General features: G+C 43.6%; 4 protein-coding genes and 1 long non-coding RNA gene across 10 annotated transcripts; 1 reads left to right on the top strand and 4 right to left on the bottom strand.

The window, feature by feature from the left end:
• Positions 1-17,965: 17,965 nt before the first annotated feature.
• Positions 17,966-29,181, bottom strand: LOC145357975 (CD276 antigen-like). 2 transcript variants are annotated; one of them, XM_080211617.1, is made up of 4 exons: positions 29,028-29,181; positions 21,754-22,107; positions 20,346-20,630; positions 17,966-18,363 (listed from the first exon to the last, which is right to left on the bottom strand). In XM_080211617.1, exons 1-4 carry the CDS (start codon positions 29,041-29,043, stop codon positions 18,203-18,205), a joined length of 816 nt encoding a protein of 271 aa, XP_080067743.1. In that variant the 5' UTR covers positions 29,044-29,181; the 3' UTR covers positions 17,966-18,202. The 2 variants fall into 2 exon arrangements, with proteins under 2 accessions (XP_080067743.1, XP_080067742.1); XM_080211616.1 differs by lacking the exon at positions 29,028-29,181 and adding an exon at positions 23,692-23,905.
• A 4,322-nt stretch (positions 29,182-33,503) lies between these two features.
• Positions 33,504-45,911, bottom strand: LOC145357832 (CD276 antigen-like). Of its 2 annotated transcripts, none has more exons than XM_080211365.1 (4): positions 45,759-45,911; positions 42,813-43,166; positions 34,859-35,143; positions 33,504-34,173 (listed from the first exon to the last, which is right to left on the bottom strand). In XM_080211365.1, exons 1-4 carry the CDS (start codon positions 45,772-45,774, stop codon positions 34,013-34,015), a joined length of 816 nt encoding a protein of 271 aa, XP_080067491.1. In that variant the 5' UTR covers positions 45,775-45,911; the 3' UTR covers positions 33,504-34,012. The 2 variants fall into 2 exon arrangements, with proteins under 2 accessions (XP_080067491.1, XP_080067490.1); XM_080211364.1 differs by lacking the exon at positions 45,759-45,911 and adding an exon at positions 45,225-45,382.
• A 1,535-nt stretch (positions 45,912-47,446) lies between these two features.
• LOC145357981 (CD276 antigen-like) lies at positions 47,447-75,199 on the bottom strand. 3 transcript variants are annotated; one of them, XR_013889405.1, is made up of 5 exons: positions 74,512-74,706; positions 72,103-72,456; positions 68,495-68,779; positions 64,161-65,172; positions 47,447-47,587 (listed from the first exon to the last, which is right to left on the bottom strand). XR_013889405.1 is itself a non-coding variant. In XM_080211630.1 (4 exons), the coding sequence occupies exons 1-4, from the start codon at positions 75,059-75,061 to the stop codon at positions 65,012-65,014; spliced, it is 816 nt and encodes a 271-aa protein (XP_080067756.1). In that variant the 5' UTR covers positions 75,062-75,199; the 3' UTR covers positions 63,959-65,011. The 3 variants fall into 3 exon arrangements, 2 of the variants coding, with proteins under 2 accessions (XP_080067756.1, XP_080067755.1); XM_080211630.1 differs by lacking the exons at positions 47,447-47,587; positions 74,512-74,706 and adding an exon at positions 75,046-75,199 and having other exon boundaries at positions 63,959-65,172; XM_080211629.1 differs by lacking the exon at positions 47,447-47,587 and having other exon boundaries at positions 63,959-65,172.
• Positions 75,200-97,454: 22,255 nt separating this feature from the next.
• Positions 97,455-99,974, top strand: LOC145357873 (uncharacterized). The gene is made up of 2 exons (XR_013889380.1): positions 97,455-97,568; positions 99,680-99,974. It is a non-coding gene; the product is annotated as an uncharacterized LOC145357873 (long non-coding RNA).
• A 2,448-nt stretch (positions 99,975-102,422) lies between these two features.
• On the bottom strand, positions 102,423-120,405 carry srsf10b (serine and arginine rich splicing factor 10b). Of its 2 annotated transcripts, XM_080211726.1 has the most exons (6): positions 120,284-120,405; positions 116,559-116,663; positions 107,419-107,522; positions 106,811-106,982; positions 106,663-106,722; positions 102,423-104,263 (listed from the first exon to the last, which is right to left on the bottom strand). In XM_080211726.1, exons 1-6 carry the CDS (start codon positions 120,346-120,348, stop codon positions 104,041-104,043), a joined length of 729 nt encoding a protein of 242 aa, XP_080067852.1. In that variant the 5' UTR covers positions 120,349-120,405; the 3' UTR covers positions 102,423-104,040. The 2 variants fall into 2 exon arrangements, with proteins under 2 accessions (XP_080067852.1, XP_080067853.1); XM_080211727.1 differs by lacking the exon at positions 106,663-106,722.
• Between the last annotated feature and the right edge of the window lie 4,302 nt (positions 120,406-124,707).

Below are 124,707 nucleotides of genomic sequence, written 5' to 3'. Positions count from 1 at the left end.
CAACAATGTGATATCCTTTAGAAGATGCCACTGTTGCCAACCATGTTGTGTTATGACGCACAGCAGTCTCTCAGTGATGAGAACCAGCATCTTTCAATAGCAATTCTCTAGTTACTGCCATACAGGAAGGCTGTTTACTTAGTGTTGTTTACAAACTGTTTGTGTTTGTTACCATGTGATTCTATGCATCATACTGTGAGTGACGCTATTCTCCAGTCTCACCTTAACCCTTGTTTTGCTGAGAACCTTTCTATTACAATGCAGATAGACACACACAACAGGCGCTTAGATTGTCTCTTGTTGGTGATGGCTATTGCCTGACATTTGTGTGGCACTAATATTACTTTTCAATTATCAACTCAATGAAGAGTAAAAGTTAATAGAAAGGGACAATACTGGAAATACTCAGCAGGTTAGGAGGTGTCTCTAGAGAGAAACATGAAGTGATGCCACCAGGCCAGCCGGGTATTTCCAATTTTTCACATCCTGACTGACTTTATGTATAAGATTTTCCAGAATTTTCTGTTTTTGTTTCAGATTCCAGCACTCATAGTAATTTATTGTATTTTATTTTCATGTTCTCCGTTTGCACAATACCTTCCACACCTGGTTTTGTCTCCAGTTAAATCACAGAGAGATCATTGAATTCCACTGGCGGGGTTGTTGTGATTCATTCTGGGAGCGCCCTGTTTGCTCTCAGATTAAAAACCCCCGGGAGCCTCAGTCAGTGACTCAGATGAGGCCGAGTCTGGGTTTCTGGACCCGGCTGCGGGGGTGCTGCCCAGTCGCTCACACAAGGCGCCCCAATTTCCGTTACCAACCGCTCCCGGCAGCGACCTTTGGTCTCACGTGGCGGCACCGATCCTGCGCAGTGCCGGCCGCGGTGATGGCACCGAGCCTGCGCAGTTCCGGCAATGACGGGAACGGGCCTGCGCAGTGCCGGCAATGACGGGAGCGAGCTGCCCAGTGCCGGCAATGACGGGAACGAGCCTGCGCAGTGCCGGCAATGACGGGAACGAGCCTGCGCAGTGCCGGCCGCGATGATGGCACCGAGCCCGCGCAGTTCCGGCAATGACGGGAACGAGCCTGCGCAGTGCTGATTTTATTGGGAGGATATCAAGAGAATTTCAGGCAGGGAATTGTTTTGATGAGATTTGTATAAGTTGCTATGGACGAGACTAAAATATGTCTCTATCAATAAAATGGACGTGTTTTTTTCCATCTTGCTCAATAGAATAGAATGATGGTTTGAAAGCTTTGCTTTCCAGATAGATGAATATTTGGCTATTTTTGGTTTGATTTATTATTGTCACATGTCTTAACATACAGTGAAAACTATTGTTTCTTTCGTTTCATACAGACAAAGCATACCATTCATAGAGAAGGAAAGGAGATAGTGCAGAATATCGTGTTACAGTCATAGTTAGGGTGTAGCGAAAGATCAACTTAATATAACGTAGGTCCATTCAAAAGTTTGATGGCAGCAGGGAAGAAGCTGTTCTCCAGCAATCTAGTACGTGACTTCAGATTTTTGTATCTTTTTCCCAATGGAAGAAGGTGGAAGAGAGAATGTCCAGGGTCCCGCTCAAAAAAGACAGTAGGACTAGAGGGCACAGCCTCAAGATAAAGGGGGGGCGGTTTAGAACGGAGTTGAGGAGGAACTTCTTCACTCAAAGGGTGGTGAATCTCTGGAATTCTCTGCCCGTTGAAGCGGTGGAGGCTGCCTCGCTAAATATTTTTAAGACGCGGGTTGATGGGTTTTTGATAAGAGAGGGGATTAAGGATTATGGGGAGAGGGCAGGAAAGTGGAACTGAGCCACGACAGATCAGCCATGATCTTATTGAATGGCGGGGCAGGCTCGAAGGGCTAGATGGCCTACTCCTGCTCCTATTTCTTATGTTCTTATGTTCTTATGCGTGGAATCCTTAATTATGCGGCTGCTTTGCTAAGGTAGCGGGAAGTGTTGACAGAGTCAATGGATGGGAGGCTGGTTTGTGTGATGGACTGGGCTTCGTTCATGACCCTTTGTATTTCTTGCAGTCTTAAGCAGAGCAAGAGCCACATCAAGCTGTGATACAACCAGAAAGAATGCTTTCTATGGGGCATCTGTAAAAGTTGGTGAGAGTCGCAGCGGACATACCACATTTCCTTAGTCTTCTGAGAAAGTAGAACTTTGGTGGGCTTTCTTAACTGTAGTGTTGGCATCGGGTGGGTGGGAGAGGGGGAACCAGGACAGGTTGTTGGTGACCTGGTGATCTAAAAACTTGAAGCTCTCGACTATTTCTACTTCATCCCCATGACAGGGACGTGTTCTCCACTATGTTTGTTGAAGTCGATAACTATCTCTTTCATTTTGTTGACTTTGAGGGAGAGATTATTGTCATTGCACCAGTTCACTAGATTCTCTATCTCTTTCTTATACTTGTCATTGTTTGAGTCCGATTGTGATTTAAATACTGTTCCTGTACTTAGGAAGACCCTCTTTACTATCTCCAAAATATAATGGAAAAGTTTTTTTCTCTCTCTCTTTACCATCTTTGCCTTCCATAGGATGTATCACCCTTTAGCTCTTCCAAAACTTTGCTGTTCTTATCCACAGAGCTGCTAACCCTCACCCTGTATCACTGGTTCACCTTAATTTCTGGTCACCACAGCGCCTTCGATTTAAAATTGTCAAATCTGGTTTAAGTTCACCAACATCTCTGATGTCCCTTCTCCCTTAAAATTTTCCTTAAAACCCATATCTATGACCAAACTTTTACCAATTTTACCAATCTCTCTTCAGGTATCAGCTATGCGTCAGTGGTAGAAGGTTGTGTGTTCACAACCCACTCCAGAGATTGACAGTCCCATTGCAGTATTTAGGCAGTGCTGAAGAGAGAGGCTCCACCATAAGAACATAAGAACATAAGAAATAGGAGCAGGAGTAGGCCATCTAGCCCTTCGAGCCTGCCCCGCCATTCAATAAGATCATGGCTGATCTGTCGTGGCTCAGTTCCACTTTCCCGCCCTCTCCCCATAACCCTTAATCCCCTCTCTTATCAAGAACCCATCAACCCGCTTCTTAAAAATATTTAGCGAGGCAGCCTCCACCACTTCAACGGGCAGAGAATTCCAGAGATTCACCACCCTTTGAGTGAAGAAGTTCCTCCTCAACTCCGTTCTAAACCGCCTCCCCTTTATCTTGAGGCTGTGCCCCCTAGTCCTACTGTCTTTTTTGAGCGGGAAGAGTCTCTCCACCTCTATCCTATCCATCCCATTCATCATCTTATACGTCTCAATGAGATCTCCCCTCATTCTTCTAAACTCTAACGAGTACAAGCCTAGTTTATTCAGCCTCTCATAGCTCAATCCCCTCAACTCTGGTATCAGCCTAGTAAACCTCCTCTACACTCCCTCCAGGGCCAAAATATCCTTGCGCAGGTGCGGCGCCCAAAACTGCACACAGTACTCCAGCTGCGGCCTCACCAATGCCCTATACAGCTGCAGCAAGACCTCCCTACTTTTATATTCAATCCCCCTCGCTATGAAGGCCAGCATCCCATTCGCCTTCCTGACCACCTGCTGCACCTGCAAGCTGGGTTTTTGCGACTCATGCACAAGGACCCCGAGGTCCCTCTGCACCGTCGCCTGCTGCAGTTTTTCGCCACGTAAGTAATAGTCCTTCCTACCATTCTTCCTACCAAAGTGGACCACCTCACACTTGCCAACATTAAATTCCATTTGCCATTTCCTGGCCCATTCGCCCAGCCTATCTAGATCCTTCTGCAGACTCTCCACACCCTCCGCACAATTTGCCTTTCCCCCAATCTTGGTGTCATCAGCAAATTTCGACACCCTGCACTCGGTTCCCTCCTCCAGATCATCTATATAAATGGTAAATAGCTGAGGCCCCAGCACCGACCCCTGGGGCACCCCACTAGTCACCAACCGCCAATCCGAATAGCACCCATTGACCCCCACTCTCTGCCTCCTATTTGACAACCAATCCTCTATCCACGCTAACACCCTTCCCCCAACTCCATGTCCCCTGACCTTCTGCAATAACCTCTTGTGAGGTACCTTGTCAAACGCCTTCTGAAAATCCAGAAAGACCACATCCACCGGCTCTCCTCTATCCACTATTCTCCAACCCTGTTTCTCATGTGGGTGTAAAGGATGAAAGGTCACTACTTGTGATCAACAGCTGGGAGGTTATCCCCAGTGTCCGGACTGTTATTGTTATTTAGTCATTAAAAAAACAAATTAGCTGGAAATTACCCAGTTACTGCTTTGGGAGCTAGCTGTGCACACATTGGCTGCTGATTTCCTATATTACAACAATGACCTCACTTCAAACATACTTCCTTAGCTGTAAATTGTTTGGAGAGGTACAGGTGCTTTTTGTGGCTGATTTCTGCCAATTCAAAGTGCTTTGGAATGTGTTGCACTTGCCTTTGTTTCTGATTTAAGCTATTTCTACACATGGAAACATAGAAAATATGAGTTGAAGGAGGAACTTCAGCCTTTCGAGCTTGACGCACCATTCATTATGATGACGCTGATCATCCAACTCATTAGCCTGATCCCACCTTCCCTCAGTCCCCCTCCCCCCCAACATATCCTTTGATCCCCTTCGCCTCAAGTATAGAAACTTAGAAAATATCAAGTATAGAAGTTATCCAATGTTTTAAAAAAATCGTAAATTAGATTCTTAAAACTGGTGGCAGTATTTTAATCTATGAACAAAGAAAATCAAATTAACAGTGAAACTGCTGTCTTGATGTCCAAGTTATTGTACTTCTTCACAGAAGTGAAAACTTCTGAAGTACATACAAGGAATCGATGGTCACTTGTAGTCTCTCTCCTTGTCTCTGAATTTCTAATCGTTTTAATTCTGGTGAGAGCTGTGTACAAGAGACATCTTCAACTGAAAATTAAAGATAAACAAAATATTGCAAGTCTTGATGGATCACTCAAGAAAATGTACGTTATTAGGAGCTACCATCTCCTGTAGCCTTGAGGGCAGATGGAGTTATTGTTTTTCGCAGCCTTGTCCAAATTCAGATGATATTTTAACCTTTTCAAACTATAGAAAAGCATCTGATCAATATTTTTTGTATTTATAATCTGTAGCCAATGCATCCCAATTTTTCCTTAGTGTAACCCTGCAACAGCTCATTTGGAATCAGGTCTACCCAGTACTAAGTAGCCTTGTCATCTGCACTTTGGCTAGTTTGACTAACACGCTTACCTTTTGGCAGCCTTTTTATTGCAGCATGAATCAGGACTCAAACTCTTATCATAAGAACATAAGAACAAGGAGCAGGAGTAGGCTATCTGGACCCTCGAGCCTGCTCCACCATTCAATAAGATCATGGCTGATCTTTTCATGGACTCAGTTCCACTACCGGCCCACTCACCATAATGTTTAATTCCTTTACTGTTCAAAAATGTATCTATCCTTGCCTTAAAAACATTCAATGAGGAAGCCTCAACTGCTTCACTGGGCAAGGAATTCCACAGATTCACAATCCTTTGGGTGAAGAAGTTCCTCCTCAACTCAGTCCTAAATCTGCTCCCCATTATTTGGAGGCCATGCCCCCTAGTTCTAGTTTCACCTGCCAGTGGAAACAACCTCCAAGCTTCTATCTTATCTACTCCCTTCATAATTTTATATGTTTCTATACAATCTCCCCTCATTCTTCTGAATTTCAATGAGTATAGTGCCAGTTTATAAGAACATAAGAACATAAGAAATAGGAGCAGGAGTAGGCCATCTAGCCCTTCGAGCCTGCCCCGCCATTCAATAAGATCATGGCTGATCTGTTGTGGCTCAGTTCCACTTTCCCGCCCTCTCCCCATAACCCTTAATCCCCTCTCTTATCAAGAACCCATCAACCCGCTTCTTAAAAATATTTAGCGAGGCAGCCTCCACCACTTCAACGGGCAGAGAATTCCAGAGATTCACCACTCTTTGAGTGAAGAAGTTCCTCCTCAACTCTGTTCTAAACCGCCTCCCCTTTATCTTGAGGCTGTGCCCCCTAGTCCTACTGTCTTTTTTGAGCGGGAAGAGTCTCTCCACCTCTATCCTATCCATCCCATTTACTCAGTTTACTCAGTCTCTCCTCATAAGCCCAACCCTTTTAACTCCAGAATCAACCTAGTGAATCTCCTGTGCACCCCCTCCAGTGCCAGTTTATCCTTCCTCAAGTAAGGTGACCAAAACTGTACACAGGCCTCCAAGTGTGGCCTCACCAGCACCCACAAATCCCTCTAACCTATGTATCCTGGGACACGAAGGGGTAATTTAGCATGGCCAATTAATCTAACCCACACATTTTTGGACTGTGGGAGGAAACCAGAGCACCCAGAGAAAACCCACACAGACATGAGGAGAATGTGCAAACTCCACACAGACAGTGACCCAAGTCGGGAATTGAACCCAGGTCCTTGGAGCTGTGAAGTAGCAGTGCTAACCACTGTGCTACCATGCCACCTGAACCTTATACAGCTGCAACATAACCTCACTGTTTTTAAACTCCATCCCTCTTGCAATGAAGGACAAAATTCCATTTGCCTCCTTAATTACCTGCTGCACCTGCAAACCAATATTTTGCGATTCATGCACAGGGACTCCCAGGTCCCTTTGCACAACAGCATGCTGCAATTTTTTAACCATTTAAATAATAGTCCATTTTGCTGTTATTCCTACCAAAACGGATGATCTCACATTTATCAACATTATACTCCATCTGCCAGACCCTCGCCCACTCACTTAAACTATCTATATCCTTTGCAGACTTTCAGTGTCCTCTGCACACTTTGCTCTACCACTCATCTTAGTGTATTCTGCGAATTTTGAAACACTGCACTTGTTCCCAGCTCCAAATTATCGATGTAAGTTGTAAACAATTGTGGTCCCAATGCTGATCCCTGAGGCACACCATTAATCACGGATCGCCGATCAGAAAAACACCCATTCACCCCCACTCTTTGCTTTCACAACAGCATGCTGCAATTTTTTTAACCATTTAAATAATAGCCAATCCTCCATCCATGCTAATACATTACCCATAACACCATACACCTTTCTCTTATGTAGCAATCTTTGGTGCAGCACCTTGTCAAATGAACATAAGAACATAACATAAGAACATAAGAAATTGGAGCAGGAGTAATGCCTTCTGGAAATCCAGGTACATCACATCCACAGGTTCCCCATTGTCTACCGCACTTGTAATGTCCTCCAAGAATTCCAATAAATGACCTGCCTTTCATGAACCCATGCTGTGTCTTCCCAATGGGACAATTTCTGTCCAGATGTGTCGCAATTTGTTCCTTGGTGATTGATTCAAGCATTTTCCTTGCAACAAAAGTTAAACTAACTGACCTAGAGTTATCCACCTTTTGTTTGCTTCTTTTCTTAAACAGTGGCATCACATTTGCTATTTTCCAATCTGCCGGAACCACCCCAGTGAATTTTAATCAATTATCACGAGTGCATTTGCTATTTCCCCTGCCATCTCCTTTAATATCCTGGGGTGCATTCCATCAGGGACAGGAGATTTGTGTACCTTTAGTTCCATTAGCCTACTTCTTTTGCGATAATGATCGTTTTTAGGTCCTCACCTGCCATAGCCTTCCTGTCGTCAATTTTTGGCATGTTATTTGTGTCTTCCACTTTGAAGACCGACACAAAATACCTGTTGAGTGCCTCAGTCATTTCCTTATTTCTCTAAAGGACCAATGTTTACCTTGGCCACTCTTTTTCATTTTAGATATTTGGAGAAACTTTTACTATTTGTTTTTATATTCTGAGCCAGTTTACTCTCATAATCTACCTTACTTCTTTTAATAACTTTTTTCATTGCTTTCTGTTGACCTTTAAAGATTTCCCAGTCCTCTAGTTTCACACTAATCTTTGTCACTTTGTATGTATCAATCAGACCATGTCCACTGATTGACAAAATGTGATGATTTAAAGGTGCTTTGTTGGTGATAGCAGAATCTGAGCTCCACAGCAACCATTGCTGCCTCAGCTACAATATTAAAATCCCAATTTGTCACTGGACTAATAATCCAGGGACACAGGTTCAAATCCCAGCATGGCAAATGGTGAAATTTGAGTTAAATACAAATCTGGAATTAAAAGTCTAATGATGACCATGAAATCATTGTTGTTAGGTCAGGGGACATGGAGTTGGGGGTAGGGTGTTAGCGTGGATAGAGGATTGGTTGTCAAATAGGAGGCAGAGAGTGGGGGTCAATGGGTGCTATTCGGATTGGCGGTTGGTGACTAGTGGGGTGCCCCAGGGGTCGGTGCTGGGGCCTCAGCTATTTACCATTTATATAGATGATCTGGAAGAGGGAACCGAGTGCAGGGTGTCGAAATTTGCTGATGACACCAAGATTGGGGGAAAGGCAAATTGTGCGGAGGGTGTGGAGAGTCTGCAGAAGGATCTAGATAGGCTGGGCGAATGGGCCAGGAAATGGCAAATGGAATTTAATGTTGGCAAGTGTGAGGTGGTCCACTTTGGTAGGAAGAATGGTAGGAAGGACTATTACTCACGTGGCGAAAAACTGCAGCAGGCGACGGTGCAGAGGGACCTCGGGGTCCTTGTGCATGAGTCGCAAAAACCCAGCCTGCAGGTGCAGCAGGTGGTCAGGAAGGCGAATGGGATGCTGGCCTTCATAGCGAGGGGGATTGAATATAAAAGTAGGGAGGTCTTGCTGCAGCTGTATAGGGCATTGGTGAGGCCGCAGCTGGAGTACTGTGTGCAGTTTTGGGCGCCGCACCTGCGCAAGGATATTTTGGCCCTGGAGGGAGTGCAGAGGAGGTTTACTAGGCTGATACCGGAGTTGAGGGGATTGAGCTATGAGGAGAGGCTGAATAAACTAGGCTTGTACTCGTTAGAGTTTAGAAGAATGAGGGGAGATCTCATTGAGACGTATAAGATGATGAATGGGATGGATAGGATAGAGGTGGAGAGACTCTTCCCGCTCAAAAAAGACAGTAGGACTAGGGGGCACAGCCTCAAGATAAGGGGGAGGCGGTTTAGAACGGAGTTGAGGAGGAACTTCTTCACTCAAAGGGTGGTGATCCCTGGAATTCTCTGCCCGTTGAAGTGGTGGAGGCTGCCTCGCTAAATATTTTTAAGAAGCGGGTTGATGGGTTCTTGATAAGAGAGGGGATTAAGGGTTATGGGGAGAGGGCGGGAAAGTGGAACTGAGCCACGACAGATCAGCCATGATCTTATTGAATGGCGGGGCAGGCTCGAAGGGCTAGATGGCCTACTCCTGCTCCTATTTCTTATGTTCTTATGTTCATTCTAAAAAAAACCCCATCTGGTTCACGAGTATCCTTTAGGGAAGGAAATCTGCCATCCTTAACTGGCCTGGCCTAAATGTGACTCCGGAGCAATGTGGTTGATTATTAATTGCCTCGAAATGTTTTTTTTTGTTTATACATCGAATTCAATCCAATCAAAGTCCAATTCAGAGTCTCGACAAGTTGAGACATTCCCGATCCAAGCTGACAAGACAGGGCTCTCACCTCATGTCTTGGGCCTGATCTACATGATCTCAGCTGATGGGAGAAGGCATTGCACCTCCTCCAAGGCTCGTTCTCATTTGCATCTTAGCTAAAAGGCCGAGATGGCACTTTTATAAATTGCTTCAAATGAAACCTCAGTGTAACCTCGTGACTTCAAGGAAGTGCAGCACATCGATACCACACAACTGCCCCTAAATGGCCTAGCAAATTGTTTGTTTTAGGGTTAATCAGAAATGGGCAATAAATGCTGGGTCCAGTCAGTGACATCCATATCTCATTAATGTAAACTAAATTATTTAATGGAGTAAAATATTTATCTTCTCCTGGATCATAATATATTAGTGTTTAGATTTACTTTTAATTCTATAAAACTGAAAATATGTTATTTGGCAAGTAACTGAACGCACTTGACACAGCATGAGAGGCTTTTGAAAATATATTCATTAGCCTTTTGTTTAAATCAACAGAAAGTTTCACTTTTTGTGACTTTGTATTTTTGTATGATATCTCCGTCCACAACTTATAAGAGTATTTTAAAATACTATTATTTGGTGTCACAGTTGCATTGTTACAGGTGTCCAAAAGATGTGCAGATTAAGAGGATTGGCCAAGCTAAATTGCCCCTTAGTGTCCCAAGATGGCATGTCAGCTGCGACTCTCATTAACTTTTACAGATGCACTATAGAAAGTATTCTTTCTAGTTGTATCATAGCTTGATACGGTTCCTGCCCTGTCCAAGACTGCAAGGAACTACAAAAGGTCATGAATGAAGCCCAATCCATCACACAAACCGGCCTCCCATCCATTGACTCTGTCTACACTTCCTGCTGCCTCGGGGAAAAGGCCGGCACAATTAAGGACCCCACACACTCTGGTCATTTTCTCTTCCACTTTCTTCCATCGGGAAAAAGATGCAAATATGGATGATGAGTCTGGGAAAGGGTGTGTAGATAGTTTTAGTTATGTTGAGATCAAAAAGGAGGAGGTATTGGGGTTCTTGAGCGACATTAAGGTAGGCAAGTCTCCAGGGCCTGATAGGGTACAGCCCAGAATACTGAGAGAGATGAGGGAGGAAATTGTTGGGGTTTTGAGAGAAATCTTTGTATCCTCACTGGCTACAGGGAAGGTCATGATGTGGAGATGCCAGCGTTGGACTGGGGTAAACACAGTATGAAGTCTCACAACACCAGGTTAAAGTCCAACAGGTTTATTTGGTAGCAAATGCCACTAGCTTTCGGAGCGCTACTCTTTTGTCAGGTGAGTGGAGAGTTCTGATCACAAACAGGGCATATAAAAGCACACACTCAGTTTACAGAGTACTGAGGCACGGTACATTGGGGAGACTATGCAGACGCTATGACAATCGATGAATGAACACCGCTCGACAATCACCAGGCAAGGCTTTTCTCTTCCTGTTGGTGAATACTTAAGTGGTCACAGGCATTTGGCGTCTGATCTTCGGGTAAGCGTTCTCCAAGGCGGCCTTCACAACACACGACAGTGCAGAGTCGTTGAGCGGAGACTGATAGCCAAGTTCCGCATACATGTGGGTGGCCTCAACCGGGATCTTGGGTTCATGTCACACTATTTGAAACCCGCTTGACTTGCCTGGGCTTGCAACATCTCACTTACTGTCCTGTCTGGAGATAATACACATCTCTTTAATTTATGCTTATTGCTACCTCCACTCACATTGTCTGCATGTTTAAGACTTGATTAGCTGTAAAGACTCGCATTCTATGCAGTATTCTGTAAACTGAGTGTGTGCCTTTATATTGATGAGGGTAGGGCAGTGGATGTTGTCTATATGGACTTCAGTAAGGCCTTTGACAAGGTCCTTTATGGCAGACTGGTGCAGAAGGTGAAATTACATGGGATTAGGGGTGAGCTGGCAAGGTGGATACAAAACTGGCTTGGTCATAGAAGACAGAGGGTAGCAGTGGAAAAGTGCATTTCTGAATGGAGGACTGTAACAAGTGGCATTCCTCAGGGATCAGTATTGGGACCTTTGCTGTTTATAATATATATAAATGATTTCAAGGAAAATGTAACTGGATTGATTAGTAAGTTTGCTGACGACACAAAGGTGGGTGGATTTGTGGATAGCGATGAGGACACCAGAGGATACAGCAGGAAAGAGATCGGTTGGAGACTTGGGCAGAGAGGTGGCAGATGGAGTTTAATCCAGACAATGTGAGGTAACACATTTTGGAAGGTCCAATAGAGAGGAAATATACAGTAAATGGCAGAACCCTTAAGAGTATTGATAGGCAAAGGGATCTGGGTGTACGGGTACGCAGGTCACTGAAAGTGGCAATGCAGGTAGAGAAGGTAGTCAAGAAGGCATACGGCATGTTTGCCTTCATTGGCCATGGCATTGAGTTTAAAAAGTCATGTTGCAGATTTATAGAACCTTAGTTAAGCCACACTTGGAATATAGTGTTCAATTCTGCTCACCACACTACCAGAAGGATATGGAGGCTTTGGAGAGGGTGCAGAAAAGATTTATCAGGATGTATGGAGGGCATCAGCTAAGAGGCAAAGTTGGCAAAACTTGGTTTGTTCTTTCTGGAACGACAAAGGTTGAGGGGAGACCTGATAGAAGTCTACAAGATTTTGAGAGGCATGGATAGAGTGGATAGTCAGAAGCTTTTCCCAGGGTGGAAGAGTCAGTTACTAGGGGGCATGGGTTTAAGGTGCAAGGGCAAGGTTTAAAGGAAATGTACAAGGCAGATTTTTTACACGGAGGTGGTGGGTGCCTGGAACTCATTGCCAGGGGAGGTAGTGGAAGCGGATATGGTCGTGACTTTAAGGGGGTCTTAACAAATACATGAATATAATGGGAATAGAGGGATATGGTCCCCTGAAGGGTAGGGGACTTTAGTTGAGACGGCCAGCATGGTCAGTACAGGCTTGGATGGCCAAAGGACCTGTCCTATGCTGTAATTTTCTTTGTTCTTTGTTCAAAGGTCTGAGGTCATATACCAATTGACTCAAGAACATGTTTTTCCCTGATGTTGTCAAACTTTTGAATGGATTTACCTCGCATTAAGCTGATCCTCCTCTACACCCTAGCTGTGACTGTAACACTACATTCTGCGCTCTCTCATTTCCTTCTCTATGAATGGTATGCTTTGTCTGTATAGCACACAAGAAATACTTTTCACAGTATGTTAATACATGTGACAAAAATAAATCAAATCAAATCAAAAGATGTGTAAGATTGGGGATTAGCGGGGTAAATGAATGGGTATTGGGGAGGCCTGGGTAAGTTGTTGAGTCAGTGCAGACCTGATGGGCCAAATGGCTTCCTTCTGTATTGTACGGCTTCTATAATTCTATGTGTTACACATCTGCTGACTCATGATGACTTGCTGTTAGTCGTCTCACAGAAATTAATACAATAATTCATAAAATATTATCTAGATTTCTTGGGGATTCCACACCATATACAGTATAAGGGTTTTGGACATAACAGCAGTTGATGTGGGACAGGGAACAGACCTGTCCACAGTGTGATTATAAAGGAACACATGAACTGAGACTAGGGTCAGTCGTGGACTGGACAGAGACCTGTGTAGAAATGTATATGGAGTTAGCCCATAGCTTGGACTTTATGTACTTAGTTATGTGTTCGGACTCAGAACCTGTTTGTAAGATCTATTGAACAACACATACAGCAACAGTTATCACACTTAACTGTCTTCTATTGTTGGTTAACGTAATACTAATTTTAAAAATGCAGATGAAACTGGTTTAAGATGTTCTAGAACACTGAAATGTACTGCGTACAGTTCTGGCCACCCTGTCATAGAAAGGATAGTACTAAACTAGAAAAAGTGGAGAAGAGATTTACTAGGATGCTACCGGGACTTGATGGTTTGAGCTATAAGGAGAAACTGGATAGACTGGGACTTTTTTCTCTGGACCATAGGAGGCTGAGGAGTGATCTTATAGAGGTCTATAAAATAATGAGGGGCACATATTAGTTAGATAGTCAATATTTTTTCTCAAAGGTAGAGGAGTCTAAAACTAGAGAGCATGGGTTTAAGGTGAGGGGGAGAGATACAAAAGGGTCCAGAGCAGCAATTTTTCACACAGAGGGTGGTGAGTGTCTGGAATAAGCTGCCAGAGGTAGTAGTAAAGGTGGGTACAATTTTGTCTTTTATAAAGCATTTGGACAGTTACATAAGTAAGATGAGTATAGAGGGATATGGGCTAAATGCAGGCAGTTGGGACGAGCTTAGAGGTTTAAAAAAAAGAGTGGGATGGACAAGTTGCCAGGATGTTGCCTGGTATGGAAGGACTGGGTTATGAGGAAAGATTGAACAAACTGGGGCTGTTTTCTCTTGAAAGACGGCGACTGACGGTATATAAGATTATGAAGGGTATAGATAGAGTAAACAGAGGTAAGCTATTTCCTATGTTAGAGACACATAGGACAAGGGGCCATGGGCTTAAGGTGAGGGGGGAGAGGTACAACACAGATATTAAAAGGAGGTTTTTCACACAGAGGGTAGTGGGGGTATGGAATGCTCTGCCAAGTAAGGTGGTGGAGGCAGGCACGCTACAGTTGTTTAAGAGTAACTTAGACAGGCACATGAGTGGGTTGGAGATGGGTGGATATAGGAGATTGTTTTAAATAAGGGTCATCAGCATTGGGGCGTCCCTGGTAAGGTAAATGGATATGGTATGATAATAATGTTTTTTCTCTTTTCATTCACAGGTTTTAAGCCAGTCCGCCTTGTTGTCCAACACGGGGCATACACGCGATGGGTCGTACCTTGGTTGTTCGAGATTGGCCTAGTGCTTCATGTCGTTAGTGTACGCTTAAACTGGACCAGATGCTGGGCAACACGACAGCTCAGTGACTATCACTGTTTGCTGTGCAGATACATGGATTTGGGCCGGTGTCTGTGGGAGTTTGCGCATTCTCCCTGTGCTTATGTGGGTTTTCTCCGGGTGCTCCGGTTTCCTCCCACACCCCAAAGATGTGCTATTAGGCTGATTGGAAGTAATAAATTGTCCCTAAATTAGTTTCCCTCCATGTGGATTGCCATAAAACAATAGATAAGGGTCATGGGTGGAGGGGGGGACTGGTAATGTTAAAATGGCGGCACGGGCTCATTGGGCCGAAGGACCTGTTTCCCGGGCTGTTTTTGTTCTTTGTTCTGTGTTCTTTGTTCAAGTTGGGCCAAAGGCCCTGTTTCCATGCTGTAAACCTCTATGACTCTATGATTAATATGAATCATTCTCAAGCTGTTATTCATAAATGATTAACATGAGTCATAAAAGCACATGTAGAATCAGGAGTAAGTCATATGGCTCCCTTGAAACTACTTTGTCATGCATCAAGCTCATGACTAACCTTCTACCTATTAATCTGAGTTTTGTTTATGTTCAGCAGCTAAACCCATGGGGGTAGAGAATTCCAAACTTGAGTCAAGGGATTTTTTCTCATTATATTCCTAAGTGACCAATTCTTACTCTGAGACTCCTGCCACTTCAGCATCTCAACATCGACTGTGTCAATCTTCTAAGTATTTTTTATGTCTCCATAAGATCACCTTGTTCATTTGACTCAATCCCTCCCGAGAAGATAATTGTCTTATCCCAGGAATCTATCTCATTGTTTGAACCCTAAACCAGCAAGGCTTAAATGGGCCTGGCTAAAACGACAATACCCACCTTCAGAATGAGCATGTCCCTGAAATTTCTTCCCCAAGTCTTGTCCATATCGACCCTAGTGACAGGACACTTGATATCTGTGTGCGTCTCAAGAACATTCACAACCAGTGGGCAGCACAGGCTTCAAAGTATCGAACTAACATTGGCAACTTTTGATTTAGAATTATGGATTTATTTCATTTGATTTTGTATAAATTATATTAGTGATGCCTACTTTAAGAGAAGGTACTTTGGAGCAGATATTCACCTGAGGAGTCTGGTGTAACTCAAACCAAAATATGCAGATCTGTCAGTCCCTGATGTTGCTCAATTAAGCGTTGAACTCTGCCAAGTTTCAGGAGAAGCTCAAACTTTGCACATCAATCTCTCCAAATGCTCACAATGCCATCCCATAAAAACATTCAATTGATTCCAAGATTCTAATGCCAACTGTCCAATGCCAGCTACATTAAAGAAGATAAGTTCAAAATAAAGTAGAATACGATATAGGAGCCGGAGAAGACCACATGGATTGTAGATCCAGCCCTGCCATTCAATATGACCTTGGGCTTCAACTTTCACAGCCATTCTCCACATTCATTGATTCCCTGAGAAACCAAAAATCTGCGCCATCTTAAAAATATATTTAATGCTGAGTATTTGCAACCCTCTATGATACTGCACTCCAAAGATTCACAACCCCAAGTGAAGAAATTACTCCCCATCTCAGTCCTACATGATTCATCTGTGAATCCCTCAGCCGGTGGAAACAACCTCTCAATGTCAACCCTGTCAGTATCCTTCAGAACAGGAGTACAGCATTTGGCCCCAGTGACCGTGCTCCTCTATTCAATTAGGTGATCATTAAACATCTACCTCAATCTCACTTTCCCACACTCCCCCCATGTTCCTTTCTCTCGTAAATGTCCAGAAGTCTATCGATTTCCTGCCTTAAAAATGATCACAGAATTTCCTCTAGTATGTTTCAATGAAATAATTGCTCACTTTTATGAGCTTCAGAATGTAGACCCAATTTACTCAACCTCTCATCATAGAAGAACTTTCCCTTCCCAGACACCAATTTAGTGAATATTTGCTGCACTGTTTCCAATACAAGTATACCCTCTCTTAACCAAACTGCACACAGTATTTCAAATGTGATCGCACTAAAATCCCATACAATTTTAACAAGACTTCTTTATTCTTTCCTCCAATCCCCTTGAAATAAAGGTCACCTTGGTATTTGCCTTCTTGTTGTACCTGCATGCTATCTTTCTACATGCTTTATACAAGCACACCCATGTCCCTTGAAACATCAGTTAGAAGTTTTGAGCCTTTAAAAAAAATTCTGCTTTTCTTAGGACCAAAATGAATAACCTTACACTTCCCCACATTAAACTCCATCTGCCATCTTGTTGCCCACTTACTTAACCTGTCTATATCCCTTTACAGCCTCTGTGTCCTGCCCCCCCACCACCCTCACAATTTACATTTTTAACTCACTTTGTATCACCAATAAATTTAGATACATTAGCCTATTTTTTGTTGTTTCACGAGACAAATTTAACTGCTAACTTTGTTCTATTCTAAGATTTAAATTCCAGGAACTAAAGTTTTAACTAGACAGTGAGAATGAATGGGAAATTTTTAAAAACGTGAATTTTGTTTTTGGTGCAGGTACCTCTCGGGGTCAATCAGTACATCTGAAGGCTCGTGAGGTGCTTAACATTGCAACTGCCAGTTATTGTTTCAGCAGTCGATCAAAAAGAAAACATGGATCCTGCAATCCTCTAATCCACTGGCTTGCAAAGCATGCCAAGCCAGAGAAGATATGCCACACATAACAGGAATCACCACACACATCAAATTTAATCCATTTTCATTTATTAAAAACTTTATAAGCACAGATATTTTATTTTTCAGTTTGGTCAAATGGCTTCAGAATACGAAAATAAAATCAAGTCAGGACGATGATCCTCTGAACTTTGTAGTGCAATGTTGCTTCTTAACTAAGTTATCAGTAATTGTTTTGTATAAGATCTAGTTTTAATGGTTGAGTAGCCAGAGCAGACCATTGATTTCCGATTATGACCAGTTCCTGCCTTCTCCCCTCATACTGTCTCTCTTTTCCTAGTCTGCCTTTTGCAAGAATAGGCACCTCATTCTAGTGATTTATTCTGAGCCATGTTATTCTCCATTGTCTGTGTTCAGGTTATTAACCAAAGAGCAAAGGAGCAGAAGGCCATCGATCCCCTCAACCCTAATCCAGCAGTCAACAAAATTTTGCGTGGCCGATCAACTAACCCGGCCATCTTTGGACTGAGATGAAACCGGAGCACGGTTTGAATTTGCCAGAACAGATCAGTCCCTACAAACTGTTGATTCTATACCAAGACCGCACCTGCTATAAGAATCAGTTCCATAGTTATACCTTTTTCTTATCAGTGGACATGTTCAATTACTAATACAAGCAGTAATACATCATCAATTGTATTAGGATCTGGTGACCTCTAAGACCTCTTTGTCTCGATAATACCATTAGCTTGTACTTTTGGTCGAACAGAAGGCGGCCGATGACTTCATCATTTCTGACCTTATTTCGCCTCACTCCTCCAGCCCTAAGTTATGTGGCGTCGGGTCTTATTCATGTCTTAGGTTATGCGGAGTCAGTGTTTCTTATTTTTTTAACCAAATACTTGACCAATTTTCCCATCATGCCACTACTTCATTCGTATAACTTCATGTAAGCAGGTGAAGGCAAGAGATGTGATGCAGGTTTATTTAAACAATAAATATCTCCAAAAGCTTCTCATGCTGTACATAATGCACTGATTTGTTTACAAACATGATTTTCAAAAATTATACAATTTAAGTTAAATTTCTCCCGATCCTGCAGGAGATAATGGCATTCACATTTGGGCAGAGCTTTAAGAAGCAGTAATCCCATCTTGCTTCACAGCTACTTGGGCAGGTAATCACACATTTCTCTGAATGGTCCATCAGGAATTACAGAGTCCATTTTGAAATTCTCCTGTTATTTTACGAGGATGTTTCTTGCACACAACTGTCACCAGCGTTAAAATGATGAGAAATTCAATGACAAGGAGAGAGACTGCAACTAACCAATGAATTCTTGTATGTGCTCCAGAAGCTTCCAATTCTGTGAAAAAGGAAAATAACTGTTGGTGGCTTCAGCATTAACTTCATTTTTTTTTGTTCATAGATTAAAATACAATGAAAGATTAATCAGTTTTAAGAATTGAATTTGTGATTTTCTTTTACACTGGATAGTAAATCAGGAACAAAGGTTAACAGAATATAACACCTTTAACATTGAAAAACACCTCAAAGCAGCAAGAAAGAAAAAAGGACTTGTCGTTATATCATGTCATTCATGATTGCAAAGCACTTTACAACCAGTGAAGTACTTGAAATTCAGGTCGTTATTGTAATGCAGGAAGAACAGAAGGCAATATGTGCACAACAAGCAGATCTCCCACTCAGACAAAAGGAGCTAGTGGCGTTTGCTACCAAATAAACCTGTTGGACTTTAATCTGGTGTTGTGAGACTTCTTACAACAAGCTCCACCAGACTCAACCAAGATTGGTGCTAAGGGAGACATGAACACACAGCCATCTATCACTGATACATGGCTGATATCTGCAAAGGGAAATATTGGATGGGAAGGCACAACAATAAAATCTACATCTTTGACTAATCTAAGGGAAGTTTTAAAGGAGGAGGGATAGAAGAGAGAGTAGGGTGACAGGGAAGGAGTTTGTGAGCAGCCAGAAGTAGGGAAATGCAGTAAGCAAGTTAGGAGTAGAATTCTTAGTTTTGAAGGTTCCAAATATAAAGAGGGACAAGGCCACAAAAAGGGACTGGAAACAAGACTGAGAATTTTAAATTTGCGGCATGTGGTGATGAGGACCAGTGAGCATAGGGTGAAAGTTCATAGAATTATTGAACCACTGCAGTAGAGAAAGAGGCCATTCGTCCCATCAAGTCTGTACTGTCTCTGAAGACCATCCCACCCAGGCCCTCCCCTCTGCACATTTACCATGGCTCATCCACCTAACCTGCACATCTTTGAACTATAGAAGGAAAACCATGCAGACACAGGGGGGAATTTGCAAACTCCAAACAGACAGATGCCCAAGGCCAGAATTTAACTGGGGTCCCTGGCACCATGATGCAACAATGCTAACGACTGTGCCACTCATCAGATCTCAGAGCAGGATGGGATAAAGGATGGGAGTGTTGGAAGGGCTGAAATTTATATAGGGAGGGGGAGAGAAAGAAAGAGAGGGGGAGGGGGAGGGGGAGAGAAAGAAAGAGGGAGAGGGGGAGGGGGAGGGGGAGAGAAAGAAAGAGGGAGAGGGGGAGGGGGAGAGAAAGAAGGAAGGGGGAGGGGAGAGAAAGAAAGAGGGGGGAGGGGGAGGGGGAGAGAAAGAGAGGGGAGGGGGAGGGGGAGGGGGAGAGAAAGAAAGAGAGGGGGAGAGAAAGAAAGAGAGGGGGAGGGAGAGAGAGAAAGAGAGGGGGAGGGGGAGAGAAAGAAAGAGAGGGGGAGGGGGGAGAGAAAGAAAGTAGCCCTTCTGTAAATTCATTCTCATTTCAAATTGCTTCTGTTTCGATATCATAAGTCTAAACAGCTGCACAAGTAGATTTATTAATATTCAGCAGCTTCCAAGATCATGAAAGAACAGCTGCATGTTTGGGCTTCTTGATTTTAACAAACATTTTTCTGCTTTTAAATACCTTTGACTCTAGAGAATTGTGACGAGAATCCTGCAGTGTTTCTTGTTGTTGTCTCTCCCCCTCCCCCTCTCTCTCCTCTTTCTCTCCCCCTCCCCCTCTCTTTCTTTCCCTCCCCCTCCCCCTCTCTTTCTTTCCCTCCCCCTCCCCCTCCCCCTCTTTCTCTCCCCCTCCCCCTCTTTCTCTCTCTCCCCCTCCCCCTCTCTTTCTTTCTCTCCCCCTCCCCCTCCCACAGAAACCTGGGGGACAAACTAGAAAAACGCAGCAGGTTCCTGCATTTGACATCAATTCATTGTTCTCCATTAAGGTGTAGTAATTCAGCACTGCATTACAAGACAACATGAGCTTCAGAGTATAGAGTGTGTCGGATATACAAATGAACCTACCTTTAGAAAGACCAAATGTTTGAGAGACTGACTGGTGTAGCACATCATTCCTTAATCTAAATGTGTAGTTAGAACTTCTATTGGCATCACTGACTTCCAGAATGCTCTGCAGTGAATAGAGACCATCTCCACTTTGCTGGTATAAAGTCTCAGACAATGGAGAAATATCCTTGTTTTCTTCATTGTACCAGGAAACAGAAGCTTTGGGATAACCTTGGGATTCAAATTTGAACACTGTCCCAGAAGGTGTCAGTTGAATAAAAAAATCAGGTTCCTTGTAAAATGCTGCAGAGTAAATCCGGACAAGTCATCAGAAACAAGAAATAAACAAAATTATGCCAACTAGGGTCTCCCCCCACAAATTACTGTAATTAAATGCAATAAAAAAACTTAAATGTTCAAATGCCAAGTCCAAGTACAAATGGACCTGTGGCAGTTAGTGATCAATTTGTAAAGATGTTTAAATCACAAATTAATAAATGTAGCTATAACATTACTACAATATCCAGCAGGCTGCTGTTAGAGCGAGATTCAGTATTGAGTAGAATACTGTTCAGCAGTTTAGATTGCCACTGATGGACAATAAGATATAGCCAATCAGGGTTAAAGTCAGCTACTCATGTTCAATTGAAACTGACTTTTTTTGTGATGACAGCACCCCAGCTGAAGAAATGACCTACAACGGCTGCCTGAGCTGCATGTAACTCTTCTTGAAAATAAAGAGAGTCTCTGAGCGGCTGGCTGAGTGTGCTGTTTTTTATTGTTACCCAGTCACTCTTCAGACTCATGGGCACAAGTATCAACTTCTGATTTCACAACTACTCCCATGACTCTGGATTACCATCTTTCCAGCCAGAACTGGCAGCTTCTGAACTCAATTTGATCAATCTAGCAGCTGGGAAAATGTAAATGAATTTTAGCAAATAGGGTCTGATCATTAAATCCACAAGATTCATCACATTTCACTGGAATTCTGTCATGAGATTTAGAATACAAATTGAAGCACGTGTTTACTTTTTCCATTCCTGCTATTTTTCCCTCCCCTTATCCCCTTGCTCCTGTAGGGGTTTGAAGCTCTGCTGGGGTAAACAGTGTCACGTTCAATGGTTTAAATCATCATCATTCACATCCATAACTCTCAACATTCACCTATGATAGGTACATCAGATTAATGTCCAATTGGTAAAGTGAACAGCCAATAGGGGAGTTTCCACCTTAACAGAGACGTGGCAAGGTCGGCCAATACCCTGCTGGCACTGTTGGGAGTAGAAAGGAGCTAAACCCTTTGCCAATCCATTTTGGTCTGTACTGCTTACTTTAGACACTCAGTTAGACTCACTGGGTCATTGCAGGTGACCAAGAAGCATGATTTTGATATACAGCACAGAGAACAAAAAAAAGTAAGTACCGGCAAATATTAGTGACAGTGTGTCCTGGTCACTTCCCTTTACATTACTGACAAAGCACTTGTATTGTCCAGCATCCTCTGCTCTCACTCCTTCCAGCTTCATTGAGGCATTCCCATGTTTTAATTCCTCCAGGAATAAGCTGGTCCTCCCCAAATAACGAGAGCTTTGGTGACTCCGTTGCTCTTTTCCATAATAATAACTAAAAACAACTTCCTCGGTCTCGACTCGTTCCCAGTTGATGACCAATGCGTCCAGTGACGATTTATCCTGAGCTGTAAAGCTACATCTCAGCACTGTATACTGGCCGTAGATAGCAGTCACTGGTGTCTCTGAGGTATAAACCCTAAATTCAGCTTTGAAGAAAAATACATAAGTTAGTAAGAGAATGGAGGAGATTTATTGCCAAGATCTGTTTAAGGACAGTTAATCTGAGCATATTTAACCTTGAACACATCAAAAAAACAATCTGCAAATTATTTCTCTGTCTTCTCTCTTTTCACCCCTTCCCCTGATGGGTTGATATTTCCTCATACATTGTCTCACCGACTCACTCAACGAACGTTACAGGAACTGAACTACTGAACTGGTCAAGGTCATTGCCCAGCATCAGGACAGAACCCAAAATCCATCTTTTTAAACCTACTGTAGTCAGTGAACACCAGGCTCCCTGTTCCCTTGCAGTCCAATTCAATCTGGCCCCAGTTTAAAATTTGTTCAGCACAGACTATGCAACAAGTCTAGTATCTCCTTGTGTGCGTGCCTAGTGTCAAAGCAGGGTCTCTGCCACCCTGAGGGAGGATAGAAAGTTTGGAAATTGATGGGAATATTAAAATAAACATGGAATGCTGAGAGAGGACAAGGAGCAGATAAATAACTTCAACACATGTGACATCGAGGGTACCAAAAGCCCAAATATAAATCAATATATTAAATATTAGCTGAATAACCATGAATGTACTAACACCATTGAAGGAAACAGTAATGATTGAAATGCCTGGTGCAGAGGGATAAGAACATAAGAAATAGGAGCAGGAGTAGGCCATCTAGCCCTCTGAGCCTGCCCCGCCATTCAATAAGATCATGGCTGATCTGAAGTGGATCAGTTCCACATTCCCGCCCTCTCCCCATAACCATTAATTCCCCTATCAGAAATCTATCTACCCGTGACTTAAATATATTCAGCGAGGTAGCCTCCACCACATCAACGGTCCTAGCACTGGACTGGATAATTGGTTAAATACTGGTCTTTCAACTCTGGGATCCGCGATGAATCCAATCCAAGTTGACAATCATCATGAATTGATACCACATGGAGAGTTTGAACAGTTTCCCTCCAGATCCCACTGGCCATGAACATAGAATATAAAACTGCCCCTAAATTAGCAATCTCACTTCAAGTTTCACAGGCTGAGTAAGATCATTGGAGGGAAAATGTTAGAAGTGCTCTAGACTGATTAGATTGAAAATAGAAAATAAAATAACAAGGTGCTGGAAAAGCTCAGCAAGTCAGACAGCATCTACTTCCAGCTTGTGTGCCTTTGGTCAGAGTTCTGATCAAAGATCACTCGACCTGAAGTGTTGACTGTTTTATTCCACAAATTATTCAGAAATTCAGCAACTGGGAGTTGAAATGTTCAGCTCCCCAACACAGGCCACTCTCTCCTCAAAGTTTAACCACAACATAAAATCAGTAAAAAGCACAGAAAACGCCGAGCTCTTTCAGTAAACACACACCAGGCTGTTTGTTCTCAAAATATTTTGGTACTTATCCACCACTAGAAAAATATTTGCAGGAACTACCCACCAAAATTAGCAGACATTATTAATAAAAATGTACTTGCTCTGGGCCCTGTTGCTAATCTGGTGAAAAGGACAGTTTAAACTGTGTAGATTATTTACTAAAATATGTCAGAAAACACTTTAATTGAAAGACTTACCACGAGTTGAACTGAATACAGTCACCAGCAAAGCAGCAAGCAGGTTTGTCAAAACACTTTGATCACTTTTCATAATATTTAATCTGCAACAGATCAATTCATTCATCGGACGGGGGCACAGCCGCCACCTGTAACTCCGCTCAGTTCCACCTCTCTCAGCTCTGTTCACTCACCCAGTCTTGTGGGTCTAATATAACCTGTGTTACAAAACCGGGCGGTTCCAGAATGAGTCATTATATTGTCATGGTGATGATTCATATTTTGGTCTGTTTCTGTGTATTTTTTTTCTTTTGTTTTCTTTCTGGAGACACACGGAAATGGGAATCAATGGGAGGCCCAGGAGGAGAGACTGCCTGAGGCCTAAGGGTGGCTTGGAATATCCATGGAAATCTTTGGCCAGGAGGCTGTTGCCAAGTATCAGAGCAACAAACAGCTCCAACTACCATCAACAGTGGGCAGAAAAACTTCACTCCAAAATCCCCCATCATTCCAAACAACTGAACTATTCTTTCAGGCACCAAGCAGCACCTTTTATAGACACAGACCACACTCAGCTGACAGCAATAATTCCAGAAAAAAAAACAACAATTGAACTAATTAACCAGCACCCCCCCCCCCCCCCCCCGGAAATCTTTCGGTCGGTCTTTTGGGCGGGTCAAACAAGTAAACAAACTTAAATTGCGTTCAGACAAAGAAAAAGGGGGCAGCTCCCCAAAAGGAGGGGGAACGGCCCGAACAGAAACAAAAGGTACAAAGGAAACTTAAAACACGTCAAATCAAAATGTGATTATCGGGGTCTATAAGGCACCTCAGCCCCTGCGGTGCCCAACGGGCACGGAAGGCCTCGACGGTGCCCGCGGACACCGCGTGCTCCCTCTCCAGGGACACCCGGCCGCGAACGTAGCCGCGGTAGAGGGGCAGGCAGTCGGGACGGACGGCCCCGTCGATCGCCCGCTGCCTGGACCTGCCGATGGCGCGTTTCGCCAGGCCCAGGAGCAGGTTCACGAGGAGGTCGGCGTCCCGACCCTCCCCTCTCCACACCGGGTGTCCGTAGATCAGGAGCGTGGGACTGAAATGCAAACAGAACATCAATAAAAGGTTCTTCAGAAAATCAAAAAGGGAGTGCAATCTATAACACAAAACGTAGACGTGGTCCACGGACTCCACAAGGCCACAGAAAGAGCAGTCTCGGGAGCCCGTGAGCCAGTGAATCCGACTGTTGCACGGCACCGCCGCGTGCAGCACCCTCCACCCCAGGTCCCCGAGGTCATTGGGGGAGATCCCTCCGTAGAGGGACCTCCATCGGGGACCTCCGCCGCCCGGGGGTAACAAGGCCCGCCAAGGTGTGTCCGGGCAACGGGCGAGGGAGTGGTAGCGGAAGGTGTGCAGCAGCAGCCCGTACAGGAAACGCCTCCGCGCGCTGGAAAAGGGCACGGAGGACATTCCCGCGAGGCAGCTCGCGCTGTGGGGCACCTGACCCGGGGAGGGGGGTCTCGGCTTCGGGCCAATGTGGAATTCCGTCCAAACAGGGGAACGCTCAGACGGGATCCCACCGCACGCCCGAGCCGCCTCGAGCTGGCGTGTGCTTTCGGGGCCCAGCACGACCGTCCTAAGGTCTTGGATGGCTTTGGCCGCGCGCCGGACGGACACCCCCGCGCGCTCAGCCAGCACGCCAGGGTTCATCCAGCCCGCTCCTCCGCCGTCCAGCACGTCCCCGATCCTGGTCACCCCGGCCTCCACAGCCTCCCTCTCCGTCAGCCACCTGAAGTTATACGGCTGGAGGTGCGGATTCCTGAGCAACGGCTCTCGCACGAGGGCCGCTACTCCTGACGGGGGAGAACTGCGCCGCGAGGCGACCGCGTTCCAGACGGTGAGGAGGTCCTGGTAAAAGACGGGCAGCTCCCGCAACGAGGTCGGAACGCGCCCCAGATTGATGTGCAGGAGCTGCATGTCGTAATTGAGGCCACGCCACTGGGGGAAGAAATACGTGGCCAGGGCGCACCATCGTGGAGGAGGCTGGACGTAAAGGTCTGGAGGGTCTGGAGGCGGAAGGTCGCTATCTGTGTGCGGAGGCACACCAGACCTTGGCCGCCCTCCTCAAGCGGGAGATGCAGAACCTCGGCAGCGACCCAGTGCAGTCGATTGTCCCAGAAGAACCGCACGAGGGTTCTCTGGATATTGGCGACAAAGCCAGGGGGAGGGGTCAAAGCGACCAGCCGGTACCACAACATGGAGGCCACCAGCTGGTTTATGACCAGAACTCGCGCCCTGTAGGACAGCACTCGGAGCAGTCCTGTCCAGCGAGCCAGGCGGGCAGAGACTTTGGCCTCCAGCTCCCGCCAGTTCTCTGGCCAGGATTCCTCGGCTGGGCAGAGATGGACCCCCAGGTAGAGGAGGTGGGTCCTGCTCCAGGTGAAAGGCCTGAGCTCCTCCGCAAGGGGGTCCGTCTCCCAGGGACCGACCAGGAGTCCGGAACACTTGGCCCAGTTGATCCTGGCGGAGGAGGCGGCGGAGTACACCGCCTGGCATTCTCGCATCCTCCGCAGGTCAGCCGGGTCCGTGAACACCAGGAGCACGTCGTCGGTGTAAGCTGACAGGATCACCCCTACGTCCGGGCCGCGCAGAGTCAAACCCGACAACCTCCTCCGCAAGAGGCGCAGGAAGGGCTCCACGCACACGGAATAGAGTTGGCCGGACAAGGGGCAGCCCTGCCGTACTCCTCTCCCGAAGCGAAGGGGCGCCGTCAGCGACCCGTTAACCTTAATCAGACACTCTGCGGCAGAGTACAGTAATCGGATCCGGGCCACAAACTGCGTCCCGAACCCGAATGCCCGCAGAGTCCCGAGTAAATACTCGTGCTCCACCCTGTCGAACGCCTTCTCCTGATCTAAGGACAATGCGGCGCTGGACAGACCAGCCCTCTGGGAATGATGGATCAGGTCCCAGACCAGATGGATGTTGTCGTGGATGGAGCGGCCCGGGACCGTGTAGGACTGGTCAGGGTGGATCATGTGGTCCAGCACGGATCCGAGGCGCAAAGACAAGGCCCTGGCGAAGATTTTGTAATCGGTGCTGAGGAGGGAGACCGGGCGCCAGTTTTTCAGCAACCTGAGATCCCCCTTCTTGGGCAGCAGGGCAATGACGGCCCTGCGCCACGAGAGGGGCATCTCCCCGCTCGCAATGCTCTCCCCCAGGACCCCCGCGTAGTCGCTCCCCAGGACGTCCCAGAACGCCCTGAAGAACTCCACGGTCAGCCCGTCCATTCCCGGGGCCTTACCCCGTCCGAGGCCGTTCAGGGCGCCGGTCAGCTCGGCCAGGGTGATATCGGCCTCCAGCCGACCCACGCCCTCTGGGCTGACCTGCGGCAGGTCCTCCCACAGAACTCTGCGGGCATCCTCGCTGGACGGATCCGGAGAGAAGAGGGAGGTGTAATAATCCCGGGCGACGGCCCGGATGCCCTCCAGATCCGAGACGGGGGAACCGTCGTCGGCCAGCAGCGTAAGGAGCTGCTGACGGTCAGCCCGGCCTTTTTCCAGCGAGTAGAAGAAGGGAGAGCCGCGGTCCAGGTCCACTCGGAACTGGATCCGCGACCTCACGTACGCGCCGCGGGACCCGACCAGTTGCAGGTCCTGCAGCGCGTCCTTCTTCTCCCTGTACTCCAGACGCAGGGCCGGGTCTGTGTCGGGCCCACCGAGACGTGCCTCCAGGTCGAACAGCTCCTTCTCCAACTCCTCGAACCTGGATTTCCGCCTCCTCGTCGACCCCCTCGCCTACTCCTGACAGAAGGTACGGACGTGAGTCTTGCCCACGTCCCACCAGAGCCTCAAGGAGGGGAAGCCTCCCCGCTTCCTTGTCCAGCCGGCCCAGAATCGACGGAACGAGTCCAGGAAGCGCTCGTCCTCCAGCAGCGAGTTGTTAAAGTGCCAGTACGCGGACCCCCGCCGGACACGGGACAGGACAAAGTCCGCCCACACCAGGTGGTGGTCCGCGCTCGGCACCTGCCGCACGGAGGCCAAGTCTACCCGTGACTTAAATATATTCAGCGAGGTAGCCTCCACCACATCAATGGTCCTAGCACTGGACTGGATAATTGGTTAAATACTGGTCCTTCAACTCTGGGATCCGTGATGAATCCAATCCAAGTTGACAATCATCATGAATTGATACCACATGGAGAGTTTGAACAGTTTCCCTCCAGATCCCACTGGCCATGAACATAGAATATAAAACTGCCCCTAAATTAGCAATCTCACTTCAAGTTTCACAGGCTGAGTAAGATCATTGGAGGGAAAATGTTAGAAGTGCTCTAGACTGATTAGATTGAAAATAGAAAATAAAATAACAAGGTGCTGGAAAAGCTCAGCAAGTCAGACAGCATCTACTTCCAGCTTGCGTGCCTTTGGTCAGAGTTCTGATCAAAGATCACTCGACCTGAAGTGTTGACTGTTTTATTCCACAAATTATTCAGAAATTCAGCAACTGGGAGTTGAAATGTTCAGCTCCCCAACACAGGCCACTCTCTCCTCAAAGTTTAACCACAACATAAAATCAGTAAAAAGCACAGAAAACGCCGAGCTCTTTCAGTAAACACACACCAGGCTGTTTGTTCTCAAAATATTTTGGTACTTATCCACCACTAGAAAAATATTTGTGGGAACTACCCACCAAAATTACCAGACATTACAAATAAAAATGTACTTGCTCTGGGCCCTGTTGCTAATCTGGTGAAAAGGACAGTTTTAAACTGTGTAGATTATTTACTAAAATATGTCAGAAAACACTTTAATTGAAAGACTTACCAAGAGTTGAACTGAATACAGTCACGAGCAAAGCAGCAAGCAGGTTTGTCAAAACACTTTGATCACTTTTCATAATATTTAATCTGCAACAGATCAATTCATTCATCGGACGGGGGCACAGCCGCCACCTGTAACTCCGCTCAGCTCCACCGCTCTCAGCTCTGTTCACTCACCCAGTCTTGTGGGTCTAACGTAACCTGTGTTACAAAACCGGGCGGTTCCAGAACGAGTCATTATATCTCGTCATGATGATTCATGTGTTTGTGTGCACAGGAAATTCTCCATGGTTACTGCTTATCAAGACTGGGTGGAATGCAGTTTCCATTCTCGCCGCGGTTTATTTCTGGTTCTGTCCCAGTTTTGTTTTAAAGCGGGTGCGTTATTTTCAATGTAGATGCAGCCTCTGTGAAACATCGGACAGACTCCCAACAACATGACATAAAATCACCACAGACAGAAAATAAAAACTAGGTAATTGACAGCAGCTAATATCTGTGCAGAGAGAAACAGAGTTAATGTGTCACATTGTGTACATACCAGCTACAAGATGCATTGTAACAAGGCTCCTTAGACAGCAATCTCCAACCCCAGGACATCAGAAAGGGATCCAGGATGTGTTTAACACAGACTGCTGGAAACAAGGCATCAAAAACGTCCAAATACTTGTTACTATTTACATTTGTGTTCCGGTTACCATGAGCACGTCGCTCCTTCTCCGAGTTTCTGTGAAACGTAATGATGATATATGTTAGCATTAGCATAATGAATATTAACCCTTCACAAACCACAGCATCCAGAGAAACTGATCACTGGATTTTAAATTTCAATTCAAATTTCATCATCTACTGCATTGTGATTCGTACCCTGGTCCTCAGGACATTAGCCTGGGTCTCTGGATTACTGGTCCAGTGACAATCCTACTGTGCCACTGCCTCCCTCTTGATGTCAGGCCCGTCCCCCTGATGTTGGGGGGCAGTAACTCTCACTTCAGCTCTTTTTTTAAGGTCACTGACCATTTATCAGAATAAGGAGGAGTTTGAGATCTAACAATATTTAACCAAGGGAGCATTGGCCAATATTCACTGTAAATCCACCCAGTAAAAATGTATTTGGGGACCAGGATCTCAAACTATTGTTTACGAGGTGCAGTGACCTCCCTGCCCCAATAATGTGGACAATCTACAGTCACCTAGAAACCTAGAGGTGATCCTCCAAATCCAATGTGAAGAAAACTGGCCCAACAACTACAATGTGCCCAGTATTGTAATGCTAATCAGACAGAACAGCTTCGCTGGGCAGGACATGTCATTCTACTGCCAGACATCAGACCCACTGCTCTCTTCAGAACTTGGTCATGGTTTAGACGCCACCTGTCCTGCACATGGCAGAGTTTTCAGGTCACGCACTGGGTGTAATCGCCATCTTAGAACCCATCAAACCAGAGTGAGTGCATATCATGCTCGATCCTGTGAGACTGCCTAAGGTGAATGGATAAACTGAATCTCAGAGTAACATTGAGCGCAATTCCTCATCTCCCACTCCTTGTAAGGATACTTCCATTCTCTCAGTTTCTCTCTGTGGCATCTGTTCAGATGTGTAACTTTCTGTGCCAATGTTTCCTCAACCGAATGTTCTTACCCACACCTGCCTTCCCGCCCCATTCAACTGACACTCACATTTAACCCACACAAACCCAACCCAGTCCCACATCACATCCAACCACATTAGTTTAAAGCAAGTTCACCAACTTACACTGAATTATGGCCACACAGCAAGTTCAGCACGTGACCCAGATTTTAGAATCGACTTTTATATTTATCTGAGCCAGAAATATAAAATATCATTTCAATATTTAATGTATTTAGTTATAGAAACAGTGACCTGAGTTATATGATTTGTTTTGATTTATTATTGTTACATATGTTAGCATACAGTGAAAAGTATTGTTTCTTGCACACTACACAGACAAAGCATACCATTCATAGAGAAGGAAACAAGGGAGTGCAGAATAGGTAACAGAGCACAGGTATCAGAGCACAGGTATCAATACTCTGGGAGCACAAGTATTAATACTCTTTTTAATTCGCTTTAGTAATTCTCTGGAAGCACAGGTGAGAGTGCTCTAGGAGGACAGGTATAAATTATAATTCTCTTTTTATTTGATTTATTATTGTCACATGTATTAACATACAATGAAAAGTATTGTTTCTTGAGTGCTATATGGACAAGGCACACCGTTCATAGAGAAGGAAAGGAGAGAGTGCGGAATGTAGTGTTAGTCATAGCTAGGATGTAGAGAAAGATCAACTTAATGCAAGGTAGGTCCATTCAAAAGTTTGACAGCAGCAGGGAAGAAGCTGTTTTTGAGTCAGTCGGTACATGACCTCATCTTTTGTATCATTTTCCTAACGGGAGAAGATGGAAGAAAGAATGTCCAGGGTGCATGGGGTCCTTAATTATGCTGGCTGCTTTGCCGAGGCAGCGGGAAGTGTAGCCAGAGTCAATGGATGGGAGGCTGGTTTGCGTGATGAATTGGGCTTTTTGTAGTTTTTTTGTGGCCTTGGGCAGAGCAGGAGACAGACTAAGTTGTGATACAACCAGAAATAATGCTTTCTATGCTTTCAAATATTAATACACTTAGAGCACAAGTATTAATTATAATTCTCTGGGAACACAGGTATTAATTATCATCTTCTGGGAGCACAGGTATAAATGATCTTGCTTTGGGAGGCCAAGTATTAATTATGATGCTTTGGGAGTATTGCAGCGGGCTAAGGACGGACATGAGAGCATGAGAGCAAGACGCTGAGTTAAAATGGCAAGAAACAGCAAGGTTGGGATCATGCTTGTGGACTGAGCGAAGTGTTCCACAAAGCGACTTTGACGGGAAGCAGTTGACGTGGTGTTATTAGATTTCCAAAAGGCGTTTGATAAGGTGCCTCATCAAACATTGCTATAGAAGGTTAGGGTGCACGGAGCTGGGGGTAAGGTGTTAGCGTGGATAGAGGATTGGCTGTCTAATAGGAAGCAGAGAGTTGGTATCAATGGGTGCTATTCTGGTTGGCGGTTGGTGACTAGTGGAGTGCTGCAGGGATCGGTGCCAGGGCCTCAACTATTTACCATTTATATAGATGATCTGGAGGAGGGGGCTGAGTGTAGGGTGACAAAATTTGCTGATGACACGAAGATGAATGGAAAAGCAAATTGTGTGGAAGGTGCGGAAAGTCTGCAGAGAGATCTGGATAGCAGAGTGAGTGGGCGAGGACCTGGCAGATGGAGTATAATGTTAGCAAATGTGATGTTATCCACTTTGGTAGAAATAATAGTGGGAGAGATTATTATTTAAAAGGTGAAAAGCTGCAGCGTGCTACGGTGCAGAGGGACCTGGGGGTCCTTGTGCACGAATTGCAAAAACCCAGTCTGCAGGTGCAGCAGGTGATCAAGAAGGTGAATGGAATGTTGGCCTTTATAGCGAGGGGGATAGAATATAAAAGCAGGGAGGTCTTGCTGCAACTGTACAGGGTGTTGGTGAGGCCGCAACTGGAGTACTGTGTGCAGTTTTGGTCACCGCACTTGTGGAAGGATATATTGGCCTTGGAGGGAGTGCAGAGAAGGTTCATTAGGCTGATACCGGAAATGAGGGGGTTAGCCTATGAGGAGAGATTGAATAGACTGGGTCTGTACTCGTTCGAGTTTAGAAGGCTGAGGGGGGATCTTGTAGAGACATATAAGATAATGAAGGGGATAGATAGGGTAGAGATAGAGATTCTTCCTGCTTAGAAAGGATAGCAGAACTAGAGGGCACAGCCTCAAAATAAGTGGGGGGGGTGCTGCAGTTTAGATCGGAGCTGAGGAGGAACTTCTTCACTCAAAGGGTGGTGAATCTCTGGAATTCTCTGCCCGTTGAAGTGGTGGAGGCTACCTCGCTAAATATATTTAAGTCACGGGTAGATAGGTTTCTGATAGACAAGGGAATTAAGGGTTATGGGGAGAAAGCGGGAAAGTGGAACTGATCCACTTCAGATCAGCCATGATCTTGTTGAATGGCGGGGCAGGCTCGAAGGGCTAGATGGCCTACTCCTGCTCCTGTTTCTTATGTTCTTAAGCTCATGACTAACCTGCTACCTATATTCAATACTTACAGCCCTTATTGTTGAATCCAAAAATCTATTAATCTGAGTTTTGGTTATGTTCAGCAGCTAAACCCATGGGGATAGAGAATTCCAAACTTGAGTCAAGGGATTTTTTTCTCATTACATTCCTAAGTGACCAATTCTTACTCTGAGACTCTTGCCACTTCAGCATCTCAACATCAACTGTGTCAATCTTCTAAGTATTTTTTATGTCTCCATAAGATCACCTTGTTCATTCAACTCAATCCCTCCTGAGAAGATAATTGTCTTATCCCAGGAATCTATCTCATTGGCAATACACTGTTTGAACCCTAAACCAGCAAGGCTTAAATGGGCCTGGCTAAAATGACAATACCCACCTTCAGAATGAGCATGTCCCTGAAATTTCTTCCCCAAGTCTTGTCCATATCGACTCCAGTGAGAGGACACTTGATATCTGTGTGCGTCTCAAGAACATTCACAACCAGTGGGCAGCACAGTCTTCAGAGTATCGAACTAACATTGGCAACTTTTAGAATTATGGATTTAATTCATTTGATTTTATGTGTAAATTATATTAGTGATGCCTACTTTAACAGAAGGTATTTTGGAGCAGGTGTGTCCCTAGTGGCCATGTCTGTAGGTGTTGCAGGCACATAGGTCACATGCCTTCCTCCTAAGTAAGGATTCACGGTGCCTTTATGTCTGGCACACAACCCAATGTCACCAGAAAGTCTCTTTCATCCTGGAGATGGCCCAAATCCTGTTTTTCACAGATCAGGGTTGCAGCCTGTTTGTCTCTGTCTTTAAACTGCAGCCTGTCGGTTTAGTTTCTTGCCCAATTGTCCCAGAGTGCTTTACAAAACGTCATTTTAGATGGTCTGTTTGGCCACAACTCTAAGACCTCTTTGTCTCAATAATACCATTAGCTCGTACTTTTGGTCGAACAGAAGAAGGCCGATGACTTCTTCATTTCCGACCTTATTTCGCCTCACTCCTCCAGCCCGAAGTTATGTGGCGTCAGCCTTATCAGGTCTTGACCTTCTCCGGTCTTATTCATGTCTTAGGTTATGCGGAGTCAGTGTTTCTTATTTTTTTACCAAATACTTGACCAATTTTCCCATCATGCCACTACTTCATTCGTATAACTTCACATAAGCAGGTGAAGGCAAGAGATGTGATGCAGGTTTATTTAAACAATAAATATCTCCAAAAGCTTCTCATGCTGTACATAATGCACCGAGTTGTTTACAAACACGGTTTTCAAAATTTATACAATTTAAGTTAAATTTCTCCCGATCCTGCAGGAGATAATGGCATTCACATTTGGGCAGAGCTTTAAGAAGCAGTAATTCCATCTTGCTTCATGGCTACTTGGGCAGGTAATCACACATTTCCCTGAATGGTCCATCAGGAATTACAGAGTCCATTTTGAAATTCTCCTGTTATTTTACGAGGATGTTTGTTGCACACAACTGTCACCAGCATTAAAATGATGAGAAATTCAATGACAAGGAGAGAGACTGCAACTAACCATCGAATTCTTGTATTTGCTTTAGAAGCTTCCAATTCTGTGAAAAAGGAAAATAACTGTTGGTGGTTTCAGCATTAACTTCATTTCTTTTTGTTCATAAATTAAAATACAATGAAAGAATAATTAGTTTTAAGAATTCAATTTGTGATTTTCTTTTACACTGCATACTATAATAAGAGCCTAAATCAGGAACAAAGGTTAACAGAATATAACACCTTTAACATTGAAAACTTTTTAACATTGAAAACTTTTAAATTTGAGACATGTGGTGGTGATGGGCGCAGGGGGAAGGGGCAGACGCGGGGGGAGGGAAAGGGGGGCTGGTGAGGGGGAGGGGGCGGGTGACGGGAAGGGGGAGGGGAAAGGGGGAGGGGAAAGGGGGAAGGGGGAGGGGGGAAGGGGGAGGGGGGAAGGGGGAGGGGGGAAGGGGGAGGGGGGAAGGGGGAGGGGGGAAGGGGGGGGCACAGGCGAGGGAAAGGGGCGTGCGTGCGTGGGGAGGGGGATATGGGCGGAAGGGGGGAGGGGTGGGGAGGGGGAGGTGGTGGGTAGGGGGTGGGGGAGGGAGAGGCACGCGCGATAGGATAGGGAGAGTCAACAAGATGCTGGTTCCTGCACTTGACATCAATTCATTGTTCTCCATTAAGGTGTGTAATTCAGCACTGCATTACAAGACAACGTGAGCTTCAGAGTATAGAGTGTGTCGGATATACAAATGAACCTACCTTTAGAAAGGCCAAATGTTTGAGAGACTGATTGGTGTAGCACATCATTCCTTAATTTAAATGTGTAGTTAGAACTTCTATTGGCATCACTGACTTCCAGAATACTCTGCAGTGAATAGAGACCATCTCCACTTTGCTGGTATAAAGTCTCAGACAATGGAGAAATATCCTTGTTTTCTTCATTGTACCAGGAAACAGAAGCTTTGGGATAACCTTGGGATTCAAATTTGAACACTGTCCCAGAAGGTGTCAGTTGAATAAAAAAATCAGGTTCCTTGTAAAATGCTGCAGGGTAAATCCAGAAAAGTCATCAGAAACAAGAAATAAACAAAATTATGCCAACTAGGGTCTCCCCCCACTAATTACTGTAATTGAATGCAATAAAAAATTAAATGTTCAAATGACAAATCCAAGTACAAATGGACCAGTGGCAGTTAGTGATCAATTTGTAAAGATGTTTAAATCACAAATTAATAAATGTAGCTATAACATTACTACAATATCCAGCAGGCTGCTGTTAGAGCGAGATTCAGTATTGAGTAGAATACTGTTCAGCAGTTTAGATTGCCACTGATGGACAATAAGATATAGCCAATCAGGGTTAAATTCAGCTACTCATGTTCAATTGAAACTGACTTTTTATATGATGACAGCACCCCAGCTGAAGAAATGCCCTATAACGACTGCCTGAGCTGCATGTAACTCTTCTTGAAAATAAAGAGAGTCTCTGAGCGGCTGGCTGAGTGTGCTGTTTTTTGTTGTTACCCAGTCACTCTTCAGACTCATGGGCACAAATATCAACTTCTGATTTCACAACTACTCCCATGACTCTGGATTAAGAACACAAGAAATAGGAGCAGGAATAGGCCATCTAGCCCTTCAAGCCTGCCCCGCCATTCAATAAGATCATGGCTGATCTGCAGTGGATCAGTTCCACTTTCCCACTTTCTCCCCATAACCCTTAATTCCCTTGTCTGTCAAAAACCTACCGACCCGTGACTTAAATATATTCAGCGAGGTAGCCTCCACCACTTCAATGGGCAGAGAATTCCAGAGATTCACCACCCTTTGAGTGAAGAAGTTCCTCCTCATTGTTCCTGTGGAGCAGCATCGAGAGGCAGTGATATCTGGGCGTGTGTGGAGGTCGCGAGTAAGGTACATTTTCTTGTTTATATTTTTTAACTTTTATTTCTAGTTTAAAGTCGCGAGTAGCGGTGGTTTTTTTTTCTTTTTTTGAATTAGTTCGAAACCGGAAGTCGTCACTAGGACGCTTACCGGTATTTGTAGTTTTTTTTTCGGGTCTCCGACCCTATAAATCGGCACAAAGAGGAGACCCGATCCTCTACACTGGTAGAGAATCCCACCCTCCCACCTCCTCTAACCTAATTATAAGCGTGTGGGAAGTTTTTTTTGTTGTTTTTTCTTTTCTGCTGGAAATTGTTTCAGGGATGGCAGTTCAGGCAGTAAGCTGCATGTCCTGTGGTATGTATGTGGTGAGGGACATCAGTAGTGTTTCTGTTGATTTTACCTGTAGGAAGTGTATACAATTGCAGCTTCTAGAGAAGCGTGTTAAGGAGCTGGAGTTGGAATTGGAGGAACTCCAGATAATTCGGGAGGCTGAGGCAGACACAGATAGGAGTTATAAGGAGATAGTCACTCCTAGAAATGAGTCTTGGGTAACTGCCAGGAAGAGGGGAAAGAAGCAATTGGGGGGACAATCCCCTGGGGCTGTTCCCCTCCAAAATAGGTTTTCTGTCCTGGAGGCTACAGTTGAGGAGGAATCAACTGGAGATAGCCAAAGGGAGCAGGTCTCTGGAGGTGAGCCTGTTGTGAAGGCTCAGGTGGTTAGGGGATGTAAAAGATTGGGCCTCGTGATTGGGGACTCCACAGTTAGGGGGACAGATAGGAGAGTCAGAGGTAATGGTAGGGACTCAGGGCTGGTGTGTTGCCTCCCAGGGGCTGGGGTCCGGGATGTTTCAGAGAGGGTGTTCAGGACTCTTAAGGGTGAGGGGGATCAACCCCAAGTCATAGTTCATGTGGGGACGCATGACATAGGGAGGTTAAGGGAAGGGGATATTAAGCAGAAATTTATGGAGTTGGGGTGGAAACTTAAGGCCAAGTCGGACAGGGTGGTTATCTCCGGACTCTTGCCTGTGCCACGGGATAGTGTAGAGCGGAACAGGGAGAGGGAAAGTTTGAACTCGTGGCTGAGGGGATGGTGCAGGAGGGAGGGGTTCAGGTTCTTGAGCAATTGGGGCTCATTCTGGGGAAGGTGGGACCTCTACAGGAGTGATGGTCTACACCTGAATCAGAGGGGAACCAATATCTTGGGGGGAAAATTTGCTAAGGCTATGCAGGGGGGTTTAAACTGATTCAGAGGGGGGGTGGGGTCCTGAGTAGCAGGGGTGAAAGTGAAGGGGGCACAGATGGGGACTGCAATGCACAGCATCGTGGGGGTGAAGTGGAGCAGGGTTTGAAATGTGTATACTTTAATGCGAGGAGTATTCGCAATAAAGTGGATGAACTTGCAGCGTGGATCAGTACCTGGGACTTTGATGTTGTGGCCATTTCAGAGACATGGATAGAGCAGGGACAGGAATGGTTGTTGCAGGTTCCGGGGTTCAAATGCTTCAGTCGGAGTAGAGAAGGAGGTAGAAGTGGGGGGGAGGGGTAGCATTATTAGTCAAGGATTGTATCACAGTGTCAAAGAGGAAGTTTGATGAGGACTTGTCTGTTGAGGTAGTATGGGCTGAGGTTAGAAATAGGAGGAGAGGTCACCCTGTTGGGAGTCTTTTATAGACCTCCTAAAAGTTCTAGAGAGGTTGAGGAAAGGATTGCGGAGATGATCCTGGATAGGAGTGAAACAGGGTAATTGTTATGGGGGACTTTAACTTTACTAATATTGATTGGAATAGCTATAGCTCTAGCTCATTAGAAGGGTCAGTTTTTGTACAAAGCGTGCAGGAAGGTTTCTTGACTCAGTATGTTGACAGGCCAACTAGAGGTGAGGCTATATTGGATTTGGTGCTGGGAAATGAGCCAGACCAGGTGCTAGACTTGGAAGTTGGGGTGCATTTTGGTGATAGTGACCACAATTCGGTTACGTTCACCTTAGTGATGGAAAGGGATAGGCAGGAACCTCGGGTCAGTAGTTTTAGCTGGGGGAAGGGTGATTATGAGGCTATTAGGAGAGAATTAGGAAGCATAGGTTGGACTAGGAGACTACAGGGTCTCGGAACGTCTGAAATGTGGAGTTTTCTCAAGGAGCAGCTACTGCGAGTCCTTGATATGTATGTCCCTGTCAGGCGAGGAGGAATTGGTCGAGCTAGGGAACCGTGGTGCATTAGGAAAGTTGATTCGCTGGTTAAAAAGAAAAAGGAGGTTTATGTCCGGATGAGACTTGAGGGCTCAGGTAGTGCACTAGAGAGCTTTAGATTGGCTAGGAGGGAGTTAAAGAGGGAGTTAAGAAGGGCTAAAAGAGGACATGAGAAGACTTTGGCTGACAGGATTAAGGAGAATCCTAAGGCGTTCTACAGATATGTTAAGAACAAAAGGTTGGTTAGGGCAAGATTAGGGCCAGTTAGAGACAGCAGTGGGAATTTATGTGTGGAACCGAAAGAGATTGGAGAGGCATTGAACCAATATTTCTCTTCGGTGTTCACGCAGGGGGACATAAATGTAGCTGTGGTGAACACTGGGTTACAGGGTTGTAAACTGGACAGTATTGCAGTTGATAAGGAGGATGTGCTAGTTATTCTTGAGGGTTTGAAAATAGATAAGTCCCCTGGGCCGGACGGGATTTACCCTAGGATTCTCTGGGAGGCAAGAGAGGTGATTGCAGAGCCTCTGGCTCTGATCTTCAGGTCATTGTTGGTCACCGGTATAGTGCCAGAAGATTGGAGGTTAGCGAATGTTGTCCCATTGTTTAAGAAGGGGAACAGAGACTTCCCTGGGAATTATAGACCGGTGAGTCTTACTTCTGTTGTGGGCAAGGTTTTAGAAAAAATTATTAGGGATAGGATTTATAGTTATTTGGAGAGGAATGAAATGATTAGAGATAGTCAGCATGGTTTTGTGGAGGGTAGGTCATGCCTTACTAACCTTATTGAGTTTTTTGAGAAAGTGACCAAAGAGGTGGATGGGGGTAAGGCAGTTGACATGGTATATATGGACTTTAGTAAGGCGTTTGATAAGGTTCACCATGGAAGCCTTCTGCAGAAATTGCAGATGTATGGGATTGAGGGTGATTTAGGAAATTGGATCAGGAATTGGCTGGCGGATAGGAGACAGAGGGTGGTGGTTGATGGTAAGTATTCGACATGGAGTTCAGTTATGAGTGGTGTGCCTCAGGGATCTGTTTTGGGGCCACTGCTGTTTGTAATTTTTATAAATGATCTGGATGAGGGTATAGCTGGGTGGATTAGTAAATTTGCTGATGACACCAAAGTCGGAGGTGTGGTAGATAGTGAGGAAGGGTGTCTTAGTCTGCAGGGAGACTTGGACAAGTTGCAGAGCTGGGCCGAGAGGTGGAGGATGGAGTTTAATGCGGAAAAGTGTGAGGTAATTCACTTTGGCAGGAATAATGGATGTGTAGAGTATAGGGCTAATGGTAGGACTCTGAATATGTGGATGAACAGAGGGATCTAGGTGTATGTTACATAGATCCCTGAAAGTTGGGAATCAAGCAGATAGGGTTGTTAGGAAGGCATACGGTGTCTTGGCGTTTATTGGTAGGGGGATTGAATTTAGGAGCCGCAGCGTCATGTTGCAACTGTACAAAACTCTGGTGCGTCCACACTTGGAGTATTGTGTGCAGTTCTGGTCCCCACATTATAGGAAGGATGTGGAGGCTTTGGAGAGGGTGCAGAGGAGGTTTACCAGGATGTTGCCTGGTATGGAGGGGAGGTCCTATGAGGAGAGACTGAGGGATTTGAGTTAGAAAGTTTTTGTTAGAAAGAAGGTGGCTGCGAGGGGACCTTATTGAAACATATAAGATGATTAGAGGTTTAGATAGGGTGGACAGTGATAGCCTTTTTCCTCGGATGGAGAAAGCTAGCACGAGGGGGCATAACTTTAAATTAAGGGGTGGTAGTTATAGGACGGATGTCAGGGGTAGGTTCTTTACCCAGAGGGTGGTGAGGGATTGGAATGCCCTGCCTGCTGGAGTGGTAAATGCGCCTAGTTTGAGGGCGTTTAAGAGATCCGTGGATAGGTTTATGGATGGAAAGGGTTTGGTTTAGGTTAGAGGGTCATTGTTTTTTAACTGGTCGGCGCAACATCGTGGGCCGAAGGGCCTGTTCTGCGCTGTAATGTTCTATGTTCAACTCTGATCTAAACTGCACCCCCCCTCCTTATCTTGAGGCTGTGCCCTCTAGTCCTGCTATCCTTTCTAAGCAGGAAGAATCTCTCTACCTCTACCCTATCCATCCCTTTCATTATCTTATATGTCTCTATAAGATCCCCCCTCATCCTTCTAAACTCCAACGAGTACAGACCCAGTCTATTTAGTCTCTCTTCATAGTCCAACCCCCCTCATCTCCGGTATCAGCCTGGTGAACCTCCTCTTCACTCCCTCCAAAGCCAAAATATCCTTGCGCAAGTGCGGCGACCAAAATTGCACACAGTACTCCAGCTGCGGCCTCACCAGTACCCTGTACAGTTGCAGCAAGACCTCCCTGCTTTTATATTCTATCCGCCTCGTTATAAAGGCCAGCATCCCATTCGCCTTCTTGATCACCTGCAAACTGAGTTTTTGCGACTCATGCACAAGGACCCCCAGGTCCCTCTGCACCGTAGCATGCTGCAGCGTTTCGTCCTTTAAATAGTAATCCCTCCGACTATTACTTCTGCCAAAGTGGATAACCTCACACTTGCTAACATTATACTCCATCTGCCAGGTCATAAGAACATAAGAAATAGGAGCAGGAGTAGGCCATCTAGCCCCTCGAGCCTGCCCCGCCATTCAATAAGATCATGGCTGATCTGTCGTGTCTCAGTTCCACATTCCCGCCCTCTCCCCATAACCCTTAATCCCCTCGCCTATCAAAAACCCATCAACACGCGTCTTAAAAATATTTAGCGAGGTAGCCTCCACCACTTCAACGGGTAGAGACTTCCAGAGATTCACCACCCTTTGAGTGAAGAAGTTCCTCCTCAACTCTGTTCTAAACCACCCCCCCTTTATCTTGAGGCTGTGCCCCCTAGTCCTACTGTCCTTTCTGAGCAGGAAGAGCCTCTCCACCTCTATCCTATCCATCCCATTCATCATCTTATACGGCTCAATGAGATCTCCCCTCATTCTTCTAAACTCTAACGAGTACAAACCTAGTTTATTCAGCCTCTCCTCATAGCTCAACCCCCACAACTCCGGTATCAGCCTAGTAAACCTCCTCTGCACTCCCTCCAAGGCCAAAATATCCTTGCGTAAGTGCGACGACCAAAACTGCACACAGTACTCCAGCTGCGGCCTCACCAATGCCCTATACAGCTGCAGCAAGACCTCCCTACTTTTATATTCAATCCCCCTCACTATGAAGGCCAGCATCCCATTCGCCTTCCTGACCACCTGCTGCACCTGCAGGCTGGGTTTTTGCGACTCATGCACAAGGACCCCGAGGTCCCTCTGCACTGTCGCCTGCTGCAGTTTTTCGCCCCGTAAGTAATAGTCCTTCCTATCATTATTCCTACCAAAGTGGACCACCTCACATCTGCCAACATTAAATTCCATTTGCCAGTTCCTGGCCCATTCGCCCAGCCTATCTAGATCCTTCTGCAGACTCTCCACACCCTCCGCACAATTTGCCGTTCCACCAATCTTGGTGTCATCAGCAAATTTTGACACCATACACTCGGTTCCCTCCTCCAGATCATCTATATAAATGGTAAATAGCTAAGGCCCCAGAACCGACCCCTGGGGCACTCCACTAGTCACCAACCGCCAATCCGAATAGCACCCATTGACCCCCACTCTCTGCCTCCTATTTGACAGCCAATCCTCCATCCACGCTAACACCCTACCCCCAACTCCATGCCCCCTGACGTTCTGTAATAACCTCTTGTGAGGCACCTTGTCAAACGCCTTCTGAAAATCAAGGAAGACCACTTCCACCGGCTCTCCTCTATCCACCGCCCTAGACACATCCTCATTGAACTCCAATAAATTTGTCAGACACGACTTCCCCTTAACGAAACCGTGCTGCGTCTGCTCTATCAAGCAATTCCCCTCAAGATGCCTCGCTATTTCCTCCTTGATTACGGATTCTAAGGTCCTCACCCACTCACTCAGCCTATCCAGATCCCTCTGCAGACTTTCCACACCCTCTAAGTAATTTGCTTTTCCATTCATCTTCGTGGGAAGATGAGTGCCAGTTCTGGTTGGGAAGATTTCCATGTTTCCAGCCAGAACTGGCAGCTTCTGAACTCAATTTGATCAATCTAGCAGATGGGAAAATGTAAATGAGTTTTAGCAAATAGGATCTGATCATTCTATCCACAAGATTCATCACATTTCACTGGGATTCTGTCATGAGATTTAGAATACAAATTGAAGCACGTGTTTACTTTTTCCATTCCTGCTATTTTTCCCTCCCCTTATCCCCTTGCTCCTGTAGGGGTTTGAAGCTTTGCTGGGGTAAACAGTGTCATGTTCAATGGTTTAAATCATCATCATTCACGTACATAACTCTCAATATTCACCTATGACAGGTACATCAGATTAATGTCCAATTGGTAAAGTGAACAGCCAATAGGGGAGTTTCCACCTTAACAGAGACGTGGCAAGGTCGGCCAATACCCTGCTGGCACTGTTGGGAGTAGAAAGGAGCTAAACCCTTTGCCAATCCATTTTGGTCTGTACTGCTTACTTTAGACACTCAGTTAGACTCACTGGATCATTGCAGGTGACCAAGAAGCATGATTTTGATATATAGCACAGAGAACAAAAAAAAGTAAGTACCGGCGAATATTAGTGACAGTGTGTCCTGGTCACTTCCCTTTACATTACTGACAAAGCACTTGTATTGTCCAGCATCCTCTGCTCTCACTCCTTCCAGCTTCATTGAGGCATTCCCATGTTTTAATTCCTCCAGGAATAAGCTTGTCCTCCCCGAATAACGAGAGCTTTGGTGACTCTGTTGCTCTTTTCCATAATAATAACTAAAAACAACTTCCTCGGTCTCGACTCGTTGCCAGTTGATGACCAATGCGTCCAGTGATGATTTATCCTGAACTGTAAAGCTACATCTCAGCACTGTATACTGGCCGTAGATAGCAGTCACTGGTGTCTCTGAGGTATAAACCCTAAATTCAGCTGGGAAGGAAAAGAAATAAATTAGTAACAGAATGGAGGAGATTTATTGCAAAGATCTGTTTAAGGACAGTCAATCTGAGCATATTTAACCTTGAACACATCAAAAAAACAATCTGCAAGTTATTTCTCTGTCTTCTCTCTTCTTTTCTCCCCTTCCCCTGATGGGTTGATATTTCCTCATACATTGTCTCACCGACTCACTCAACGAACGTTACAGGAACTGAACTACTGAACTGGTCAAGGCCATTGCCCCGCATCAGGACAGAATCCAAAATCCATCTTTTTAAACCTACTGTAGTCAGTGAACACCAGGCTCCCTGTTCCCTTGCAGTCCAATTCAGTCTGGCCCCAGTTTAAAATTTGTTCAGCGCAGACTACGCAACAAGTCTAGTATCTCCTTGTGTGCGTGCCTGGTGTCAAAGCAAGGTCTCTGCCACCCTGAGGGAGAACAGAAAGTTTGGAAATTGATGGGAATATTAAAATAAACATGGAATGCTGAGAGATGACAAGGAGCAGATAAATAACTTCAACACATGTGACATCGAGGGTACCAAAAGTCCAAATATAAATCAATATAATAAATATTAGCTGAATAACCATGAATGTACTAACACCATTGAAGGAATCAGTAATGATTGAAATGCCTGGTGCAGAGGGATAAGAACATAAGAAATAGGAGCAGGAGTAGGCCATCTAGCCCTTCGAGCCTGCCCCGCCATTCAATAAGATCATGGCTGATCTGAAGTGGATTAGTTCCACTTTCCCGCTTTCTCCCCATAACCCTTAATTCCCCTATCAGAAATCTATCTACCCGTGACTTAAATATATTCAGCGAGGTAGCCTCCACCATTTCAATGGTCCTAGCACTGGACTGGATAATTGGTTAAATACTGGTCTTTCAACTCTGGGATTAGGGATGAATCCAAACCAAGTTGAGAATCATCATGAATTGATACCACATGGAGAGTTAGTTTCCCTCCAGATCCCACTGGCCATGAACATAGAATATAAAACTGCCACTAAATTAGCAATCTCACTTCAAGTTTCACAGGCTGAGTAAGATCATCGGAGGGAAAATGTTAGAAGTGCTCTAGACTGATTAGATTGAAAATAGAAAATAAAATAACAAGGTGCTGGAAAAGCTCAGCAAAAAGTCTGACAACACCAGGTTTCAGTCCAACCGATTTATTTGATAGTAAACTCACTAGCTTTCGGGTTAGCCACTTCGTCAGGCGAATGGAGAGTTCTGGCCTCAGAGCATATAAAGCACAGACAGTTTACAGATTACTGATTAGAATGCAAATCTTTACACCTAACCTGCTGTTCAAGTCTTAAAGTGGTTAACAATGTGTGTGTTCAAGTCTTAAAGTGACTTTAAGACTTAAAGTGACTTTAAGACTTGAACAGCAGGTTAGGTGTAAAGATTCGCATTCTAATCAGTAATCTGTAAACTGTCTGTGCTTTATATGCTCTGTCTGAGGCCAGAACTCTCCATTCACCTGACGAAGGGGCTAACCCGAAAGCTAGTGAATTTACTATCAAATAAATCGGTTGGACCTGGTGTTGTCAGACTTTTTACTGTGTTTACCCCAGTCCAACACCGGCATATCCACATCAAAGCTCAGCAAGTCAGACAGCATCTACTTCCAGCTTGCGTGTCTTTGGTCAGAGTTCTGATGAAAGATCAAGCGACCCAATACGTTGACTGTTTCATTCCACAAATTATTCAGAAATTCAGCAACTAGGAGTTGAAATGTTCAGTTCCCCAACACAGGCCACTCTCCTCAAAACTTAACCACAACATAAAATCAGTAAAAAGCACAGAAAACGCTGAACTCTTTTAGTAAACACACACCAGACTGTTTGTTCTCAAAATAATTTGGTTCTTTTTCACCACTAGAAAAATATTTACAGGAACTACCCACCAAAATTACCAGACATTACAAATAAAAATGTACTTGCTCTGGGTCCTATTGCTAATCTGGTGAAAAGGACAGTTTAAACTGTGTAGATTATTTACTAAAATATGTCAGAAAACACTTTAATTGAAAGACTTACCACGAGTTGAACTGAATACAGTCACCAGCAAAGCAGCAAGCAGGTTTGTCAAAACACTTTGATCACTTTTCATAATATTTAATCTGCAACAGATCAATTCATTCATCGGACGGGGGCACAGCCGCCACCTGTAACTCCGCTCAGTTCCACCTCTCTCAGCTCTGCTCACCTACCCAGTCTTGTGGGTATAATATAACCTGTGTTACAAAACCGGGCGGTTCCGGAATGAGACATTATATCTCGTCATGATTCATGTGTTTGTGTGCACTAGGAATTCCCCATGATGAATTCTTATCAAGACTGGGTGGAATGCAGTTTCCATTCTCGCCGCGGTTTATTTCTGGTTCTGTCCCAGTTTTGTTTTAAAGCGGGTGCGTTATTTTCAATGTAGATGCAGCCTCTGTGAAACATCGGACAGACTCCCAACAACATGACATAAAATCACCACAGACAGAAAATAAAAACTAGGTAATTGACAGCAGCTAATATCTGTGCAGAGAGAAACAGAGTTAATGTGTCACATTGTGTACATACCAGCTACAAGATGCATTGTAACAAGGCTCCTTAGACAGCAATCTCCAACCCCAGGACATCAGAAAGGGATCCAGGATGTGTTTAACACAGACTGCCGGAAACAAGGCATCAAAAACGTCCAAATACTTGTTACTATTTACATTTGTGTTCCGGTTACCATGAGCACGTCGCTCCTTCTCCGAGTTTCTGTGAAACGTAATGATGATATATGTTAGCATTAGCATAATGAATATTAACCCTTCACAAACTACAGCATCCAGAGAAACTGATCACTGGATTTTAAATTTCAATTCAAATTTCATCATCTACTGCATTGTGATTCGTACCCTGGTCCTCAGGACATTATGTGGGTATGCCGGCGTTGGACTGGCGTAAACACAGTAAAAAGTCTGACAACACCAGGTTTTAGTCCAACCGATTTATTTGATAATATACTCACTAGCTTTCGGGGTTACCCCCTTCGTCAGGTGAATGGAGAGTTCTGGCCTCAGACAGAGCATATAAAGCACAGACAGTTTAGAGATTACTGATTAAAATGCGAATCCTTACACCTAACCTGCTGTTCAAGACCTGAAGTGGCTGTAATGTGAGTGGAAGGAGCACTGATCACAGTTTAAAGAGATGTGTATTGTCTCCAGACAGTACAGTAAGTGAGGTTTTGCAAACCCAGGCAAGTCATGGGGGTTACAGATAGTGCGACATGAACCCAAGATCCCTGTTGAGACCGTCCTCATGTGTGCGGAACTTGGCTATCAGTCTCTGCTCAGCGACTCTGCGCTGTCGTGTGTCGTGAAGGCCGCCTTGGAGAATGCTTACCCGAAGGTCAGATGCTGAATGCCCGTGACCACTGAAGTGTTCGCCAACAGGAAGGGAACAGTCTTGCCTGGTGACTGTCGAGCGATGTTCATTCATCCGTTGTCGTAGCGTCAGGACATTAGCCTGGGTCTCTGGATTACTGGTCCAGTGACAACACTACTGTGCCACTGCCTCCCTCTTGATGTCAGGCCCGTCCCCCTGATGTTGGGGGGCAGTAACTCTCACTTCAGCTCTTTTTTTAAGGTCACTGACCATTTATCAGAATAAGGAGGAATTTGAGATCTAACAATATTTAACCAAGGGAGCATTGGCCAATATTCACTGTAAATCCACCCAGTAAAAATGTATTTGGGGACCAGGATCTCAAACTATTGTTAACGAGGTGCAGTGACCTCCCTGCCCCAATAATGTGGATAATCTACAGTCACCTAGAAACCTAGAGGTGATCCTCCAAATCCAATGTGAAGAAAAGTGGCCCAACAACTACAATGTGCCCAGTATTGTAATGCTAATCAGACAGAACAACTTCACTGGGCAGGACATGTCATTCTACTGCCAGACACCAGACCCACTGCTCTCTTCAGAACTTGGTCATGGTTTAGACGCCACCTGCCCTGCGCATGGCACAGTTTTCAGGTCACACACTGGGTTTAATCGCCATCTTAGAACCCATCAAACCAGAGTGAGTGCATATCATGCTCAATCCTGTGAGACTGCCTAAGGTGAATGGATAAACTGAATCTCAGAGTAACATAGAGCGCAATTCCTCACCTCCCACTCCCTGTAAGGATGCTTCTAAACATTTGAAGATTTTGATCATTTCTACTTCATCCCCATTGATATAGACAGGGGCATGTTCTCCACTTTGCTTCCTGAAATTGGTGACTATCTCCTTCATTTTGTTGATATTGAGAGAGAGATCACTGTTGTCACACCAGATTTTCTATATCTTTTCTGTACTCCATCTCATTATTGTTTCAGATCCAACCCATTATGGTGGTGTCATCAGTAAACTTGAAAATCGAGTTGGAGGGGAATTTGGCCACGCAGTCATAGGTGTAGGAGGAGGATAGTAGGAGGAGGGTCAGAGTGGGGAAAGAAGACATGCATTGACAGAAATTGCACTGGTATGATACTGTCCTACAACACACCAAGCAGTCACACTGGAATAAAACTCTGCAGATCTCATTAATGAGGTTGAGTGGGTAGCCCCTCGATCGGCAAAAGGCAACCCCCCAAAACTGATCCCTCCTCCTCCCCATCTTTGAACCATTTGAGGTTAAAATTCAAGCTTCCTGATTCTATTCTGTTGCCCACACCAAACGTATTATGGTGTCACCACCGTATTATTAGGGTCAGCAGGCTTTGTAACAGTATCATGCTATAATTTCACAAAATTATATGGCTGATTTGTAATTCCTTCCCATTGTAGTTAATTCTTTTCATGGCCTTGCTCCTTCCAACCTCTACAGTGATACCAACCCCTCACCCCCAATTCTCTGAACATCAGTAGCCAGTCTCCCAGGCTCCATGCTATGGAATTCCATCCCTAATCCAATCCTACTTTCAACTCCCATCCCCCTGTATGACCCTCCTTAAAACATAGAGCTTATCAAAGCTTTTGGTTAATGTTACCTTGTCTGACTCATGTCTATGTGCCTCTGCACCTACCTTTGTGACTTGTGCTGGAATGTTTATCCTTATTGAAGGCCTGATCTACTAGTTTGTTCTGGTTCCTGTTGTACCAGTTTGTGTTGTGGCTACCCACTCGGCCTCATTAATGAGATCTGCAGAGTTTTATTCCAGTGTGACTGCTTGGTGTGTTGTAGGATAGTGTCATACCAGTGCAATTTCTGTCAATGCTTTGGATGATCCATTTCAGCTGGCCTGAACAACAGGACAAAGGGGATGTTTACTGTTAATGATCCAATAGCTGTTCACAGTCCTATAGGAGTTGGGGCGGTTTAAAAATACCTGGGAAGGTTCAATGTTCAGTGTTGGGACTAATTATAAAGCACCATTGGGTTATTGCTTAATATAAATTTAATTTAGTTCTGGATAATTTTTGATATGATACATATCCTCAAGACAAGACTATCCTCCAGCAGGGTAGACTCCTGTATGAAAGCAAATTACTGCGGATGCTGGAATCTGAACCCAAAAGAGAAAATGCTGGAAAATCTCAGCAGGTCTGGTAGCATCTGTAAGGAGTGAATAGAGTTAACGTTGAGTCCAGATGACCCTTTGTCAAAGCTAAAAGGCGCAGAAAGTGGGAGATATTTATACTGCAGGGTGAGGGAATGAAAGTTGAGTCATGGCCACAGAAACCAGCGGGAAAGGCTGCTAATGGCAGCCCATAAAGAGAATAAAGGACAAACAGCAAAGAAGCTGAAATCAGAGGGTTAGCTGTGACGGATGAAAATGTTGGGGGGGGGGGCAGCCGGGGTGGAGGGAGGAAATGGATGGGAGAGAGGTTGAATTTAGAAAAAGGTGGAGAGGGAAAGCAAAGGGTGAGAAAAGGTAAAGATGGGGGTGGGGGGGAAGGAAAATGAAGAAAGACAATAAAAGGTAGAAAACAGTAAAAAATTAAAAATAGAATAAAAACAAAGGGGTGGAGGTGGGATAGAGCTCATTATCTTGAGTTGTTGAACTCAATGTTAAGACCGGAATGCTGTAAAGTGCTGAGCCTGAAGATGAGGTGCTGTTCCTCTAGTTTGCGTTGAGCTTCACTGAAACATTGCAGCAAGCCAAGGACAGATATGTGGGCATGGGAACAGGATCGTGTGATAAAATGGCAAACAATGAGAAGGTCAGGGTGGTGTGTCAGGGACTGTCACAACTTACCCTCTGATTTCAGCTTTTCTGCCATTTGGCCATTCACACCCTTTATTCTCCCTATGGGCTGCCATTAGCAGCCTTTCTCCTGGTTTCTGTGGCTATGACTATCTTTCATTCCCTCACCCTGCAGTATAAATATATAAGATAGATAAGTCACCGGGACCGGATGGGATGTACCCCAGGTTACTGTGGGAGGTAGGGAAGAGATTGCAAAGCCCCTGGCGATGATCTTTGCGTCGTCGATGGAGACGGGAGAGGTTTCGGAAGATTGGAGGATTGCGGATGTGCTTCCTATTTTCAAGAAAGGGAACAGGGATAGCCTGGGAAATTACTGACCGGTGAGTCTGACCTCAGTGGTTGGTAAGTTGATGGAGAGGATACTGACGGACAGGATTTATGAACATTTAGAGAAGTTTAGTATGATCAGAAATCGTCAGCACGGCTTTGTCAAGGGCAGGTCATGCCTTACGAGCCTGGTTGAGTTCTTTGAAAATGTGACTGAACGCATTGACAAAGGAAGAGCGGTGGATGTGGTTTACATGGACTTCTGCAAGGCATTTGATTAGGTGCCCCATGCAAGACTTCTTGGAAAAGTGAGGGCATGGGATCCAAGGGGCTGTTGCTGTGTGGATCCAGAACTGGCTTGCCTGCAGAAGGCAGAGAGTGGTTGTGGATGAGTCTTTTTCTGCATGGAGGTCAGTCACCAGTGGAGTGCCCCAGGGATCTGTTCTAGGACCCTTGCTGTTTGTCATTTTCATAAATGACCTGGATGAGGAAGTGGAGTGATGGGTTAGTAAGTTTGCTGACGACACGAAGGTCAGTGGTGTTGTGGATAGTCTGGAGAGATGTCAGAAGTTGCAGCGAGACATAGATAGGATGCAAGACTGGGCGGAGAAGTGGCAGATGGACTTCAATGCAGATAAATGTGCAGTGGTCCATTTTGGCAGGTCCAATGGGGTGAAGGAGTATAATATCAAGGGTAGGAGTCTTAGCAGTGTTGAGTAGCAGAAGGACCTTAGGATCCGGGTCCACAGGACTCGTAAATCAGCCTCGCAGGCGGAGGATGTGGTCAAGAAGGCGTATGGTGTACTAGCCTTCATTAATCAAGGGGTTGAGTTTAGGAGTCGGGAGGTAATGCTGCAACTTTATAAGACCCTTGTCAGACCCCACTTGGAGTACTGTGCGCAGTTCTGGTCGCCTCACTACAGGAAGGATGTGGAAGCTATTGAGAGGGTGCAGAGGAGATTTACAAGGATGTTGCCTGGATTGGGTGGCATGCCTTATGAGGATGGAGGGTCATTAACTCGGTGAAGGACGCTCTTTGGTCCACCCAAAACTTGCTGATCTTCCAGTTGAAAGAATTGTCCTCGACTGAATGTTGCAGACTGGCACATTCCAAAGTCCAGGACCATGTGCTGAGGGACGCGCACATGCTTGGGGCAGCCGCCGCAAAGGCAGATTGGGGAAAGGCCACTGTGTAAAGCATTTCAACTGAGGCAGACCGTGGTCCCAGTAACTGTAGAATACACAGCCTGCGGAACAGTGTGCCAATCTGAAAAATAACAGTACACAGTAAAATCTGATGTGTATATATATAGTAATGATTTTTTGTTGCACTGTTTGTAATTTTTGGATCTGTCATTTTGCAATTGTTTGAGAGTTTGTTTTAATGAATAAAGTATATTTTTGAAATACAAAAAAGTCAGCAGGGGGCCCACAAGCAAGGGAGAATTAATTAGAGATTTTTTGATCCTTTTACCCGTATAAGGGCAGTATGGCAGCTCGGGCAGTGGTATGCTCCTCCTGCCAGATGTGGGAAATTAGGGCACAATCTCATTTCCCTGACAAGCTTGTCTGCAGGAAGTGAGTCCAGTTGCAGTTCCTCACAGACCGCATTGTTCGGTTGGAGCGGTAGGTGGACGCATTGCGGAGCATACAGGAGGCAGAAAGTGTGATAGACACTAGTTACAGGGAGGTTGTCACACCAGAGATTCAGACAGGTAGATGGGTGACTGCCAGGAGAGGCAGGCAGGTAGTGCAGGAGTCTCCTGTGGCTATTCCCCTTTCAAACAGGTATATCGTTTTGGATGCTTTTGAAGGGGATAGCCTGTCAGTGGGAGATACCAGCAGCAGCCAGGCCTGCTACACCACAGCTGGATCCTGGGACAGGGTCGGGCAAAGAGCAAGCGAGCAATAGCAATAGGGGACACATTAGTTAGACGCACAGACAGGCGTGTCTGTAGCCACAATTGAGACTCCAGGATGGTGTGTTGCCTCCCTGGTGCCAGGGTCAAGGGCATCTCTGAGCCATTGCAGGACATTTTTAAGGGGAGGGTGAGCAGCCAGAGGCTGTTGTATATATTGGTACCAATGACATAGTTAGGAAAAGGGATGAGGTCCTGAAGTAGGAATACAGAGTTAGGAAGAAGGCTAAAATGCAGGCCCTTGAAGGTAGTAATTTCAGGACTACTACCGCTGACACATGCTAGTGAGAGTAGGAACAGGAAGATTAGGCAGATAAGTGTGTGCCTTGAGAGCTGCTGCAGGGGACAGGGATTTAGATTTTTGGATTATTGGGATCTTTTCTGGCGAAGGGCTGACCTGTTCAAGAGGGATGGTTACACCTGAGCTGGAGGGGAACCAACATCCTGGCGGGGAGATTTGCTAGAGCCACTCGGGAGGGTTTAAACTAGTTTGGCAGGAGGGTGGGATCCAAAGCAGTAGAAAGATTGAGGAACAGTTTGAGGACAGCACAGAAGTTAAAGGGCGTACATTAAGTAATAAAGGCAGTGTCAGTAATCCCAGAACCAGACAGATCAGGCAAAATCAAGACAGAGAGCAAGGAAAGTCCAGACTAAACTACATTTATTTCAATGCAAGAGGCCTGACGGACAAGGCAGGTGAACTCAGGGCATGGATGGGTACATGGGACTGGGATATTATAGCAATCACTGAAACATGACTCAGGGAGGGACAGGACTGGCAGCTCAATGTTCCAGGGTACATATGCTACAGGAAAGATAGAACAGGAGGTAAGAGAGGAGGGGGAGTTGTACTTTTGATGAGGGAAAGTATCACGGCTGTACTGAGGGAGGATATACCACTGAGTCTATCTGAGTAGAACTGAGAAATGAGAAGGGGGAAATCACTTTGATAGGGTTGTACTATGGACCCCCATATATTCGGCAGGAAATTGAGGAGCATCTATGTAAGATTACAGATAGCTCCAAGAAAAATAGGGTGGTAATAGTCGGAGATTTTAACTTTCCCCACATTGACTGGGAAATCCATAGTATTAGAGGGTTGGACGGAGAGAAATTTGTTGAGTGTATTCAGGAGGAATTTCTCATTCAGTATGTGGATGGCCCGACTAGAGAGGGGCAGAACTTGACCTCCTCTTGGGAAATAAGGAAGGGCAGGTGACAAAGTGTTAGTGAGGGTTCACTTTGGGACCAGTGACCATAATTCTATTAGTTTTAAGATAGCTATGGAGAATGAAAGGTCTGGCCCAGAAGTTGAAATTCTAAATTGGACAAGGCCAATTTTCATGGTTTCAGGCAGGAACTTTCAAACGTTAACTGGGGGAATCTGTGGGAAGGCAAAGGGATGTCTGGTAAATGGCATGCTTTCAAAAGTGTGTTAACCAGGGTTCAGGGTAAACGCAGTCCTCTTACTCTGAAGGCTGGCAGAAGTAGGGAACCCTGGATGACTTGGGATATTAACGCCCTGGTTAAGGAGAGGTTCATAACATGCATAGGCAGCTGGGATTAAGTGAATCCCTTGAAGAATATAGGGGGTGTAGGAGTTCAGAAAGGAATCAGGAGGGAAAAAGGAGACATGAGATTGTTTTGGCCAATAAGTCAAAGGAGAATCCAAAGAGCTTCTACAAAGGGCAAAAGAGTAACAAGGGAGAGAATAGGGCCTTTTAACGATCAACAAGAGCATCTGTTTGCAGATCCACAAGAGATGGGTGAGATCCTAAATGAATATTTCTCGTCAGTATTTACTGTTGAGAAAAGCATGGATGTTAGGGAACTTAGGGAAAATAAATAGTGATGTCTTGAGGAGTGTACATATTACAGAGAAGGAGATGCTGGAAGTCTTAAAGCACATCAAGGTAGATAAATCCCCAGGATCTGATGAGGTGTATCCCAGGACATTGTGGGAGGCTAGGGAGGAAATTGCGGAATGCTTGGTTTCATCAGTCAGAACATTGGATACAGGAGTTGGGACATCTTGTTGAAGTTATACAAGACATTGGTAAGGCAACACTTGGAATATTGTGTACAGTTCTGGCCATCCTATTATAGAAAGGATATTATTAAACTAGAAAGAATGCAGAAAAGATTTACTAGGATGCTACTGGGACTTGATGGTTTGAGTTATAAGGAAAGGCTGGATAGACTGGGACTTCTTTCTCTGGAGCATAGAAGGCTGAGGGGTGATATTATAGAGATCTATAAAATAATGAGGCACAGATCAGCTAGTCAATACTTCTCCTGTAACGTGCTGTGATGTAGGGGACTCTAAAACTAGAGAACATAGGTTTAAAGTGAGAGGGGAGAGATGCAGAAGTGTCGAGAGGGACAATTTTTTCACATAGAGGGTGGTGAGTATCTGGAACAAGCGGTCAGAGACTGTAGTAGAGGCTAGTACAATTTTGTCTTTTAAAAAGCTTTTAGCTAGTTATATCGGTAAGATGGGTATTGAGGGATATGGGCCAAATGCAGGCAATTGGGATTAGTTTAGGGTTTAAAAAAAGGACAGCATGGACAAGTTGTGCCAAAGGGCCTGTTTCCATGCTGTAAACCTCTATGACAATATTCTAGGTGTGGTCTCACCAAGACCCTGTATAATTGCAACAACACATCCCTGCTCCTGTACTCAAAACCTTGCACAATGGAGGCCAACATGCCCTTTGCCTTCTCTAATCGCTTGCTGCATCTACATGCTTACCTTCAGTGACTGGTGCACAAGGACACCCAGGTCCTGCTGCACACTCCCCTTTCCCAACTTACAGCCGTTCAGGTAGTTTTGTGGAAATGGCTCACCATTGGCCAGCAGCAGGATCTCCTGATCCTGCCATTGTCAATGGGGTTTCCTGTCGAATGCACCCCTTGCCATCAGCAGACCCACGACAGGGGTGCACCACTGGCGAGACCAGAAGATCCTGATGCGTGAACAGCCAGAAAATTGCATTCTATGACTTTGACTCTATGTGTTTATGATGACATCGCTGAATGTGTTCAATGCCTTCCTAAAGAAACTTTGTCCGTTTTGGTCGACGAGAAGCCAAGGTCTCCCATGAGTCTGTTGTGACGTTTAACCTCTTCATGATGCTATGAAATCCCAGAAGGCCAGTTTGGCTCCAGTCAAACAAAGTCCAGATTTTAAAATGCTCATCCTGGTTTTCAAATTTCTCCATGGCCTCACCCAATCCTATCTCTGTAATCTCCTTCAGCCCCACAGCCTCGAATTCTATCTCTTGAGCATCTCCAGTTCCAAACCCTACACCATTGGTGGCTGTGTCTTCAGCTGCCCAGGCCCAAAGCTCTAGAACTCATTGGTCAAGGACCAGTGATACAGCTCACGGTGTATTTCAAATATACCGCTTCGGATATAAATATGTAATTATCCTGCTGAGGATTGGAGAACTAAACATCTTTACAGCAACAACTGGTGTGAATTTATGAAATGATTTCGAATTAATAAAACATCACAGCATGTTACAGGAGAATTATCAAACAAGAAATTACACCAAGCCTTTGAAGGGGTGTTAAACCTGGATCAGATAACTAGGCTTACCATCTTACATGGCATCTTCCCATACCATCTTACATGGCATTCTCACATCAACCTCTAGCAACATTCCCCTTCCTTCTCATTTCACCTTGTATCCATCCTGGAATAACTTTGCCCAAATCCTTTGCCCAAATGGCACTTTCAAATTGGGCCTTGCATTCACATTTCTGCACTTACAGAACATAGAACATAGAACACTACAGCACAAACAGGCCCTTCGGCCCACAAGTTGCGCCGATCACATCATCACCTACCAACCTACAGACCTATCTATAACCCTCAATCTCATTAAACCCCATATACTCATCCAGGAGTCTTTTAAAAGACCCCAGTGAGTTTGCCTCCACCACCACTGACGGCAGCCGATTCCATTCACTCACCACCCTCTGAGTGAAAAACTTACCCCTAACATCACTTCTGAACCTCCCTCCCCGCACCTTAAATCTGTGTCCTCTCGTAGCGACCATTTCAACCCGGGGAAATAGCCTCTGAGAGTCCACCCTATCTATTCCTCTCAACATTTTGTAAACTTCTATCAGGTCGCCTCTCAACCTTCGTCTCTCCAGGGAAAAGAGTCCCAGCTCCCTCAACCTAACTTCATAAGGCATGCCTCCCAGTCCAGGCAACATCCTTGTAAATCTCCTCTGTACCCTTTCAATAGCTTCTACATCTTTCCTATAGTGAGGCGACCAGAACTGCACACAATACTCTAAATGAGGCCTGACAAGGGTCTTATAAAGTTCCAGCATTACCTCCCGACTCCTAAACTCAATCCCTCGATTAATGAAGGCAATGAAGAACTTCTCAAAAAACTTCTATCTACACCTCTGTTACCCTCGACCTCATTATTCTCCCTTTACCCTGGCCATTCCCCCAGTATGACTCTCATCCTTGCTGCCACCGGTACATGGGTCTCTTACTCACCTTGGTGGCTTCACCTTCAGCTGCTGAGATTCTAAACTCTGCAATTCTCTCCCGAAACCTCTCTGTCTCTCTTTCCTCCTCAAGGACAACCCCTATAATCGTCCTCTTTGAGACGTTTTTTGGTCATACACCATAATATCTTATGTGGCTAGTTGTCAGATTTCTTCTGTGTGGTGCCTTGGGGCATTTTAACATGTTAATGACATATACACATACTAGTTGACGTTGATGGAAGCGTGTTAAAATGTAAAAGCAGAAATATTTACACAAGTGGTAAAGTTACTTTGATTTTAAGGTTGTGCAGAGATTGCAGCCCTGAACCACACCATAGAAAGACCAGTCAGTTTGTTCCCAGGATCTCTCTGTGCTGCTGGGACTCACCAGTCGAGGGAATGATGCAGCAATCACACTGAACACCAGGCACAGCGTTTCCTTTGCCATTTTGCACAGTTCTGGTGCGGGAGGGCATGGAAAATTAGGAAGGCGGTATATAAATGCAGCTCCATGTGCAGTCAGCTGTCATTTCAGTGAGCTACAATTAGTTACTGCTGCAAACAAGATGGATCTGATCCTAAGATAAAAGCAAAATACTGCAGAAACTGGAATCTGAAACAAAAACAGAGAATGCTGGAAAATCTCAGCAGGTCTGACAGTCTCTGTGGAGAGAGAAAAGAGACAACGTTTCAAATCCAGATGACCATTCATCACTCTGATGAAGGGTCATCTAGACTCAAAACATTGGCTTATTGTCTCCCCACAGATGCTGTCAGACCTGCTGAGATTTTCCAGCATTCTCTGTTTTTGGATCTGATCTGTTTCCCATGCGAATGCCCTTGCCTGGGATGTTCTCAGGCAAAAGCTGCAAACAGGGAACAGTAAGCTTGCAGGTGCAGCAGGTGGTCAGGAAGGCGAATGGGATGCTGGCCTTCATAGCGAGGGGGATTGAATATAAAAGTAGGGAGGTCTTGCTGCAGCTGTATAGGGCATTGGTGAGGCCGCAGCTGGAGTACTGTGTGCAGTTTTGGGCGCCGCACCTGCGCAAGGATATTTTGGCCCTGGAGGGAGTGCAGAGGAGGTTTACTAGGCTGATACCGGAGTTGAGGAGATTGAGCTATGAGGAGAGGCTGAATAAACTAGGCTTGTACTCGTTAGAGTTTAGAAGAATGAGGGGAGATCTCATTGAGACGTATAAGATGATGAATGGGATGGATAGGATAGAGGTGGAGAGACTCTTCCCGCTCAAAAAAGACAGTAGGACTAGGGGGCACAGCCTCAAGATAAAGGGAAGGCGGTTTAGAACGGAGTTGAGGAGGAACTTCTTCACTCAAAGGGTGGTGAATCTCTGGAATTCTCTGCCCGTTGAAGTGGTGGAGGCTGCCTCGCTAAATATTTTTAAGAAGCGGGTTGATGGGTTCTTGATAAGAGAGGGGATTAAGGGTTATGGGGACAGGGCGGGAAAGTGGAACTGAGCCACAACAGATCAGCCATGATCTTATTGAATGGCGGGGCAGGCTCGAAGGGCTAGATGGCCTACTCCTGCTCCTATTTCTTATGTTCTTATGTTCTTAAGCAAAGGGAGTGAACAATGCATGATGAAACTTTTACACAATCTGCACATTGTCCACACTGAGTGACCAGCTGTCCAGCAGGGTGACCTGTGGCCAGAAGCAGCATTACTATCTGCCTCAGAAAGCTAAGGAAATTCAGCACGTGCCCTGTAACTCTTACCAATTTTTACTGATGTACCATAGAAAGCATCCTATCCGGATACATCAGAGCTTGTATGGCAACTGCCTCTGTCCAAGACCAGAAGAGATTACAGAGAGTTGTGAACATATCCCAGCCCATCACACAAACCAGCCTTCCATCTGCCTGCTGCCTTGGAAAAGCAGCCAGCAGAATCAGAGACTCCACACATCCTGGCTATACTCTCTTCCACCTTCTTCCTTCAGGAAAAAGATACAAAAGGTTGAATATGTACCAACGTAGTGCTTTGAAAAGTTAGTCATGGCACAAATCAATTTCAGCCTCTCGGACTATCTGAATCCATTATGGTTCACCCACCACCACAACAGGTCCACAGCAGGCACCACCTTCCCGGCCTTACACTCAACCCTGGAACACTTAGATAACAAAGACACCCATGTCAGACTCCTCTTTATTGATCACAGCTCAGCTTTCAACACCGTTATTCGATAAAACTCATCTCCAAACTCCATGGCCTGGGGTTCAGCTCCTCCCTCTGCAATTGGATTCGGAACTTCCGAACCCACAAACCACAATCAGTAAGGATAAGCAACAACACTGCCTCCACAATCATCCTCAACATCAGTGCCCCAAAGGCTGTGTCCTCAGCCCCTTATGATACACCTTATACACACATGATTGTGTGGTCAAATTCCCCTCCAATTCAATTTTCAAGTTTGCTAATGCCACCACCGTAGTGGGTCGGATCTCAAACAATGACGAGACAGAGTACAGGAAATAGAGAATCTGGTGAGCTGGTGCAACGACAATAACCTCTCCCTCAATGCCAACAAAATGAAGGGGATTGTCATCGACTTCAGGAAGCATAGTGGAGGGCTTGCTCCTCTCTACATCAGTGGGATGAAGTGGGAAAGATCGAGAGCCTCAAGTTTTTAGGTGTCCAGATCAGCAACAACCTGTCCTGATCCCTCCACATCAACGCTACAGTTCAGAAAGCCCACTAATGCCTCAACTTTCTCAGAAGACTAAGGTTAATTTCATATGTCTGCTACAACTCCCACCAATGTTTATACATGCACCATAGAAAGTATTCTTTATGGTTGTATCACAGCTTGGTATAGCTTCTGTTCTGTCCAAGACCGTAAGAAACTACAAAGGGTTGTGAATGTAGCCCAATCCATCACACAGCTTCCCATCCATTGACTCTGTCTACAATTCCTGCTGCTTCAGAAAAACAGCCAGCAGAATCAAGGTCCTTTCGCACTCCAGACATACTCTTCCACCTTCTTCTGTCAGGAAAAAGATGCAGAAGTCTGAGGACACATACCAATTGACTCAAGAACAACTTCTTCCCTGATGCTGTCAGACAATTCAATGGACCTACCTCACATTAAGTCGATATTTCACTACACCCTGGCTATGACTGTAACACTACATTCTGCACTCTCTCCTTTACTTCTCTATGAACAGTATGCTTTGTCGCAATAGAGCGAAGAAACAATATATATCAAATCAATAGATTCAAGAACAGCATTCTTCTCGCTGACTCCAGACTTTTGAATGGATATCTCTGATACCGAACTGATATTCTCTGCGCCTTCTCTGTAGCTGTAACGTTACATTCTGCACTCTGTTCTACTCCCCTGATGTATCTTTGTACGGTATAATTTGTATGGAAAGCACCCAAAACAATACTTTTCACTGTATCTCGACACATGTGACAATTGTGACAATACCGGCACTGTAAGAAATATCTTTTAATCAAGTTGCTTTGCAGTTTTTTTCTAGCAGCTCTGAGCATTTTATTTTGGCACCATAATATCTTCAGCCGGTGTCCTCTGTTACTGAAGCAATATAATGGACATCATGTTTATTTTTAATCTAGCCTAATGCAGCATCCTGAGGTTTTATGATCCTTTTGGAATTGCTGAATGGAGCATGATTGACAGGTTAGGTGATGCCTGGGTACAGGGTTTTTCCACAGGAAAGTCCAACATTTTTTCTCATATGCTGTTTGGGCTAGAGACAGAAAGCACTGTCTCTTGTTTTCCCCTTTCTCTGGAGTTGGAAATTCTGCTGTCAGTGAGTTGCTTTTAGGAGCAGACAATATTTCTGTCGTTCTCACCACGTCTACGCGGGTTTCCACCGGGTGCTCCGGTTTCCTCTCACACTCCAAAGGGTTAGATGGATTGGCCATGATAAATTGACTCTAGTATTGGGGGATTAGCAGGTAAATATGAGGAGTTATGAGAATAGGGAGTGGGTGGGATTGTGGTTGGTGCAGACTCGATGGGCCAAATGGCCTCCTTCTGCTCTGTAGTCCAATGATGTGCGGGTTAGGTTGATTCACCATTCTAAATTTCCCCTTCGTATCCAGCGATGCGTAGGTTAGAGGAATTAGTGGGTAAAATATGGAGGGATATGGGGATAGGGTGGGATTGTGTTTGGTGCAGACTTCATGGGCCAAAGGGACTCTTTCGGCACTGCAGAATTCTATTAATTAGAAAAAAATGTAGGGATTCTATGATTCTCTCTCTCTCTCTCTTCAGAGGCTTTTGGGAAAGTTCTAGGACTGGGAAGCCTCGAGATTTATTCCAACAGTGAAAGGGCCAGTTCATAGCAGATGTTAAAAAACTGCAAAAAGCAGCATCACGTGAGCATACTTGCTTTTTATGCTAAGTCGAGAAAGGGGTGTATGACTAGGAACATCATATCTGTTAAGGTTTAAGCTGTGTTGTATATAATTCCTGTAATTGGTAAAAATTATGCTAATTTTTTTTTGTTTGTTTACTTTATTCCAATACAATCAACTCAAATTAAAGCCAATTCAGAGTCCCAACAAGTCGAGACATTCCCTATCCGAGCCGACAAGACAGGGCTCTCACCTCCTGTCTTGGGCTTGACCTACATGATCCAAGCTGATTGCAGTAGGTGTAGCGCCTACTCCAAGGCTTGATCTCATTTGTATCTTAGCCAAAAGGCCAAGATGCTGCTTTAAAAAATTGCTTCAAATGAAGCTTAAATGTAACCTAAGAGTATAGTCTAGTTTACAGGCCCGAGAGTGGAATCTTTTTATTATACTTTAACTGTTCATAAATAAACTTTCATTTGATAAAAGATAAAAGCTGGGTCACTTGAAATCATACCTGGACTGGAACACCTTATGCTCACCTGTACCAAATTCAAAGACAAAAACTTAAGGCTAACTTCATAAAACACCTTGGAGTTTCTGGCCTGGGTCTCAGGGCAATAATGAAATGAAACATTGCTGAGTGCCCAGCAGGGTAACTTGTGGCCAGATGCAGCATCATTGCTGAGTCCTGCACAGCAGCTGCTGCAACACCAGGGGGAGCACTTGCTGCACCTGCCCAGATATCACAAACAGCGCCGCCCCCGGTAACTGCCAGAATTACAGGCTCCAGCTCCAAAGCGAAACAAGGACAAAGACAGGGAGCTGCCGGCCTCTGCCGGCCTCCTGCCTCCTGCCTCGGTCCCGGCCCCCTCAGCATTTCGCCGCCGCTGTCTGACCCGGGGCCCGGCGTTGTGCCACCGCCATTCCCCCGCTGACGGCGCTGACGCACTTCCGGCGGCGGAGCTTCAGGGATACTGGACGATGACGTCAGTAGTGGGCGACGCCGCACATGCGCCGACGGGTGAAATGGCGCTGACTTCCTGGTTTCAATCACTGTGATGCCCCATGTAGTCAAATAGCTGCTTTCATCCCTTTCAAAACCCACTCACCTGTGAATATTAACCGCTTGGGTGTGGGTTCACAATGAAACCAAGCCCCAAAATAGAGGCTACTTTTTAAAAAGAGGAGTAAACAGCAAGGGTTTTGCTGATATGAAGTTTTTCAATGTTTTCTTTCCATTCTGGTCACTCAATGAACAATTATGACAACATTTTCAATAAACTATATCATGGTATTGTGTAATTACCTCATATATTCTCAAGATAATTGACTATTTGTGACCTGACTTGTTATACAGATATCTATCTTGATAGAAATTAGAAGTTCCAACACATCCTCTTTCTTAATGTCCACATGCTCAATCTTTTCAGTCTGCCGCAAACCTGCAGTACAACCTCCCAGATCATTTTCCACCGTGAATACCGAGGCAAAGTAGTCATTAAGCAACTCTGCCATTTCTTCTGGTTCCACACAGACTTTTCCCCTTCACCTTTTATAGGTCACATCCCTTCATATCTCATCCTTTTATTCTTCACATATTTGTAGAATGCCTTGGGGTTCTCTTTAATCTTATCCGCCAAGACCATTTATATAGATGATCTGGAGGAGGGAACCGAGTGCAGGGTGTCGAAATTTGCTGATGACACCAAGATTGGGGGAAAGGCAAATTGTGCGGAGGGTGTGGAGAGTCTGCAGAAGGATCTAGATAGGCTGGGCGAATGGGCCAGGAAATGGCAAATGGAATTTAATGTTGGCAAGTGTGAGGTGGTCCACTTTGGTAGGAAGAATGGTAGGAAGGACTATTACTTACATGGCGAAAAACTGCAGCAGGCGACGGTGCAGAGGGACCTCGGGGTCCTTGTGCATGAGTCGCAAAAACCCAGCTTGCAGGTGCAGCAGGTGGTCAGGAAGGCAAATGGGATGCTGGCCTTCATAGCGAGGGGGATTGAATATAAAAGTAGGGAGGTCTTGCTGCAGCTGTATAGGGCATTGGTGAGGCCGCAGCTGGAGTACTGTGTGCAGTTTTGGGCGCCGCACCTGGGCAAGGATATTTTGGCCCTGGAGGGAGTGCAGAGGAGGTTTACTAGGCTGATACCGGAGTTGAGGGGATTGAGCTATGAGGAGAGGCTGAATAAACTAGGCTTGTACTCGTTAGAGTTTTGAAGAATGAGGGGAGATCTCATTGAGACGTATAAGATGATGAATGGGATGGATAGGATAGAGGTGGAGAGACTCTTCCCGCTCAAAAAAGACAGTAGGACTAGGGGGCACAGCCTCAAGATAAAGGGGAGGCGGTTTAGAACGGAGTTGAGGAGGAACTTCTTCACTCAAAGGGTGGTGAATCTCTGGAATTCTCTGCCCGTTGAAGTGGTGGAGGCTGCCTCGCTAAATATTTTTAAGAAGCGGGTTGATGGGTTCTTGATAAGAAAGGGGATTAAGGGTTATGGGGAGAGGGCGGGAAAGTGGAACTGAGCCACGACAGATCAGCCATGATCTTATTGAATGGCGGGGCAGGCTCGAAGGGCTAGATGGCCTACTCCTGCTCCTATTTCTTATGTTCTTATGTTCTTATGTTCTTCTCATGACCCCTCTTGGCTCTCCTAATTTCCTTTTTAAACACCCGTATTTATTGAGGAAGTCTGCGTCTTTTGCCTTTTTTAATATCCAATTCTGCGCTCCAATAGGACAGTCACTCTGGAAGGGTGCAGATATCAGGGATGGAAGCTGCTGCACCTTTCTCCAACTCTTGATCCTAAAAATTGAATCTTCCAACTGGTTTTGTTAGCTCATCTGTTACAGAACTATAAAGAGTTGTTATACTCCTAACTTGCAGTAATAAATATTGTCTTCCAGGAGCAGGCACCATTAGACAGTTTGCTGAAAGGCTTATGTCAGAAAATACAATGTCATTCTGGTGGAACAGATCTCTTGTAAATCGTAGCTAGAATTAACATGAATGCCAAACATGAAATTATGGCAACACCTGTAAACCAATACTTTCTTTTCTCAGTATCTGTAAAAAATGTTATGGAAAAATATTTCAGTGTTAGTTTACATTTTTTGATTTAACAATTTGACTTCAAAATGCTAATTACATGATGCACCAAATGTCGCACTAAACATGCTGTATAAACTAGAAGTTAAAGATGTTCCCATCTTCATTCATTGGCATTTTCCTGGGGTGTTTTGCTAGATGGCTGAGATAATCAATTTCTAAAAAAACTCTTTCATAGATGTGGATGTCACTGGCTAGGACAGCATCTATTGCTCAAGAAGTGGTGAGATGCCTTGAACTACTGCACTCTGCATGGTGTACATACAGCTACAGTTCTGTGAGGGAGGGAATTACACAGTTTTGACAGTGAAGGAATGGCAATATATTTGTGGGGGGTGGGAGGGGCGGGTCATGCATCTGCTGCCCTTCCCCTTCTAGATGTTAGAAGGAAGATGTTAAAAGAATCTTGGTGATTTCCTGCAGTGCATCTTGTCGATGGTAGACACTGCTGCGCTCTTTTGCATACTGTGCACTAGTGTTGGAGGGAATGGATATTTGAGGCGGTGAATGGGATGCCAGTCAATTGGGCTGATAAATCATTGCATAGAATCCAGATTAATTAACTTACCCAAAGGTAGACGAAGAATGCGGGAAATGTTCTGGTGTAGAGCATCATTCATTAATGTGAACATATAGTTTGAACTCATACTGGTATCATTGACTTGCAGAGCACTCTGCAGTGAATACAATCCATCTTCATCAAGTTGGTACACAGTTTTAGACAGCTTAGAAATATCTTGGTGTTGTGCATTGTACCAGTAAACAGCAGCTTCAGGAAATCCATGGGACTCAAAAATGAATGTGGCTCCATTTGATGTTTGTTTGACAGTTAGGCTGGGTTCTGTATAATAAGCTGAGGGATTAAAAAACTGGTCAATAGGCAAAGAAGATACAATACAAATAAAATATAAACTAAGATTTTAATTCTGCCTATCATTTGGTCAGGGGGGTGAGGGAGAAATTGAAAAACAAATTTCCCCCAAAGACATGTGGCAGTGAATGGTCTCACAAACACCAGCCACCCTCCAGTAAATCACACCATTCTTGAATAGGTCTAATTGACAGGTAACATATCACAGAGCCAAGTGCCAGCCTCAAATGACATTCACTAATTTCCAGCAGACTATGAATAAACAGCAAACTGAAAGCAGGAAACCTGCTCAAGTTCACTTCCTGTTTCATGCACCGAGGTCAAATTAAATGATCCAACTACTACTCTGGCTAAGATCAGGAACAAGCCAGCTAAAGTCAAACCTCCCTATTACACACGGGGCAAGGTAGGTGTAGGAAAATGCTTTGTTAAGATGGCAGCGCGGGCTCGTTGGGCTGAAGGGCCTGTTTCCCGTGCTGGGTTGTTCTTTGTCCATCTTGCTTCACAGCTACTTGGGCAGGTAATCACACATTTCTCTGAATGGTCCATCAGGAATTACAGAGTCCATTTTGAAATTCTCCTGTTATTTTACGAGGATGTTTCTTGCACACAACTGTCACCAGCATTAAAATGATGAGAAATTCAATGACAAGGAGAGAGACTGCAACTAACCAATGAATTCTTGTATGTGCTCTAGAAGCTTCCAATTCTGTGAAAAAGGAAAATAACTGTTGGTGGTTTCAGCATTAACTTCATTTTTTTTTGTTCATAGATTAAAATACAATGAAAGAATAATCAGTTTTAAGAATTGAATTTGTGATTTTCTTTTACACTGGATAGTAAATCAGGAACAAAGGTTAACAGAATATAACACCTTTAACATTGAAAAACACCTCAAAGCAGCAAGAAAGAAAAAAGGACTTGTCGTTATATCATGTCATTCATGATTGCAAAGCACTTTACAACCAGTGAAGTACTTGAAATTCAGGTCGTTATTGTAATGCAGGAAGAACAGAAGGCAATATGTGCACAACAAGCAGATCTCCCACTCACCCGACAAAAGGAGCAGCGCTCTGAAAGCTAGTGGCGTTTGCTACCTAATAAACCTGTTGGACCTGGGGAGAGTGATCATTGTATGGTGAAGTTTCTGGTGCAGATGGAGGAGGTGAAAGTGGGTTCCCGGACACGCGTCCTTTGTTTGAACAGAGGGGAGTACGGTAGGATGAGAGAAGAATTGGCGAATGTTGACTGGGGGAGCGCGTTGGAAGGTAGGTCTGCTGAGGAGCAGTGGAGGATCTTTAAGGAGATCTTTCTTGGTGCTCAGCAGAAATTTATTCCGATGGTCAAAAAGGACAGTAGGAGGAGAGGTAATAAGCCATGGATAACGAAGGAGGTGAAGGAAAGTGTTAAATTAAAAGTGGAGGCGTTTAGAGTAGCTAAGAGTAGTGGGTGAGAAGAGGATTGGGAGAGGTTTAAATGTCAACAAAGATTGACAAAGAAGTTGATAAAGGAGGGTAGGAGAAACTATGAAGCTGGGCTAGCACTTAATATAAAAAAGGATAGCAAGAGTTTTTATAAATATATAAAAAGGAAGAGGCTGGCTAGGGTGAACGTTGGACCCTTAGAGGATGAGAAGGGGGACTTAGTGGCAGGGGATGGGGAAATGGCTGAGGTCTTGAATAAATTTTGTGTTTCGGTCTTCACGGAAGAGGACGTGAATAGTTTGCCGGGTGTTAGTGATGGAAAGGTGGTAGGACTGGAGGGTCTCAATGACATTATTGTTACTAGAGAGGCAGTGCTCGACACACTGGAGGGACTGATTGTGGACAAGTCCCCAGGACCAGATGAAATGCATCCGAGGGTTCTGAAAGAAATGGCGGAGGTGATAGTGGATGCCTTGGTGGTTATTTTCCAAACGTCGCTGGATTCCGGGGAAGTGCCGGAAGATTGGAAAACAGCTAATGTTACACCGTTGTTTAAGAAGGGTGGCAGGCAAAAGGCAGGGAATTATAGGCCGGTTAGTTTAACGTCTGTTGTAGGTAAAATGTTAGAATCCGTCATCAAGGAGGAAATAGCGAGGCATCTTGAGGGGAATTGCTTGATAGAGCAGACGCAGCACGGTTTCATTAAGGGGAAGTCGTGTCTGACAAATTTACTGGAGTTCTATGAGGATGTGTCTAGGGCGGTGGATAGAGGGGAGCCGGTGGATGTGGTCTTTCTTGATTTTCAGAAGGCGTTTGACAAGGTACCTCACAAGAGGTTATTGCAGAAGGTAAGGGGGCATGGAGTTGGGGGTAGGGTGTTAGCGTGGATAGAGGATTGGTTGTCAAATAGGAGGCAGAGAGTGGGGGTTAATGGGTGCTATTCGGATTGGCGGTTGGTGACTAGTGGAGTGCCCCAGGGGTCGGTGCTGGGGCCTCAGCTATTTACCATTTATATAGGTGATCTGGAGGAGGGAACCAAGTGTATGGTGTTGAAATTTGCTGATGACATCAAGATTGGTGGAACGGCAAATTGCGCGGAGGGTGTGGAGAGTCTGCAGAAGGATCTAGATAGGCTGGGCGAATGGGCCAGGAACTGGCAAATGGAATTTAATGTTGGCAAGTGCGAGGTGGTCCACTTTGGTAGGAATAATGGTAGGAAGGACTATTACTTACGTGGCGAAAAACTGCAGCAGGCGACAGTGCAGAGGGACCTCGGGGTCCTTGTGCATGAGTCGCAAAAGCCCAGCCTGCAGGTGGTCACGAAGGCTAATGGGATGCTGGCCTTCATAGCGAGTGGGATTGAATATAAAAGTAGGGAGGTCTCGCTGCAGCTGTATAGGGCAGTGGTGAGGCCGCAGCTGGAGTACTGTGTGCAGTTTTGGTCGCCGCACTTACGCAAGGATATTTTGGCCTTGGAGGGAGTGCAGAGGAGGTTTACTAGGCTGATACCGGAGTTGAGGGGGTTGAGCTATGAGGAGAGGCTGAATAAACTAGGCTTGTACTCTTTAGAGTTTAGAAGAATGAGGGGAGATCTCATTGAGACATATAAGATGATGAATGGGATGGATAGGATAGAGGTGGAGAGACTCTTCCCGCTCAGAAAGGACAGTAGGACTAGGGGGCACAGCCTCAAGATAAAGGGGGGGCGGTTTAGAACGGAGTTGAGGAGGAACTTCTTCACTCAAAGGGTGGTGAATCACTGGAATTCTCTGCCCGTTGAAGTGGTGGAGGCTGCCTCGCTAAATATTTTTAAGAAGCGGGTTGATGGGTTTTTGATAAGCGAGGGGATTAAGGGTTATGGGGAGAGGGCGGGAATGTGGAACTGAGCCACGACAGATCAGCCATGATCTTATTGAATGGCGGGGCAGGCTCAAAGGGCTAGATGGCCTACTCCTGCTCCTATTTCTTATGTTCTTGTGTTATGACTTTAACCTGGTGTTGTGAGATTTCTTACAACAAGCTCCACCAGACAAAACCAAGATTGGTGCTAAGGGAGACATGAACACACAGCCATCTATCATTGATACATGGCTGATATCTGCAAAGGGAAATATTGGATGGGAAGGCACAATAATAAAATCTACATCTTTGACTAATCTAAGGGAAGTTTTAAAGGAGGAGGGATAGAAGAGAGAGTAGGGTGACAGGGAAGGAGTTTGTGAGCAGCCAGAAGTAGGGAAATGCAGTAAGCAAGTTAGGAGTAGAATTCTTAGTTTTGAAGGTTCCAAATATAAAGAGGGACAAGGCCACAAAAAGGGACTGGAAACAAGACTGAGAATTTTAAATTTGAGGCATGTGGTGATGAGGAGGGAGTGGGGGGGAGGGAGTGGGGGGGAGGCGCACACGCGATAGGAGAGGGAGAGTCAAGAAGAAGCCCAAACATGCAGCTGTTAATTCATGATCTTGGAAGCTGCTGAATATTAATAAATCTACTTGTGCAGCTTTTTAGACTTATGATACCGAAACGGAAGGAGTTTGAAATGAGAATCAATTTACAAAAGGGCTGCTTCAGAGTATAGAGTGTGTCGGATATACAAATGAACCTACCTTTATAAAGGCCAAATGTTCGAGTGACTGACTGGTGTAGCACATCATTCCTTAATCTAAATGTGTAGTTAGAACTTTTATTGGCATCACTGACTTTCAGAATACTCTGCAGTGAATAGAGACCATCTCCACTTTGCTGGTATAAAGTCTCAGACAATGGAGAAATATCCTTGTTTTCTTCATTGTACCAGGAAACAGAAGCTTTGGGATAACCTTGGGATTCAAATTTGAACACTGTCCCAGAAGGTGTCAGTTGAATAGAAAAATCAGGTTCCTTGTAAAATGCTGCAGAGTAAATCCAGACAAGTCATCAGAAACAAGAAATAAACAAAATTATGCCAACTAGGGTCTCCCCCCACTAATTACTGTAATTAAATGCAATAAAAAATTAAATGTTCAAATGACAAGTCCAAGTACAAATAGACCAGTGGCAGTTAGTGATCAATTTGTAAAGATGTTTAAATCACAAATTAATAAATGTAGCTATAACATTACTACAATATCCAGCAGGCTGCTGTTAGAGTGAGATTCAGTATTGAGTAGAATACTGTTCAGTTTAGATTGGACATTAAGATATAGCCATCAGTGGCAAACAGGGTTAAAATCAGCTACTCATGTTCAATTGAAACTGACTTTTTATATGATGACAGCACCCCAGCTGAAGAAATGACCTATAACGGCTGCCTGAGCTGCATGTAACTCTTCTTGAAAATAAAGAGAGTCTCTGAGCGGCTGGCTGAGTGTGCTGTTTTTTATTGTTACCCAGTCACTCTTTAGACTCATGGGCACAAATATCAACTTCTGATTTCACAACTACTCCCATGACTCTGGATTAAGAACATAAGAAATAGGAGGAGGAGTAGGCCATCTAGCCCTTCGAGCCTGCCCCACCATTCAATAAGATCATGGCTGATCTGTCGCTGCTCAGTTCCACTTTCCCGCCCTCTCCCCATAACCCTTAATCCCCTCTCTTATCAAAAACCCATCAACCCGCTTCTTAAAAATATTTAGCGAGGCAGCCTCCACCACTTCAACGGGCAGAGAATTCCAGAGGTTCACCACCCTTTGAGTGAAGAAGTTCCTCCTCAACTCCGTTCTAAACCGCCTCCCCTTTATCTTGAGGCTGTGCCCCCTAGTCCTACTGTCTTTTTTGAGCGGGAAGAGTCTCTCCACCTCTATCCTATCCATCCCATTCATTATCTTATACGTCTCAATGAGATCTCCCCTCATTCTTCTAAACTCTAAAGAGTACAAGCCTAGTTTATTCAGCCTCTCCTCATAGCTCAACCCCCTCAACTCCAGTATCAGCCTAGTAAACCTCCTCTGCACTCCCTCCAAGGCCAAAATATCCTTGCGCAGGTGCGGCGCCCAAAACTGCACACAGTACTCCAGCTGCGGCCTCACCAATGCCCTATACAGCTGCAGCAAGACCTCCCTACTTTTATATTCAATCCCCCTCGCTATGAAGGCCAGCATCCCATTCGCCTTCCTGACCACCTGCTGCACCTGCAAGCTGGGTTTTTGCGACTCATGCACAAGGACCCCGAGGTCCCTCTGCACCGTCGCCTGCTGCAGTTTTTTGCCACGTAAGTAATAGTCCTTCCTACCATTCTTCCTACCAAAGTGGACCACCTCACACTTGCCAACATTAAATTCCATTTGCCATTTCCTGGCCCATTCGCCCAGCCTATCTAGATCCTTCTGCAGACTCTCCACACACTCCGCACAATTTGCCTTTCCCCCAATCTTGGTGTCATCAGCAAATTTCGACACCCTACACTCGGTTCCCTCCTCCAGATCATCTATATAAATGGTAAATAGCTGAGGCCCCAGCACCGACCCCTGGGGCACCCCACTAGTCACCAACCGCCAATCCGAATAGCACCCATTGACCCCCACTCTCTGCCTCCTATTTGACAACCAATCCTCTATCCACGCTAACACCCTACCCCCAACTCCATGTCCCCTGACCTTCTGCAATAACCTCTTGTGAGGTACCTTGTCAAACGCCTTCTGAAAATCCAGAAAGACCACATCCACCGGCTCTCCTCTAGTAATCTCTGCCCTAAATCTCTCTCAGTTATTACAATCTGGGCCTTGTATCAGTAATCTCTGCCCTAAACCCCTCTCAGTTATTACAATATGGAATTGTATCAGTAATCTCTGTCCTAAACCTCTCTCAGTTAACCCTTAATTCCCTTGTCTGTCAAAAACCTACCGACCCGTGACTTAAATATATTCAGCAAGGTAGCCTCCACCACTTCAACGGGCAGAGAATTCCAGAGATTCACCACCCTTTGAGTGAAGAATTTCCTCCTCAACTCCGATCTAAACTGCACCCCCCCCCCCCCCCCCCCCCCCCGCCTTATCTTGAGGCTGTGCCCTCTAGTCCTGCTGTCCTTTCTAAGCGGGAAGAATCTCTCTACCTCTACCCTATCCATCCCTTTCATTATCTTATACATCTCTATAAGATCCCCCCTCATCCTTCTAAACTCCAACGAGTACAGACCCAGTCTATTTAGTCTCTCTTCATAGTCCAACCCCCTCATCTCCGGTATCAGCCTAGTGAACCTCCTCTGCACTCCCTCCAAGGCCAAAATATCCTTGCGCAAGTGCGGCGACCAAAGCTGCACACAGTACTCCAGCTGCGGCCTCACCTGTGCCCTGTACAGTTGCAGCAAGACCTCCCTGCTTTTATATTCTATCCCCCTCACTATAAAGGCCAGCATACCATTCGCCTTCTTGATCACCTGCTGCACCTGCAGACTGGGTTTTTGCGACTCGTGCACAAGGACCCCCAGGTCCCTCTGCACCATAGCATGCTGCAGCTTTTCACCCTTTAAACAGTAATCCCTCCTACTATTATTTCTGCCAAAGTGGATAACCTCGCACTTGCTAACATTATACTCCATCTGCCAGGTCCTCGCCCACTCGCTCAGCCTATCCAGATCTCTCTGCAGACTTTCCACACCCTCTACACAATTTGCTTTTCCACTCATCTTCGTGGGAAGATGAGTGCCAGTTCTGGTTGGGAAGATTTCCATGTTTCCAGCCAGAACTGACAGCTTCTGAACTCAATTTGATCAATCCAGCAGATGGGAAAATGTAAATGAATTTTAGCAAATAGGATCTGATCATTCTATCCACAAGATTCATCACATTTCACTGGGATTCTGTCATGAGATTTAGAATACAAATTGAAGCACGTGTTTACTTTTTCCATTCCTGCTATTTTTCCCTCCCCTTATCCCCTTGCTCCTGTAGGGGTTTGAAGCTTTGCTGGGGTAAACAGTGTCATGTTCAATGGTTTAAATCATCATCATTCACATACATAACTCTCAATATTCACCTATGACAGGTACATCAGATTAATGTCCAATTGGTAAAGTGAACAGCCAATAGGGGAGTTTCCACCTTAACAGAGACGTGGCAAGGTCGGCCAATACCCTGCTGGCACTGTTGGGAGGAGAAAGGAGCTAAACCCTTTGCCAATCCATTTTGGTCTGTACTGCTTACTTTAGACACTCAGTTAGACTCACTGGGTCATTGCAGGTGACCAAGAAGCATGATTTTGATATACAGCACAGAGAACAAAAAAAAGTAAGTACCGGCAAATATTAGTGACAGTGTGTCCTGGTCACTTCCCTTTACATTACTGACAAAGCACTTGTATTGTCCAGCATCCTCTGCTCTCACTCCTTCCAGCTTCATTGAGGCATTCCCATGTTTTAATTCCTCCAGGAATAAGCTTGTCCTCCCCGAATAACGAGAGCTTTGGTGACTCCGTTGCTCTTTTCCATAATAATAACTAAAAACAACTTCCTCGGTCTCGACTCGTTCCCAGTTGATAACCAATCCGTCCAGTGACGATTTATCCTGAGCTGTAAAGCTACATCTCAGCACTGTATACTGGCCGTAGATAGCAGTCACTGGTGTCTCTGAGGTATAAACCCTAAATTCAGCTGGGAAGGAAAAGAAATAAATTAGGAAGAGAATGGAGGAGATTTATTGCAAAGATCTGTTTAAGGACAGTTAATCTGAGCATATTTAACCTTGAACACATCAAAAAAACAATCTGCAAGTTATTTCTCTGTCTTCTCTCTTTTCTCCCCTTCCCCTGATGGGTTGATATTTCCTCATACATTGTCTCACCGACTCACTCAACGAATGTTACAGGAACTGAACTACTGAACTGGTCTAGGCCATTGCCCAGCATCAGGACAGAACCCAAAATCCATCTTTTAAACCTACTGTAGTCAGTGAACACCAGGCTCCCTGTTCCCTTGCAGTCCAATTCAGTCCGGCCCCAGTTTAAAATTTGTTCAGCACAGACTATGCAACAAGTCTAGTATCTCCTTGTGTGCGTGCCTGGTGTCAAAGCAGGGTCCCTGCCACCCTGAGGATGGACAGAAAGTTTGGAAATTGATGGGAATATTAAAATAAACATGGAATGCTGAGAGACGACAAGGAGCAGATAAATAACTTCAACACATGTGACAGAGGGTACCAAAAGCCCAAATATAAATCAATATAATAAATATTAGCTGAATAACCATGAATGTACTAACACCATTGAAGGAAACAGTAATGATTGAAATGCCTGATACAGAGGGATAAGAATATAAGAAATAGGAGCAGGAGTAGGCCATCTAGCCCTTCAAGCCTGCCCCGCCATTCAATAAGATCATGGCTGATCTGAAGTGGATCAGTTCCACTTTCCCGCTTTCTCCCCATAACCCTTAATTCCCTTGTCTGTCAGAAATCTATCTACCCGTGACTTAAATATATTCAGCGAGGTAGCCTCCACCATTTCAATGGTCCTAGCACTGGACTGGATAATTGGTTAAATACTGGTCTTTCAACTCTGGGATTAGGGATGAATCCAATCCAAGTTGAGAATCATCATGAATTGATACCACATGGAGAGTTTGAACAGTTTCCCTCCAGATCCCACTGGCCATGAACATAGAATATAAAACTGCCACTAAATTAGCAATCTCACTTCAAGTATCACAGCCTGAGTAAGATCATCGGAGGGAAAATGTTAGAAGCGCTCTAGACTGATTAGATTGAAAATAGAAAATAAAATAACAAGGTGCTGGAAAAGCTCAGCAAAAAGTCTGACAACACCAGGTTTTAGTCCAACCGATTTATTTGATAGTAAACTCACTAGCTTTCGGGTTAGCCCCTTCGTCAGGTGAATGGAGAGTTCTGGCCTCAGACAGAGCATATAAAGCACAGACAGTTTACAGATTACTGATTAGAATGCAAATCTTTACACCTAACCTGCTGTTCAAGTCTTAAAGTGGCTGACAATGTGTGTGTTCAAGTCTTAAAGTGACTTTAAGACTTAAAGTGACTTTAAGACTTGAACAGCAGGTTAGGTGTAAAGATTCGCATTCTAATCAGTAATCTGTAAACTGTCTGTGCTTTATATGCTCTGTCTGAGGCCAGAACTCTCCATTCACCTGACGAAGGGGCTAACCCGAAAGCTAGTGAGTTTACTATCAAATAAATCGGTTGGACCTGGTGTTGTCAGACTTTTTACTGTGTTTACCCCAGTCCAACACCGGCATATCCACATCAAAGCTCAGCAAGTCAGACAGCATCTACTTCCAGCTTGCGTGTCTTTGGTCAGAGTTCTGATGAAAGATCAAGCGACCCGATACGTTGACTGTTTCATTCCACAAATTATTCAGAAATTCAGGAACTAGGAGTTGAAATGTTCAGTTCCCCAACACAGGCCACTCTCCTCAAAACTTAACCACAACATAAAATCAGTAAAAAGCACAGAAAACGCTGAGCTCTTTTAGTAAACACACACCAGGCTGTTTGTTCTCAAAATATTTTGGTTCTTTGAAAAATATTTGCAGGAACTACCCACCAAAATTACCAGACATTACAAATAAAAATGTACTTGCTCTGGGTCCTTTTGCTAATCTGGTGAAAAGGACAGTTTAAACTGTGTAGATTATTTACTAAAATATGTCAGAAAACACTTTAATTGAAAGACTTACCACGAGTTGAACTGAATACAGTCACGAGCAAAGCAGCAAGCAGGTTTGTCAAAACACTTTGATCACTTTTCATAATATTTAATCTGCAACAGATCAATTCATTCATCGGACGGGGGCACAGCCGCCACCTGTAACTCCGCTCAGCTCCACCGCTCTCAGCTCTGTTCACCTACCCAGTCTTGTGGGTCTAATGTAACCTGTGTTACAAAACTGGGCGGTTCCAGAATGAGACATTATATCTCGTCATGATTCATGTGTTTGTGTGCACTAGGAATTCCCCATGATGAATTCTTATTCAGACTGGGTGGAATGCAGTTTCCACTCTCTCCGCGGTTTATTCCTGGTTCTGTCCCAGTTTTGTTTTAAAGCGGGAGCGTTATTTTCAATGTAGATGCAGCCTCTGTGAAACATCGGACAGACTCCCAACAACATGACATAAAATCACCACAGACAGAAAATAAAAACTAGGTAATTGACAGCAGCTAATATCTGTGCAGAGAGAAACAGAGTTAATGTGCCACATTGTGTACATACCAGCTACAAGATGCATTGTAACAAGGCTCCTTAGACAGCAATCTCCAACCCCAGGACATCAGAAAGGGATCCAGGATGTGTTTAACACAGACTGCTGGAAACAAGGCATCAAAAACGTCCAAATACTTGTTACTATTTACATTTGTCTTCCGGTTACCATTAGCACTTCGCTCCTTCTCCGAGTTTCCGTGAAACGTAATGATGATATATGTTAGCATTAGCATAATGAATATTAACCCTTCACAAACTACAGCATCCAGAGAAACTGATCACTGGATTTTAAATTTCAATTCAAATTTCATCATCTGCTGCATTGTGATTCGTACCCTGGTCCTCAGGACATTAGCCTGGGTCTCTGGATTACTGGTCCAGTGACAATCCTACTGTGCCACTGCCTCCCTCTTGATGTCAGGCCCGTCCCCCTGATGTTGGGGGGCAGTAACTCTCACTTCAGCTCTTTTTTTTAAGGTCACTGACCATTTATCAGAATAAGGAGGAATTTGAGATCTAACAATATTTAACCAAGGGAGCATTGGCCAATATTCACTGTAAATCCACCCAGTAAAAATGTATTTGGGGACCAGGATCTCAAACTATTGTTAACGAGGTGCAGTGACCTCCCTGCCCCAATAATGTGGATAATCTACAGTCACCTAGAAACCTAGAGGTGATCCTCCAAATCCAATGTGAAGAAAAGTGGCCCAACAACTACAATGTGCCCAGTATTGTAAAGCTAATCAGACAGAACAGCTTCACTGGGCAGGACATGTCATTCTACTGCCAGACACCAGACCCACTGCTCTCTTCAGAACTTGGTCATGGTTTAGACGCCACCTGTCCTGCACATGGCAGAGTTTTCAGGTCACACACTGGGTTTAATCGCCATCTTAGAACCCATCAAACCAGAGTGAGTGCATATCATGCTCGATCCTGTGAGACTGCCTAAGGTGAATGGATAAACTGAATCTCAGAGTAACATTGAGCGCAATTCCTCACCTCCCACTCCTTGTAAGGATGCTTCCAAACATTTGAAGATTTCGATCATTTCTACTTCATCCCCACTGATATAGACAGGGGCATGTTCTCCACTTTGCTTCCTGAAGTCGATGACTATCTCCTTCATTTTGTTGATATTGAGAGAGAGATCACTGTTGTCACACCAGATTTTCTATATCTTTTCTGTACTCCATCTCATTATTGTTTCAGATCCAACCCATTATGGTGGTGTCATCAGTAAACTTGAAAATCGAGTTGGAGGGGAATTTGGCCACGCAGTCATAGGTGTAGGAGGAGGATAGTAGGAGGAGGGTCAGAGTGGGGAAAGAAGACATGCATTGACAGAAATTGCACTGGTATGACACTGTCCTACAACACACCAAGCAGTCACACTGGAATAAAACTCTGCAGATCTCATTAATGAGGTCGAGTGGGTAGCCCCTCGATCGGCAAAAGGCAACCCCCCAAAACTGATCCCTCCTCCTCCCCATTTTTGAACCATTTGAGGTTAAAATTCAGGCTTCCTGATTCTATCCTGTTGCCCATACCAAACATATTATGGTGTCACCACCGTATTATTAGGGTCAGCAGGCTTTGTAACAGTATCATGCTATACTTTCACAAAATTATACGGCTGATTTGTAATTCCTTCCCATTCTTGTAGTTAATTCTTTTCATGGCCTTGCTCCTTCCAATCTCTACAGTGATACCAACCCCTCACCCCCAATTCTCTCAGCATCAGTAGCCAGTCTCCCAGGCTCCATGCTATGGAATTCCGTCCCTAATCCAATCCTACTTTCAACTCCCATCCCCCTGTATGACCCTCCTTAAAACATAGAGCTTATCAAAGCTTTTGGTTAATGTTACCTTGTCTGACTCGTGTCTATGTGCCTCTGCACCTACCTTTGTGACTTGCGTTGGAATGTTTATCCTTATTGAAGGCCTGATCTACTGGTTTGTTCTGGTTCCTGTTGTACCAGTTTGTGTTGTTTAGTGTCTAACTGCATTGGATGATCCATTTTAGCTGGCCTGAACAACAGGACTCCGACTGGGCAAAAAAATCCATTTTGCTCTGTTCCTGTTAATTTGCTGTTGACTTAACAAAGTTCCAGACCGTCTCACTGTCCTGTTTTTGATAAATACTGTCAGGCCAAGAACAAACATTCCTCTCAAATCACCTGACAAGACTAAAGAAAATAGCTGGCCTGCTTTAGACACGTGTATATCAGAAATAATGAGAACCTGAAAATTTGCATGTATGAAGAAATCAGATTGCTGGAAGGTCAACATTGAAGTTGTTCCACCCCCACTCTACCTTCCCGAACAGAATCGGGGGACATTGATATAAAATAAGGGTCCAGTATTTAAGGCAGACAGAAAGTTGTAAGTCCCCGGGACTGGTATTATGCATCCCAGAGTGTTGAAAGAGCTTGCTATAGAGATTGTGGATGCATTGACAATCATCTTCCAAAATTCTGGAACGGTTCCTGAAGATTGGAAGATAGCAAATGTCACCTCACTATTTAAAAAGGGAGGGAGAGAGGAAACAGAGAATTACAGAGTTACATCAGTAGTCAGGGAAATGCTGGAATCTTTTAGAAAGGATGTGATGGGTAGACACTTGGATAATCATGATCTGATTGGGCGTAGTCAGCATTGACTTACAAATAGGAAATTATGCTTGACGAACTTGTTGCAAAATTCTACTAAATAATCTGACAAAGGAGAGTCGACGGACTGAATATATTTGGATTTCCGGAAAGCTTTTTGATAAAGCCCCCACAAGAGCTGATTAGTAAAATAAAAGCACATGGAATAGGAGGTAAGATACTGACATGGAGTGAGGATAGGCTAACAGGCAGAAAAGAGAGAGTAAGAATAAACAGGTCATTCTTGCATGGGCAGGCTGTGGTGAATGGGGTACTGCAGGGATCAGTACTAGGGCCCCAGCTGTTCACAATATATATCAGTGATTTGGATGTGGGAACCAAATGTAATAAGGCCTTATAACAGAGGCAGACCGAGGGCCCGGGAACTGCTGAATACCCTCGACCTGCGTAACTGTGTGCCAACCTGAGCAACCTGGCACACAGTGATTTATTGAGGCATGTATATAGCTTTAGTATTGAAATGTAATGACTGTAATTTGTATAAATCTGAAAAATGTTTTGATTCTGCATTGTTTGCAATTCAAAGCCATGTAGATTTGCAATAGTTTATTTGAGATTTTTATGAATAAAGTATATTTTAGGAAAAAAAATTTCCAAGTTCACGGATGATACAAAGCTCGGCAGGAATGTATGTTGTGAGGAAGATGTAAAACAGTTACAGGAGGATTTGGACCGACAAGAACATGGCAGATGAAATATACTATGGAAAAGTGTAAGATAATCCACTTTGGTAAAAGGAACAGATGTGCAGTGCACTCCCTAAATGGTAAGAAATTTAAATATGTAGACGTACAAAGGGGCCTGAGTGTTCATGTCTATAAGTCACTGAAGGCTAACATGCAGGCGCAGCAAGCTATTAGGAAGGCTAATAGAATATTAGCATTTTTCACAAGAGGATTTGTGTACAGGAGTAGTGTGGTCTTACTTCAATTGTGTAGAAGCTTGGCTAGACCACACATGGAGTACTGAGGGCAGTTTTGGTCCCCTCACTCAAAAAGGTTCATTATTGCCAGATGATGAAGCGCAATGAAGGTTCACCAGACTAGTTCCGGAGATGGCATCCTACAGTGCAGAGGGACCTGGGGGTCCTTGTGCACGAATCGCAAAAACCCAGTCTGCAGGTGCAGCAGGTGATCAAGAAGGCGAATGGAATGTTGGCCTTTATAGCGAGGGGGATAGAATATAAAAGCAGGGACATCTTGCTGCAACTGTACAGGGCACTGGTGAGGCCGCAGCTGGAGTACTGTGTGCAGTTTTGGTTGCCGCACTTGCGCAAGGATATATTGGCCTTGGAGGGAGTGCAGAGGAGGTTCACTAGGCTGATACCGGAGATGAGGGGGTTGGACTATGAAGAGAGACTGAATAAACTGGGTCTGTACTCATTGGAGTTTAGAAGGCTCAGGGGGGATCTTACACAGACATATAAGATAATGAAGGGAATGGATAGGGTAGAGGTAGAGAGATTCTTCCCGCTTAGAAAGGATAGCAGGACTAGAGGGCACAGCCTCAAGATAAGGCGGGGGGGGCGGGGGGTGCAGTTTAGATCAGAGTTGAGGAGGAACTTCTTCACTCAAAGGGTGGTGAATCTCTGGAATTCTCTACCCGTTGAAGTGGTGGAGGCTGCCTCGCTGAATATGTTTAAGTCACGGGTAGGTAGGTTTCTGATTGACAAGGGAGTTAAGGGTTATGGGGAGAAAGCGGGAAAGTGGAAGTGATCCACTTCAGATCAGCCATGCTCTTACTGAATGGCGGGGCAGGCTCGAAGGGCTAGATGGCCTACTCCTGCTCCTATTTCTTATGTTCTTGTTATGTTGTTCAAGTCCCACAAACACATCCTACTCTAATTACGTATTTTGAATTTAATAAAAGAGTTTCTGAATGACGTACTTACATATTTGATGTGATTGTGCGTGGAGTGGGGAATCCTGTCCGACAGCATTTCTAAATGGGCCTTACCAACCAAATACATAATACGTATTGTTACAGGTAGATTATCATCCTGTTGAAGACTCTTCAGCACTCAGTATATCCAATTTGCATTGACATAAATTGCCATGTGTAGAAACATCTCATCTCCCATTTAACCAATACATTCATTCTGGCTTTGTATTTTATGACCTAATTCTATCAAACTTTTCACTGGTGGAGATAGTCTCTGATTCAGCAAAGGGGATGTTTATTGTTAATGATCCAACAGCTGTTCACAGTCCTATAGGAGTTGGGGTGGTTTAAAAATACCTGGGAAGGTTCAATGTTCAGTGTTGGGACTAATTATAAAGCACCATTGGGTTATTGCTTACCATAGATTTAACTTAGTTCTGGATAATTTTTGATATGATACATATCCTCAAGACAAGACTATCCTCCAGCAGGGTAGACTCCTGTATAAAAGCAAATTCCTGCAGATGCTGGAATCTGAACCCAAAAGAGAAAATGCTGGAAAATCTCAGCAGGTCTGGTAGCATCTGTAAGGAGTGAATAGAGTTAACGTTGAGTCCAGATGACCCTTTGTCAAAGCTAAAAGGCACAGAAAGTGGGAGATATTTATACTGCAGGGTGAGGGAATGAAGTTGAGTCATGGCCACAGAAACCAGGGGGAAAGGCTGCTAATGGCAGCCCATAAAGAGAATAAAGGACAAACAGCAAAGAAATCAGAGGGTTAGCTGTGACAGGTGAAAATGTCAGGGGGGGTGTGGAGGGGGGCAGCGGGGAATGGTGGTGGTGGGGGCGAGGAGGGAGGAAATGGATGGGAGAGGTCGAATTTAGAAAAAGATGGAGAGGGAAAGCAAAGGGTGAGAAAAGGTAAGGATGGGGGTGGGGGGGGAGGGAAATGAAGAAAGACAATAAAAGGTAGAGAACAGTAAAAAATTTAAAATAGAATAAAAACAAAGGGGTGGAGGTGGGATAGAGCTCATTATCTTAAGTTGTTGAACTCAATGTTAAGACCGGAATGCTGAGCCTGAAGATGAGATGCTGTTCCTCTAGTTTGTGTTGAGCTTCACTGAAACATTGAAGCAAGCCAAGGACAGATATGTGGGCATGGGAACAGGATCGTGTGATAAAATGGCAAACAATGAGAAGGTCAGGGTGGTGTGTCAGGGACTGTCACAACTTACCCTCTGATTTCAGCTTTTCTGCCATTTGACCATTCACACCCTTTATTCTACCTATGGGCTGCCATTAGCAGCCTTTCCCCCTGGTTTCTGTGGCAATCTTTCATTCCCTCACCCTGCAGTATAAATATCTCCCACTTTCTATGCCTTTTAACTTTGACAAGCACCATCTGTATAACAAGTCAGGTCATAAATAGCCAATTATCTTGAGAATATATGAGGTAATTACACAATACCATGATATAGTTTATTGAGAATGTTGTCATAATTGTTCATTGAGTGACCAGAATGGAAAGAAAACATTGAAAAACTTCATATCAGCAAAACCCTTGCTGTTTACTCCTCTTTTTAAAAAGTAGCCTCTATTTTGGGGCTTGGTTTCATTGTGAACCCTCACGCAAGCGGTCAATATTCACAGGTGAGTGGGTTTTGAAAGGGATGAAAGCAGCTATTTGACTACATGGGGCATCACAGTGATTGAAACCAGGAAGTCAGCGCCACTCCACCCGTCGGCGCATGCGCGGCGTCGCCCACTACTGACGTCATCGTCCAGTATCCCTGAAGCTCCGCCGCCGGAAGTGCGTCAGCGCCGTCAGCGGGGGAATGGCGGCGGCGCAACGCCGGGCCCCGGGTCAGACAGCGGGGGCGAAATGCTGAGGGGGCCGGGACCGAGGCAGGAGGCAGGGGCTGGCAGAGGCCGGCAGCTCCCTGTCTTTGTCCTTGTTTCGCTTTGGAGCTGGAGCCTGTAATTCTGGCAGTTACCGGGGGTGGCGCTGTTTGTGATATCTGGGCAGGTGCAGCAAGTGCTCCCCCTGGTGTTGCAGCAGCTGCTGTGCAGGACTCAGCAATGATGCTGCATCTGGCCACAAGTTACCCTGCTGGGCACTCAGCAATGTTTCATTTCATTATTGCCCTGAGACCCAGGCCAGAAACTCCAAGGTGTTTTATGAAGTTAGCCTTAAGTTTTTGTCTTTGAATTTGGTACAGGTGAGCATAAGGTGTTTCAGTCCAGGTATGATTTCAAGTGACCCAGCTTTTTAGCTTTTATCAAATGGAGATTTATTCATGAACAGTTAAAATATAGTAAAAAGAATTATATGCAACATAGCATAAACCTTAACAGCTATGATGTCCCAAGTCAAACACCCCCCACAAACATACACCCCTTTCTAGACTTAGTATGAAAAGCAAGTATGCTCACGTGATGCTGCTTTTTGCAGTTTTTTAACATCTGCTATGAACTGGCCCTTTCACTGTTGGAATACATCTCGAGGCTTCCCAGTCCTAGAACTTTCCCAAAAGCCTCTGAAGAGAGAGAGAGAAAATCATAGAATCCCTACATTTTTTTAAATTCATAGAATTCTACAGTGCAGAAAGAGTCCCTTTCATCCACGAAGTCCGCACTGAACACAATCCCACCCAAGCCCTATCCCCATATCCCTCCATATTTTACCCACTAATCCCTCTAACCTACGCATCCCTGGATACCAAGAGGAAATTTAGAATGGCAAATCAACCTAACCCGCACATCATTGGACTACAGAGCAGAAGGAGGCCATTTGGCCCATCGAGTCTGCACCAACCACAATCCCACCCAGTCCCTGTTCTCATAACTCCTCATATTTACCTGCTAATCCCCCGATACCAGAGTCAATTTATCATGGCCAATCCATCTAACCCTTTGAAGTGTGGGAGGAAACCGGAGCACCCGGTGGAAACCCGCATAGATGTGGTGAGAACGACAGAAATATTGTCTGCTTCTAACAGCAACTCACTGACAGCAGAATTTCCAACTCCAGAGAAAGGGGAAAACAAGAGACAGTGCTTTCTGTCTCTAGCCCAAACAGCATATGAGAAAAAATGTTGGACTTTCCTGTGGAAAAACCCTGTACCCAGGCATCACCTAACCTGTCAATCATACTCCACTCAGCAATTCCAAAAGGATCATAAAATCTCAGGATGCTGCATTAGGCTAGATTAAAAATAAACATGATGTCCATTATATTGCTTCAGTAACAGAGGACACCGGCTGAAGATATTATGGTGCCAAAATAAAATGCTCAGAGCTGCTAGAAAAAAACTGCAATGCAACTTGATTAAAAGATATTTCTTACAGTGCCGGTATTGTCACAATTGTCACATGTGCCGAGATACAGTGAAAAGTATTGTTTTGGATGCTTTCCATACAAATTATACCGTACAAAGATACATCAGGGGAGTAGAACAGAGTGCAGAATGTAACGTTACAGCTACAGAGAAGGCGCAGAGAATATCAGTTCGGTATCAGAGATATCCATTCAAAAGTCTGGAGTCAGCGAGAAAAATGCAGTTCTTGAATCCATTGATTTGATATATATTGTTTCTTTGCTCTATTGAGACAAAGCATGCCTTTCATAGAGAAGTAAAGGAGAGAGTGCAGAATGTAGTGTTACAGTCATAGCCAGGGTGTACCAAAATATCAACTTAATGTGAGGTAGGTCCATTGAATTGTCTGACAGCAGCAGGGAAGAAGTTGTTCTTGAGTCAATTGGTATGTGTCCTCAGACTTTTGCATCTTTTTCCTGACAGAAGAAGGTGGAAGAGTATGTCCGGGGTGCGTAAGGTCCTTGATTCTGCTGGCTGCTTTTCCGAGGCAGCGGGCAGATGGAAGGCTGGTTTGTGTGATGGGCTGGGATATGTTCACAACTCTCTGTAATCTCTTCCGGTCTTGGGCAGAGGCAGTTGCCATACAAGCTCTGATGTATCCGGATAGGATGCTTTCTATGGTACATCAGTAAAAATTGCTAAGAGTTACAGGGCACGTGCTGAATTTCCTTAGCTTTCTGAGGCAGATAGTAATGCTGCTTCTGGCCACAGGTCACCCTGCTGGACAGCTGGTCACTCAGTGTGGACAATGTGCAGATTGTGTAAAAGTTTCATCATGCATTGTTCATTCCCTTTGCTTACTGTTCCCTGTTTGCAGCTTTTGCCTGAGAACATCCCAGGCAAGGGCATTCGCATGGGAAACAGATCAGATCCAAAAACAGAGAATGCTGGAAAATCTCAGCAGGTCTGACAGCATCTGTGGGGAGACAATAAGCCAATGTTTTGAGTCTAGATGACCCTTCATCAGAGTGATGAATGGTCATCTGATTTGAAACGTTGTCTCTTTTCTCTCTCCACAGAGACTGTCAGACCTGCTGAGATTTTCCAGCATTCTCTGTTTTTGTTTCAGATTCCAACTTCTGCAGTATTTTGATCTTTTATCTTAGGATCAGATCCATCTTGTTTGCAGCAGTAACTAATTGTAGCTCACTGAAATGACAGCTGACTGCACGTGGAGCTGCGTTTATATACTGCCTTCCTAATTTTCCATGCCCTCCCACACCAGAACTGTGCAAAATGGCAAAGGAAACGCTGTGCCTGGTGTTCAGTGTGATTGCTGCATCATTCCCTCAACTGGTGAGTCCCAGCAGCACAGAGAGATCCTGGGAACAGACTGACTGGTCTTTCTGTGGTGTGGTTCAGGGCTGCAATCTCTGCACAACCTTAAAATCAAAGTAACTTTACCACTTGTGTAAATATTTCTGCTTTTACATTTTAACACGCTTCCATCAACGTCAACTAGTATGTGTATATGTCATTAACATGTTAAAATGCCCCAAGGCACCACACAGAAGAAATCTGACAACTAGCCACATAAGATATTAGGATGTATGACCAAAAAACGTCTCAAAGAAGACGATTATAGAACATAAGAACATAAGAACATAAGAAATAGGAGCAGGAGTAGGCCATCTAGCCCTTCGAGCCTGCCCCGCCATTCAATAAGATCATGGCTGATCTGTCGTGGCTCAGTTCCACTTTCCCGCCCTCTCCCCATAACCCTTAATCCCTTCTCTTATCAAAAACCCATCAACCCGCTTCTTAAAAATATTTAGCGAGGCAGCCTCCACCACTTCAACGGGCAGAGAATTCCAGAGATTCACCTCCTTGGGGTTGTCCTTGAGGAGGAAAGAGAGACAGAGAGGTTTCGGGAGAGAATTGCAGAGTTTAGAATCTCAGCAGCTGAAGGTGAAGCCACCAAGGTGAGTAAGAGACCCATGTACCGGTGGCAGCAAGGATGAGAGTCATACTGGGGGAATGGCCAGGGTAAAGGGAGAATAATGAGGTCAAGGGTAACAGAGGTGTAGATAGAAGTTTTTTGAGAAGTTCTGTAAGTGCAGAAATGTGAGTGCAAGGCCAAAGGCCTGATGTTTGGAAATCTAAAAGTACCATTTTATGTGATTTGGGGTATACCAAGGAGAGAGATTCAGAGAGGGACATTGGAATATGATCAATTGGTAGAGTCCACAGACTTCAAAGTTATTGAACTTGTGTAACTGGATCGAAAATAACGATAAAATAGAAGATTGTGATTGAATGACCTAGTGCATATATTAGTGAAAGATTAGTTTGATATTTTTCTGATTCTAGCGCCTTACTGAGATTTTTCATGCTCCCAATATTTTGGGGATGTTGTACAAAATTGAACATTCGTCAATCCTACAGATCTGAATCAAACCCCCTGGACTTTCCAGTAAACATTCTTAGACCATGTGGTTTAGTTAGGAACATTAACAGTTTAGTTAAATTCTGCAATCCAATCTCCCTGTGGGAATTTGTGTCTCTCAGGGAGTGAGGGTCAGAGCATTGGAGTTTTTCATGCAGTCGCTCTTATCCCTGACCTGTACTCCCTTTCAGTGTGATTTTTGAGCTGGGAGCACAGAATTTGGTATTCATACAGGCTGAAAGACATTCTGTATGTTTATGGGGAAGTCAACTCGATAAATATTGTAACATCCAAGATTTTTGTTAATGCTCTTTCTGATCAAAATGATAAATGGTCCCAAGGTTCCTCACAGAATTGCTTTTTTATGTTTCCCTGTCTCAATTTTCAAGAGCAGCGAGGCTTGTGGGACTGAACATCTTTATAACAACAACTGTGATGTGTATTTATGCAGCACTTTTTAAGCTTCATGTTTTTCAGTGTCCAGATCACCAACAACCTGTCCCGATCCCCCTATGCTGATGCTATAGTTAAGAAAGCCCACTAAAGCCTCTACTTTCTCAGAAGATGAAGGAAATTTGGCATGTCAGCTATGATTCTCACCAACCTTTTCGGATGCACCATAGACAGTAATCTTTCTGGTTGTATCGCAGCTTGGTATGGGTCCTATTTTGCCCAAGACCGCAAGGAACTCCGAAAAGTTGTGAATGTAGCCCAATTCAACATGCAAACCAGCCTCCTGTCCATTGACTGTCTACACTTCCCGCTGCCTTGGCAAAGCAGCCAGCATAATCAAAGAATCCCAGTGCACCCCAGACATTCTCCATCAGGAAAAAGATATAAAAGTCTGAGGTCACGTACCAACCGATCCAAGAACAGCTTCTTTCCTGCTGCCTCAGACTTTTGAATGGACTTACCTTGCTTTAAGTTGATCTTTCTCTACACTCTAGCTGTGACTTTAACACTACATTCTGCACTTTCTCGTTTCCTTCTCTATGAATGGCATGCTTTGTATAGCGTGCAAGAAACTATACTTTTCACTGCATATTAATACATATGACAATAATAAATCAAAAAGTAGTAAAACAGTACAAGGTGCCTTGCAAGGGAATTATCAAACAATAAGTAACACTGAGCCATATGAGATGTTAACACAGGTAACCAGACTTGGCCAAACAGATAACATTTTGAGGAACATCTTAAAGGAGGAGAATGAAATATAGAGATGGAAAGTTTAGTATGGGAATTCCAGAACTTTGGGCCTGGGTAGCTGAAGACATGGCCATCAATGGTGGACTGATTAGAATCGGAGAAGTTCAAGAGTTAGAATTTGAGGAGCAGAGGTATCTCAGAGGGTGTGGGGCTGGAGATTACAGGTTAGGGAGGGGTGAGGCCATGGAGGAATTTTAAAAGCTGGAATTTGTTTGACTGCAGCCAGGTTAACAAATACCGGAATCACCTGCTCTGCTCAGAACTGAGTCACACAGGACACTCCCAGAAGGCCAGTGAAAACTGTTGAAGGATGTTCTCAAAGCGTCATGAAGAGATTAAACGTCACAATAGACTCATGAGACACACTGATTTGTAATCAAAATACGGAAAGTTTATTCAGGAAGTCACTGGGCACATTGATAGACTTTGTCAGGAACATACAGAGGAAAAGTCGAGGTATCAGAGAGAGACCTCAAACCTCCAAACAATTTATCTCCTCTCTCCAAGCAACACTTGCATATGGCAGGACCTACCACATTGGATTGTCAGTCATCTCAGAAGCCATAAACTAGAGCGGAAGCAGATCCTCGATCCCAAGGCAGGCATTCCCGATTTCCAAAAATGAGCCCAGTCACCCAGAATTTTGGACTCTGAGAGACAAATGCAGGATTGAGTTGTGTCCTCTGCCTCCTGAAGGCTGGCTTCATTTCACCAGAACATCAACTCAGTTCTCTGTTAGAATGTAACCGGTGATAACATTGTATCTGTTGTAATGTGACCAATGGCAACAAGCTATAAGGGTCAGCTGACCCAGTAAACCATGTAAGGAATGACAATGATGTGATGATCAGCTGACTCAGTATAAATAAGAACCTTTATTGCTTGAAGTGGCCCAGGTGAGGCCTGAAGTTTGGAGTAATGAAGTTTCTTTGATTTGTAAGTTGGAGGAAGTTTTGTTATATTTTTACTGTCTACATTTGAAGAGTTCTTTCTGGATAAACATTCCCTGCAGTCCCTCAAACTCATCCATCCCCATGCTCCCTCATATCTCCCATGCTCCTTTGTCAAGAAGCTTGAATAAAGTAAAGATTTAAAAATTGAATGAAATAAAGATTACAGAAGCTTGGATAAAAGGGAATTGATAAGAGTACAGCTACCTAAAGGATTTGAATATGCGAATTAGCTTTAACAGCAGAGTAAATAGATATTTATTTAAGTGAAGTGGAGAATATTCGAGTATGGAATTGACAACATTAAAACTACAGAAGAGATTAGTTCAAAGTGAAGACATAGGAAAGCTTGTCACACTTACATGCTAAAAGTGTGACTTTGAAAGTGATAGCATGAGATCAAAAGGGAAATAGGGTGTATCAGTGGTAGGGTTAGCCCTGTACTGCAGGATGAGCAGTTAAGATCATAGCCACACCCAGCTAGAAAGAGAAACCCTCGCAAAAGCAGGACTCTTTGCTAGAAGCTGCTGCTTCAGGAAAACTCCCACAAATTAAAGGTAAATTTGTGGGTGGTAACAGTTGGACTTTAATCTGGTGTTATGAGACTTCTTACTGTGCCCACCCCTGTCCAATGCTGGTATCTCCACCTCATTATTTTTCCTGGAATTAGCTCAGAGTTAAATTGTATGGGACGTTGCTTTGGGACAAGGGACATTTCTCAGTTTAGGAATGAAGATAGATGCAGAAAGGGGAGCCCAAGAAAATGGAGGCCATCGTGAAGGCCCCGAGCCCAGAGAATGTGTCCCAACTGAGATAGCTCATGGGACTTGTTAATTACCACGGCAAGTTCATCCCAGATCTGGCAGCTGTGTTGGAAGCTCTGCATCAGTTAATGGGAAAAGGGTAGCCGTGGAAATGAACCTGGAATGTGAGCAGACTTACCCAGAGTCGAAGCAAGTCTCCAAAAGGTCAGAAGTGTTAATTAATTTTAAGCTAAGTTAATATTACGGTTATCATGTATCACCTTGCCTTATGGGGTTGACACCGAACTCTTTCATACCTTACCAGAGAGGAAAAGCCCACCGCTTTTGCATTGAGGCTACTGATAAAAGCAAAGGAGAATTACACCCAATGTGAAAAAGAAGGCTTGGCATCATCTTCAGCAGTAAGAAGTTCAGTGGCCGGCACTTTGTGTTACTGACCGAACACAGGCTGATAACCTTTATTTAAGGCCTGTATGGGGGTACCATCAATGGAAGCAGCAGGCCTGCAGAGATGGGTGTTGTGGGAAATTACCACTTCGGAGTCAGACTGGGGGGTGCAACAATAGATTTTTTTTAACCGAAGCTTCATGGAGAAAAGGCACTGGCAGTCCACAGTACTGGGCAGTACCTTCTCTCAATAATACAATAGGAGTGATTTATTTTTATACCTTTCAGACAATGGATAGTCTGGACATTAGCCATTTGACACACCATTTTAGTTGAATAGGATCAATAGTTTAACACATCGTTACAGCCAGACATATACAGACATCGGTATTTAACATGGCATTGTTTCACAGAATAGACACATTTCCTCTATCAGTGACTATCGATGACTTAATTTCGGTCTATACATACAGTAATTGGTTTTCCTGCATTTATGTATTCCCATTTATGGCTAATCTCCTTATTGTTCTAGGTCTGTCCTTATCTTAAAAGTGCCTCAAGCTCTCTACTGGCTTCCTGCAGTATCAGATTCCTGCATGTTTAACTTTAAATACCTGTCTGTCCTGCATGTTTTTAGTTTCAAGTAGCCGTCTGCACTAAAACTCAGTGCCTGCTTAATGTCTTTCTCCCAGTTAACTTTTTTATGTGCCAGGTAGCCATACATGGGCATTGGTTCTGTCAGCCTACTCATATGGAATCAGATACCAACAGTCGGAGAACGGGGATGCCTTGTCAAGGCTGCCAGTTCCAAGGGTATGCTGGGCACACTTGCAAAAACAAAAACAGAAAATGTTGGAAAATCTCAGCACATCTGACAGCATCTGTGAGGAGAGAGAATACAGCCAACATTTCAAGTCCCGATGATCCTTCACAGCTTGTTGCCAGGCTCCAGCGCCACCTTGGAATAACAGGGGATAAAAACGTTCAGGGAATTTTCCCATCACACCCGCCATGGGAATCATAGCAGGCGGTGGGTGAACCATGGTAAAGGTCCGTTGACCTCGGGCGGGGTTTTCCAGTTTCGGGGTAAGCATAGCTGGAAAATCCCAGTTTATGTATTTCTCCCAAGAAGACAAGGTCCCAGTGTCAGTGAGTCAGGTGCTGACCACTATCCGAATGACCCAGTTTTGAACATAGTCCTGAGTGGGAGGCCGAGTCATAGGAATCATCCAGAATTACGGCCTTGCCTGTCCAGGAGGCGGAAGATGTCCAAATCAGATGGGAATTTAACGTGGGGGATGAGAGTCGTTGTTTTCATCCCCCCATTCAGTGGAAAGGTTTTGGAACAAATGTACCAAGGACACCCCAGTGTGGTATGATTGAAGGACATAGCCAGGGATTACTTTTGGTGGCCAAATGGGGATTCCCAAATTGAGGACAAAGCGGAATGGTGAGAATCCTGCCCATTGGTAAGGAAGGTGCTGCTATTGTTGCCCCTTGATACTTGGGAATGGCCATAGTGTTGTTTTTTCTGAGCTATACAGACAAAGCATATCATTCATTGAGAATGAAAGGAGAAAGTGCAGAAGATAGTGTTATAGTCATAGCTAGGATGTAGAGAAGGATCAGTGTAATGTGAGGTAGTGTAAATGACCTTGGCAGCAGATTCATGTTGACGCTACTGGATCTACTCCACTCCACTACAAGGGGCCTGAGATAGTGGTGATGAAGTTCGCATCAACTAAAGCAACGCTAGACCGACTGGATGAAATATTTGCCAGGTTTGGAAACCCTAAACAACGTGTTGCAGATAATGGTCCACAGTTTGTGGCAAAAGAGTTTGGGGAATACTTGGAATACCACGGAGTCAGAGAGGTGAGATCAGGCCCATACCACTCAGTGACAAATGGCCAGGGGAAGAGATTTGTGCAAATCCTGAAGCAAGTTGTAAAAGCCTCACAAGGGGAGGGGTAACCAGGAAAGTAAATCAACAAGATTTGATTTGATTTATTGTTGTCTCAAGTATTAGTATAGAGTGAAAAGTATTGTTTCTTGCGAGCTATACAGGCAAAGCATACCGTTCATAGAGAGGGAAAGGAGAAAATGCAGAATATAGTGTTACAGTCATAGCTAGGGTGTAGAGAAAGACCAATTTAATGCAAGGTAGGTCCATGAAAAAGTTTGATGGCAGCAGGGAAGAAGCTGTTCTTCATTCAGTTGGTACGTGTCCTCAGACTTTTGCATCTTTTTCCCAACGGAAGAAGGTGGAAGAGAGAATGTCTGGAGTGCTTAGGGTCCTTGATTATGCTGGCTTCTTTTCTGGGACAGTAGGAAGTGTAGACAGAGTCAATGGATGGGAGGCTGGTTTGAGTGATGGACTGGCCTTCGTTCACGACCCTTTGTAGTTTCTGAGCACATATCGCAACACGCCACATGCAATGACTCAGTGCTCGCCAGCGTCCTTCATGTTCAATCAGCAGCTAAGAATCTTGTTTGTTGTGCTGCGGCCGGAAGAAACCAGGGAGGTGGCAGGGCAAAAAACAAGGACAGAGGGGCAGGAACCTCAAAGTCGAGGACCTTCCAAAGAGGGGAGATAATCTTGGCCAGAACCTATATGTCTGGGGAGAAATGGATTCCAGTGACTATGGTGGCTGTAATGGTACAGACCAGGGATGAGCTGGTCTGGAGCAGATATGCAGACCAGTTGGTCACCACACCTCACCAACAGTAGGAAGTTACTCAAAATCCAGAACCAGCATGCAACCAATGGTATCACCTGTGCTGTGTGTTTCCGAGCCAGGTTGGTCATCCATAGGGAGGAGGCAGCAGCAGTGCCACCAGATAACAGCAGCCAGTCAGAGAGGGACACATCCCTGCACAGCAGGAGCTCCCTGAGGTCCGGGAATCATCCTGAGACTAGGAGACAGTCTTCTGGAAACCACCAATCCCCTGAGAGACTTATCATGTCTGCACAGACCACTGACAGAACGTCATGCATGGAAGGGGGACGGGGGTGTTGCATTTCCATGCTTTTTGTAAATATTCCTCACTATATATACATGTTGGCCACAATGCCTGTGCAGTACTTGTAATTGTGTACATATGTTTGTTTATGGGAGCTTTGAAATAAAGGGGGAGGGGTGTTATATATTTAGGCACTACCCCTTTAAGAATATGGGTCAGGTGACCCTCTCCACCTAGGGTGGAGTTTGGGGAGTCAGTCTAGGGCTGACTGTGAAGCTGGAAAGACGGAAAATAAATAGTTCCCTGTTTAAGTTCTACGGCCCTACCCTGTGGTCCCTTTATGCCTTATAATAAAGACCCAAACATAATTGTGTTGAACAGCTTTTTTAATTCCCTCGTGTTTTTCCAGGGTCATTTATTGATTCTTCAAAGAGTTTTTCAGGGCAGCAACTTCTCACTGAGAGGTCTGGAGGCTTATGTGGTTAAACATTAAATGTTTACTGGTAACACACAACTATATTGATCTCCACAGGATAGCCTTGACTAGGTACTGTCTGTGTCTGCCCCTCTACCGTGACTATGTTCGTGGCCGGGTGTCCCTGGAGAGGGAGCATGTGGTGTCCGAAGGCACTGTTGATGCCTTCCATGCCCATTGGACACCGGAGGGGCTGGGCTGTATTATTGACTCTTTTAATCACGTTTTAGTTTGATTTCCTTTCTACTTTCTTCTGTTTCACGTGGTTTCCTTTTTGGGGGTTGCCCCTTTTCATTTGTCCCTCAGTTAATTTGATTTAGTTTAATTGTTTAGTTAAAAAGATTGATTAGGTACTGTGTGCATGCTGGCTTCTGGTGGATAAAGCAAAATACTGCGGACATTGGAAATATGAAATAAAAATACAAATTGCTGGAAAAACTCATTAAATCTGATACAATCTGTGGAGATAAAGAGAGTTAATGTTTTGAGGCCATGTGATCCTGCAGGCTAGGTTGATTGGCCATACAAACTTTCCCCTTAGGGTCAAGGGGATTAACGGGGTGGGGTTACGGGGATAGGGCATGGGTGGGATTGTTCATGTTTGTCAGTGCAGGCTCGATGGGTCACATGCAACAGTTGTATGATTCATCATTAACTCTGTTTCCCTCTGTGCAGACGCTGCCAGATCTGCTGAGTTTTCCCAGGGTAAAAATGTCAATTACCAGGGGACATAGGTTTAAGGTAAAAAGGTTAAGGTAAATTTACCGGAATGTGCTGCCAGAGGAGATGGTAGAAGCAGATTACAAAGCAATGTTTAAGAGGCATGAATAAAGAGGTATGAACTGTGTGGAGCCAAAAGGTCTTAGTTTAGAAAGACATCATGTATGGTGCCACCTTAGCTGGGTGGGCTGAGGGCCTATTCCTGTGCTGTTCTGTTTTCCAGCACTTTTTGTTTTAATATTACCATACTCAGTCCACTATCATGTGACTCTCCATGTTTCTCCAGTCCCGCATTAACCTTTACTGACGCTATACGACCCCCCGACCCACCCAAAAGAACGACCCCATACGACCCCCTCCCCACTACTCAGATTTCAGAACTTCCTCCCACTTCTCGAAAGGTTTTCCCAAAACTAATGATATTAATACTGGTGGAGACAAAATGGTGCTTTATAAATAAAAATAAAGTATCATAGGGAATGGACGGCCATCCTAAATGACTCTTAGGAATCTCTGAATGTGTTGTTCTAAATGATTTGTTCAATCCGGCAATCGTATATCCTGCCATTTGCTAATTGTTGTTTGTGCTATTTTATTGTGTCAGGCTGAATAGATTGCTCACACAATCACAAGAGTCACTGAGTTCAAAATAAAAACAGTTCCTTGTTTGTGAAACGCTTTAGGGTGTCTTGAGAATATGAAACGTGATAATAAATTCAACCCGTGTTTCCCCCCCTCCCCCGGTGACATGTGGTACAGCAGAAGCTTCCTGTAACAGTAAACAGTCCACAGGCAATGGACCAGATCCCGCAGCTCACGTACAGCATGTCCGCAATCTTCACTGCTGCGGATTTAATGAGATGCTGTTCCAATTTTAAACTAGCCAATGGGGATGAACATACCAAAATACAGGCCAAGAGCCCGCCCAACGTGGAGAAGAGCCATCTTGAGGCGGTGAACTGGCAGCAAATGGAGCCCCAATTGCCCCCCATCCCTTCCCCCAATGATTGCGGCATGAACGGGGGGGGGAATTCTACAACAACAACAACAACAACCAGCCGCGGCCCTTTGTCCCGGCGCGAGGGAACGGCAGCCGCCTCCTAATTGGCTGCAGCGCTGTAACAGTTCGGCCGAGATCGCCTCCTGATTGGCTGCAGCGCTGTAACAGTTTGGCCGAGGTCGCCTTCTGATTGGCTGCGGCGCTGTCTCCGGGTTCCATTTTCTGCTACACTCAGGGGGCGGGGCTCGGCAGTTCCTCTCCGGCAGCTGATGGTCCGAGTGGCCGGGAACAGAGCTCTGAGCGCCGGCCTTCCGAGCAAGCAGCGCCGGGGTGTGCGCGCCAGGGCCGAGTGGGTGAGAGGGCGAGCCCGGGGAGGGTGGGTACTGGGGTGGGGATCGCTCTGTCTGTCTCTCCCTCCTCCCAGAGGTTGGGTCGGATGGTGGGCCTGTCTTTTGTTCTCTCGCTCCTCCGACTTGTTTTTCTTCTCTTTTCCGATCCCCCCGCACCACCCCCCCGTTAACTCTCAGTCCGGGAACAAACGGCGCCGTCTCTCACCCTGCTCCCCCCTCTGAAGGAGGAACGAAAGTGGCGATGTTGTTAAATGGCCGTTTTCATGTCGTGCGAGGAGAAAATTCTGACGCAAAAGGGGGAGGGGAGCGTTTAAATTAAACGCAATTTTCAAATAAAACTTTACTGTTTAGAAAAACAAATAGTTTCTCCTTTTGTCCTTTTCCGCGTAGTCGTTCTGGTTGATTTAAAAAAAACATGTATTTTTTAGAGTTGATTTTTCGAAGCCTGATTTTTGTGTTTTGCTCTTGAAGGAAGTGTCTTGTACCCAGCCCTGTGTGCCGAGCAGACCCATGTTGTGTTTGGCTCCACCATCTTCTGTCCGAGTTCGGCTCGTGCAAATTCTTAGCTGGGAAAAATCAGCCAGATTGACCAGTGGCGAGAGATCTCCGATAATCTGGAGCCCAAGTTTCCAGAAGGCTTTGGATAAGGTGGTGGACGAGTTTTGGGATTTTTCAACGGAGAGGTAGGTGTATGAGCCGATCTCCGAGAGAGAGAGAGAGAGACTCGGAAACATCCATAGAATCCCCACCGTGGAGAAAGAAAGAGGCCAAATAAAAGCAACTTACTGCGGGTGCTCGAATCTGAAACCAAAAGAGAAAACGCTGGAAAATCTCAGCAGGTCTGGCAGCATCTGTAAGGAGAGAAAAGAGCTGACACTGTCAAAGCAGAGAGTGGTCTTTCGGCCCATCGAATCTGCACTGACTCTCCAAAGAACATCTTTCCCAGGCAACTGCCCCAGTAATCCCACCCCATCCAACCTGCACATTTTTGGGCACTAAGGCACGCTTTATCATAGCCAATCCACCTAACTTGCACATGTTTGGAGTGCGAGAGGAACATCGAGAAGAAACCACACATGCAAAGAGAACATGCCAACTGCACATAGTCGCCCAAGGCTGGAATTGAACCCAGGTCCCTGGCGCTGAGAGGCGGCAGTGCGAACCGATATGTTGATCGACAAGGATTGCATAAACTAAAACAAAAACAGAAAATGCTGGAAAATCTCAGCCCTTCTGACAGCATCTGTGGAGGGAGAATAGAGACGTTTCAAGTCTAGGTGACCTTTCATCAGATGCTGTCAGACCTGCTTAGATTTTCCAGCATTTTCTGTTTTTCTTTCAGATTCCAGCATCTGCAGTGTTTTGCTTTTATCTTGTTGAATAAACTAAACTGTTGTTCCAGATTATAAAACATTTTTTCAAACAATTGTTACTCCCCTTTAGGATTTGAGCCAATTTAATCCTATCTCGAGCTGCCGTAAACTTTAATGATTACAACCTCCATTTCTTTTTCAAAGATCATACATGGCCCATAACATTAATATTGTGCTGTTCAACCCAAAACTGTAATTGGAAAGTTACTTTATTCTTTCTTGGGACATGGGGTCGTTGGCAAAGCCAACATTTGTATTTTAACCTGTTCACATTGTGTTTTGGGGGTTAATTAGGGTTGTACTCTGGAATTGAAGTTGGAGTGTTCTGTACTTAGTATATTCATAAATGTTTTGTCAGTTTTCTATTTTGTGGTCTTGTAATCTCAAGTGTCTATAAATTTTCCTGAGTTGTTCCTTGGGTAATACAGTTAGTTTACAATGGCATCACATATATTTTCAATTCAGTAAACACATAGCTGATTTTGAAAATCAGAGGCTTCCGTTCAGTCAGATATGAATGCTGCTTTGTGACTAAAACTGCTTAAGGAGAGCCTTTTTGAAACGAAATGGGTCCTCATGACTTTTTCAGTGATGGCAATTTGCAATGAAGTTGCTCGCTGCTATCACAGTTAGTACTAAATAAAAACAGAAAATGCTGGAAAATCTCGGCAGATCTGATAGCATCTGTGGAGAAGAGCTAATGCTTTGAGTCTGGATGTCTCTTTGTCAGAGCTTTTGGCGTAGAATCAATGTAGCTTATAGCTCAAAAATTAAAACAGTAACATTGCAGTGTTTCACTGTTTAAAAAGCCATGCCCCAAATTGAAATATCAGAGCCTTTTGTCACAAGGCACTCATTTTGATTCTGTATTTGTGGTCAATTATTCAAACGTGCAAGATATGGACTTAGAACATAAGGGGCATGGTTAGTAGGTTTGCAGATGACACCAAGATTGGTGGTGTAGTGGACAGTGAGGAAAGTTATCTCCAGTTGCAATGGGGTCTTCATCACTTTGGCCAGTGGGCTGACAAATGGCAGATGGAGTTTAGCTTAGATGTATGCAAGGTGATACTTTTTGGTAGATTGAACCAGGGCAGGACTTACTCAGTTAATGGTAGGGCTTTGGAGAGAGTTACAGAACAAAGAGATCTAGGGGTATATATTCATAACTCCTTGAAAGTAGAGTCTTAGGTGGATAGGGCAGTGAAGAAGGCATTCAGCATGCTTGGTTTCATTGGTCAGAACATTGAATACAGGAGTTGGGACATCTTGTTGAAGTTGTACAAGACATTGATAAGGCCACACTTGGAATACTGTGTACGGTTATAGTCACCAATAGAAAGGATATTATTAAACTAGAAAGATTGCAGAAAGGATTTACTAGAATGCTACCGGGACTTGATGGTTTTGAGTTATAAGGAGAGGCTGGATAGACTGGGACTTATTTCTCTGGAGCGTAGGAGGCTGAGGGGTGATCTTATAGACGTCTGTAAAATAATGAGCACAGATCAGCTAGTTAATATCTTTGCCCAAACGTAGGGGAATCTAAAACTAGAGGGCATAGGTTTAAGGTGAGAGGGAGGGATACAAAAGTGTCCAGAGAGGCAATTTTTTCAGAGTGGTGAGTATAAGCTGCCAGAGGTAGTAGTAGAGGTGGATACAATTTTATCTTTTAAAAAGCACTTAGATAGTTACATGGGTACAATGGGTATGGAGGGATATGGGCCAAATGCAGGCGATTGGGATTAGTTTAAGGGTTTTTAAAAAAAGGGCGGCATGGACAAGTTGGCTCAAAGGGCCTCTTTCCATGCTGTAAACCTCTATAACTCTAATTGGCCTTTATTTCTGTTTGTGCAGGTGATAGTTTCTTTGTAAAGAGAAAATGGGAGGTGTTGAAAGATTAAATATCCCAATATCTCAACCAAGCCATGGGACTCCAAAGAGGAATCAGCACTTAAGCAATAACAGACAGAAAAACAAGGATGATAATCTTTCCCATGTGAAGACAATGCACAAGAAAGGTGAGAAGGGACATGGACGGCATCCATTTATCTCGGAAATGTGCCAGGTTGTGCAGAAGGAAGGGAAACATGTTATGCACTTTACTGCAAATACTGCAAACAATCAGAGTTGGGAGGCAGTTCTGAGCAACTCAAATACACTGTTTAGATCACAGTGTGATCAAAATTATGCTGGAGCCAAGTTTAGTGAGCCGCCATCACCAAGTGTACTACCCAAGCCTCCAAGTCATTGGGTACACATTCCCCTGAAGCCTTCTGATCACAGTGAAATGGCCTTTCAGTTGAAGTCCATGCTTAAAGTGCAAGCGTAGCTTATTTCTTAAAATACAGAAGGACCACACATCTGGAAACATTTAATGGTTTCTATTATTTAATACAGGAGTTTTTTTTTAAAGCACTGCCTTTATTGTCCTTCCAAGCTGGATATTTGCTTGATGCAGTCCAGTTTCGATTTGTGACCAGCAGTTGTACAGAGGGAATTTGTTCCCCCTTACCCATTCTGCCTTCCTCCTTTTTCTCTTTGTGTGTGAACAGGAAACTAATTCCAAATTAGCATTGCAGTTTTAGTGCTGGGCATTCCCAGCGATAGAACTTTCATTACAATTGATCCAGTCCAAAAAGTGCTGAGATTACATTGGCCATCTTGCTGAACTTGTCCAACAGAAGCAAGTTGTCAATATATTTCCATGTGCTGGAAAACATGTTTCATTACCTCTTTTGGAACTCCTGATATTAAATTGGTCCTTAGTTTTTGGGTTACAGAAAGATTCACATAATACAGTACCTAATGCACAAGATGAAATCACATTTGCCAGTGTTAAATGTTAGGGGCCTTTTGTGTTTTAATGTATATTTTCATTGCAAAATGTAGCTTTGTTACCAACCTACTGAGGCAAGTGTACTGTACTGAATAGGCAACCACTTAAAATAGCTGCTCAGTTTTATTAACTGAAATTATTGAGCATTTATGTTGCCTGCTGTTGCTAAGATTAACACTAGACCTTTATCTGTCTTCAAATGAGCACTAAAATGCTATTTAATGCAAAACTGGAATACAAATTTTAATTGGTGGTCTGAAATTTATCACTTGCCAAAAATAAACTTTTGTACAGGGAACAAAGGTCTGTGTTATTTTTAAAATTGTCAATAAGAATGAAACTAGTTAAAATTAATGTGCAAATTTAAAAACTTCTGGCCAGTTTCTTTTTTTGAAAACTTTTAACCTGTAGAAAGAGCCACAAATAATGTAAAACTTGTAGCATATGTATATTTCAATGCAGGACTTTGCCTGCTGGATAAAGTATTTTAGTACAATAGCTAAATGTATAAATCATGCCACCTATTTCTTGGTATGTCAAAACTTAAGAATATTTTTTTGTTAAAGAATGGATAAGAAAAAGCACAAGTATTCCATGATGCTACATGTGACCAGTAAGCTTACACATATGTTTTTGAAAAGAATTACTGGTTTTTATTGCTTGGTGCAGGGAAAAAAAAAGCTGTGGAAATGTATTTTCTATTTTAAAAGAAAAACTTTAAAAAAATTGTGGTTGCTGCATATTCTGTAATGGTGATACTGTTTGTTTTAAATAGACTGAAATGAGCAATCTGAATTTGTATTGCTGCTTGCACTTTTCACCATTGAAAGAAAATCCAATCTTTCCACAAAGTGGGTAAAACCTATAAATATCAGTGCCCATTCTGTAACCTTAACAGCAGAATTGTGACGGGCTTGGATTAGTGACTCCGTTGTCATGTTGGCTCACTGTTGCTGCACTGTACAGTCTGCTTTGAGAACACCATATGTAAAGCTTTAATTCCACCAGCGATGGTCCAGTGAGTGTTGATTATTATTCTTTGCTCAAGTTGTTAGCTTTTGGTTCCTATATTGTGTACCAGACTTTGCGATAGCAACCATAATCACATAATTTGTCAAGATGCTTCCCTTTATTCCAATGCTTGAAATTTTGATTTGGTTTAAGCACTTTGAGTTACAATTTATATAGTGATCAATGAATCACCTATTTCACCACCCCACCCCACCCCTGGTCAACATTTTGCCCTTGTTTATTCAGCAGTCACACCAATTTTATTGTTCTTGTCTCTGGTAGCACTTGACAGAGGGACAACTGTTCATTCCTGAATAAATACGTAATGAATGTCATCTTTCCCAGAAAGACATGCTGTACCCCTTGGCACCCTATGTTTGGTAAAATTATCTCATCGTACAATGTGGCTTGGAATTCTGTCAGTTAACTTGATTTGTTATTAGCAGTTAAAATAATTTTGTAATGGAATGATTGTTTCACATTCATTTTTGTAACAAATCCCTTAATAATTTGATTTTAAAAATGCATTTAACATGTTGTGAATTGGATATTCAAATAAAGTTTTCAGCTCCCAAAATGGTGTTTGTTTTTGTCCCATAATTATGGGTTCATGTTGTAACAAACCCCTGAAGGATGTGGGTGTGTAAGAATAACATTGCTTATGTATGCTAGATCAATTCAGAGTAACCTTACTCTCACTCCTTTTATTAGTTTTAATTTCACTTTCAATTAGGGAGCAACACAAAATCAACAACGCTAGCAGCTGAGAATTGCTCGGTTAGCTGCACACCTAAAATCATAAATACTGAACAAGACTATTTTCTCATTATCCTCCTTGCCATAGTTAATATAATAAACAATAATCCAATAAATTTAGCATTTTGTTTGAGTAGAGTAGAACAGTTTGAATGTGGTGACATTACCAAATGGCCTTTAATTGAAATTAATTTACCATATGGGAAAGCAAACAACTTGATCTTGGAACCTGTTGCCAAATGTTTAAGGGAGATCACAAGCTAACAATATGGAACTCTAGCTCTATAGGTGGAGCTCTGGCTCCAGAGCAGCATTTCCATCCCTCATGAATTAACTGTGGATTATTCCTAGTACACTTAATACAATATGAAATTGAACATTTTTCATTTGAAGGTACAGCATGTTATTGCTGGAACATGATTTATGATTTGAATGGGAGAATTGAGTATTCATGATGGATCACTGGAGTGCATCTCTCCTTCCCCATGTTAGTAATGGAAGACTGCAAAGGCATTAGAAGCTGGGAGTTGAGACATGAGCAGAATGCTCAACTCAACCATAGAACCAGAATCCCTACACTGCAGAAAGAGGCCAGAAAGAGGCTGTTTGTTTGGCCCATTGAGTCTGCTCCAATTCAGAGCACCCCACCAACACTCTTTCACTGTAACCCTACACAATTACTATGGCTAATCTAGCTTGAACATCTTTAGACTGTGGGAGGAAACTCATGCATAGGGAAAATGTGTAGAATTTTGGTCATGAGGGTAGAATTGAACCTGAGTCCCAGTTCCTCCCGTCAATATTCTCCCTTATCCAACACAGATTCAAAATTGAACTCTTGATCATCTACAATCACTAGTCTATTCTATGGTGCTATTTATCCACAGATGAGTGGAAGTTTAGTTATAACCCTAGTTTCAAACCACCCAGACCATGTGGGATTTCGGAACCAACTCCACGTAGGCTGTCTTAAAATGTCATTGTAGATGTTTGGCATAGGCCTCTATACCAGAAATCCTCTGCCCATTGTAGTTCAGGCAAACTTTTAATCTATTAATCTTAGTGATTTCCAGAGGATCCAAAGATTTGTTTTCATTCATGGGACATGGGCATCACTGGCTGGCCAGCATTTGGTGCCAATCCCTAATTGCCCTTGATGGTGAGCTGCTCATAGCTGGAGTCCACTTGCTGTGGGTTGACCTACAATGCCATTAAGGAGGGAATTCCAGGATTTTGATCCAGTGACTGAAAGAAAGGCAATATATTTCCAAATCAGGATGGTGTGTGGCCATACGTCTGCTGTCCTTGTTCTTCCAGATGGAAGTGGTTGTGGGTTGCACAGTCTAAGGATCTGACCTGTGAAATACATTGAGTGTAGAGAATGAGGTAGATCTTGGAGCACTGCATTAGATAGGGATTATGCTCCTTTTGTGTTAACTGAACAACATCAACTGAATTCAAATAGTGCACATTCAACTCTTGCTGATTCTACCAAGAGTGGCCTCTTCAATCCTGCACTTACCTTCACAGAATTGTTATCGCACAGGAAGCTATTTGGTTCATCAGGTCTGCACCAGCTCTCCAAATGATCATGACTCTGCACATTGTTCCTATTCAAATAACCATCTGATGCCCTCTTGAACACCTTGATTGAACCTGCTTCCACCACAAAGGCAGTGCATTCCAGATCCAATTACTTGCGTGAAAAATTCTCATCACATTTGCTTCTTCTGAAGATCAAAATGTGTGTGTGCCCCCTCATTTGTGATTATTTTACAAGCAGGAACAGTTCCTCCCCATTTACTCTGTCCAGCCCCCTTATGATTTTAAACAGCTTGATCAAATTTCAGCCTTCTCTCCAACAACTTTGGGACAGAAAATCTAGTTAAGAAAAATAACATACATTAATGAGTTCAGTTGTGAGCACTGTACAAAACAATGCACATTACTGTCTCTGAAACAGAGCAAGTCTTCAAATAGCCTCAACTGTAATACTTGAATCAACTTAACATGGGAGAAAATCTAAACTGTGACCAGTTTGATTAGTGTCCAATTCAGGTACCACACCTTAGGACGGACACAAAAACAGTCTTCAAAAAGAAATTGGATAAATGAAGAGGAAATAATGCAGAGATACAGAGAAGAGGAGGCACACGGGACTAACAAAATTTGATGCCCAAATGACCACCTTTTGAATTCTAATTATGTCACTGCATAGAGTTCTCTCAGAAGTACAAGATTCTTTTAAGAAAACAAATCTTTCAGATACTTCATTATACAGCACAGATTTATTTACAAGTATGAAGTTACAGTCAGCTATCATGAACAAAAAGGATGAACACAAACATCCACATCTGATTCAAAAACCTAAATGAAATATAGTTTGCTTTAATTGATAACCTGTGCTAAGTCTGTAAGAGGGTTTATTTGCACCGCATACCTTAAACTGAACTGAATTCTAGGAAGTTATGAAAAGCGTACCCTGTATTTGTCATCTTCTTAAGCTTTCAGAGCAAGTATTGAATCTTGTCACTTCTTTGAGTCACAGCAAGAAACAAACTGGACTTTAAAACCAAGATACACTGAACCTAAACAAGAATTGTCACATAACCCTGATGTGATCCAAACACAGTTGATTAAGTCACTTACATCATATTGCATAACACTTATTCTTTTCCCAGTTCTGCTTATTCAAATCACAAGGTGAATGGCTAAATGTGACCTCACTACCTTCTGCCCTCATCTCCCCCTGCCCCCTATTCTTAATCTTCTGAATATATTATTTGGTGCCATACAGAGCAAAGACTAGAATGGTCAATACTTGATTTCAAATGCCACATTTTTCTAATCATGCAAAGACCTAGACAACTTAGCATTTTAAAGCTTAAACTGAAAACATTTCTACTGTAGATGAACTTTTACAAACAGCTTTTATTAAAAAGACTTGGTATAAAAATCCCTTTTTCTTTTTACAAGCTTCTACAAGAAAGAAAAAAGTTTGATCACAATACCTCTGCTGTTTTGGAAAAAAATCCAATTCCTCCATCAGATCTCAGTTCCTGCATTTGTCTTACAATAAGATTGCAGATAATTATCTAATGGCGTTGGCAAATTATACCTTTACAGCCAAGAATGAAAAGAAATATTCATGCAAAATACACAAATCAATACTACAGGAAGCATGCCAGACTACTGCATTGCATAAGCACACACATGAACAAAACATAAGGTTGTGGGCAACATATTGCCAATACTTTTGATTGTGCTTAAGGTGATCAGTTGAGTAAAACAAGGAGAATTTCTGTAAATTGATTCCCCAAGCAGTGTGTTTTAGGCAATTATTTGAATGATGTAAAACCTCACACTGAAGTTATGTTAATACAACACTGCACTGATGACGTGTCCTTTGTTAACAGTAACCGTTACAAATTTTGAATTCACACAGTTTTGATTTGTACCAGCAGCTTTATTAATCCATCAGAATATCAAACTGGGAAAACAATTTAGTATAGTTTTGGACAATCAGTATAGAGGGCACTGCTTTATAAAAAAATTACTAACAGTAACATAGCCATGGATCAAATATACTTTTCTGAATTTGCCTAAAAACAATAGTGAACAAGTTGACTTTCAATGAACCAATGAGTAACATTAATGTTAATGGCACTTTGAACCTTATTAACTGGTCAGTTGTAGTTACTGCATCATTCCGTTTAAAATCATGGTAGAAATCTTTCAAGCACCATCAACAAATTAGTCTTGCACACTAAGTTTTCCTGTAGTCATAAAACAGTACCCACCTTCTCTTAACAACTACAAGACCCCAAAAAACAAAAAAAAAGAAAAAAGCACAAATGGAAGCTGCAAGTTGATGACCATCCATTGCTTCAGTCCTCATGGTGACTATCAGATTTGTGGCCACTCAGTGACCTGGATTTCGATCTAGACCTGGATCTTGAATGGCTGCATGACCTTGATTGCGATCGTGTCTTAGAATCCTTTCTGGATGCTGATTTTGATCTTGAAACTGACTTTGATCTGGATCGGGACCTGGATCTAGATCGGGACCTGGATCTAGATCTGGAATAAGAACGATGGCGACGTCTGTGCCTAGAAATAATTGAGCAGTTTGTTACACATACTGTAAGATTCCATTTAAGTAAAAAGGTCAAGTTACTAGCAAATAAACAGCTTTCTCTTTTATTCTGCTTTTTTTGCTGCATCCTTCTTCACTCTACCTCTACACTAGCAAAACTCTACATCTTGGCAATTAGATACCAAACAGAAAGAAAAATAAATAGGATGAGAGGAGAAACAGCAAAAAGTAGAAAGCATATGGGTACTGGAGCAGAGAATGTGCAGAGGGTAGCTTATGTATGAAAGGCACAAACAAACATGAAAGAGGAGAACAAAGAACGCCAGGAGGAACGCTTTTGCTTAAAATTGCAAACACTGTTCACACGCATTTATTAACTGTAGCTGCAGTGGATAAGGAAACAATCCTTTGGTCCTTTAGAGGATGAGAAAGGGGACTTAGTGGTAGGGGATGGGGATATGGCTAAGTTATTGAATAACTTTTTCGTTTCTGTCTTCACGGAGGAGGACGTGAATAATTTTCCAGGTGTTAGCGATGGAAAGGTGGTAGGACTGGAGGGTCTTAATGACATTACTGTTACTAGAAAGACGGTGCTCGACAGACTGGAGGGGCTGATTGTGGACAAGTCCCCAGGACCGGATGGAATGCATCCGAGGGTTCTGAAAGAAATGGCGGAGGTGATAGTGGATGCCTTGGTGGTTATTTTCCAAACGTCGCTGGATTCCAGGGAAGTGCCGGATGATTGGAAAACGGCTAATGTTACGCCGTTGTTTAAGAAGGGTGCCAGGCAAAAGGCGGGGAATTATAGGCCGGTTAATTTAACGTCTGTGGTAGGTAAAATGTTAGAATCTGTCATTAAGGAGGAAATTTCGAGGCATCTTGAAGGGAATTGCTTGATAGAGCAGACGCAGCACGGTTTCATTAAAGGGAAGTCGTGTCTGACAAATTTACTGGAGTTCTATGAGGATGTGTCTAGGGCGGTGGATAGAGGAGAGCCGGTGGATGTGGTCTTTCTAGATTTTCAGAAGGCGTTTGACAAAGTGCCTCACAATAGGTTATTGCAGATGGTCGAGGGACATGGAGTTGGGGGTAGGGTGTTAGTGTGGATAGAGGATTGGTTGTCAAATAGGAGGCAGAGAGTGGGGGTCAACGGGTGCTATTCGGATTGGCGGATGGTGACTAGTGGAGTGCCCCAGGGGTCGGTGCTGGGGCCTCAGCTTTTTACCATTTATATAGATGATCTGGAGGAGGGAACCGAGTGTAGAGTGTCGAAATTTGCTGATGACACCAAGATTGGGGGAACGGCAAATTGTGTGGAGGGTGTGGAGAGTCTGCAGAAGGATCTAGATAGGCTGGGCGAATGGGCCAGGAAATGGCAAATGGAATTTAATGTTGGCAAGTGAGAGGTGGTCCACTTTGGTAGGAAGGACTATTACTTACGGGGCGAAAAACTGCAGCAGGCGACGGTGCAGAGGGACCTCGGGGTCCTTGTGCATGAGTCGCAAAAACCCAGCTTGCAGGTGGTCAGGAAGGCGAATGGGATGCTGGCCTTCATAGCGAAGGGGATTGAATATAAAAGTAGGGAGGTCTTGCTGCAGCTGTATAGGGCATTGGTGAGGCCGCAACTGGAGTACTGTGTGCAGTTTTGGGCGCCGCACTTGTGCAAAGATATTTTGGCCTTGGAGGGAGTGCAGAGGAGGTTTACTAGGCTGATACCGGAGTTGAGGGGGTTGAGCTATGAGGAGAGGCTGAATAAACTGGGCTTGTACTCGTTAGAGTTTAGAAGAATGAGAGGAGATCTCATTGAGACGTATAAGACGATGAATGGGATGGATAGGATAGAGGTGGAAAGACTCTTCCCGCTCAAAAAAGACAATAGGACTAGGGGGCACAGCCTCAAGATAAAAGGGGGGCGGTTTAGAACGGAGTTGAGGAGGAACTTCTTCACTCAAAGGGTGGTGAATCTCTGGAATTCTCTGCCCGTTGAAGTGGTGGAGGCTGCCTCGCTAAATATTTTTAAGACGCGGGTTGATGGGTTTTTGATAGGAGAGGGGATTAAGGGTTATGGGGAGAGGGTGGGAAAGTGGAACTGAGCAGCGACAGATCAGCCATGATCTTATTGAATGGCGGGACAGGCTCGAAGGGCTGGATGGCCTACTCCTGCTCCTATTTCTTATGTTCTTAAACTCTAGCTTCATTGCACACTAAAAATTCATACTATTTCCTCTTGAACAGTATATTCTGCAGAAGGCAGGTAAAGAGCCAAGGCTATCATTTTTTTCTCCAACTCAAGGTACTGTAATTTGAACGATCTTGTGGCACCAATTTTTTAAAAACAAAATCAACTTTATACTTAAAAAAAGCCCACAACACATCCTTTAGTTTTAGGCCAATGCAGTCTACGTGACCCTACCTGTCATTGAAAGAGTTACTACGGCTGCGTCTACGCTTTCCACTTGATCTGCTCCGTGAACTGCACACAAAAAGACTGAATAAAGATCTGAGAAATATATTACGCTGAATTTAGGACACAACACAATGTGTGTGCTATAATCACATACTTTTTAGGGCTGTCAGACCTCCTGTGACTTCGATCATATGAACGACTTCGAGATCGCCTCCTGTCATAACTTCGACTCCTGGACCTCCTCCGCCTATCATAGTCATCATAACGGTCATATCGTGGTGAACTTCGCGATGATCTTCGTTCCTTTGATTTCATCTGACCAGGTGCTGTAGTTAGAAAGACAAAATTATCTCAATTTTAGAATAGCAACCACTTGTTGAATACATCTTCCCTTTCCCTACCCTTAACTTCCAAATGCAAGTTTCCCATGAAGCAAATGGGAATACTTTAGCAGCTTCAAAGTCAGCATGGACAATTAGCATTTTGTTATTCTACATGACCTACAACAATGGCCTAACATATACTAGGATACATCTTTCCCCAAAGTGGAGACTTTCATTCCAAAAAACTGCACACAGATTTGCTTAGCTATAAACACCTTACTGAAATCTTGTCAATGTCTATGATAATTAGCAGCGTGCCTGGATTCAATAGATACACCGACATTTGCTGGTTTCTTTCATATCGGTTGCATTTAATGTTCATAACAGCATGAAAAATAGAATGTGTGTGTAAAATTTAATTTAGATTAATTACACTTACTTTTACGATCACCTTGGGCAAACTGGATCTCAATTTGACGGCCACACACCCATTTCCGGTCGAGGTTGTGGAGTGCATCTTCTGCATCACGAACATCTTCAAACATGCTAAGCTGTTAAGGGGGCTTTTCACTTTCACAGGTTTCGAACAAATCCTACAATCTTCAATACACATTTTCAACCACAACATTGTTTTGCCAAAACTTAGAAAATTTGTTTTTGCACTACATTTAAAATATAAGATTCCAAAACTACATTACCCTATATAGATTCTTACAGAAAAATCTATAAGTTTAATATTACCAAAATGTGTCATAATTAAGGGTAATCCACCAAATTTTCTAAGTGAATTAGATCTACAAGAAAATGCAGAACAGCAATAAAGACAATAATATTACATCCTAATACTATTAGGTTGTAACTACCCCATCACCATGAAATTAGATCAATAAAGCCTTTTCTGATCTTTTTAAAGTACGTTCTCATTCATTAATAAAATCAGATTTAGCAAAATGCTGCAAACAATTCAGTATTAACTTGTAAATAAATATAAATCATGTCACACTGCTGGTCAAAAACATCAAAATAACATTTAAGTGTTTCACTCCAGTAGGATGTATTCTTCCTTGGAGAGGAACTGTAATGATGTGTCACAATAGTAATCACACTGGAAAAGGACAGAAAAGAGGCCTGCTTGTTGGGCAAGTGCCTTCCCACAGCTCACAGGCATCTGTAATGACTGTCAAGCCTTGCTTTAATTCACTAAAATAAGACATCATCTATTAGTGGCTGCAACTGTAATTCTGCAGCACCTAACTGATTTAGGAGTGACTATGTAACTAAGAAATGGAATATGAAAGCAATTTAAATCAAAGAAAAATTCAAATATGGGACTTTTTTAAAAGGGAGATCCACTGATCTTTAGAGAAGTGACAATGGCAGAAACTAAGTGAAATCAAATGTCAAGAGCATTCTAAAGCCTTAAAAAAAACTCATGTCCTCTATTTCACACTTGTCATAGTCTCTCTGTTCGAGTCAACACAGCTGGAAACAAAAAAGGTCCGGAAAATGCTCCAAACAAAACCAATTTTTGAAAAGAACATAAAGGAATGAATTTATCTGCAGCACTGAGACTAAGATTTACCAGTTAAACGTTTCAATAAAGAACTGTATTACACAAGGATCATTTAAGTTTGTAAAAATCACAATTAAAAACAATATTTAAGAGCGAATGAATTGTTTTCACTATGGTAGGATACAACATCAGGACTTTGCTGGTTACCTTAAATTTGGCTGTAAACTTGACCTTGCACCGTCAGCTTGACCTTTAACTCTTTAAGTGCTTGCCAGAAGGACTTGACATGAGGCGCTGGCCCAAATAAGACACTTGGCTTTGACTTTGACAAAACAACCTTTTTTCCAATTGCAGACAAATCGAAGCCTTGACTTTTTCCCTCTTCAAGCTTTAATCTTTTTCACCCTCCCTCTCTTTTCTTCAAGCCTGATCCTTAAGAGGTCTTTGGCTTGTCTGCTTGTCTTATGCTTGGATTCTATCTAAAAGGCTCTTTCATACTTTCTTTGTGGGTTCGCCAGTTACAGCGGATTGCTTTAAATTTTCTGAGGCAACAACAACAAAAAAGTTATGTCAGGGGATGGGTATAAAAAGACAAACATGCAGGGTTTGAAATCACTTTTTTGACTACCACCAAAATTAGCCAAAAAAGACACCAGCAAGTACTTTTCTTAAAACAAACAGCTAAAAGTTGTCACATTTTCTATGAATTAGATGAACTTCTGATTAGAAATACATACCTTACAGCATAATATAAAGAGAGAAAAAAATGTTAGACAAGCAACAATGGGGTGCACTACATAAATTCAGAACCAGCAAATCCCTGCAGCACCAGCTCATCAAGCAGCACGAGTTACACAAACCGGAGCAGTATGATTGTTTCTGCATTATAAGCATAATAACCACTAGTTTATTCAGTAAGTTTCCTAGTTCTGCCAAAACATTTATGTTAACAGGAACATTACAGCAACTTTACCTTAAAGTTTTAGTCATAGGTAGGCTTACATTAACACTGCAATAAAGTTACTGTGAAAATCCCCTAGTCACCACACTCTGGGGCCTACCTGGGTACACTGAGGGAAAATTTAGCATTATCAATGCACCTAACCAGCACGTCTTTTGGACTGTGGGAGGAAATCCATGCAGACACAGGGAGAACGTGCAGACTTCACACAGATAGTGACCCAACCAGGAATCGAACCCAAGTCCCTGGCACTGTGATGATGCAGCAGTGTTAACCACTGTGCCACCCTTTACTGTTTTTGTCTTTAATTTTAATATCTAGATTATTCCAAATGAGCACCAAAATACTTACCACACAACATTTTGTTATGCAACAATCCTCAAGTTACTTCCTCCATTTTGATTTTTTAAAAAGTTTTCTCACAAAAGTGTATTTTAATGCTCAGTATGGTTTTCTCAGTTTAATGCGCAGTATATAAAATAAAAATGAAAACCCATTAAACATTGATGATCTCATGGTAACTGACCTGAAATTTTGTAGTATTTGAGACCTAGTTTCTCAAAATTGCACTGTTATCATAGTTTTCCTTGGACAAATGTTATAGTCTCTTTAATGAAATTAAACTCATATAATCTACTGTTATTCCTTGATATAAAATTATCCAATGATTTGAACGTAAATAAAACAAAGCAGGAATTGAATTGAAACTAACTGATCTAAATATACTGCATACAACAAACATTTACAGGCATGGAAGTATGATCAGGCAAGTTAAAATGAGCATGCCAATTTTTAAATTTAAAATATTACTCAAGTTTTGATTCTGTTTAAAGTCAAAATCAATTGTTAAACAGCACTGATCCTATAATTTTGCATTTAAGATATCTGAATCTCTGTGGAGAAAATAAAATACTCTTATCTTGATCTGTACATTGTCAATTTATCCTCAAAAGGACTGGCCAAGAAATGAAATTCTCACAACTCAAAAAAGTCACTGGTCAGTTGGAAGATTTGTTAGTCCAAAGATTAACTGGGATTGGGGCTCAAAACTCCCTTTGACACAGAATTCTGTTTTAATTCAAAATGACAACACAAGAGTGTGCCAGTGCATGTAACACTTGCATATAACCCACAGGCAATACAAGCATTCACTATCGGTGCACATAAACTAAACACATTCCTCTGCACAGCAAAGTAGATGTTTCAGTCAGGCAATGCAAACAGGCTGCAATTATTGACTTCAGACCTATCAATGCAGCCTTTGACTGTCCACAACTAACTTCATAAACTTTCTTCCAAATGCTTTTTTAAGTGACTACAAAAAATCTTCTCAAGGTACATAAGGAAATAAAACTATTGCAGCAGGCCATTCAATATTGCGTGACTTGAATTTTGGATATGCCACTGTTCAAAGGGAATTGCTTATTTTTCAAAACGCTGTCCTTTAAATTTAAAGCAGCAAAGCTACAGGCCCTTCCCAAAATGCCAGCTGTAGAAAAACCTTGCACTCAGCAAGATATTGCAGTACAACTATAACACTGGTATCTACCAGATGTAGAATATCACCCAGGTATATTCTGCTCACAAAAGACAACTAGTTCAAGCCTGCTAGCTAGTGTCTAATCAGCCCAAGCCTGTCATATGAAAAGTCTTCAACAGCACTATCAAGGCAAAATGGCTCAATGATCTTCTCATCGACTCAGTTTAGGTTTCACTAATCTGTCCAACTCCAGAACTGCTTACAGCCTTTGCTGAAACAAGGACATGAGCTGAATTCTATTTAAGTCAACTGAATCGGGGGGAAATTGTTCAGAAGCTGATGTCACATCTGACACAAAGAAAGGTAGTAACTCAACTACGTATCATTGCTGCAAGGTTAAACTATCTTGAGCTTTTACATCAACATTCCTTCCATAAGGAGCTCTTTACTGATTACTGAAATGTTCAACTCAATTTGTAATTTCTCAGATGAAGCAGTAAAAGCCTGACTACAGTAACGACTGGAGAACAGCCAGGTTTGGTGAATGGCATGAACACTTGCGCCACGCGAGTGCCAGACGACGACTATCTCCTGCATGATAGGCCCAATCAATGACATTAAACTGGCCAGAAACCCATCAACATCCCAGGGGTTACCAAGGACCAGGAGTTCAACTGAGCCAATCATGTAATTTCTATGGTTGTTAGAGGTCCGAGGCTAGGGATTTTGTGGCAAGTAGCTCACTTCTTTCCTAGCATCTACACAGTACAAGTCAGTTGAGTGTGATGCAATACTTCCCACTTGCTTGAACAGGTTGAACTGCAACAGCCAACAAGCTGCTTGACTGGCACCTCACAAACGAGCTTAAACTTTCATTGCTTCCACTACTGGCTGCAGTGTGTACTATACACAGGATGCGCTGCAGAAACTCACGATGAATTTTATGCCAGTACAAGCAAAGCACAAGGAAATACTATCTTCATGTCGCACACAATCATGACTGGACAGCTATTGTTATTGTTACTAGGTCAAATCAGTGGAGCTGCAAATTTAAGTGTTCTGATTTTCACTGGACTTGACCTCAATTTAAACTATTCAAAGATTTTTCCCATTCTAAAAATGTACATTTTTAGATTTTAGGAGAATGTACATTACCAGAAGAATCCTCTTAAAATTAGTTCAGTTAAAGGTCACTAACAGGTTGGAGCTTATGCACTGATTTGACATTTATCAACGGAACATTTTGCAATATAACAAACCTTTATACTGGTCCCACAACAGAAATGCAATTTTCCCTCAGGAAGGTTGCTTCTGATACGTATACGTTAGCTTTTACAGAAGACTACATCCAATCCTATTAATCAATTTGGTGCAGCAAACAGTGCTACCTCCAGGTGGTCACTGTATATTTAACGTCATAGAAAGTGTGTGTATGTCCATGACCGACTTCACAGCTTGAAAATAAAACTGTTTTTAACTCAATACACAAACATGCCAATTCCCAGTATTTAAATCCTGGTCCCTTTACTATACCTGACTACTGATTTATCAAATCCATAAAAACTTATGTCTACAAATCTCAATGAATGCAGGGACAACAACATATTGCAGGGTTACTCAACAAGGAATCCAAAGGCTAAGATTAATGATGTGGAGTTGCCTGAAGGAGGAGCGACACTCTTACAGCTCGTGCTACCAAATAAACTTATTATTTAACCTGGTGTTTTGAGACTTCTTACTAAGATTAATAATGCAGAGAGTAGAGTTCAAATCTCACCATGACAATTGGAGGAATTAAAATCAATAAATTGCTAGATCTGGAATAAATTACTAGTCTTATTAATAATGATCATTTTGCTATGTTGTAATGAAAAATTCACCTGATGCACAAATGCTCCACAGGGGAGAAAATCTGCACCATATCCTGTCCGCCCTACATGTGACTCCAGGGCTACAGCAATGTGGCCGAGTCCTAATTGTCCTCTGAAATGACAGGATACCATTGGATAGTCACCATCACATACTCAAAAGGCAAGTGGAAATGACCAACAAATGTCGGCCTTGTCAGTGGTGTTCACATTCCAAAAACAAAAAAAAAATCCAAACTGAAATTAAAAGGAAAAATATTGGTTTGCATTTGCTCTTCTCAAGAACGGACCAGAGGGAATTGGAGAAATTTACACTGGTGTCGATTTAGGGAAGCAAAAGGCTCATGCATATTTGGCCTTGGATATTTTGGCCTTGGAGGGAGTGCAGAGGAGGTTTACTAGGCTGATACCGGAGTTGAGGGGGTTGAGCTATGAGGAGAGGCTGAATAAACTAGGCTTGTACTCGTTAGAGTTTAGAAGAATGAGGGGAGATCTCATTGAGACGTATAAGATGATGAATGGGATGGATAGGATAGAGGTGGAAAGACTCTTCCCGCTCAAAAAAGACAGTAGGACTAGGGGGCATAGCCTCAAGATAAAGGGGGGGCGGTTCAGAACGGAGTTGAGGAGGAACTTCTTCACTCAAAGGGTGGTGAATCTCTGGAATTCTCTGCCCGTTGAAGTGGTGGAGGCTGCCTCGCTAAATATTTTTAAGAAGCGGGTTGATGGGTTTTTGATAAGAGAAGGGATTAAGGGTTATGGGGAGAGGGCGGGAAAGTGGAACTGAGCCACGACAGATCAGCCATGATCTTATTGAATGGCGGGGCAGGCTCGAAGGGCCAGATGGCCTACTTCTGCTCCTATTTCTTATGTTCTTATGCATCTGAATCTGTATCATCCAACACATTTCTAATGTGAATCCAAATGACTTTGAAAAAATCAGCTGTGGTTCAGTTGGTAGCTCTGCCAGAGTCAGAGGATTATGGGTCAAGGTCCATGTAGGGCTGGATCACAATAATCTAGGCTGACACTTCAGTACAGCACTGAGGGAGTACTGCACTCAGAGGTGCCATCCTTCAGATGAAATGTTAAACCAAGGCCCCTTCAGATGAATTAAAAGATACCAATGCACTATTTTGAAGAGGAGCTGGGCTCGTCCTGGTGTCATGGCCAATATCCATCCCTCAATCAGCATCACAAAACTGATTCTAGTCATTGTCACATTGCTGTTGACAGGAGTTTGTTTTGCACAAACTGGCTGTTGTGTTTTCTATATGACAAGTGACTATAGTTCAAAAGCATTTCACTGACTATAAAGTGCTTTGGGATATTTGGTGGCCACAAAAGCAGCTATACAAATGGAAGTCTTCCTTTACTTTTAATAACAGGATTTCTACTAAGCAACTTTCATGCTGACAAAATGTGTAAATTCCAGGTGTTTCAGGGTTTTCCTATTATTGTCTATAGGTGACAATATGAAATGTAGCACCGCTGCATTTAATACAGGATTTTAAGCATTTAGTATGCTCACTACAGCCACAATACCATGAATTTTAAATGCCTAAATTAAATTTAAATCACAGATTCAGACTATTATTTTTACTTTTAAAGGCACAAAACCATCATTCACTTGCGACTTTAACCAAGCGCCAAAATATTTAAAATTTGTATGGTCACCATTTATTACACAGCCTCATTTGTGCACTGGAACACTTTTGGAAACTAGGTTAAAATGACAGTACTAGCTAAGCAGGATGCCTTATTTATCTTTAGAAGTTTACTTTAAAAAAACTACATAAACTATTACTTTTTATGTTCTTACATATTTAAATAGTTTGATGTTTTTTAATTATGATGTGTAAAGTTGTGTAAGAAATTGGAACCGTTGAATTTAAGATTCAAATGCTGCAATATGCACATTTCCCTATGTTACAATAAAATGCAGTGACACGGGAATATCAAATTCTGGTTTGTAAATTTGTTTGATTTGTAATTAAGTTTTGGGTATTCAGGATCTGGAAAGTGGGACATGAAACAATTTCCACTCATCAGTGTACAGCGTCTAATCTCCAAGCAATGTATTATATTACATTGCTAGTGTGTGCTAACCAACTAGGTAATCTTTAGCCAGAATTCACATGCTAATAGCGCTGAGTAACAGTTCTAATACTGCTTCATACCCCTTTCCTGGAATTATTACATTTCAGCATGAACTATAATCTGGCCATTCCCAAAAAGCTTCCAGATTTATCAGAAATTTAATTGTTGTTTGATAGTACAGAACTTGAATATTGCTGAAGAGAAACTAATTTAAGTCACGTGATTCATTTACGCTGGCAAGGAGCGACATGGATCCACTTGATGCGAGCCCTTCTCTGCAAATAAAAAAAACACGTTCAAGCTTTGCAGCTTTCCTGAATAACCCAGGAGCATGGGAGCCCACAGTTCCCTACTGCTTTCTGCACTGCCACACTTTGGCCAGGGTCAACTTGCCAACTGATCAGCATCTTTTCTTTGGCAGTATAAATTGTAATCATTTGAAATTTGGCACTCTTGATAAATCTGGCATTCTTGATGAGTACAAGATGAAAAGCTTTGGCAACATGTTTTCTTTTCAATAAATAAAAGCAAATTACTGCAGAAGCTGGAATCTGAAATCAAAAGAGAAATTGCTGGAAAATCTCAGCAGGTCTGGCAGCATCTGCAAGGAGAGAAAAGAGCTGACGTCTCGACTCAAAACATCAGCTCTCTTCTTGGGTTACAGATGCTGCCAGACCTGCTGAGATTTTCCAGCAATTTCTCTTGGTTTTTCTTTTCAGCAATATTCAAGACATTTAATTACAGTCACCACAGCTAGCATGACAGTGTGTCGAATTCAAATGCAAATTTCCACACATGCAAGACTTCTGTACAGTCCCCAACACTTAAAATGTCCACGTTCAAAGTTAGTGGATTACATCACACAGAAAGCAAAAACTTATTTATTTGCACTGTGAACAATGTTTAGTTTGGACAGAAAAAGCTATCTTAGGAATTGCTAACACCACGAATTATCTTTATTTTTATACTAAAAAATGTTGAACTTCATCGTAATAAAATGCTGATCAAATTAAAGCAGGATCTATTTACAGGATTAAAATTTAACTGGACTCCTGAATTCCATGACAGCAGTTGAGAATCTTTTTTTCTGAGAGAGGCGTTTAAATTCAGGGCAACAACCTATCCTGACTATTTGAACTGTGCAGACATTGGTCAAGGAAGATGACGATGAGGGCCAGATGGGCTATCGGATTGGGAACAACTATTAAGGCTCATGAGGGAAACTGGTTTAGAGTGGATAGGTTCTCCTGTGTTGCGATATTAATGCTTCGGAGAAATTGACTGACTAGACTAACATCAATTAGCTCAATTTTTAAAAAGATTTACTCTACAGAGAGTTTAGTTAAGATCATTGCTCAGCAAAATAATTAATTTTTTATAACCATATGATAGCAATGCCGTGTTATATTAGCCACCGCATACAGCAGGCAAATCATGTTCATAAAAGCGTGACCACTATGAGCGGTGGAGACTGTATATAGCAACAAACACATGCCCTTGGCATTATCTCTTAAATATGATCCCGGCCCCAAGCAGCAATTTCCAAAAGAACAGAGCTATATTGAACCAGACTGAACTTGACATTCAAATGCATCATACAGTGAAAAGACCTTAATATGTCTGCTTCACTTGTTTAGGAGAACTGAAGAAAGGATATTGTATATATGCAAATCCTCTTGGACGTCGGGTGTAGAAGTCAAGGGGAACGTAAACATCTACTATTGGGCCATAGCGACCAAACTCACGACGTAAATCCTCAGGCCTAAAGTACCATAAAAACGATACAGGTGATTTGAAATATGAATTGCCCACTGTGCATGTGAAGAGTCCAAAACTATCGACATTAAACCATCTGAAAAGGAGATTCTACAACCATCTAAGAGATTTGCTTTGGAACATCAAATCAACTTGTAAACTGTCTACAGGATGTCAGGAATAGGATCAAATTATTGGTGAGCAAAATGGCAACACAATCCATTTTAAAAACAGGATTATTTACTAATGCCTCAGTGTTAACAGATTTATGGTTCTTCTGGTCTTACCAATTCCCAAATCATTTTAAATATCATTCAAACGTTAATTTTCATTTGATTAGTCACCAACTGCTACAAATTTTAAGCCAAAAGATTTGGCTTTATGTGCCTCTGAACTAGCTGCAAAGTCGCATCCAATGTAACCTGTGTAACTGTCTTGCATCTCCTCTCCAGTATTTTATCAATAGTCAGGGTCTCTTAGTTCACTCTTTTTAGCCACTTGGGTCCTGCTGCCTCTCCTGAAATTTCCAGCCTGTCCACAGTTTATCATTTTGTATCATTGATGTTTGCATCTCATTTTAATATTGAACTGAATTAGATCAGATTAATTGCTATAATCCAAATTAATTTTAAGCATACTAGAATTTTCCCAGCCTCTTCAATCTGTCTCCATTCTCATCCAGATCAGTTTTGATTTTAAGGAACCTTTAGCACCAGCTCCACCTATTCAAATCAAGTGCTTCCAAATTTGAATATGTTTGAATCATTCATTACCAGATTTTTAAATATCATTCAAAAATGAAAATTAAACAATAAAATTAATTTCATTATAGCCTTAGTCTAATTTAGTTCAATTAGATAAAACAATGTCACTGTATAATTAATGAGAATAAATGAGCTTACCATCTTACTTATCCCTATTTTCCAGGTAGAAAGTTACATGTTTTGTTAAAAGATTAACATTATAAAAAAGTTATATATTTCTTTTGTGGTACAAAGTTTTGGAAAATGATTATCATTTTAAGATAACAGATTCTATTCAGCATTTATCTGATAGGCTGAAGCCGTATTCCCCACGTAAAAGTCAAATTCTCTAGAGATGGGATACAATACTTCAGCATGTTATAAAAACCTTAACTAGTAAGTGACAATGATAAGGCATGTTTATATTTTTCAAGAGCAGCATTCAACTTATCTGCTAATTATTGGCTCAAAGTGTTTGTTGAAATATTTTACTGAAAGTGTACCGTTTCCAAGTTAAATTACATGTGAGCATTCCCACAATAATTCAACAGGAAAATGCACAATACTGCACCTAAAAAAGGAAAGTTCAACCTTCCATCTGTATTGAGGCACTATATAACAGCTGGGTAACAGCAAGCACACAATTGGCATGCTCCGGGCTACAGTTTAACTCCAATTACCATGAGCAGCCATCCTAGGCAAATGTTAGCTAAATAAAAGGGCTGTGATGTCCCCAGAGTGTGAAATAATCCACTATTAATCATACCAATACGAATAGTCAAAAATTAGCAGTAATTAAAATCAAGCTAACATAAAACCTTATTTAAAAGCATTAACTGAACAGGAAATCACACTACTTGGAGCACAAGGAAGACATGAAAAGCCTAAAACCAAAAGAGAAAATGCTGGAAAATCTCAGTCAGTCTGGCAGTATCTGTAAGGAGAAAAGAGCTGACAGAGTCCAAATGACCTTTTGCCAAAGCTCATGAAAAGCCTAAGCTGTTTGGATTTTTATTTGTGCAATTAAATATCTCAGTGGTACTGCACTACAAATAATATTAACTTGAATTCAACATACAGGATATAACTAGCAATTGATATAAAATAATCCAACCCAGTTAAGAATACTTTTTCTATCAGCTAATCTTTTCTAATACATGGTATACTACTAATGCTTTTACTATAATCCAAATATTTTTTCTAGTTCAAAGATTTATGGATAATTCAGAACCATACCTACAGATGCAAGGTATTTTGTTAATCAAGTTGTATGGTAGTGGTACATGCTTTTCTTTTGGGTCAATTATTTGAAGCTAATTCATTATTGCACTTAAAACACTGACATTACTAAAATCTAATTTTTTTTTGAACACAAGATCCATGTCTCACTAATAGATGAATACATCCTCAACGAGCTGTTTAGCACGCTTTTAACTGTTGGAATCTTTTCTAAAAATGCACTTTACCCCTTCTACCACTGTTGATACTTTGGGCAAATTTACTGAACTTAATTGTGTCAATTTTTTAAAAATAAATGATCACTAAATTTGGCTCAAATTTACTCCACTAAAACCATACTAATTTCAATTGTTACTTGTATACTTTTGAAGTTCTCTAAAATGTTACAAAACACCACAAAGCAAGAATTCACAAGGTTTTTAAAACCTTTGACGCATACAAGGTATATCAACTCATTTTATTTAACAATGTTGGGAATTCTTGCACGTATTTTGATGCATAGATCACAAATGTGTCTTAATATTGTGTAAGCTCAAATTTAAACCAAATATTTTGGCAAATCTATTTTATGTAGACCACACAAAACAATATTAAATTCAGAGAACAACTTGAAATGCAAAGGACTGCACTGTATAGAGAATTCTTTCAACTAGCATCCCAACAATTACTTTTCAAAATAGCTCACTAAAATCTATACCGCCTTCTACCCCTTGCCTTAGTCATCTACGTACTTGACTATTCTAACATAGTCCCGGCCAAACTCCGCATGCCCTACGCTGCGTTAATTCGACAGTCTGAGTCTTAACTCAAAAGTTCTATTGCCTCTGCACTCATTGTCTTCCACTGTAAGCAATCAACTTTAGAAATTCACATCCTTATTTTTAAATCTATGGTCTCAACCCTCCCCTACCACCTCCAGAACAATGCAAGATCTCTCAACATTCCCCAGTCTTGCCAGATCCCCAATTACCTTTACTCCCCCACTGGCAGCCCTGCTTACAAATGCCCTAGGCCCGAGGATCTGGAATTCCCTCCTAAATCTAAGAGGCCCATTAAAACTCTCTCTTTGACTAAACTTTGAACCACCTACCCCAATGTCCTTATGAGACGCGGTGTCAAATGCTGCTTTATATTACCCACATGAAAAGGGTGCTACAAATACACCTGCTTTTCTTCACAAATATTTATGCTATATTTAAACGTCGACCATTTATTTTCTCCAATGTCCCACTGTTTGTAACCCGGGACAAAATGAATCTAGAGAAAGCTTTGAGAAAAGCGCGGGTATAACCTGCCCACGTTACTGGAGTCGACATTACCCCCAGCGTCTAATTAAATAACTCCAGCGTTGACCTAATTTATTTGATTAAAGTGCGAGAGATCCTGCCTGAGGCGGTGCCGCTCCCGTGCTGCAGGACATTTAGAAAGGTCGTGGATGGGGTGGGTGAGACAGCCGCCAATCCCGCTGCCCAGCTTGCCGGAGCTCTGGGCCAGGCGAAGCCGGGGACCGCGGTGCGGCCTACACTCGGGAGCCGGAGAAAAACCGCCCCCCGACAGAGAGAGAGAGAAAGAAAGAAAGCAAGCCGCGGCCTCTCGGGCGAAGACTGCTCCCCGCGAAGCTGGCGCCGCCTTCGCGCGGCCTCACCTGGTGCAATCGCCGACATTCCTGACGAACAAGGAGCTGTTGGGCGGGCGGGCATACCGAGACATGGCGGCAGCTGCACCGAGAGAAAGACGCGGGCAACGGCGCCGAGCAGCGAGTGCGCATGCGCGTCCGCCGGCCCCGCCCATAGAACCCACTAGAAGCCGCGTCACAATGACGCGCTGGCCAATCGCAGTGCAGTGTCGCGCCGCCATCTTGGTGCAGGAGGCGGGACAGCGCGGCCGCCATTTGGTGAGTGTCCTGGAGATGGCCGAGGTACCAGAGAGCCTTCACCCTCTTCACCACCCCCAAACCTGCCTCACATCTCTAACCAAAAGCGGCTGATCTGAAATATTAACACTTTCTGTCTGACCAGAAATGCTTTCTGCTCTGCTGAGGATTTCTATTTTTAACTACAATGTAGACTATTCGGCCCTAATAGTCCATGCTGCCTCATCCCAGCCTTCTTCATCTAAATTCAACATCACATTGACTGCACTGATTTATGAAGGTGGCTATCATCATCTTCTCAAGGGCAATTTAGTGTGGGTAGCGGATTGATTGTTTAATAGGAGGCAGAGAGTTGGTATCAATGGGTGCTGTTCTGATTGGCAGTTGGTGACTAGTGGAGTGCCGCAGGGATCGGTGCTGGGGCCTCAGCTATTTACCATTTATATAGATGATCTGGAGGAGGGAGCTGAGTGTAGGGTGACGAAATTTGCTGATGACACAAAGATGAGTGGTAAAGCAAATTGTGTGGAGGGTGTGGAGAGTCTGCAGAGGGATCTGGATAGGCTGAGCGAGTGGGTGAGGACCTGGCAGATAGAGTATAATGTTAGCAAGTGTGAGGTTATCCACTTTGGCAGGACTAATAGAAGGAGGAATTACTATTTAAAGGGCGAAAAGCTGCAGCATGCTACAGTGCAGAGGGACCTGGGCATGAGTCACAAAAACCCAGTCTGCAGGTGCAGCAAGTGATCAAGAAGGCGATTGGGATGCTGGCCTTTTTAACGAGGGGGATAGAATATAAAAGCAGGGAGGTCTTGCTGCAACTGTACAGGGCATTGGTGAGGCCGCAGCTGGAGTACTGTGTGCAGTTTTGGTCGCCGTACTTGCGCAAGGATATTTTGGCCTTGGAGGGAGTGCAGAGGAGGTTCACTAGGCTGATACTGGAGATGATGGGGTTAGACTATGAAGAGAGACTAAATAGACTGGGTCTGTACTCGGAGTTTAGAAGGATGAGGGGGGATCTTATAAAGACGTATAAGATAACGAAAGGAATGGATAGGGTAGAGGTAGAGAGATTCTTCCGGCTCAGAAAGGACAGCAGGACTAGAGGGCACAGCCTCAAGATAAGGAGGGGGGGGCAGTTTAGAACGGAGTTGAGGAGGAACTTCTTCACTCAAAGGGTGGTGAATCTCTGGAATTCTCTGCTCGTTGAAGTGGTGGAGGTTACCTCGCTAAATATATTTAAGACACGGGTAGATAGGTTTTTGGTAGACAAGGGAATTAAGGGTTATGGGGAGAAAGCGGGAAAGTGGAACTGATCCACTTCAGATCAGCCATGATCTTATTGAATGGCGGGGCAGGCTCAAAGGGCCAGGTGGCCTACTCCTGCTCCTATTTCTTATGTTCTTATTATGTTCTTAATTTGGGATGAGCGATAATTGCTCACATCTCATTAAGTAATAACACATCCTCAAAAATTTGTTTATTTATTTATTATTCATAGGTAAGGCTTACATGAACATTTCAATGAAGTTACTGTGAAATTCCCCTATTTGCCACAGTCCGGCACCTGTTCGGGTCAATGCACCTAACCAGCATGTCTTTCAGAATGTGGGAGGAAACCGGAGCACCCGGAGGAAACGTGGGAAAACGTGCAAATTCTGCACAGACAGTGACCTAAGCCAGGAATCAAATGCGGGTCCCTGGTGCTGTGAAGCAGCAGTTCTAACCACCGTGCTACTGTGCCGCCTCCTATTCTCTTCTGTCTCATGTGTTTATCCAGATTCCTCTTAAATGCATCTACACTTCTTGCACCACCACTCTGTGCAGTAATGGGTTCCACATTCTTACCGCCTTTTACCTAACAAAATTTCTTCCGAATTCCCTAATTCTTGATGGCTCTCCTATATTGTGACCTGTGCTTGAATTGATAGCACCCTCATCTCTGAGTAAAATGTTGACGTAAGAGTACAGAAATCAAGGCAGTGCTGGACTGTCACACCATCTTTTAATAAGAGGCTAAACCGAGGTTCTGTCTGTCCTCTCACATGTATGTAAAAGATCCCAATACGCTACTTGGAAGAAGAGCAGTGGAATCATATTGCTGCCCCTGCCAACATTTATGCCACAGTCAACACCACCAAAACATTTTTTGGTGATAATCAGATGCCTTTTGGTGCATATGAACTTGCTGTGAATGAATTGGAAGCCACATTTCCTGAGTTACAACTTTGACTACAGTTCAAAAAGTACTTTGGCTGTAAAGTGCTTTGTGAAATTCTATTGTTTGCGTCAGCATATTCTATATTTCCACCACAATAGGTAAATAAGCTTCTTTGGAATTCCCTATTTGCTTTCTTGGTGGCAGATTTGAAATGGTGGTCTCTAGTTTTGCTCTGAGAAGATTCTGTGCCTACTGTATCAAAACGTACTATAATTTTACAGAATACTTTTGTTCTGTAAGAAATGTTCTCTGAGCTGCTGTACAATATTTGGTCACCTCTTTAAAGAGACCCAACTTGTTTATATTGTGCAGCATCTCATCTTCCAGCTAAGCACTTTACAGCTTTCCGGTCTCAACATCGAACTAAACAACTTCAGATGATTTGCTCTCCCCCACCTTGACCCCTTTGTTTTCATTCTATTTTATATTTTTTACTGTTTTCTACCTTTCGTTTCTTTATTGTCTTTTTTCATTTTTCTTCCTCCCCCCACTGTTTCCCCCTACTCTACGCCCCTTCCCTTCCCTGTTCTCTCCCTTTGCGTCTCCTTTTCTAAATCTTATTTCTGCTCCCCCCCCACCCCACCCCGCCAACATCTTCATTTTAGTTTCTCCACCGTTTGGCCATTCACACATTCTCTATGGACGCTATTAACTGGTTTCCCTGGTTTCTGTGGCTATGACTCATCTTTCACTCCCTCACCCTGCAGTATAAATATCTCCCACTTTATTTGCCTTTTAGCTTTGACAAAAGGTCGTCTGGACTCAAAACATCAGCTCTTTTTTCTCCTTATAGATGCTGCCAGACCTGCTGAGATTTTCCAGCATTTTCTCTTTTGTTTTTTTTAACCAACTTGTTTTTTATTCCAATTTAATCAAATCAAGTCCAATTCAGAGTCTCAACAAGCTGAGACATTCCTGATCCAAGCTGACGAGACAGGCCTCTCACCTCCTGTCTTGGGCCTGATCTACATGATCCAAGCTGATTGGAGTAGGCATAGTTCCTCCTCCAAGGCTTGATCTCATTTGCATCTTAGCCAAAAGGCCGAGATGCCGCTTTGAAAAATTGCTTCAAATGAAACTGAAATGTAACCTAATGACTTCAACCAAGCGCAGCATGTTGATACTACACTTGATCTTAACCAAAAGGTTTTTTTTTAACCAACTTGTTTATGCTTTCCTGGTATGTTGGCCACTGCAATTCTGGCATAATCTTTAGGAATCTTTTTTCACCCACTCCAGTGCCTCCTTTTTATGACATGCTGACCAGAATTGTATGAAGTAGTCCCAGTGTGGTCTAATCAACGTTTATGAGGGTTCTAAGTGTTCATCGTCTATTGTTGCTTTTCCAGACTCGGCAGAGAGACATTCAGTCAATGGATTTTCCCAAATTTTATCTACAACACATAACATATTCACATCGTAAGACACCAAAATAGGAAAGTGAACTTATAATAATCAGACCTCCAATATCTGGGATTGCATTCCAGGGCATGTTTCGGACCGTAAAAAGACAGATAAGGGGAACCAGACTCTCTCTGTTTCAGACACTGCCTGATATACTACAAACGCCGCATTTATCATTTTAGTTTTCACATTGGATTTAAGCATTTTTGAGATCAAAATCCATTGAAAAGAATGGGCTGATTACTTTTTAATGTCCTGAAAGAGAATGTTGGATTTTTAAAAATCAGTTATAAAGCCATTAATATAGAAGAGTGAAATTTGTAGTTGTAAAGAATAAGGTATAAGAAGAAGCATCCTTTCCAGATGTATCACAGCTTGGTATGGCTCCTGCTCTGACCAAGACTGCAAGAAACTACAAAACATGAATATAGCCCAGTCCATCACACAAACCAGCCTCCCATCCATTGACTCCGTCTACAGAATATTTTGAATGAGTTTAAATTTATAGAGTTGGATGGAAGTGGGAGGCACCAGGAAAGCATTGGAATAGTTTCAAAGAATGGTCATATTA

Source organism: Carcharhinus amblyrhynchos, chromosome 24, assembly GCF_965287045.1.
Source record: "Carcharhinus amblyrhynchos chromosome 24, sCarAmb.v2.hapA, whole genome shotgun sequence".
NCBI lineage: Eukaryota > Metazoa > Chordata > Chondrichthyes > Carcharhiniformes > Carcharhinidae > Carcharhinus > Carcharhinus amblyrhynchos.
Note: the sequence above shows the minus strand (reverse complement) of the source record. Positions and strands in the feature narration are given on the sequence as shown.

What these genes read in the sequence shown, in the direction of transcription:
- LOC145357981 (XM_080211629.1), bottom strand. Translation starts at nt 74,617, where the DNA reads ATGAATGAATTGATCTGTTGCAGATTAAATATTATGAAAAGTGATCAA. An exon ending in ACTGTCACTAATATTTGCCG is followed by an intron (nt 68,780 to 72,102) that starts GTACTTACTTTT and finishes TTTACTCTGCAG; the next exon opens with CATTTTACAAGGAACCTGAT. An exon ending in AACATTTGGCCTTTATAAAG is followed by an intron (nt 65,173 to 68,494) that starts GTAGGTTCATTT and finishes CCTTTTTCACAG; the next exon opens with AATTGGAAGCTTCTAGAGCA.
- srsf10b (XM_080211726.1), bottom strand. Translation starts at nt 120,348, where the DNA reads ATGTCTCGGTATGCCCGCCCGCCCAACAGCTCCTTGTTCGTCAGGAAT. An exon ending in AGGTCTGACAGCCCTAAAAA is followed by an intron (nt 106,723 to 106,810) that starts GTATGTGATTAT and finishes TTTTGTGTGCAG; the next exon opens with TTCACGGAGCAGATCAAGTG. An exon ending in AGTAACTCTTTCAATGACAG is followed by an intron (nt 104,264 to 106,662) that starts GTAGGGTCACGT and finishes AATTATTTCTAG; the next exon opens with GCACAGACGTCGCCATCGTT.
- LOC145357832 (XM_080211364.1), bottom strand. Translation starts at nt 45,330, where the DNA reads ATGAATGAATTGATCTGTTGCAGATTAAATATTATGAAAAGTGATCAA. An exon ending in TGTATTCAGTTCAACTCGTG is followed by an intron (nt 43,167 to 45,224) that starts GTAAGTCTTTCA and finishes TTTCCTTCCCAG; the next exon opens with CTGAATTTAGGGTTTATACC. An exon ending in ACTGTCACTAATATTCGCCG is followed by an intron (nt 35,144 to 42,812) that starts GTACTTACTTTT and finishes TTTACCCTGCAG; the next exon opens with CATTTTACAAGGAACCTGAT.
- LOC145357975 (XM_080211616.1), bottom strand. Translation starts at nt 23,797, where the DNA reads ATGAATGAATTGATCTGTTGCAGATTAAATATTATGAAAAGTGATCAA. An exon ending in TGTATTCAGTTCAACTCGTG is followed by an intron (nt 22,108 to 23,691) that starts GTAAGTCTTTCA and finishes TTTTCTTCAAAG; the next exon opens with CTGAATTTAGGGTTTATACC. An exon ending in AACATTTGGTCTTTCTAAAG is followed by an intron (nt 18,364 to 20,345) that starts GTAGGTTCATTT and finishes CCTTTTTCACAG; the next exon opens with AATTGGAAGCTTCTGGAGCA.